This window comes from Myxocyprinus asiaticus, chromosome 49 (assembly GCF_019703515.2).
Source record: "Myxocyprinus asiaticus isolate MX2 ecotype Aquarium Trade chromosome 49, UBuf_Myxa_2, whole genome shotgun sequence".
Lineage (NCBI taxonomy): Eukaryota > Metazoa > Chordata > Actinopteri > Cypriniformes > Catostomidae > Myxocyprinus > Myxocyprinus asiaticus.
The window spans coordinates 21842436-21986614 of record NC_059392.1 but is presented as its reverse complement, the minus strand read 5'-3'; the positions used below and the strand labels follow the sequence as shown (position 1 = coordinate 21986614).

The window sequence follows — 144179 nt, the reverse complement described above, 5'->3', positions numbered from 1 at the left end:
TCAAATTTGAACACCATGTTAACTTTTCTATAGTCCACACAGAACTGAATCATGCTGTCAGCCTTAGGACAAAGACCACCAGGCTGGACCAGTCACTATGGGATTCCTCAGTTACCCCCATATCGAGCATGGCCGTAAATTCTTCCCGGACCACTTGTTTTTTGTGCTCTGGTAATCGATAGTGGTGGGAAGACATCTAAAATGCAGCGAGATTTGCGACCATATAATAATTCAAATGGGGAGAACCCCTTGGAGGCTTGCGGGATCTCTCGTCCTGCAAATAATAGGGGTTTGAGCCACTTCCCAATTACGCACATCCCCGTGTACGAACTTCTGAATCATGTTTTTAAGAGTTCGATTAAAGCGTTTGACCAGGCCATCCGTCTGAGGATGGTACACATTGGTGCGAATCAATTTAATCCCTAATAATTTGTAAAGCTTGTGAAGTGTACGTGATATAAACGTGGTGCCTTGATCAGTTCTTTCAGAATCCCAACTCGGGAGATGATTTTGAAGAGTTCAGCACTTCATGCTGAAATATTGCGGAGTGGCACAGCTTCGGGGTATCGCGTTGCATAATCCACTAAGACTAACACAATGCGATGCCCACATTCAACCCACATGACGGTGCTGTTCGTGGTTGCGGCCAATCCGTTGCAGGACTGCTCATTTTAGGTCAGAGTACTTCAGCAGGTTCATGACTGGAAGCTGTTGCGCCGTGATCTGGGTTTCCCCTGACAATAATAGCAGCAAACGGACCACCCACTGCGTGTTGGGCCACCCCCACCCCTCCGCTGTGCACTCAAAAAGTTCAATGAACACTTCAGGATCATCAAATAGCAAAGTCAAATGTAAATCAAGTCAATCACTGACACATCAGTGCCACCTTAACCCTTCTTTTTAATTTTTATTTTTTCTATCATTTTAAATGTGTTAATGTCAATGGCATAAATTTTGCCAAATATGTGTATTTTGGGGGGAATTTTGATATTTCAACCTCAGTTCCTATAATACATCTATAATACACTGTGTACACAAAATAATTACACTCAGGACCTTAAGGACATAAATGTCCCCATTGAAACTGCAATATTTGATCCCAGTGCCATTAAAGCATAACATCATGAATTCTATGATATTAAGCTTTCATTCTGGAGCCCTGGCTTCAGAATTTGTATTTCTAATATTTTCCACCAGATGACACCATTTTTCACATGTTTAGCCTATGGAGCAAATACATGCTTTTTTGCTATTTTCTGTTTGTTGTATTATAGAGCACTGCAGGCCAACTGAATAAATTATGCAGCTAAAATTGTGTGGGTGTGTTGATATGGATGTCAGAGTGTGTTTTGTATGTGTATGTGTGTGTGTGTGGGGGGGGGGGGGGGGGGAGGTTTAAGTGGTTTACGAGGACTTTTTTTTTAGGTTACAAACTGGTACTTACAAGGGTATTATGCTATAAATGTGGTTTATGAGGACATTACTAGTGTCCCCATAATTTTAATTGCTTAAAAAACATACTAAACGATGTTTTATTGAAAATGTAAAAATGCAGAAAGTTTTTCGTGAGGGTTAGGTTTAGGGGTAGGGTCAGGGTTTTGGGGATAGAATCTATAGTTCGTACAGTATAAAAACCATTATGTCTGTGGAGAGTCCTCATAATGATAGCTAAACCAGCATGTGTGTGTGTGTGTGTGTGTGTGTGCGTGCGTGTGTGTGTGTGTGTGTGTGTGTGTGTGTGTTGTTTACATAACAGTTGCATTATGTAAACAAACTGGCATTTAAAGGGTTAAAATACTGAAAATGAATGAATATTTGGTAGTTATGATCAGGACTGATGTTGGTTAAAAATATTATCTAATTGAAAGTGGAAAATAATATTAATATATAATATTATTTTGGCAGTTTTTTGATGCAACATTTTTGTCCACTAAGGACCTCTGAGTAAATTTTTTTTATTGACGCACAAGGGTTAAGTAAAAAATAGCATGTATAATATGTATTTGTTCACGCATATGGAATACTAATAATTCACCATTGTCTCACAGAAAATCAACGTTATATAGTAGTCATTTGTATGAATATACAGTGGCAAGAAAAATTATGTGAACTATATTGCATTTATGGATAATTTTGTCTTAAAATCTGGTTTGACCTTCATCTAAGTTACAATAATGAACAAACACAATCTGTTTTAACTAATAACACAAAAATTATAATTTAAACATTCACAGTGTAGGTTGGAAAAAGTATGTGAACCCCTAGTCTACTGACATCAACAAAAGCTAATTAGAGTCAGGAGTTGGCAAATCTGGCATCAAATTAATGAAACGAGATTAAAGGTGTGGGTTAGAGCTACTTTAACTTTTAAAAAGCACTCAAACATTTTCAGTTTGCTATTCACAAGAAGCATCTGCTGACGTTGTCCATGCCTCACAAAAAAGAGATCACATAAGACCTACAATCAAGAATTGTTGCTTTGCATGAAGCTGGAAAGGGTTACAAAGTTATCTTGAAGAGCTTAGATATTCATCAGTCCACAGTTAGACAAATTGTCTATAAATGGAGAGGATTTAGTACTGTGGCTACTCTCTCTAGAAGTGACTGTCCAGCCAAGATGACTTGACTGGCACACCACAGGGCACACCACAGAAGGCTCAGTGAGGTAAAAAAGAACCCTAGAGTGATAGATAAAGACTTGAAGGAATCATTGAAACTGTTAGCATCTCTGTTAATGAGTCTATTATACGGAAAGCATTAAACAGGCATAGTGTCCATGGCAGGACACCACAAAGGAAGCCACTGCTTTCCACTGCTGCGCACCTGAAGTTTGCCAAAGACCACCTTGACACTCCACAATGCTACTGGGAAAATGTTTTGTGAACTAATGAAACTAAGGATTAATTGTTTGGGAAGAACACACAGTACTATGGCGTAAAAAGGGCACCGTATACCAACATGAAAATATCATCCCAGTGGTGAAGTACGGTGGAAGGAGTATCATGATTTGGTGCTGCTTAGCTGCTGCAGGGCCTGGACCACTTGCCATCATCGAGGGAAACATTAATTCCCAAGTTTATCAAGATATCCTACAGGATAATGTCAGGGTGGCTGTGCATCAGCTGAAGCTCAGAGGAAGTTGGGTGATGCAGCAGACAATGCCCCTAAACATCAAAGTAAATCCACTACAGAATGGCTTCAGGAAAATCCACCTTTTGGAGTGACTCAGTCAGAGTCTAGACCTTAACCCAATAGAGATGCTGTGGAATGACCTCAAGAGAGCCATTAACACCAGACATCCTAAGAATATGGCTGAGCTGAAGAATGAAGAAACTTTTATGCACAAAAACATGTAAGCATGCTAAGTGAATGAGACTCAGTGTCTTCTGAACAGCAGGGGATTTGTCATTTATCCCAAAGGCCACAAACCATTGATAATTTGAATTTTTAAACAAAGTCCTTACCAGTTACTGACTATACAAATTCACTGCAGCCCTACACACTGTATGGATACAGCACCTCACCACAAAAACCACTATATTTGTACTGTGGGTTTTCCAGTGCATATATTGTGCTTTGCATTTTGTTTGAGTCATTTGAGATTATGGAATACATCAAAAGTATCATGAAACTATGTCTATGTTGGTCCTAATTTGATTAATCAAATTAGTTTTGGTATATAGGTTGAAGTGGATGCTGACTCTCAGCAGAAGTCACAATTGTCTGTCTCCAAATACTTAAGAAACTGATGGCTGCAGTATTGCATTCAAGACCACAGGTAAGATAGTTAAGTGTGGTGTTTGTTGTCTGTTGATTAGATAACTTGAAAAATCAACTATTTTTAATGAAAAAGAAAAATGTTAAATCAACAAATAAATATTTAAGTGTATATTGCAGTGATTGTAAAAATCATCATTACAGGTTGCTGGATTCTCTGCCAGTTTTCTGCAGGTCCAGCTTATTCTCATCATGCAGTGTAAGATTAAATTAGATTTTTATTACAAATACAACTTAAGAGTAATCACAAAAACAACTATAATCACTTTCACTGAAGAAGAAGAACAAGATTAACAAGATTAAGAACAAGCTTTTGGTAGGATAAAAACATATTTTAATTAATCTTTACCATTATTATCTTTAAAGGTAACACCTTACAGTATCTCTTGTTAATGTGTCATTATTATTACATTATTAACATTATACAATTCTAAATATATTTTAATATATACTCACTGACCACTTTATTAGAAACACCTGTACACCTACAACCCCAATTCTGAAAATGCTGAAAAAGGACAGTATGAAAAATGCTAATAAAAACAAAAAGGAGTGATTTGTAAATTATATTCACCCTTTGCTATATTGAAAGCACTACAACTACACATTATATGATGTTTTTCCTTGTGAATTTCATTGTTTGTTTTTTTTTTTCAAATGTACAGTAATTTCAAATCAGATGATTGCAACACACTCCAAAACAGCTGAGACAGTCAAATGTTTACCACTGTGAAACATCACCATTTCTTCTAATAACACTTATTAAGCATTTAAGCGCTGAAGACACAAGTTTGTTAAGTTTAAAAAGTGGAATTTTCCCCTATTCATCTATTATGTAGGTCTTCAGCTGCACAGTTGTACGTGGTCTTCGTTGCCGTATTGTGCGCTTCATAATGCACTACACATTCTCAATTGGAGATGGTCAGGACTGCAGGCAGGCTAATCTAGCACACGCACTCTCTGCTTATTCGACCAGTATGTGGTTTGAAGTTGTCCTGCTGAAAATTTGGGACGTCCCTGGAAAAGACAGTGCTGGATGGCAGTATATGCTGCCCAAAATTTGTACAAATCTGTCTGCATTTATGGTGTGCTCACAGATGTGCGAGTTACCCACGCCATGGGCACTGACACACCCCTGGTCCATACAGACACTGGCTTTGGACCTGACGCTGATAACAGCTTGGATGGTCCTTTTCCTCTTTGGCCCGGAGAACACGATGGCTGTGTTTTTCAAAAACTATTTGAAATGTGGACTCATCGGACCAAAAAACACTGTTCCACTGTTCTACTTTCCATCTAAGATGAGACCGAGCCCAGAGAAGTCAGCAGCGCTTCTGGACAGTGTTGATGTAGGGCTTCTGCTTTGCATAGTAAAGTCATAACTTGCATCTGTGGATGCAGCGGCGAATGGTGTTGACTAACAAAAGGTTTACTAAAGTTATCCCAAGCCCATGTTCATGAAATCAGTTACAGAAGAATTATGTTTTTTAGACAGTGATGTCTGAGGCATCAGAGATCATGCGTTTTCAGAAGTGGTTTTCGTCTTGTGAATTTGAAATTTGAAAACAGCTGCACAAGTTCCTCTAAAAAGGGCATTTTTGTTCATCAACAAGTCTATTTAAACCACATACTGACAACATAATGGACAAGCTTAAAATTTTTCTTTATACTCCCTCCTCACAATATTTTATATAATATATTATTTTATTCTTCCAGCTCTATTAATAAAATCTGCAGAGGCCATTAACTGCTCCGAACCCACTACAGATGCCCTCTTAACATCCTTGAAAGCGAGTATCTTGGGGAAAACTGAAGTGAGGCCGGTTTTCAACCTGAGAACTCCCACAAACATCAGTTTGAGCTTCACCCTGTATGGGATTTTAGATGTGGTAAGCTCCTTTAAATACTGCATTAATCATATTGATCTGTGAATGAAAACATTAACAATGAGTGACAATGAAAATGCCCTAGGGAAAGGTGTTGCTTAAAGGGATATTTCACCTAAAAATTAAAATTCTCTCACCATTTTCTCATCATGCCATCCCAGGTGTGTATGACTTTCTTTCTTCTGCTGAACACATTTGAAGAAAAATAGAAAAATATCTTAGCTCATTAGGGCTTTATAATGCAAGTGCATGGTGATTAGACATTTGAATCTCCAAAAAGAACAGACAGTCAGCATAACCATCATCCATATGACTCTACTGGTTAAATTAATGTCTTCTAAAGCAAAATGACCGCTTTTGCTGCGAAAAAAAGATAAATATTTAAGTACTTTTTAACTATAAATGATCGTTTCTGGTCAGCAGCAGTACACGCGTGTGACTTAATAGTGTTGACATGTTCACGCAAGAACAGATGCACGTGCGGCACTGTTTACAACTGAGTTTCCTTGTGCCGCTTCAAAAATCCTTGGCCACGATCTGATTTAGGGCTAAACAAATAATAGAATTGTCCCCATACTTGAAACTGATGGTGACATATTTGTAACATAGCCAAAGGGGCTTGACCACAACCTTCTAATCTTTTTTTTTTTTCACTTTCAGGATGAAAAAGCACAAGTACTAGACACTTTCATCTGGGTGTCTTTGGTAAGTCCTTCTGAAACTGACTTTAGGCCTCTTTCAACAAGTGTGACTTTATTAACATTTTTAAATAATCATGCAATCAAGGCAAAATTAATCAAAGCTGAAGTGTGTAATTTCTGCACTACTAGCGACACCAAACAGAACTGCAAAAATAATTATTGTTTTAAACACATTTCATGAACACTCCCTGTCTTCCATTCTTTGGATGAACTGTTAGTCCTGCCCCAAACTCATTCCATTGATTGAGTCAATAATGTTAGGTCCAGCCCAGCTGGGTCGCTCAAACAGATTGCAGTTCCTTCTGGTGCCATTAGTGGTGCAGAAATTAAACAATTCACCTTTAATCATGGTACTTTGTGTTTTGTAGTTTTGGAATATTGAAGGTTTGAGCTGGGATCCTAATGAATGTGGAACAGACAGAATTTCACTGCCAAGAAAAAAGCTGTGGATGCCTGATATTGTCATTAATGAATTGTAAGTTCAAAACAAAAGTATCAGATTGTATATATATATATATATATATATATATATATATATATATATATATATATACTGTATGTGTGTGTAAAAAGTTACTTGTTACTTTATCTAACCAATAAAAAAATGTGTTGTAGTAACCTAATTTGTCAGATTAAATGAAATGTTTGGATTATTAACCAGTTAATTTAGATGTTACCATTTTTTTTAGGTTAATTCACAACACATTTTTTTTTCAATGTATCTTGAATTTAGTGTTAACATAATGTGAACATACTGTGAAACACTCATCATAGTTATGTCACGTTCTCGGTGAGTCAGCTGGTTTGTTCTCCTGTGATTACGTTCTCTCTGCTGGGTTCAGGTGTATCTGACTGGCATTCCAAATTGGGGAGAAAAGGGGATAAAATGCTACAATAAGTGCAGCGCTATGCCATAAGTATTTTCATGCAAGCACGCAATAAGTCGGAGTGCAAGTGGGTTTGGAGAATTTGCACATGTAAAGCGCTAATGAGCTGGGTCAAGTGCCATTTAATTCTGAAGTTCTTCTCCGGCACCATCTGTGTCCTATTATATAGTCCATTTCCTGTCAAGCACCAGCAATATAAACAAAGATGGCACATTTATAAGAAGTTGGTAGTGTAAATGGACTGTATGCAATGAATTAGAAGAATAGAAATATGGACTTACGTTCTTTTGTGCATTAACTGCGTCCCTGTTGAATGTCAGGCATATTTCTATGACAGTGACATGCTCCCTTTATACGCATGGAAAATGTGGTTCTTGTACGGATTAGAATTTATGCTCCATTAACTTATAGAGAATGTAAGTATTATTAATAATTTTCATCTACTGACACACAAATCATGGCTAGTGATTACAGTGATTGTATCAGAACGTACTTCACTCAATTCTGATTTTGAAAAAGTGAAACACGAAAAAACTAAACCAAAAATATTACATTATTCAAACTACACTTCAAATGAAATTAAAATATAATCAAAATAAAGTGGTCAAAAAAAAAATCATACCAGATCCAAACATTTTACCCTCTCCCAACTTCTTCCTTTTCAACTTTTGCAGTGACTTAAAAATCACTCTACGACAACAGGTGGAAAAATACAAACACAAATTAGATCATAAATACAATTGTAAATATAAAAATAATAATTGAAAAATAAACCATGTCCTTAAGATAGTTTAACACAAATCTCATAAAATGTTTTTTCATAAGACAGCAACAACAGTGATCGACATGGAAATAATTTGATGTTCCACTTAATTTTAAGAGTTTGGACATATACTTTATTACCACCTGCTGGTGGAATCTCCAAACGGCAAATGCAGTAATTGAGTTTAGACTTTGCGCAGAAAATATACATGCTTTTAAATGTCTTAAATGCAATGACCTGTTACTGAGTTCTCATAGTCAACATGTTGAATGCAGGATAAATTGGTAGGAGTAAAGACCTGAGCAACTTTGACAAGGGCCAAATTGTAATGGCCAGACAACTGGGTCAGAGCATCTCTGAAACGGCAAGGCTTGTGGGATGCTCCCAGTCAGCAGTGGCGAGTACCTACTGACAGTAGTCCGAGGAAGGACAAACTACAATCCGACAACAGGGTGTTGAGCGCCCAAGGCTCAACGATGCGCGAGGGCAACGAATGCTATCCCATCTGGTCTGAACCGACAGAAGGTCTACTGTGGCACAAGTCACCGAAAATTTTAATGATGGTTATGGGAGGAATGTGTCACAACACACAGTGCATCGTACAGAGCATCCGGAAAGTATTCACAGCGCTTCACTTTTTCCACATTTTGTTATGTTACAGCCTTATTCCAAAATGAATTAAATTCATTATTTTCCTCAATTCTGCAAACAATACCCCATACTGACAACATGAAAGAAGTTTGTTTGAAATCATTGCAAATTTATTAAAAATAAAAATAAAATTAAAAAAAAAATCACATGTACATAAGTATTCACAGCCTTTGCTCAATACTTTGTTGAAGCACCTTTGGCACCAATTACAGCCTCAAGTCTTTTTGAGTATGATGCTACAAGCTTGGCACACCTATTTTTGGGCAGTTTCTCCCATTTTTCTTTGCAGGACCTCTCAAGCTCCATCAGGTTGGATGGGGAGCGTCGGCGCACAGCCATTTTCAGATCTCTCCAGAGATGTTCAGTCGGGTTTAAGTCTGGGCTCTGGCTGGGCCACTCAGGGACATTCACAGAGTTGTCCCGGAGCCACTCCTTTGTTATCTTGGCTGTGTGCTTAGGGTCGTTGTCCTGTTGGAAGATGAACCTTCGCCCCAGTCTGAGGTCCAGAGCACTCTGGAGCAGGTTTTCATCAAGGATGTCTCTGTACATTGCTGCATTCATCTTTCCCTCGATCCTGACTAGTCTCCCAGTTCCTGCCACTGAAAAACATCCCCACAGCATGATGCTGCCACCACCATGCTTCACTGTTGGGATGGTATTGGCCAGGTGATGAGCGGTGCCTGGTTTGCTCCAGACATGATGCTTGCCATTCAGGCCAAAGAGTTCAATCTTTATTTCTCATGGTCTGAGAGTCCTTCAGGTGCCTTTTAGCAAAGTCCAGGTGGGCTGTCATGTGCCTTTTACTGAGGAGTGGCTTCCGTCTGGCCACTCTACCATACAGGCCTGATTGGTGGAGTGCTGCAGAGATGGTTGTTCTTCTGGAAGGTTCTCCTCTCTCCACAGAGAAATGCTGGAGCTCTGTCAGAGTGACCATCGGGTTCTTGGTCACCTCCCTGACTAAGGCCCTTCTCCCCCGATCGCTCAGTTTGGCCAGGCGGCCAGCTCTAGGAAGAGTCCTGGTGGTTCCAAACTTCTTCCATTTACGGATGATGGAGGCCACTGTGCTCATTGGGACCTTCAATGCTACAGAAATTTTTCTGTACCCTTCCCCAGATCTGTGCCTTGATACAATCCTGTCTCGGAGGTCTACAGACAATTCCTTGGACTTCATGGCTTGGTTTGTGCTCTGACATGCACTGTTAACTGTGGGACCTTATATAGACAGGTGTGTGCCTTTCCAAATCATGTCCAATCAACTGAATTTACCACAGGTGGACTCCAATCAAGTTGTAGAAACATCAAGGATGATCAGTGGAAACAGGATGCACCTTTGGCAAAGGCTGTGAATACTTATGTACATGTGATTTTTTTCATTTTTTTATTTTTAATAAATTTGCAAAGATTTCAAACAAACTTCTTTCACGTTGTCATTATGGGGTATTGTTTGTAGAATTTTGAGGAAAATAATGAATTTAATCCATTTTGGAATAAGGCTGTAACATAACAAAATGTGGAAAAAGTGAAGCGCTGTGAATACTTTCCGGATGCACTGTACCCTGCTGCGTATGGGGCAGCATAGCCGCAGACTGGTCAGAGTGCCCATAATGACTCCTGTCCACCATCGAAAGCACCTACAATGGGCACACGAGCTTCAGAAATGGAGCAGTGGAAGTAGGTCTCCTGGTCTGATGAGTCCTGTTTTCTTTTACATCACATGGACAGCCGTGTATATGTGCACCGTTTACCTGGGAAATTGATGGCACCAGAATGCACTGTGGGAAGACGACAAGTCGGTGGAGGGAGTTCGATGTTTTGGGCAATGTTCTGCTGGGATACCCTGGGTCCAGCCATTCATGTGGATGTCAATTTGACGTGCCACCTACCTCATCGTTGCAGACCAGGTACACCCCTTCATGGCAATGGTATTCCCTGATGGCAGTGGCATCTTTCAGCAAGATAATGTGCCCTGCCACATTGCACACATTGTTCAGGAATGGTTTGAGGAACATGATGAAGAGTTCAAGGTGTTGCCATGGCCTCCAAATTCCCCAGGTCTCAATCCGATTGAGCATCTGTGGGATGTGATGGACCAACAAGTCCGATCCATGGCAGCTCCACCTCACAACATACAGGACTTGAAGGATCTGCTGCTAATGTATTGGTACCAGATACCACAGGACACCATCAGGGGTCTTATAGAGTCCATGCCTTGGCGGGTCGCGCTGTTTTGGTGCATGTGGAGGACCAACAGCATATTAGGCAGGTGGTCGTAATGTTTTGGCTCATCAGTGTATGTGTGCTATAACCACACTTTATTTACAAATGACTACGAATGCTAATGAGATAAAGTTGAATTACCTTACTTTATTCTGTGAATTCAAGAATTAATTAACTGACTTTTACTTGCAGCTTTAAACGCTTTTATTAACACAATGGATAATGGGACAAATTCTCTGTAACATAACAGCCATACATAACATTTACCTCTTTTTACCTTAAAGCATGGATGAAAATAAATCCCCAGACACATACTACCTCTACGTCTATCATGACGGCCAGGTGATGGATGATATTCCATTTCATGTGATCAGTTCTTGTAATCTGGACATCTACACCTTTCCATTTGATATTCAGAACTGCACATTCACTTTCAATTCGTACCAGCACTCAGGTAAGTAAGCTTACTGAAGGGAAAATTATTTATTACTATCTTTGTGACCACTAATCTTTTATTTGGATTTCCTTGTCTACAGTGAGTGATGTTCAATTGTTCTTTCAAGAACCAGTGAAGGACACACTCAAAACATCTCTAGATGTGATAAAAACTAAAGGAGAATGGGAGCTAGTCGACATGCTTGCTGAAAAACCTATACCTCTCCATGCATCGAATAACTCATGGGATATACTTATATACTACGTATAATAATTTTAGCACAATTCATATAAAAAATTTCAATTTGAATAACTATTTGTTTGTGAAAGAAATAGTTCGTCCAAAAAGAAAATTCATTGCTTCAGAAGACTTTGAAAACAGGACAAAAGTCTTATGTACTATTTTAATGGCATTTTGGGCTTACTATTTCTTTAAAGAAAAATAAATCATAATATTTTAATAAATTAATTGTTATTTTAATGGATGTGGATTCAATTGCTTTTGTCGTGCATTAGATCGTCCTCAGGCGTCGGGCCACTCTGTACATTGTGAATCTCCTGATTCCCAGCTGCTTCCTCATTACTGTAGATCTGTTCAGCTTTCTTCTGCCACCTAAGAATGTGGACCGTTCTGCCTTCAAGATGACCCTCATCCTGGGATACACTGTGTTCCTGCTGCTAATGAATGATCTGCTGCCCGTCACAGGAAACACCTTACCTCTCATAAGTCTGTATAGAACCTTGTTTATATAGAACCCATTTTTAAAGGAATTATTAACCCATAAATAGACAATTTTGTCAATATTAATTCTAAACATACATGCTATTTTTCTCTCTTATATTCCATCTTTTTGCAGATGTGTTTTTCTCTCTCTGTCTGGCACTGATGGTGGCGAGTCTACTGGAGACAATTGTCATCACTAATATTATGTGTGGCTCGAGTCACTATCCGCCATTACCTCAGTGGGTCAAGGTGCTTTTCCTCAACTATCTTGCCAGACTTGTTTGTTTAAGCAAGAAACCCAGTGACCAAAATGGAAAAGGTGAGTCTTAGATCAAAGCTAGATCAAGTAATAGCTCCTTAAGGTAGCAATTTTAGATTACCACTTTTTACAGTGTAGAGAAAAAGTATTTTAACAGGTTCTCTTGTACCTGCAGGGAGCAGAAAAGAGACCTATCATTGTGAACCAGTAAGTGAAATCCCACAGAGCAATACAAACCTGAAGAAATCTCCTTCTTTTCAAGAACTGAGGAAGATCAGCCAAAACATACAATCCATCCGTCAGCAGGTCGATAAACATTTTAATACCAATCAGAGTGAAGATGAGTGGGTGTATTTTGGTCAAGTTATTGACCGCTTGCTTTTTGGAGTGTATATTGTTTTTCTTACAGTGAGTTTCTTCACTATAGTGGTCTTTTGGGTGTACTGGTACAATTTACGTGCATCTTTGTTATAAACAAACTTAAAAATATATAGACATGAGAGCTATTGGGTGTATATGATTACTGAACTTGTGCATTAAAATTGCAACTTGGCAAATGGAATCAAATGGCATCTGATCATGAAAATTTTCAGCAAAGCTTGGCATAAGTTCTGTACTTTTATATTTGTTTTCTTCTATTACTATTTTGTTTGAATATTGTTTATTGTGAATAATTAATCATTATTTACATTAGTATTTACACAAATCTGAGACCAAGTTGAAAATCTGGGTTTAAAAATCTAATTTACTGTAAACTGGAAATAAACTAAGTTATAAGATTTTGAAAAATTGAAAACAAAGATACTTTATATGATGTAAAACTAATTTGAAATATTTATAATGCTGCATTATTTTTAATAATTAGAATAATCTCATTTTCTTTCAAAGCATCGCCTCATTCAGAAAAAAAAAACATATTAAACCATGTTTCAAAGACCTACAAAGTCTGACCATGTCTTCTTACATGAGTTTTAAGAAACAACAGTTCCACTTCTACAACATGTACCTTCTTCCTTTCATAATACATTTCACAATGTTAACCTACAGTGAAAAAACTGTTTTTCTTTCCGATTAATATTTTATTTATTGATTTGTACATATAACAATGAAAAACAAAACATATATACACTGAATCAACATTTAACCCCCACTATTACACCTCCCCAATCACCAACCCCACCCTGACTCCCAACGAACATCCCTGTGGTCACACACACACACATATATATATATATATATATGCCAAAAATGCCAAATAACTGCCCCATTTCCCATCAAATGAATCCCAGGTCCCCAGCCTTCTACATGCCACCTCCTCGAAAGCTGCCACCCTTCCCATCTCTGTGCACCACTCCCGAAATGAGGGCGCTCCAGCCGACTTCCATCCCCTTAAAATAATCTGTCCTAACATAACACTGGTCAGGACCCAATTTTTATGTGTTTATCTCCTATATTGATGACCGCCTCATCGCCTAAAATACAGAGTCTGGGGCAAAATGAAATGTGAGTGCCCAATACTTCACACATAAAACTCTGAACCTTCAACCAAAATTCTTGGATCTTAACACACCACCAAAAAACATGGGTTGTGTCTCCATCTTCTGATTGGTATCACCAGCAGATGGGTGTGTCTTTAACACCAAGCCTATACAATCTAGAGGAGATCCAATAGAATATATATGTAAAATCTTGAATTGCATAAGGCGCACCCTTGCATCGCTAGATGCAGACTTGATGTTTTTTTAGAATTCTAGCCTACACTCCCTCCTCCAATTCCAAAATTGGGCGGTGGTGGCTCAGCAGTTAAGGCTCTGGGTTACTGATCAGAAGGTCAGGGGTTCAAGCCCCAGCACTGCCAAGATGCCACTGTTGGGCCCTTGAGCAAGGCCCTTGATCCTATCTGCTCCAGGGGTGCTGTATCATGGCTGACCCTGTACTCTAACCCCAGCTTAGCTGGGATATGTGAAAAAAAGAATTTCACTGTATATGTGCAAATGTGTGATAAATAATTATTATAAATTAATTATTATAAATTATAATTAATTATAAATCTTTCTCCCATAATCTCTTGAGAAGTTAAAGCTCCAGCCCCCAGACTCTGAATTAACAGGGAGTAATACATTGATGCCTCATGACCTTTTCCAAAAGCAGTAATCACCACTCCCAGATTATCTGCCATTTTAGGGGGGTGTATGCTACTCCCAAAAATAGTACAGAGCAGATGGCACAGCTTTAAATACCTAAAGAACTGAATATTGAACCAAATTTTCAAAGGATCTCAACACTCCACTCTCATATAGGTCACCAAGCGTATTAACCTCCCTCACAATCCACTCTGACCAGCAGAAAGGGGACTTGTTAATACATAATTTTGGGTTCAGCCACATGCTCGAGGCAACATTTAAATAAATGTCCGAATTAAACACTCTGGACACTTTTGTCCATACCGAGTGCAAATGCGAGATAACGGGGTGTAACTTAACTTCTTTAACTTCTTTATCAAATGATTAGTTTGATAGAAAGGCTTTGCAAATGGCAAAATAGGGGCAAGAACTTCCTGTTCAATACAACACCAGGGAGGGGCTCTCTCAGGTGGAAGTGACCAATGAGCCAAAATCTTGGGTAGGCCTAGCCCACCTTTGTCAATCGGCCTATGTAATTTATTGAAATGTAATCTGGGACGCTTACCATTCCAAATGAAGGACTTCGCTATGCTATCAAATTGTGAGACAGTAGGGTCATCAGGTTGGAACGACAGGTAGAGCTGTGTATCATTTGCATAGCTGTGGTAGGAAAAGCCATGTGCCTCATGATCGGTCCGAGAGTTTGTGTACATCGAGAAGAGGAGGGGTCCAAGCACTGATACTTGAGGAGCACCAGTGGTCAGCCGGTGTGACCTGGACACCTTTCCTCTCCATGAGACCTTGAAGGATCTGCCAATGAGGTATGACTCAAACCATCCAAGCTCAATTCCTGTAATGCTCAGGTCAGAGAGGGTGGACAGGAGTATCTTGTTGTTCACTTTCGGCTGGTTTCGAGTCAAGAAGGATTCATTTGAATATATATATTGTTCATTCTGTAAGACTTAAGACCACGTTTCATGCACTTAAGAAAACTGCTTATTCTGGGGGTTTTGCAGAAAGCACAACATGTATAGCAGATTATACAGTGCATACAAACATGGACATCACTTTTGTGTCTTAGCAGCTTTTTTCACAATAAACGGTGTGACGAGGAAGAGGGCGTGGCCAGGCCATTATGGAGCACGGCCGGCGCTGAATCAGCTGATCAGCGGGAAAGCGAGATAAGGGGCAGCCGGAGATGCCGGTTCGAGAGAGAGAGAGAGAGATGCACGTGGCTTCATTGTGCTGCATATTTTCATCTACTGTCTTTGGGCAGGTTGATTTTACTGTAAAAAAAACACATTACAAAATAGGGATGTCCCGATACCGATACTGGTACTTGTACTCGTGCTCATAAAAAATGCTACGTTACCAAAAACCGATATCATCTGACATACGACTGTTATTCCATAAATATTCAGCACACAAATTAAAACCACGTTTTATCCTAATGTGATTATTAAACTGCAAAGGCTTTGATTTAATGAGATAAATAAATAGTTTTCATATGAGTGCTTGTCAATGTGTGGAGCCGGTGTTGTGCCGACGCCAGCTGCTCATAACCTTTAGAGCTCCTTGGATCATGAGCATCGCGCCCCTTGTTTGTAGCAGAAGACAGCGAGCAGAGCACTAATTCACTTTGTGGCGTGAGGCACATACAGACTACATGCTTATTACATTAAATGTTTTGCAGTTTAATAATCACATTGGGTCATGCAGCGACCTGCTTTTCCACGAGAAGCGACCGTCAAAAACACGCAGAATAGATTTTATTTGCATTTTATTAAGATTATATTTTGAAGCCCTTTGCTTCAAAATAAAATCTTTCACCAAAATAAAAGCCTTTATTTAAAAGCATTATTTAAATGGGAAAAAATATTACAGAAATATCTCACTACTGTATAGTTATGTAATATTCACTGTAATACTACTACTACTAATAATAATAATAAATCATTAGTAATTGTATTCTATTTAAGCAATATCTCTCATCTGTGATGTTTTGTTAATGTACGCAGCACTTTATTTGACAAAAATAAATCCAATGTTGTATTTTGGATTGTGCTGTGAGGTTCTGTATAAAAGCACTTCATTTGATTAAAATAATACAATATTATGTAGAATTTTTTTCTATTTTCATTTATTTAAAGTTTTAATGAATTGGTTTATTTAAACACCATTTTGTTGATAATATTAAAATGTTGATATGGAATTCAGAATTTTTTATATATATATTTCAGCAATGTCCATGTCTATGCCACAGTTTCAAACAAAATGTTTATTAACCTAGAATCTAAACAGCAATAAACCACACAAAGAAACCAAGTTCACACCACATTAATTCTGAGGATTTTGTCACACAGTTTTGGTATTTTGTATATCTGGGCTTGTGACTTCTGGTTTAAAAAGTAAAATGATGCATGCACTTGTTGCCAATCAGAATGATTCATTCTAATTTGCCTAAGCAAATCAACTATTTGGGCAGTGGTGGCTCAGTGGTTAAGGCTCTGGGTTACTGAGCAGAAGGTTGGGGGTTCAAGCCCCAACACTGCCAAGATGCCACTGTTGGGGCCCTTGAGCAAGGCCCTTGACCCTATCTGTTCCAGGGGTGCTGTATCATGGCTGACCCTGCACTAGCTGGGATATGTGAAAAGAAGAATTTCACTGTATATGTGCAAATGTGTGATAAATAAAGAGAATTATTTGTATTTAGGATATATACCCTCCTTCCTAACACATTACCTGTCAAACAAAGGAATTGTTCTCAAATGAAAAATGATGCCCAGTTATTTATAACATTGATGAAGAACTTGATGGATATAGACAATGTAAAACTCAAGGTAAGATTTAGTAATCAATAATAATACAGGGTGCTGGTTAGTTTGAAGTAATAATAATTATTTTTATTTTTTTGCTTTGTGTTATAAAATATTTAATTTATTCAGACCTCTCCGAAGTTAATCTTAAGTCCTTGTTTCAAAGGTTTTTGCCTTTGTTCTGCATGTGAAATGTATGCTTACATTAAGATTTAGAATAGTTGAGTGACAATTATACTGGTCTTAGTCCTTGAGTGAATATTTATTTTACTTTAAACATGATCTATGCAGAAAACTTTTCTTTATACTTTTCATGTTGTATCATTCTAACTTAATTAGTTAGCCTTAGTTAACTAGGGCTAAACAATATATTGAATATTGACAATATATTAGTAATGATTATGCTGCCAATATAAAATTAAGCAACGTCATGAATATGGTGTTGATTTTAATGTTCTTTTATTTGGCCATTAAGGTTTCTAAACAACGTGTCAGATTCTTCCTTGTCTTGTGTTGTAATAGTGTCTCTAGTCAGTAGCAAAAAATAGTACTAAAGTTTGTCAAATAAAACAAAGAATAGCACTAGAGTTTATTTCCATGAATCAGTCCTTTTTGAGGAATAAATTCAAAACACTGATTCAAAGATTTATTTGCATCACTCAGAAATGTTCCCATGTGGTATTTTTATATGTTAAAATCATTTAGTAAAAATGCATGTAGGTAAATATACACTGGTGGCCAAAAGTTTGGAATAATGTACAGATTTTGCTGTTTCGGAAGGAAATTGGAACTTTAATTCACCAAAATGGCATTCAACTGATCACAATGTATAGTCAGGACATTACTGATGTAAAAAACAGCACCATCACTATTTGAAAAATTTCATTTTTGATCAAATCTAGACAGGCCCCATTTCCAGCAGCCATCACTCCAACACCTTATCCTTGAGTAATCATGCTAAATTGATCATTTGGTACTAGAAAATCACTTGCCATTATATCAAACACAGTTGAAAGCTATTTGGTTTGATAAATGAAGCTTAATATTGTCTTTGTGTTTGTTTTTGTGTTGCCACAGTATACAATAGACTGGCATGTCTTAAGATCAATATTAGGTCAAAAATGGCAAAAAAGAAACAGCTTTCTCTAGAAACTCGTCAGTCAATCATTGTTTGGAGGAATGAAGGCTATACAATGCTTGAAATTGCCAAAAAACTGAAGATTTCATACAAAGGTGTACACTACAGTCTTCAAAGACAAAGGACAACTGGCTCTAACAAGGACAGAAAGAGATGTGGAAGGCCAGATGTACAACTAAACAAGAGGATAAGTACATCAGAGTCTCTAGTTTGAGAAATAGACACCTCACATGTCCTCAGCTGACAGCTTCATTGAATTCTACCCGCTCAACACCAGTTTCATGTACAACAGTAAAGAGAAGACTCAGGGGTGCAGGCCTTATGGGAAGAATTGCAAAGAAAAAGCCACTTTTGAAACAGAAAAACAAAAAGAAAAGGTTAGAGTGGGCAAAGAAACACAGACATCGGACAACAGATAATTGGAAAAGAGTGTTATGGATCTTAACCCCATTGAGCTTTTGTGGGATCAGCTAGACTGTAAGGTGCGTGAGAAGTGCCCGACAAGACAGCCACATCTGTGGCAAGTGCTACAGGAAGTGTGGGGTGAAATGTCACCTGAGTATCTGGACAAACTGACAGCTAGAATGCCAAGGATCTGTAAAGCTGTCATTGCTGCACGCAGAGGATTTTTTGATGAGAACACTTTGAAGTAGTTTAAGAAGTTCTGAACATTCTTTTCAAATTGTAATAGTAATTTTTCACGTTATTAATGTCCCGACTATACATTGTGATCAGTTGAATGCCACTTGAATAAAAGTACCAATTTCTTTCCATAAGAGCAAAATCTGTACATTATTCCTTTTGGCCGCTAGTGTAGCTGTTTATTACTTCAGGGGGGGTACCCAAAAAAGCTGGGCCCCCTATAGGTCCCTTCCTATCGGTCCTTGCCATAATAAATGTAAAGCTTTATTTTCTCCTCTTGGCTTTCAAGAATTCTTCTCACAGCTGTATTCAAGAAATAATTGTGTTTGTGTGATTATTATGCTCTTAAAAATATATGCATAATTGAACATTTGCATATGCACATACACTGTACTGCAGTGAATAACCCTCAGTTAGCCTCAGTCTGATCTATGAACTTTCTTTATGATTGTTTTGGTGATGTTACTAATCAATTTTTTTCCTCTCTAGTGCCAGATGTTCTGTTATCATTTTGGTGACACTCAGGAAATCTCTACATTACATGGTGACTAGAAGAGAGTGAGAACTCATCACCAAGTTGGCCAGCAAACTTGAAAACTCAATATACTTTGATGGGATGGACGCATGGGATGAACTCATGTACATTTCTTATGCCAACTTTAATTCTTGAGTTGAATATATTCATTACAGAGATAATTTTCTAATTGTGCAATTTTAAAATTGTGCAATTTTTGTTTCTGTTTTGTTCAGTTTCTGGTTCCGAATCCAATTCCACTGATTTTGGGTCCTTAAAACTGAAATTTGTAGTGGTATTTAATGCGACTGCAAAAATAATGACTCTTTTCTAACAAGTTTTCTGAACACCATCCCCATTTTCCATGGATCAAACAGATAGTCCCGCCCCAAATTCACCCAATTGGATGAGCAAATTTTGCTTTGTCTGGATGGTCAGGAGTCACTGATCTGGGGTACATTTCCTGTCTCACTGCTTAACCACCGTAGTGTTTGAGCATAGAACACCTTTCTAAGATCAAAAGCTGCTGAAGACATGAAAGCAGCATGCACTGATTAATGGGACAGATACAATGCTCTCCAATAGTGGGGTTTCCCTCAGCTTCCGGGATTCCCCCGATGCACTTGAGCGAATATGCACATTCTTGAAAAACATAAGAACTTCACTTATGCGTTAATATGGACACATAAGCCATGTTCTCCGACAGAAACCTTGTGTGTTACAGTACTTTCTCTTAACAGCCTTTTAATCATGGCTGCATGCATGTTTACATTACACTTAAGAACACCGCTTTATGCAAAACCACATAATAAGCCGTTTTCTTAAGTGCATTTAAACGTTGTCAAAGTCTTGACAGAATGAAAGATACAGTATATCTGGAATAAAAGATATAGCAGCTTCGGCAAAGTGAAACGATGTCTACATGGCAAACTAACAAGGAACTATGATTGTAACCATCAGTGAAGAGCTGTAGTTCCAACCACACAACTTTTCGATGCTGTTCGCCAATGTTTGTTGGACCAAATCGTTGGACTATGCTGGCAACTATGGAACTTGCAACCATAGTTGGCCAATGATGCTTTTGGGAACGCACCCCAGATCAGTTTATTATCTGTTTACAATTTTCAGAAAAGTAAAAAAAAAAAAAAAAATTGAAGGGGTCAAAGGGGTCATCTAAAAAAGAACTGGTTCTCGATTCCCATCCCTGAGCCCCACAATGTCATCATCTTTTGTAATACGATTAATTGATGTTTGATTTTTCTTCTCATTGTTGTGTCATATTAGATTGTCCTTAGACCAACTCTACACATATTTTATACAGTATATACTGTGTGTGTATATATATATATATATATATATATATATATATATATATATATATATATATATATATATATATATATATTCAGTTTTTATATAATTATTTCCTGTTTGGCCCCCCATAATATATATATATATGTGTGTGTAAATCTGAATATATATATTTATAATTCCTGAATATATAAATAATATATAATATAAATCCGAATATATAGTTGTAAATCCTGAATATACACTTGTAATTCAAAATATATAAATATAAATCATAATAATATATACTTGGGAGTCTGAATATATAAATATGAATCTGAATATATACTTGTAAATCCTGAATATGTAGTTGTACAAGTGTTTTTTTATTTATTATTATTATTATTATTCTGCATCATCAATTTCTTGCTGGCCAGGGTTTGAAGCCCAATGGGTCCTTTGTCACAGTGAGTTAAATACGGCAGACTTCTCTAACTATTCTGCTGAACTGTGGCTGAACAGCTCAACAGCTTGCAGGCACAGCGCTCATCTAGGCTTCTATATTTATCGGTTGAAAGGCGATAAAATATCACTTTCGGGTTATTTGGCTTTGTCTGATGTGCAAAAATCAAAATAGCTTTTTGACATGTTTTTCGTTGTTAAAATAGCCAAACCTATCCGATAATTATCCCCATTATTCTCATAGGAATGAATAAGTTACTATGGTAACGGGGAATCAACTTTCCCCACACTAAACCACACCCCCAGTGTACGACGCGTTATCTATTAAGGACCCCAAAGTCTAAAGACACTTTTGCGTCCATGCTGTGGCCAGCCTTCAATTTTATAAGGCAGAAAAAGACTCCACTTGGTCTGGATCTTAGAGCTCCTTGATCTGGATAACTGATTTGGATCATCATTGCGCAATTCTGAATTACTTAGACATGGGATCTACCTTTAATTAAACTTTTTATTCAAGAACATTTGTCTATGATCATGATCATAAAGTTATAACTATATATTCAGATTTATATTTATATATTCAGGATTTATAACTATATATTCAGATTTACAAATATATATTCAGATATATATTTATATATTCCGATTTTCAACAATATATTCAGGATTTACAAATATATATTCAGTTTTATATTTATATTTTCAGACTTACAACTATATATTCAGGATTTACAACTATATATTCAGATTTATATTTATATATTATTTATATATTCAGGATTTATAAATATATATATTCAGATTTACAAATATATATTCTGATTTAAATTTATATATTCAAGATTTACAATTATATATTCAGATTTTATATAATTATTTCCAGTTTGGCCCCCCATATATATATATATATATATATATATATATATATATATATATATATATATATATATATATACTGATGTTTTAACTTAGGAAGAGTTCAGAAATCAATATTTGGTGGAATAACCCTGATTTTCAATCACAGCTTTCATGCATCTTGGCATGCTCTCTACCAGTCTTTCACATTGCTGTTGGGTGACTTTATGCCACTCCTGGTGCAAAAATTCAAGCAACTTGGCTTTGTATGATGGATTGTGGCCATCCATCTTCCTCTAAATTCTAGCTATAATAAAAAACATTTAATTTTTTTTTAAAAAAACACAGCAACAATAAATTATCTTAATTATATGTAGTATATTTCTATTTTTTAATAAAAGGTCAAATTAAATAATAAAAAAAAAATAAGGGTAACACTTTACAATAATATTCCCTTTGTTGAGGGTTTATAAAGGGGTTCGTTTCTGACTAATAATTAATTTACAAATGCATTATAAATCATTGTTTATATATGTTTATAACATAAAAATCATAACAAGGGTGACTGTTCATGACTTTCATGAAAGACCCGCTAAATATTTTACCTCACATGTTATAAATGCTTAATAAATATACTTATTCAACATTAATAACATATGAAAATGTAAAATGAAAACATGTGAAGCATTTACTGTATTAGGAAGTTGCCAACATTAGAAACCTACAGTATGTACAGTCCTTATGGTGTAATGCTAATCAGGTTTTATTATATGATATACTGTAGGCTGTGAATGAGCATGAAGATCTGAAAAGTGTTTTAAGAGCACTTTAGTTAACTAGGACTAGGTAAGTTGGGATTTGGAGTAGCACCATTCTTTTAAATATCCACTTGACAAAGAAAATGACATCACAAGTGTATCAAGACAGTACAGTAATTAATATAAACACAAAGCGGACTGAAGCAAAATGTCATAATCCCTCTTTTTAATCAAATTTTTTGCTGCATTGTGACATACATCATGAATTTGAGCATTTCAAGGTTTTGTTTAAAGTACGAAAAGTTTTTTTTTTTTTTTAAGCATTTAACACGTTGTGAAAGATTTACTAATCATGAATGCACCACTTTGAAAACCTGAAAACCCAGGAAAAAACAACTTTTTTAATTAGCAAAAATGTACTGAGTGTCATATGAAATGAAAGTTCTCATTCTCAGAAATGTGACTATACAGTATATATGCCATAACACCACAGGTCGAAAAGACTACAAAGACAAATGTCTCATGTCTGCTACGATCACGGCTTCTGGAAACCCCCGATCTCAGCCTTCCAATGGCACTAAGCCACTTTCACACCTGGCTCGTTTGGAGCATTTATTTTGGAACCTGGTGCATTTTCTCCCTTAGTTCGGTTAATTTAGGCATATATGAACACGGCAATCACACTTGGATCTGCACCAAAACAATCGGTCCAAGACCACCTAGATGAGGTGGTCTCTGACCGATTGCAAATGAACCCTGGAACGGTTCGCTTGTGTAAATGCAATCCAACCCAACGGACCAACGAACATACATTATATCGCTATAAAAACCATGAACATGGATGGAGAAGAAATTTGTAGGTCAGCACTTCACTGTAATTCATCATCAAAATGCGTATATAGCCTTTTGACGACTATATTAGATATATTTGCAAGTTTAAAATAGGAGCTGTACGATCGCTTCTCTCGGATAGCGGACAGGTAGGAAGGCGTCAGCAACTTTTTTTTACAGATAAATAATAAAAAATAAAAAATCTGTGGCTTCTCTCTGCTGTTTGTGTTTGTGTGTGTGCCAGTGTGAGAGCGAGCTCTGTGACCATTAGAACAGGCAGTTTTCAATACAGAAATAAAGCAAAAGCAATTAATGACAGATAAAAATAGCCATGACACAAGTTTTACATCACATATCATTTGTGTGTTGGATAAAGTGTATTTGCCGCGCAACCTCTGACTGGAACGCACATTCCCTACCATGCGGAAACATTTTAAATAAATGTGACATAAACAACACTTGAAAGTGTTCAGTTGGCAAAATTTTTACAGGTATATCATTTTAACCGGTCCTATATCAATGGATGCGCTAAATCCCGGAACAGCGCACAAACATTCTGACCAATAAGGAGATAGTTTGCACACATGTGACATTTATTAAAACTGTTTTGGCCCGTTTTGAAATGTTGCCTTGTGAGAGCAAACCGAATCAAGCCCCTGTTTTGGAACAGATCAAACAAGCTACAGGTCTGAAAATGCCCCTTCTAGATTAAGCTTCTAGTCCACTCAGAGGCCGAGATATTCGACAAAACAGTGGGGAAGGTGCGTACGATCAGAAATAGAGTCAACAAAAAAAGTGTGTCTATGGACGAGCACGTCTGTGAGTGCTCAGCTGCGTTGGAGTGCCACCTGCATTTCAGATCTGTATATTTTGATGGAAGTTGAAAATTATTTTTTACTAGTACTTGCTGCTATCTAGTGATATACGCTAATGCTTTTTGCGGGGAGATAGATAAAGCAAACAGAGCCTGAATTACATGCTTGCAATCTTATGACAACAATTTGTTTTATTTTTTAATGTAAAAATATAACAATATTTTTGAATTATTGGAACCTTTTTTTTTAATTTGGGGAGTTTTCTGTAAAATGAGACCAATTCTTTACAATTAGTCCACTGTATATGTGTACGGTGAGCTTTTAAATTTGGGTGTGAAAAATTGCAAGCGGCAGCCAAAAAATGCACAATAGTTTAAAGGGTTAACAAAGGGAACAATAATGTAAAGTATTAATAAATATGTTGCTAAAAATAAAAACGTATAATTTTTTGGTTGGCCAGTGAAAACAATTGGCACAGCAAGTAAACATCTGAACTACAGACGTGATGGATCAGCTGAAAAACTCCTTATTGTTGATCAATGCTTGGTACTGAATGATTACTATAAACGTATTTTTTGCTACTACCTTGTGCTACTCCCATGAAAGAAATCGACAGCTTTTTTGTTGATCTGGTTGTTCGACTGTAATCAAATGTTTAGGTCTACAAATGGCAATCATTTAAATAGAGTGTAAGGGTATGTTTACACGACAACGATGTACTAAAATCAGAAAAATTTTTCCTTTGCGTTTTTGAAAAGTTTCGCATACAGACGACAACATTGTCAAAACGATCCCTGTTCACATGGACCCGCGAAAACGACTAAAAATGCTGTATTATGCATGCCTGGCCAGTAGTTGGCGATGTCACTTTGTAAAGAAACACTACGCACCTGCGCACATAAGCATTCTTCCACAGAGCGGTGAATACAAACAATGAAGTTGGCGAAAGCATCGAGCAATTTTGTCTAGACGGACGATTAGGTTGCTTTATTACTACAATTACTTTGCTGGAGAAGCGTCAATAAACTCAAAAACTTGAGCAGCACAAACACAGTCCTGTAGTCAGCCATTGTAGTTTTGAATGTCTCGTGCATTGTTTTGAAGTACTCGCACGCATGCCTATAGACTGAACTCTCAAGATTATTCAATAAACTAATTTTTACCATCACTTCATCTCCTGCCTTCTTCTGTATTCCCCCTGCTGACTGTTGGTCTGGTTGGAGAGTAAGTTAACATAACAAGCTGTTGATGTTGACTGGTTTTGGATATCAGACAGAACTCTGATATATGGATATCTTCTGACGGAGAGAGGTCTTGTGTACACTGGATCTAACATGCATTTTCACTGCCTCATGTTTTCATATTCTAAGCATATCATTGAATACTGTACATGGCATCACATCTCTGTCTATAGGCTATATACATAAGTAAATAAATAAATAACATTTAAAATACAAATACATTTTTCCCATCTGAATCCATATATTAATTTCAAGATTTTTATATTGCAGTTTCTGCCTACTGTACAATGTTCACACTCCATACAAAACACTCCAAATGAATAAATTGTTGATTATTATTTGCACAGACACCAGTATTCATATTGATAATTATACATCTCAAAATGATGCCCATCAATCCATCATTCTTTATATAACGCGTAATACGCATGTGCATGACGTCATCATTTTCACAAATTCGCTTTTTTGTATGTTTACACGGAGACGATAACGGCATCGTTTTTAAAAACGTACACTTTGAAACCCGTTTTCAAAAGTTTGCGTTTTCAGGCCCCAAAACGCCGTTGTCGTGTAAACGAACAGCCAAAACACATAAAAAGTATTCCGTTTTTTTGTTGAAAACATTGTCGTGTAAACGGCCCCTAAGTGCTGTAACCCATATCTCAACACTATCTTGATTTGCTTGGTTTGTAAGTTTGTTCCAACAAACCTGTGTGGTCTCTACCTAAATAGAAGACCATTTGAGGGTTCTGTTCTCAGGAAAATATCCACCTGACTCAGTGTTTGCCCTTTGATTGCCCTTGTTTGCTGGGGATACCTGTGGTCACATTATAAACTGGAAAAAATTGAAGGATTGTATTTGGAGGTTTTCTACAGGTAGCAAGGACTGTTCCCATTTCCCAAAATGCAACAATTTCCCATCCTATTGAACTTGTCAAAGATAATTTTAACTTGTCTTGTGCCAGTAGAACTTACGGTGGGTTTTCTAAACATGTTGGTCTGAATTTATGGACATAAGAAGAGAATTAACTTGAGGTTGTGCCACGAGAGAGATTTGTCCACTTTCCACTACCGAGTAAATCCTTGTTTGCATTTTTTTCTCTGCATATTAATGCTCAGAAGTTCCTTGATAAATGAGAGGGTTGGAAAACAGCTGTGATCTACTCATTATAATTTGTGTAAACAAATAAGTTGTACTATATATAAATTGAGTGACGTAACTTTTACAAAGTAAAATCTGCAAAATATCTGTCATTTGTAATCACATTGATTGAGCGACCCATGGCTTTTGTCTGTCTGCCAAGACTACAGGTAAGACAAAAATATAAATACTTTTGTCTTCATTGGCTGTTTGCATTGGCTCCATGTGATTGTGTTTTGTGCTTATTTTATATAATGCAATAGCTCAACTGAATACTACATGTTAAACCATGGGCTGCTGCTCTCACTTGGTTCCAGTTCATCACCAGTTGCTTCATTATAAAATGTAAGATGGGTACATTTTTTTAAGTGATTTTAGAGAACATTTAGTACTGGAATTCCTCTACGCTCATCGTTTTATTTTACCACATGCTTAGTTTTTTTTACGCTTGTCTACATCTCGCATTTCGACTGCGTGAATTCGTTTTCTCCTCTGTTTTACACAGATTATTGCATAAATCTCAAAAATCTGCTGATTAGGAACTGACACAACAAAATTCACATCGATCTCAAACCCTCACCGCTCAAGAACAACCATAACAACAACAACAAATAATTTCGGTAAGTCATGGCATCCACTCATATTATTGCTTCCTGCATTGCATGCCACATGTTTACTATAGCTTCTTCTGTCAGCAGTAAGGGGTTTACATGTGATGAATGTAAGGAATTAGTCAGGCTGGCAGAGAAGTTTAATGAGTTAGAGACACATGTACGAACGCTAGTGGAGGGCAGTGAGAAAGAGAAGCTGGTAGATACTGTTTTGGATGCGGGTAGAACAGCAAGCAACACACACACACTTTGGTTCTGGCTGTAGAGCCCCCGCAGCAGTGTGTGGCTGACGTCTCAGCAGCATACTCACTCAGCAAAGCGATACCACTCTCCTGTTCCTGTTAGGGTTTCCAATTGATTCTCCCCACTCAGTGATGGACCCACTGAGAATCATGTTGAATGAGCCTTGGTTTTAGGAGATTCTATTGTAAGGAACGTGAAAATAGAGACTCCAGCCACTATTGTTAAATGTATTTCCGGTGCCAGAGTGCCTGACATCAGATCATATTTACAAGTTCTGGCTAATGCTAAACGTAGATTTTCTAAAATTGTTATTCATATCGGCACTAATGATCAGATCATTAAAGATAATGTTAAAGAGGTGTGTGAACGTGCAAAAACGATGTCAGACACTGTAATATGCTCTGGCCCCATCCCTGCTTGTCTTGGTGATGAGGTTTATAGTGGATTAGTGTCACTGAATGGCTGGATGTCTGAGTGGTGTCCGGAGAATAGCATAGGATTTATAGACAATTGTAAGAGTTTTTGGGGTAGACCTTACCTGCTAGATGGACTCCATCTCTCCAGGCAAGGTGTGCTCTCCTCTCTAGAAATTTGGCTCATAGTCTTTATGACTAACTGGGGCCCAGGTCAGGAAGCAGACAAACTGGCTAATCTAAACATCTACTAGCTGCCTTGAGAAGTCACACAGGTCACATAAACAACAACACATAGTGACTGTATCACCTATATATCATATAGTGAATCAGCTAAATTTCTATTTGTGCCTCGACCTGCTTAGCCGAATAACTTAAACGTTAGTGACCTAACTCATAATGTGTACCTGAGCTAGGAAAGCCAGAAGATTATTTAACTAGTGACTTAAATTAGCTATGTGTGGATTTATATAATCGAATGACCTAAGATAGCAATGTGTGCCAGCCAGATTTGGCTAAGGCTTACCTTATTGAGATGCGCCTCTATGTGTCAAGGCCAAAGCAGACCTTAAGGTACAAGCTGATAGAAAGAACCCCAAGCAAATTACCTGAGCAAATTGTGTTTTTTAAAGAGAAAACTCACAGCACGCTGCAAAGAAACCAGCTTAACTGCAAAATTGAGCCATTTAAATAAAAGACATGGAGAGAGATGCAAGATAATTGGCTACCCGATAATAAGTCCGAGAACCAATCAGCTTACGCCATGCGAGCCGATTGGCTTAACATGTCACATGTGAGCGATCCGATTGGCTAACAGATAACAAGTCAAAGAACAGCTTGCGCCACATAGAGTTGCATGGCTGAACTTTGGTCATTTGTATTTTACCAAGAACATTTCTTTCACCACTACACCACACCACCCAAATATAATTGCCATATTTTCCAGGAATAAAGTCGCTCCTGAATATAAGTCACACCTGGTAAAAATTGCGTTGTTGAGGTAAAAAAAACACAGATAAGTCATATATGTGTATAAGTCACACTGACAGAGGTTGCATCTGGTAAGCACTTGGACCCAGAAGCAGCCACCCAGCTTCCCTTTAGCCGCTCAGGGGTGCGTTTCCCATTCAACAACATAATTCACTGCTTTCCCATTCAACAACATAATTCACTGCTTGTAACATCCTGTAACAATTAAGACAGTAAGGAGGAAGCTGGGACCGGCTTGACAAACACATAGACATTTAATGACACTTTTCAGTGTATAAAGAAACAAAAACATGCACTGCTTTTCAGCCAGCTGCATCAAATCATAAAGACATTCAGACATGCGGATGAGCTTCCTACATTTCTTTCTCTCCTCTGCTGCTGTCTCCTCTCCTTAAATACTCCCGCCGCCCCTTGCTGGAACGCGAGGCTGGTGTGGCGCGCAGGTGGGAGTCATTCGCCACTTATCTTCCCGGCCTCACTCTGCCCAGATGTCGCTTGGCCCCGCCCTGCTCACCACACATCCATTGTTCGAACTACATTGGTTCAAAAACATAGAGCTGTCGTTAATGTCGTTATGCAGGGGGTGGAGTAATAACTTTCACCAGAAAGCCGTTTAATGCGAGAAAGCTGCTGAGGACAGCGTTTTACAGCAGTCTACATTTTTTTAGCACAATAGTGTTATGATGGACAGAATATTTAAACTGGCTGCAAAAAATACTTTGTAAAAGGCTAAATATTCTTAATTGGCTACTTTAGAAAGCTTTCTTTGACTGATGTTTTAAATTGTTTGTGTGTAAGCATATTTGTTTTGGTGTGCAGTTTGTTTGGTCGGCAGACATCAATTTCGTATAAATTCGCTATGGACTAAAAGTCACAGGACCTTTCGGATGATGAAAAAACCCTTATATTCCAAAAAATAAGATATATTCTCTTTAACATACTTTCTACTTTGCAACATGGATGAAAACTGAACACTGAAACACACTTTCAACTCTTACAAACACAACAGTGAGTGGGTTAAAAAAAAAATTGGAATTTTCTGCTCAGTTACTATTTGTGCATAGAAAGTGTGCTTAAATGTGTAAAATTAGTATTATTATTATTTGTAAATCTCATTAAGAAAATTTTTATTGTTAGTTTGTAATAATGTCATTTAGAAAAGGGTTGTATTCTCCTCAATGTCCATGATGGTTAGGGCCCTATTTTGTTAATCTCTTAAATATCAATTCCTATCAGAAAGAAATAGCAAAAACATCTTGAAGATCCACAACAGCTCAAGTGTGAATCCAGTGTTCTTTCCTCTAATTAAATTTGTGCAGCTGAACATGTTTTTTTCTTGTCATGGAAAAGCAAGGTAGATAATTGGTTATCGTAGGTGTTAAACAACATTTAACCATGCATAGTGGTGCCAGTAAAGAGTCAGTACATTTCACCTATAGAAGAAAACAGTATGATTTAAACTGTGGACAATTAAACAAAAGGATATCTCGACTGCACTTATTATGGGACATCTTTGGCTTTGTCTTCTTTTGGCATGTTTTGTTCTAATGACAGGTAGTGAATGAAACATCATCTTTTTAATATAGATCATAGATTCCATGCTTTGGTCAGTTGTAATTGTGACTTCATGAGAAAGAATTTGGTCTTGAAATGGCTGCAGTGATTAAGCATCGACTTGTATACCAAATTGATGTTTTGCACACAAATGATACGTTACAAAAAAAAAAAAAAACTGGTTTCCAGTCAATTTTTACAGTAAGATTACAAAAGTAGGTCATTACTTCTTTTCATAATGTACTTATTACTTAAGTGCTATGTAGTAATTGTCAAATGTAAATACTGTAATTATTGTATTAGATCAATAACTGCTTTGTTTCCTGTAATATAAGGCAAATATAGGGTCCAAAAGTCTGAGATCACTCATGAAAATGTTTCTATTTTGCATTCTTTTCTAATTTTAATCACTTTTTCACATATTACAAATTATATTATCAATATAAAAATTAACAAAGAAGTTGGATTAAAAAAATAAAGATGAATTGGACCTGCTTTATATTACAGTTGGTGTCTTTAACTACTATGTACTTAAAGGATTAGTTCACTTGAAAATGAAAATTCAGTCATTGTTTACTCACCCCTGCATTGTTATAACCACATATGACTTTTTCTTAACAGAAAGGGGGAAATATTGAAGTTGTGCTCAGTGATGTGATACAATGGCAGTTTATGGTGACTACCTCTTCAAAAGAATGCAAAAGTATAATTTAGAAGTCTAATAAAGTATTCCATGAGACTTATGATTGTTATGAAAGCATACAATAAGGTTTGGTGCGAAACAAACGTAAATTGAATGTATTATTTAGTGAAAATGTTCACTGACTGTTGATCTCCTGTGCGCGTTCATGATAAGGCATGAGAGCAACAGTTCGCGCAGTGCCCTCGTGACATTGGGCCATTCGAAAGCGAAAACTCGTTTTGTTTATATAAAAACATATAGCGATAGCGACAACAGAACACAACACAGCTGCACACAAAACAGAAAACAAAACTTAGTAAACATATCTGAAGAGTTTGTAGTCGAAGAATTTATGTATTTCTATGCCCAGCCTTATTTGTTTAATTGAGTACTCAGAAATCAAACAGAAACAAAGAGGAGGCTACCGGCAGTCACACCGTGTCCTAACCTGACGGCAAACGACACGTGATAAAAGGTATATTTTCTGTAGTAATCAGAGTTTTTGTCCTAACCAGCAGTGAAACGCAATGGTACATTCTATAGATCCCTTATCTGTTTTCGGCATTGCGCGGGTAACTCTGTCCACTGTGAACAGGCACTGGTCCAAAAACATAAAAAAAATAAAATAAGGCTGGGCATAGAAATGCATAAACAAAAATGACAAACCATTCAGGCATGTTTAGTAAGTTCTGTTCTCTGTTTTGTGTGCAGCTGTGTTGTGTTCTGTTGTCACTATATCGCTGTGGCGGACCTGTTTTTAGATAAACAAAACAAGTTTATCAATGTCACTAGGGGGCTGCATGAACTGTTGCTCTCGTGCCCTAACATGAACATGCACAGGAGATCAACGGTCAGTGAACATTTTCACTAAATAATACATTAGATTTCGGTTTGTTTCTCACCAAACTTTATCGTATGCATTCATAACAATCATGAGTCTCATGGAATAATTTATTAGACATCTGAATTATACTTTTGTGTCCTTTTGAAGCTTGAAGAGGTGGTCACCATAAACTGCCATTGTATGACATCACAGAGCACAAATTCCTTTTTCACAATTTCTCCCTTTGTGTTAAAAAAGAAAGTAATATAGTGTTATAACAACATAAAGGTGAGTAAACAGTGACTGAATTAAAAAACTTTGGTGAACTATCCCTTTAAGTATTTGAAACAATGTACTAATTATCTACATACATGTTGTTGCATTGTACTTACATTTAAAGTACCTGCATTTGATTACATCTGTAGTTTAACGGTTTACTTTACCCCTAATCCTAAACCTAACCTTACCCTAAACCCTAATCTCTAACCCTAACCCTACTCCTAAACCTATCCGGACCTCAACCTCAGTAGCGGCAAATGTGAATCTTGTGAGAATTCTGCATTTAGTTACATGTAGTTTCACAAAAGTACATTGTGTTGTATGTATTTTAATGTTTAATGCACATTTTAGTTAAAGACACCCAATATAGAGTGTGAATGATAAATTTCATTATTTCGTTTCCATAGTATTTGCGGTGTCCCCATTTTTCTGAAAAAAAGAAAAAGAAAAAAAATTCAAAAATGTCTTAATTTCTTACAAATTTCTTTTATTTAATTTTTCAAAACAAATTTATAAATCTTAAGTTTCTGTTTATTACCAGGGAAAAAATCCCAGAATTGCAATGTGGTCTTTTAGCGCACTATATATTGAGTGCATTTACAGTATTGGCGAGTAAATACAAGAAGAAAAAATACTTTTAATCCACAGTTATAGTTAAATGTAATAGGAATATGCTTTAGGGATGATGAAAAAACATAAGAAACACAAAATTTCTTATACAAATACAAAACATTTTTGGACAGGTATGAATGTCATTGCATTAGATAACATCTTTGCAATGACTTTTAACCAACTAATGTCAAATGTGATTTTTAGTGAAAGTATGAAGTCAGTTCACACAGGTGCAGTTCAGCACATTAACAATGGACATATTCCACTAATGTTTGACGAACAGAAAGTGTCCAAATACTTTTATGGCTTAATTTTGAAAAGTATATCTATCGTTTTTTATTATTAACAAAATAAAATAACAAACCTCTTTTTCTGAAATGTTTTGCCTGAAAACTGTGCTTGTGCTGTTCTTCTTTAAAACGAATGCCACTTGGTTTGATATTTTGTTATCTAATGCAATGACATTCATACATATTAAGTGCAGTTAAAGTGTCCAAATAATTTTTGGGCCCATAAAAGTGCAAAATGCTGTTCAAATAAAGTCGCTAAGTTAGTTTCCCTGGCCTGTTTTTGTGAACTTAAGCATCGCCATGTCTAAGCATGCTTCGCTGTGAAGATGGACAAAGCGGACCTACATATGATTCTCTACAGGAAGTCATTGACAGGAAATCATTCAGACCTTCTGTCAACCTCAGTAACCCCACCATAACCAACATCTCCTTCACTCTGTATGCTATATTGGGGGTGGTGAGTGAATACAGGACAATCTACACATATGCAGTTGTGTAATTATGCTCACATCTGAACGTTTGTTGACTGGTCTGTTTCACAGAATGAAAAAGCACAGATTCTAACCACCTTCCTCTGGCTCAGACTGGTAAGTTTATGGTTATGCATAAACACTAAAGTATGTATAGGTTGTTTGCATAATCATCTGAAGATAAGGAACTTTCCATAAATCTGGTATGACTTTTTTTTTTTTTAAAGCATTCAAGGAACAAATCTCACGTTTTGTTATCTAATGTATCTAACATAACATGAAAGTTAGCTAGTTTTTAATCAAGGCTGTGCATCATTCCGAAGTGAATTAAGGGCCATAACACAAACCTGTTCTTCACTCATGTGTTGTTATAGTACTGGTTTCATGAGTTCCTGCTTTGGGATGCAGAGCGCTGTGATGGAATTGAGAAAATCTCCCTTCCTGTAAAAGATCTCTGGATGCCTGACATTATCATTTATGAGTTGTAAGTGCCCTCTTCTGGAGAGTTTGAGGAAATTTTAAGCAATCCAGAGAAAAGAATTTGATGTGGAAAGTTCTTGTTGAGATCTCTAACTTTTAAATGCAAACTTTGGTATCTTGACAAAAATTAGCACATGTGAGATTACTGTTTTTTTTTTCCCCCTCAGGAGAAATATCTAAAAAGCAGGAAAAGTCTCTATTTGCTCTGTAATTAAAGGAATGTTCCAGGTTAAATACAGCTTAACTTGACAGTATCTGTGGCAACCTGTCAATTACAACAGAAAATAATATCAACTCGTCACTCAGTTTAGGAAAACTAAAATCACATGTTGGGTTGTCAACTTCTCGGTACACGAATAAGGGATGCATTAATGCTAATTAGCATTTTGAGCACTTCAATATGGGACAGGGGTCCCCCTCGAGGGTTTCGCCACCACTTCAATACGGGATAAAATACCTTTAATACAGGACATTTCACTGTCCAACCAGGGGTTTGGCGGCAAACAATATGGGTGGTCTTCACTTTGGCCTAAATACGGGGCAGTTATCTAAACTGTTGGCTAAAGCATTTCTCACTGATCTCACTGGCCCCAGTGGCCAAAGCTGTAAGTGTTGTTGAACATACTGTATGGGCATGTGTGAGCTCCAGTTTCCGGGTGTAATGTCCAGAGTGGCGCCAAAAGACAGTTGTTTTTAGCTGTAAATGATGAAATACAGTCAATAGGATTGCATATTTTATTAACTCTACCTCCTAACCCAAACCTCAATCCTAAAAACTAACTGTCAGTAAAGTACACATTTGACTACAGAGGGAAAATGGAACCTCCAAATCTCACAGGACATGAACCCAAGACTCTAAGGCAGCTGACATAATGTTCTATCAGTCACGCCACAGAAAAAGATGAATTGATGCAAACATGTCTTGTGGCGGGGTGAGCAAGAGACAGACACAGTGGGAGTGGCATCAGGCCTCGTAGAGGCGTTTATTTTAAAATAACAGTAAAAATAAAATGTCCAAAAGGGGGAATTAAAGTGTCAGGAAAAGTGTGGGAAAATGCATAAAAAATGTCCAAACAAAAGGGGAATCTGGCATCCTCGCAGTGAAATGGGGCTCAGTGCAGGATGGGGAGGGTCCAAATGAATGGTCCAGGATGTGGGCAGGGACCGGCAGTCACACGCGTCCCCTCCTCGGTTCCGGGGCGTGAGGGACAGTGGCTTCCTTAGCAGCCTGTCTTCCCTGGGTTCGTGGAAAGAGTGAGGGGACGGCGGCCTGGCATCCTAGCCTGTCGGCCATGATGTGTGCTGTCATCCCGCGCAATGGATATAACTCACGGCGGGGTTCCGGGGGAGCGAGTCCGGCATGCATCTATTTCGTTCGGTATCCTCCCTGCTTTGCTCCTGGACCTGCAAAGACACAACTATGTGCACACATGGAGATAGAAGCTGGCTCCGTGAGGAGAGGCACGCTCTACATATTAAAGGCAGCAGTGATGAGTCGCTATTCAAATCAGGTGCGTCTCATCATCTGCTGCCAAATGAGGCTTATTAAATTGTGCCCCTCCTCTCTCCTGCCCACTCCCATTGTGAACCTGGCTGAAGGACAGCCCTCAGAGGTGGGGCAATGATGACAAGAGGGAGGGGTGGGTCATACCGCCACATCCCCCTTCCCCCTTAGGCACTGTCCCAGTGGAATCTCCTCTTACTCTCTCATCCGTTTCCTCGGGGTCCAGAGCCAGAGATGCATCCTCCTTAGCCATCCACATGGTAATGCTACTTTCTCAACCAGGCCCTACGGTCGGATTGGGTGAGTTGGATGATACCCCTCCAGGCCAGCTCACCCTTTAGCTCGCACATGGGTGGGAACAGAGAAAACACGGGTTCAACATGACAGCCTCAACCAGCTGCCGGGTAAATGCTTATTAATTACCACTCACCCTTTTGGGTGGTGGGAGTCCGTTCCCGTGGATCCTTCATCCTGCTTCTTGCTTTCCATCTAGTGGCAAGTGACGTCACTTCCATGCCCGCATTCTCCACCACTGTGGCAGGGTGAGCAAGAGACAGGGTGTAGCTTCAGGCCTCAGAGAGGCATTTATTTGAAATAATAATAAACATGAAATGTTCAAAAATGGGGAATTAAAGCTATAATGGGTGAAAACTGTCCAAACAAAAGGGGAATGTTGCATCTCGTGGTGAAATAGGGTTCAGTGCAGAATGGGGAGTGTCCAAAGGATAGACCAGGATGTGGGCGGGGTCGGTTGGTCACACGTACTCCCTTTCTAGGTTCTGGGGAGTAAGGGCCTATGGCTTCCTTAGTGGTCTGTCTTCCCTGGGGCCGTGGCGAGTGCGTTATTTTTTCCGGTAACTCCCGCTATTGATATAATTAGACGTCAAATGATTGGACGAAAGTTGTCTATACTGTATGTCACCAGCTTGACGATGCCTTCTGATTGGATGGTTATCTTATGCGGTTAAGAAAAAAACAGTTGGAAGAAGATGCAGGGAAAAGACAGACAAAACAGGTCAATCTCTTTGTTGGTAATTTCATAATTGATAGCTCCATTCAGAAAAAAGTAGCCACCTTCAAGATACAGGTGCATCTCAATAAATTCGAATTTCGTGGAAAAGTTCATTTATTTCAGTAATTCAACTCAAATTGTGAAGCTCGTGTATTAAATAAATTCAATGCACACAGACTGAAGTAGTTTAAGTCTTTGGTTCTTTTAATTGTGATGATTTTCGCTCACATTTAACAAAAATCCACCAATTCACTATCTCAAAAAATTAGAATATGGTGACATGCCAATCAGCTAATCAACTCAAAACACCTGCAAAGGTTTCCTGAGCCTTCAAAATGGTCTCTCAGTTTGGTTCACTAGGCTACACAATCATGGGGAAGACTGCTGATCTGACAGTTGTCCAGATGACAATCACTGACACCCTTCACAAGGAGGGTAAGCCACAAACATTCATTGCCAAAGAAGCTGGCTGTTCACAGAGTGCTGTATCCAAGCATGTTAACAGAAAGTTGAGTGGAAGGAAAAAGTGTGGAAGGAAAAAGATGCACAACCAACCGAGAGAACCACAGCCTTATGAGGAATGTCAAGCAAAATCGATTCAAGAATTTGGGTGAACTTCACAAGGAATGGACTGAGGCTGGGGTCAAGGCATCAAGAGCCACCACACACAGACGTGTCAAGGAATTTGGCTACAGTTGTTGTATTCCTCTTGTTAAGCCACTCCTGAACCACAGACAACGTCAGAGGCGTCTTACCTGGGCTAAGGAGAAGAAGAACTGGACTGTTGCCCAGTGGTCCAAAGTCCTCTTTTCAGATGAGAGCAAGTTTTGTATTTCATTTAGAAACCAAGGTCCTAGAGTCTGGAGGAAGGGTGGAGAAGCTCATAGCCCAAGTTGCTTGAAGTCCAGTGTTAAGTTTCCACAGTCTGTGATGATTTGGGGTGCAATGTCATCTGCTGGTGTTGGTCCATTGTGTTTTTTGAAAACCAAAGTCACTGCACCCGTTTACCAAGACATTTTGGAGCACTTCATGCTTCCTTCTGCTGACCAGCTTTTTAAAGATGCTGATTTCATTTTCCAGCAGGGTTTGGCACCTGCCCACACTGCCAAAAGCACCAAAAGTTGGTTAAATGACCATGGTGTTGGTGTGCTTGACTGGCCAGCAAACTCACCAGACCTGAACCCCATAGAGAATCTATGGGGTATTGTCAAGAGGAAAATGAGAAACAAGAGACCAAAAAATGCAGATGAGCTGAAGGCCACTGTCAAAGAAACCTGGGCTTCCATACCACCTCAGCAGTGCCACAAACTGATCACCTCCATGCCACGCCGAATTGAGGCAGTAATTAAAGCAAAAAGGAGCCCCTACCAAGTATTGAGTACATATACAGTAAATGAACATACTTTCCAGAAGGCCAACAATTCACTAAAAATGTTTTTTTATTGGTCTTATGATGTATTCTAATTTTTTGAGAGAGTGAATTGGTGGGTTTTTGTTAAATGTGAGCAAAAATCATCACAATTAAAAGAACCAAAGACTTAAACTACTTCAGTCTGTGTGCATTGAATTTATTTAATACACGAGTTTCACAATTTGAGTTGAATTACTGAAATAAATGAACTTTTCCACGACATTCTAATTTATTGAGATGCACCTGTAAGTCATTAGGGTGATTCTATAACTTCTGACACTTTGCCGTTGTGACAGTAGAAAAACTGTGTGTTTTTCTTTTCATTAGTAGTAAATGTCTGATAAATGTACTGGAATGAAAATAATTAGTTATATGTGGCATCACTTTGTCCTGAACAATAATGAGTGAGTCTGCATGTATGGAAATAGTTCATATTAAATTAGAAAGAAAAAAAATGTTTGCTACCCAAACCCATGGGGCATCTTGATATATATATATACATATATATATATATATATATATATATATATATATATATATATATATATATTTGGATTTGGGGTTGGTGGCGCCCTAGCTTCCTAGCCTGTCGGCGACAACGTTCTGTCATCAACCACGACACATCTAACTTGCGACTGGGTTCTGGGGAGTCATTTATGTCAGGGGTATGTATGAACATTTAGTAGCAGCATGTGGACTTTTTGCATCACTATGTTGAACATTTTATGTGTTAACGTGATTAAATTATATAAAATAACTTACTAACCATGTCAACTCTTCATGGCCAACTTCTGTTATGACCATGTAAATCCGGAAAACATTGGGAACTTTCGCACAGTTTGCTTAACTTGCCCAAGGATACCACAAAGGGATGTGATGGAAATATCTGTTTGCATGGAGCAAACTCCATCCACAGGAATTACACTGCTCATAACTAGAAGTTCATCCCACTGCTAATGGGGTGATTTACCCAACTTTACAGCTCAAATAAATTGCAAATGCTGCCGATAGAGCTTAACTTGTATTGCATCTGGAACATTCCTATAATGTCATTGATGTCTAGGAGAAACAACTGACTTAATAAAGTGATCTCATTTGTGATTTTATTTTCGATTGTCAATTTGTTCGATCAGTTTATTCATGTACTGTATATCTGTTTCTCCTCCTGCTCAGTGTGGATGATGACTTATCTCAGGCTTGCCCATATGTTTACGTAAACCATACGGGCCACATCCGCTATGACAGGATGTTGAGGCTGGTTAGCGCCTGCAGTCTTCAGATCTTCAGTTTCCCCTTCGACATACAGAACTGCTCTTTCACCTTCGGCTCCTACATGCACACCAGTAACTTTCCACTTCCAAAGCATTCCTTATTTCTGCAATATCAGCGTTAAAACATTATTATTTCCTGCCAAGCCATTTCCCTTTATATGTTTTATGATCCTCTTAAGGTTAGCGAACATGACGAGACCAAAGCCATATCATGTTGTATATGCGGTTAGACTGTTACAAGAAGCTCCAGATCCCGGCCAACACCGATGTTCATTATTGTGTCTATATTTTAAACTGATTTGATATCTAGTCAACCAGTTGGCATCTAGCTGTTTTTACAAGTGAAAAAGCAGTAATCCCAGCTGCTTTCTGACAGCAATAAGTTGAGGTCAATTCTTGAAGGCTTTACTCTCATTGGGGGTCAGTCAAAAATAATACCCTCATATAATGAAAACTCTATTTATTAGCAAAGTAGCAAGTTTCGGGCAGTTTTAGTAACTAGTTATGAGCATAGACCACAGGACAACTTCACTTTAAATGTAGAAATGAGACTTTATTACTATACAACTACTAACTAATCTAACACACCTAGACACACAAATATGATTAGCACATAAAGAAATAAGCTTTGAAGCAGAGAAAATTTATAAAACTGATCTAATATGGAATCTAGCAAACCATGTCCTGAACGAACCATAAATTAATTCATTTAATATCCATAAATTTGAGGGGCCTGGGTAGCTCAGTGAGTATTGACGCTGACTACCACCCCTGGAGTCGCGAGTTTGAATCCAGGGCATGATGAGTTACTCCAGCCAGGTCTCCTAAGCAACCAAATTGGCCCAGTTGCTAGGGAGGGTAGAGTCACATGGGGTAACCTCCTCATGGTCACGATTAGGGGTTCAACATAAGTTGTCCGTGGAACACGGAGAGTAGCATGAGCCTCCCGTGCTGTGAGTCTCCGTGGTGCCATGCACAATGAGCCACTTGATAAGATGCACGGATTGACGGTCTCAGAAGTGGAGTCAACTGAGACTTGTCCTCTGCCACCCGGATTGAGGTGAGTAACGCGCCACCACAAGGACCTACTAAGTAGTGGGAGTTGAGCATTCCAAATTGGGAGAAAAAAGGGGAGAAAATAATATATATATATATATATAAATAAATAAAAATAAAAATATCCATTAATTTAAAATAGGTTTCGAAATTATGTCTTAATGCTCCAGCTTAGTAATATTCTGGAGGATTGTATTTACGTTCCTTGTACGTTGGGAAGGAAGTGTTTGGCTGAGTCAATGGTCTGGAGTTCTGGTTGAAGACTGAATAGATTTTGGAAAAAGTCATTTGAGAATGGAAGTGGATCCTTGGATGTGTTTTATGCAGAAGAAAATATCAAAACTTCTGAAACTTAGTTCCTCAAGACATGGTCTTTTAACTCTTTTCTGCCTGACCACCCCAAAAAGGTTTTAGCCAATCAGAAGTTACCTTTGAGAAGAGGTGTGGCCAGGGGTGTGATATCATTCTTTGTCACATGCTTTTTCATTTCCCTGCTCTCAAATTTTTATATTTTAGTCATGAACTTTATAACATGAATACGATAAGAGTTATCAAGAAATGATCTACATCAACTTTCTGCAAATAAAATGACAAATGTATACACAATAACACATCATACTTGCAATAAATGGTTAGTTTACTAACTATTAAAACATAAATAATAAATGATTAATGGTCATAATAACACCATTTTCAGGATTATAGCCAGACTAGGCATTAGGTGGGGGTGATTTGATACTTATCTGCATATAAAGATAGATTCTGTGCATTTTTGAGTGTGAAATGAAGAGAGGTAAGAGTCCTGCGATTAGGTCATTGACAGTCTGTTTTTTAGGATCATTTTCCTTTTGTTTACAATAACGAATTTTACATGTGCTGTCATGCCACAGCTGGCCAACAGGAAGTTGTAGTTTCGTGAGACTACCGATTTAGTTCTTTAAGAGAATCTTTGAGCTGAACCCTAAGGAAGGCGATTTTCCGGTCCTGGCTGTGTCCACAAAGTCCCGCTTTGTTCTGTAGCAGTTGAAGATATGCAGATGCATTATTAGATGACGTTAGGTCAAACAAAAGTCCCAGTGTGTGGCTCCAGTGCACGCAAGTTTATTCTTAGTGGATTCCCCCCTCAGTGTTGTCGAAGTTCTTGCGTTCTGGCTTTATTGGGCAGAATTAGCTACGAACACAACAGAAGACAATAAACTAAGTCTTTAAAAGTGTACAGATTGATGACCTTCTGTCTTGTAGTGTGTGCTTGGCCTTAGTATGTCCTTGTACACATACAGTGCATTATTGTGCAAATTATCTAATTCCAACTACTGATTTAGCTGATTGGTAAGGCAGTTTCCAGGACGAGTGTACCTGTAATACTAACACCTGTTATCCCTTCAGTAAAGGATGTCCGTGTCAGTCCTGCTCTGTCCTTTGACGAGATGACACAGAACTCAATGCAATACCTGGCGGCCAGTGGAGAGTGGGAGCTGGTGGCAATCTTGGGCAAGGCAGACATTCAGAATTTCGGAGTAGACGAATGGGACATCATCACTTTCTGGGTGAGAAAGGAATCCAATCTTTCAACTCCTGTTATAACCATGTAAAGCCTTTGGTAAAGCATATGTTTAGCATAGCACAATAATACTATTACTATTTCTGCAGTGTACAGCATGTATAACATTTTAACTGTTTGGGAAAGGAGGATGCAGGAACCGGAGTAACAAACAACAAGACTTTAATGAGACATCAACATAAACTGAAACATAACGACACACACACAGAGCGGCCGCGTGCATCTCTCTCTCTCTCTCTCTGACATCCCTGGCTCTTCCCTTATCTCTCTCCCACTTATTATGCAACTCATCCTCACGGCCCGGCCACACCCTCCTCCTCGTCACACTACTCCACCACCCGATTCAGGCCAGGGCGCCATCCAAACTGGCTCACTCCCCCCCATCTCTGGAGGGGAGACATTGCCCTTTTAGATAGATGCAACATCAAGAAATCCAAGTGTTGCACTATAAGTAAATCATTGCTATGAATTTTAACTTAATAATACAAACCCTGAGTATCCAGAAAAAGGAAACTCTACACAATCAAAACTAGGTGGTATTATACTCACAAAGTACTTTATGCAGTTTATGCAGGCATATTACTGCAGACACATTTTTTGCAGACCAATGCGTTAACCTACCTCAATTTCTTTGTGTTTAGCCTTCATATCGTCTTCTCTTTCTCCCAAGTCCAACTGTTGCTGTCATTATTTAACGAACGTTAGCATTCTGTAAACTACTTGAAAGGAACTCCTCACTGTGCTTGCTTAGTCCTGATATGCCACGCGCAGCACAGGAAAGGAAACTGCTGCTCATGCCATCCAATGAACAGGATATTTGGATTGTAATTTAGAAAAACAAAAACAGACTATAATATTTAGAAATTTTTTTCGATGAAAATAATGAGAGACTTTGTTAAAGATTTTATTTTTTAAAAAACATTTTAGTCTAGTCTTTTTTCATCAACAATATTGCATCTTGATATAGTCACAGTTAGTGTTTAATGATGTTGGTGCCGTCTCGTCATCGTCTCGTCTCACTCATGGAAAAAAGTTCGTCGACGAACATTTTTCGTCATAGTTTTCGTTAACGAAATTAACACTAATGTATATTGTGCTAGTATGAATACTAGTATGCAAGTTTCTTTTAAGAGTTCATGGATAACCAGCTAAATTTGGTCAAATGTGCAGTATACGTACAACAGAGCACACTTCACGCAATCCTGAATTCCAAAATGCAATGCTTTCAACTCCACAAATGAAACGGATGTAATTACAGTCACATTTTAATTAGTGGATTGGACTGCCCAAAATACATTTAACACAAAAATGAATTAAAAATCCATATTCACTAAGTAATAAGCTTGTATTCCATTCCAAACATAGCCAAAGAAAATCAAATTAGAGTCTTTCTTTATTAATGTTCTCTTTATTGGGAAAGATTCATGGACAATGCAAAAAGAGAATTCCGTCATGTTTACATTTTGTCTCGATTAATAAAGTATACAATTTCAAAACATACTTGGGTTAATTATAATAAATTTTTCACCAGAAATATAAATACCCCTTCTCTCCCAATCCCCATCCTTCAAAGACATGCCAGAAAACCCTATGTCAGCAATCCCAAATGTGCAAAATACTTCACAGAGAGCATTTCTGATTGGCTAAGTTGTCTGGATAAAAAAGGATGTTTTAAAATAAATTGGCTATTTGGAAGAAAAAGAAAGGCACAAGCCTTTCAATATGTCTTGCCCCAACTTCCAGTTTAATTAGGAAATACTGTATGTCAACAAAGGAAAGAAAACTGCACACATAAAGCCATTTCATGGCATCTTTCAACAAAGTCTATCCAAATGTCCTAAGCAAACTGTTTCCATTCATCAGGTGGTGATAAAGCGAAGGCCAATACTGTATGTGGTGAACCTGATCATCCCCAGCTCTTTCCTCTTGATCGTTGATATCCTGTCTTTCTACCTGCCACCACACAGCGTGGACCGCTCCTCCTTCAAAATGACCCTCATTCTGGGCTACACAGTGTTTCTTCTCATTATGAACGACCTGCTACCCAGCACTGCAAATGGAACGCCTTTAATAGGTCAGTTAGCAAAAACCTGTGTGAGGCAATGTGTGAATGTGAAATATTAATTAGTTACACCTTAAAGATTACACGTGCATTAAATTTTTCGGTCTGTAGACAATTATTCAGATTATACCACAGTTACCACATGTGCTTTATCTCATTCTTCAGGTTTTCGTCTCTTAAACACTCTTGTGTGTAGAATTACCTCTTTACGCCTAGGATCAAGTTTCTTTTATCGCTTCTTGACTATAATTTGAAACTTTGTATTTCGGAAAGAATGTGGTGAAGTGATATAATGTGGTCAACAAACATGGAACTACTTCAACACCATCAGCCAATCAGAATCAAGAAGTCAGCAACACTGTATAGAGCAGTTAAGCGATGACGGCAGTTTGCAGGCCAACCTTGAGGGCTAATTTTGCCTTGGGTTCCAATGAAGTTTTTTTAGTATAGTGGTTTTTACACTGACTACCACCCCTGGAGTCGCGAATTCGAAACCAGGGCATGCTGAATGACTCCAGCCAGGTTTCCTAAGCAACCAAATTGGCCCGGTTGCTAGGGAGGGTAGAGTCACATGTGGTAACCTCCTCATGGTCCTCTCGGTGGGCCGCATGGCGAGTTGTGCGTGGATGCCGCAGAGAATAGCGTGAAGCCTCTACACACGCTATGTCTCCGTGTTAATGCGCTCAACAAGCCACATGATAAGATGCGTGGACTGACAGTCTCAGACGTGGAGGCAACTGAGATTCTTCCTCCGCCACCCGGATTGAGGCGGGTCACTACGCCACCACGAGGACTTAGAGCACATTGGGAATTGGGTATTCCAAATTGGGGAGAAAAAGGGGAGAAAAGAAAAAAAAAAGAAAAAAAGAATAGCGGTTTTTGGCTATTTATTTATTAGTAAAATAAGGTCTGGGGTTAATTTTACTTGAATACACTTTCACATTTTGTTCTACAACATTAACATATATTTTGAAGCAGCTGCGCGGCAAAATACTCAATAATCAGCAGCACGGGGGAGTCACATGATGCCATGTGAGGATGGGACGTGTGAACAGCGAGCTCTGTGCACTTTGCTGGTTTTGATATCTTTTAATGACATAAACCGGTGAGATTCGATACACTCTGTTCCATAACTGTTCTAAGAGGACAATATGTCAAAAAAATTCAAAATCCTCAGGCTCTAGAGACATCAAAAGACACTTACGTGCTCATGCTGACACCCCCGAACAGGCTCCAAGCCAGGGAGTTGATTTGGTCGGAGAATTGCAGGAATTACGGGAGAGATGTTGAACATGTCGGCAATGCTGATGAAGGTTGTTGCTGACTTGGACGTATCTGTGATATGTCGATCGATCACTGCCATGGAGACAAAATTCTCTGAGGTGGTTACAAGAGTGAGGGATGTCGAGAAACTCATAGATTATCTGGAGTCATCGGAGAGGGAATTATCTGCTGGTCCGCTAGCGACCAAGGTGGATTTGGAGCGTGTCTGGAAGAAGTTGGAGGACATGAAGAACCGTAGCCGGCGGAATAACATCCGCATTTTTGGAATTCCTGAGGCCAAAGAGGGCCAGGATATGGTGAAATTCCTGGACGGGCTCTTTACGAAACTGCTTGACATAATAGGCCATAGGCTGGAAATCGAGCGAGCTCACAGGGATCCTACTCGGTGAGTTGCAGAGAGAGGCAGGCCCCGATCAATTCTGGCCAAATTTCTGAGATCATCCGATAAAGATTTTGTGTTATGCGAGGTGAGGAATAAAGGAAGGCTTTCTTGGAAAAACCACAGCATTTTCTTGTTCCCAGACTTTGCGAATTTGACAAGAGAGAAACGTGATCGATTCAAGGAATGCAAGAAACTTTTACATCAACAGAAGATCGCTTTTGCTCTGATATTTCCGGTCAAATTGAGAATAGATGCTAAGGATGGCTGTAAAATATTCACATGACCACAGCAAGAGATGTCCTTCATAAAATCAATGGAGTGAGAAAGTTATCTTGTGGTACTGAATGGACCGACTCACTGAACATTCACTTGACTGTTCGAGGAAACTGAGTGCCTTTTTGTTTTCTTTTAGTGCTGGTTCCGCCTAACAGCTGGAGTTTGTTTTGTGCAGTAACACTCCTTCGGGACAGTTTTGTGGAAGAATCTGCATGCTCTTTGTGCTTATACCTCCTATTGGCTGGAGTTTGTTTTGTGGAGTATTTCTTGCAAGACATTGGAGTGATTAGGTCATTTGTTGCACTCATGTTGCAGCCGAGTGGGCCGGCTCACTGAACATTCGTTGGACTGTTCGCGAAAACTGAGCACCTTGTTTTTGTCTTTTTGTGCTGGTTCCGTCTAGCGGCTGGAGTTTGTTTCATGGAGTAACACACCTTCGGGACAGTGTTGTGGATGAATCTATACACTCTTTGTGTTTATTCCACCTATTGGCTGGAGTTTGTTTTATAGATTATCTTTTGTTGTGTAATTCTGTCTCACAATATTTGTATAGAAACACCGGACTTGAGCAATCTGACGGCAAAGTCGTTGTGGGGGTTCTCATAGGCGTACGTGGATTATTTGAGTTTAGAGGGTTGGATGCCAGTTGCCGTTGTCCTGTGTGGGGTTAATGCGCATGTTTTTCTTTTATCTGTTTGTTTAGTTCTGGGGGATGTTCGGGGTTTGATTGTTGTAATAATGTTGGAATTTGGTCTTTATAATTTTGTTTTTGGCACACAATCTATTTTTTCTTATATGTCAAAATGTAAAATGTTAATATGAGTGGATTGTCTCTCTCCACGTGAAATATGAATGGGTTGGGGCACCCCATAAAAAGAAGGAAAGTTATTTCTCTTCTTAAGCATAAGAAATATGATATAGTGTAACTTCAAGAAATGCATCTTCCCCTGCAGGAAGCTGAAAAATTTGGAAAGATATGGGGTGGACACATTTTCTTTATTACTGGCTCAAGAAAGAGCAGAGGAGTCATTACACTGATAAGTAAACATCTACAATTCAAATGTCTCAAATAGATTAAAGATAAATTAGGAAGAGTCATTATAGTTTTAGCAGAAATTCAGGGGCAAAGGTTGATTTTGGCTAATATTTACGCACCTAACATTGATGATCAGGGCTTTTTTTTATAGATCTTGAAGGGATGTTGCAAGCCGCTGGCACCCCTCATGATATAATATTGGGAGGAGACTTTAATATTTTGATGGACTCAGTCCTTGATCATAGTGAAGCAAAAGTGTGCAAGCCTCCTAGAGCAACACTGGCACTTTAGAGGATGTGTAAAAATCTTGGTCTTACAGATATTTGGAGACTTTTGAACCCATTTGGTAGGGACTATAAACATTTTTTCATCAGTCCAAAAGATTTACTCTAGAATAGATTTTTATTTTATATATATATATATATTTTTTTTATCTAAGTCCCTCATTTCATCTGTTGTTGATTGCTCAATTGGAAACATTTTAGTCCCAGATCACACCCTGGTGTGTTTAGAGGTGTTGCCACATATGGAGAAAAGGAAATCATATAGTTGTTGCTTTAATGTATCCCTTTTGCAAAATCCTGAATTCCAACAGATTATTTTAATCTGGATAGAGGCACCCGGCAGCGTTGCCCTCTTTCCCCTTTATTATTCTGTCTTGCCCTGGAACCATTAGCAAAAAAAAAAGAAAAAAGCTCCACAATTTAAAAACACAGTTCAATAAAGTAGCAAAGAAAATTAAAAAAGTTAGTTTTTACACCGTGCTCTATCATTTTATATCGTTTTTGTCTTTGTATTTTTTTGGTGTGTCAATCCATTTGGCTTTCGTAATAGAGTGAAGAGATGATCCGCACTCCGATAGTAAACTGCTAATGTTTTTATTTCATAATTTTTGGGGGTAAATGGACACAGACGTTTCAGTACACAGGCCTTCCTCAATGTCTAAAACGTGAGGAAGATCTGTGCACAAAAACGTCTGTGTCCATTTACGGATCATCTCTTCATTGTATTAGAAATGACTTTGTCATGAAATAATAGGTTTTAAAGGGATCATAATATATTTATATATACATGTTTTATAATTGTATTATCTTGCCTGAGGTCCACTGATAATGTTTCAGTTTATTCACATTAATTCTTATATTCTCCAAGTTTTTCTGGTAGAACTGTTCTTACAAGTTGGAAACTTTTCATTACGGTAATTCCAGTATGATGCGACAAACATAGCCTGACATTGCCCTCCAAAACATATCAGCTAAGCTGTTGTCAGCAAACCCAAAGACTCAAAATAACTGACTGGTAGAAAATGCCTCAAAGTCTTCTGACTGGCTAAATAATACTGCGGTCAGATTTATATTTGCTTCAGAGTCTAGGGCTATCACAGAGACAAGTGATATTTCACTGACATTTTCTGTTTGTTATTCTATAAAACATGGTTGAATACATGCATTTGTAAAATGTATGACACTGCAGCATTTGGTTTGGCCTCCTCAGGTATCTATTTCTCTGTGTGTCTGGCACTTATGGTCCTTAGTCTAATGGAGACGGTCATCATTACCTGCGTTCTCCATCATAACAACATGAAGTACAGGGAGGTGCCGCACTGGGTACAGGTGGTGGTGATGGGGTTCATTGCTAAACTAATTTGCTACAGTTTTCCTGATGACCCCCCATCCAAACTTGGAGAGAAACAGGACAATCCCTGGGACGTCAAACCCTCAGAGTCAACCTCCACTCAACAAAAAAGTAAGACACCTGTTTCACAACAATGAATCAATTAATCTTTTTTAATATGCTATTCTATGTAGTAAGCAGCAAAACGTTAAATGGACCTTGGTCAGGGTGAATGCCATATTTAATTTGACACAAATAAAAACGAGGGTGTGAGGGATATACGTACGTATTCAATGCAAGTATGTGAATGTAATTGCCTATAGCTAATCAGTCTCAATTTTTACGGTGTTGTGTTCCACAATTTGGTAGATGGGAATTCATAATACAACGAAATTAAGCATTTACAGAGTTGTCAGATAGGCCCCTAGACTGGGCAGAAGCACAAACAGTGGTGGAGCAAAAGTTAGAGAACCTCACCCCGATAGTTAAATTGTCGCCCTTTTATAGCTAGCTACCTGAGGATTAACAATTCATTTAATGGCACATTTGAAGGTCTCTCTATCACCCACCTCTGGCAGTAACAAACTGAGGTTTGCAACACAAGAGCACACGTAAAGCCGTGTTCGAATTGAGGGGGGGCCTGGGGGGTCCTAGACCCCCCCTTTTGGGCCAACACATTTTTACTTTGGCGGTCCACTGGTTCTTCATCGAAACTCGAATACTAGAAACCTGAATCTATATTTTCCTCACATTATTGCGCAGACACAACTAAAGTCTTTCTAGCAAGTTAGTCCACTGTCGGCCATCTTTGCAATGCTCTCGGGAGGCTATTTCCTGTCATGACAGTGCAGCTCCTATCTACTTGAATGGGAAAAGACTGAAGTCTCCTAAACGGTTGGTCAAGATTACGATCAAAGGACATATTTCAAATCTGACAACACTGGAATCATAAATTTTGCTTCTTTACCTCAGATTACATTAAAAAATGAAAATTTTTCATCTTGTATATCTAATGAGCGTTGTCGAGTTGATTGACAGGGATGTCTGTATCTAAAAGTTGATTGGCTCTTTTACCTCTTTTAGGCGGGACTTCCTTTCTACATCCGTTGACCATTGGCTACCACTGGGCATTCCTATTTCTAATAGAATGGCCCATCTCTGCTAAATAATCTCTGACACAACCCTACATTGCCCATTATCTTATTCCAGTTTTAAGCAGACCAAAATTCGAACAATGACATTAACTTCACATTTGCTGTGCATTGGCCAGGCATTTGCATTTGGGCCTCAATCATGTCATACCAATGTTCTCCAGGATTTCCGAATTTCTATTTTCAATGTTTCATCAGTTAAACAATCGACACCAATTTAGGCAGTCATGATGTTACAAATATCTACTACATTTTTCTGTAGAAGGCGGTGGCGTTGCATGTTTTTAAATCATGTAACTTTTCAGTTGCGAAGCTTTTCATTGGTTAAGTTGCAGGGTAGCATTGACAAACCCTACAACTTCAGCAATCAAGCAATCATGTTGTATGTCCGCTATTTTCTGTCAGCTGATTAGAATCCAAACTACTTATGCTTAATTCGCAAATTAATTACTCTTTTGAGGCAGCTCATGGGGCAAACAGGTTAACAAAATGGATAGCTTGCCCAACACCAAGTACAACCCATTGAACAGACAGTATGTCTGTCCCTCACAGCCTCATTTTTATTAAATATGGTGTCTACCCAGACTAAGGTACATAGTAAGAATGACAACTGCACTTTCAGATGCTAAAGCTAATTTTCCTCTTATGTTCCCTAGCCTCAGGAGCCATGACACTGGATTTGCCTGAACTCAGACAGATTAGTCAGTATCTTAGAGAGATGCACTCGTATTTGTCCATTCTACGAAGGGAAGATGAACTACAGGACCAGTGGTGCCATGTGGGCTACATCCTCGACTTCCTCCTGTTCCGCATTTACCTGCTGATAATCACGGGCTACGGACTTGTCATTATATGCATGTGGTGCATTTGGATGAACCATTAGAAAGAGGCAAATTAAAGGGAATGTGTTCAGATAGATTTCTGCATGTTTTCCCCCATTCACTGAGGCAGAAATGTGACAATGTAGTGTGAATATAATCGTACCATTATTATAAAATTAACAATTAAGTAAAAAAAAAAACACTTTTGAAAGGTGACGTAACTTTTTTGACTAAAATACTTTCTCCTATACTTGTTGAACGTGCAGAGTCAACTATAAGTTAGATATTCGTAGGCTGACATTCTGAAAAGTGTAAACTGGCAATTCTACCATAAAAATGTATGGTAATCTAATGAATGACACAGCAATAATGACTCCAAAACAGGAAAACAATTTAAACCTCTTTAATCATCACTTACATATATATAACAATAAGAAATTATATTTATTATGTACATTTTTTTTCAAATAGTGCACTTTATCTCATCAAAAGCCCCTGAATAAAAAAGGCAATTCAGTAATTTACCAACAATAAACTCAAGTAGACAAATCATCAGCAGGATCAAATGAAAAACGAGTTATAAACTTAATATTATCTCTCATAAGCAGCCACATCAAAGCAAGTGTCCATTCATTCAATCTCACATACTTAAGGTCAGTGCATTCAAGTTATTAATGACTGCCACAGAATAGTACACGGTTCTTATTGTTTCAGATATACTCACAGCAGCGGACAAATGGGGTCTTGTGTTTAATCTTTCTCTCACAACATTTAGATACTCCATTAAAAGCTAAAAATAACTTGTTTAATGTAATGTAGTGCATTATAATACAACTTAATAAACTTTAAGCAAATAACACTTTGGTACAATTGTCTTTTTACACAAGTACATTCATTTGACAGATATGAGCATCAAGGCAGCTGTTCAAGATCATTTGAGATTTTGGACTCAATGTGAGATGCTGGAATGAACAATAACTTTCCAGTTTAATCAGACATTAATAGAACCGTCACCTACACAAACATCATGAAACTAGTGCAAATTAAATAAACAAAAACACACAGTCTTTTTGCCTAACAAAGAACAAGAAAAACATACAAAGTGCCATTTCCAGTAGGTGCAAAATGTTTTAGCAAAAAGGCTATTAAATGTACAAATAATAACACCTAAGCATTTGGCATTATTTGTGAAACATAAGCAAATTTCTGCATAAATTGCACCTAATTCAAAAAAGCGACAATGTATGCAATAATGTAGAATTAATTTCTTTGTAAACTGTTCATAAAACCAAAACCAAAACATTTCACATAAAAATTGTTTTTACGAGCAAGCCGAACAAATTTCGGTGTAAACTGATTGTAAAACCAAAACGGTTGGCCCAAGAATGGTTTTATTAAAGAGCAGAACGAATTTCAGCAAAAACTGATCGTTAAAGCAATCTAACACAGCACAAATGTCTACATAAAGCCTTCATAAAACCATTCTTACGTAAATTGTTGCATTCAATGTAAAGCGACAATTTACGCAATAATGGTTTTACATACAGCAGAATGCATTTCTGCAAAAACCAGAAGAGCTAACGTAAGATTGGTTTTATTAGAACAGAACAAATTTCTAAATACATTGTTCGTTAAAGCATTCTTAAATACGTTGCATCTCCTTCGTAAAACAACAAGCACAAATCTGTTTAAATCCTTCATAAAGTCATTCTTCCGTAAATTGTCGCTTTGAATTTAATAAGACAATTTACAGAAGAATTACTTTATTAGGGATTTAAACAGAAATGTGTGCTAATGTTTTATAAAGGAGGTACAATTTATGTAATTTAACGAATAATTTTGTATAATTTCAAATAAGAATGGTTTTTACAAACAAGCGGAACAAATGTGTAAAAAGTACATAAAACCAAAACATTTTACGTAAGAATGGTTTAACGAGCAGGCAGAAAGTATTTCTGTGTAAATCGTTTGTAAAATCCAAACAATTTATGCAGTAATAGTTTTATGAATGAGCAGAACAAATCTATGTCCAAATCATTCGTAAAACCAAAATAACTTAAATGGTTTTACGAAGCAGAAGGAACGTAAATCGTTTGTACAATAAAAATGTATGCAAGAATTGTTTTATAACTGAGCACAATGAATCTTTGTCTAAATAGTTCGTTAAAGCAATCTAACATTTCGTTTAAGCATTCATAAAACCATTCTTAATTAAATTGTTTCCTTTAATTTAAAAGCAACAATTTATGCATTTCTGCGGAAACGAAAACAGTTAACATAAGATTCGTTTTTATTAGAGCAGAACAAATTTCTAGATAAATTGTTCGTTAAAGCATTCGTAAGTAAACTGTACCTCTGTAAAAAACTACCACAAATATGTTTAAATAAATCCTTTATAAAAGTAATTCTTCCGTAAATTGTCGCCTCGAACTGAAAGTGACGATTTATGGAAGAATTACTTTATTAGGGATTTAAACAGAAATTTGTGCTAGTTTTTTTATGAAGGAGGTACAATTTATGTAATATTGCTCTAACGAATCATTTCAAATAATAGTTTTTAGAACCAAGCGGAACTAATTTGTGTAAACAGCTCACTGCATTCAACACAAAGACTTTTTGCAAGAATGGTAAAACGAACATGCAGACAAATTTAGGTGAAACAGTTCAGAAAACCAAAACATTTTTCATAAGAATGGTTCTGCGTGCAAAACGAATTTCAATGTAAATAATTTGCTAAATCAAAATTTACCCACTAATTGTTTTATGAATGAGCGAGGTCTTGCAAATAATTTACCTAAATTCGTTTGACTTGCATTTCACAAATGAGGCCCATTTTGGTATTCAATACGACAGTTTACAAATGGGTTACACGAATTAATTCTGCTTGATTTTCCTAAATGAGGCGCATTGTCTTTGTAGCTTTTCAAAATAATAATTTTGGGCACTGGCACTTTTAGAAACCTTTGTGCAAGAATGCCCGTTCTGAGTTCAGCTGCCGTTTTCCATCTCACGTCGTCACAGTCATTAAGGAGGCACATGAAAGTAATGTTAATACTAAAAAATATACAATAGGCGGATACACAGAAAAAAACATGACTGATCTGATAAACACAAAAGTTTACTTGACACAAAACTCACCACTCTGTTGATTAAAACAAAATAGCTTTTTCTGGGAGACAGAATAGAAGCAACAAAACAATATGGCAAATTGTAAAAAGAAACGCAATTTCTTATCTAAACATGGCCATCGTTAAAAGCAGAAGCTCACTGTTTGCTTACAAAACTCTTCGTAGCTTTTGTTAAGTCATTATGCTGCAGACAGTAAGGCTTTTGGGACAGCTTATTGACAGGATGGAAAACAGTCATACATTCACTATTCTGTTGTGCTTTCATAGGGTCTTGATTATTGCTATGTCCCACTTGCCTCTTCCTCCACTCTGTCCTCCTGCTCTTCCATGTTCTTGCGAGCCATCCGCTCCCTCCTCTCGGCCAGTCTCAGACAGCGAGGACACTCTTTCCCATTCTTAAAGCAGGTCTTATGATAGCACGCATGACAATCTGCAAAACAACAAACAAAGATTCACATTAGAAATAACCATTGCGAGGAGTCGCGTGGTGCCATGCAAGGGTCGGACATGTGAACGGCGAGCTCTGCGCACTTTGCAAGTTTTAATACTTTTTATGTCATAAACCGGCGAGATTTAATACACTCAGTTTCTTGACTGTTCTAGGAAAACAATAAGTCAAAGAATTCAAAATCATTGGGCTCTGGAGACATTAAAAGACACTTAAGTGCTCAAGCTGAAGCTGTGCAGCCGAGTGGACCTGACTCACTGAACATTCGCTTGACCGTCCAAGGAAACTGAGTGCCTTCTTTGTTTCTTTTTGTGCTGGTTCCGCCTAGTGGCTGGAGTTTGGTTTGTGGGATAGTACTCCTTCCGGACATTTTGTGGATGAATCTGCACGTTCTTTGTGCTTACGCCTCCTGTTGGTTGGAGTTTGTTCTGTGCAATATTTCTTGCAAAACACTGGAGTGATTAGGGCATTTGTTGCACTCATGTAACAGCCGAGTGGGCCTGACTCACTGAACATTCACTTGACTGTCCGAGGAAACTGGGCGCCTTTTTTTGTTTCTTTTTGTGCTGGTTCCGCCTAGCGGCTGGAGTTTGTTTTGTGGAGGAACACACCTTTGGAGCAGTTATGTGGATGAATCTACACATTCTTTGTGCTTATGCCTCCTATTGGCTGGAGTTTGTTTTATAGATTATTTTCTGTAGTGTAATTCTGTCTCACAAAATTTGTAGAGGCTTGAGCAATCCGACAGCAAATTTGTCGCAAATTTGTCGTGGGGGCTCTCGTAGGCGTAAATGGACTGTTTGAGTTTAGAGTGATGGACGCCATTTGGTGCTGTCGTACGTGGGGTTAATGCTCACGTTTTTCTTTTTTCTGTGTTTTTTGTTCGGGGGAAAGTTTGGGGTTTGATTGTTGCACTAATGTTGAAATGTGGTCAAAATAATTTTCTTTTTGACACACAATACATTTTTTTCTAATGTTTCAAAATGTCAAATGTTAATATGAGTGGATTGTCTCTCTCCATGTGGAATGTGAATGGGTTGGGGCACCTCATAAAAACAAGGAAGGTCATTTATTTTCTTAAATATAAGAAATATGATATAGTGTTTCTTCAAGAAACACATCTTTCCCCGCAGGAAGCTGAAAAATTTGGGGAGATTAGGGTGGACTTGTTTTCTTTAATGCTGGCTCAAGAAAGAGTGGGGTAATCATTACACTGATAAGTAAACATCTACAATTCAAATGTCTCAAAAAGATTAAAGATAAATTAGGAAGAGTCATTATTGTTTTAGCTGAAATTCAGGGGCAAAGATTTATTTTGGTTAATATTTACGCACCTAACGCTAATGATCAGAGCTTTTTTATAGATCTTGAAGGGATGTTGCAAGCCGCTGTCACCCCTCATGATATAATATTGGGAGAAGACTTTAAACTTTTGATGGACTCAGTCCTTGATCATAGTGAAACAAAAGAGTGTAAGCCCCCTAGAGTAACAGTGATGCTTCACAGAATGTGTAAAAATCTTGATCTTATAGATATTTGGAGACTTTTGAACCCATCTGGTAGGGACTATACATTTTTTCATCAGTCCATAAGATTTATCCTAGAATAGATTTTTATTTGATTTTATATCTAAGTCCCTCATTTCATCTGTTATTGATTGTTCAATTGGAAACATTTTTAGTCTTAGATCACGCCCTGGTGAGTTTAGAGGTTTTGCCACATACGGAGAAAAATAAATCATATAGTTGGACCTTTAATGTATCCCTGTTGCAAAATCCTGAATTCCAACAAATGCTAAAGGCTGAAATCATTGTCAATATGGAGACCAACTGGTTTGGGAGGCACTTAAGGTGGTTCTTAGTGGTCAAATCATACAGTATGCCACATTCACCAAAAAATCCAAAGCAGGAGAACTTGTGCAGTTGGAAGGAAATATTAAAAGTGCCGAGGCAGAGCTGAAGCGCCGAATGTCATCTGATGGCCTCAGAGAATTGACCCGAGTGAAATACCGATATAATACTATTTTGTCGCGGAAGGTGGAGTTTTGGCTATACATGGCAAGACAGTCATATTTTGAGTCAGGGGACAAAGCAGGGAAGCTTTTGGCTAGATATATAAAGCAGAGAGTCTTATTCTATCATTCCCTCAGTGAAATCTGCTGGTGATTAAATATTTAACCATTGATATTAATAATGCTTTTAAAGAATTCTATCTTGATCTCTATAGTTCCATGTCTTCATCTACTGATAAGGATATTAGAAACTTTGTGGAACCATTAGAACTCCGTAAACTGACGACTGAGTAAAACACTCTCTTGATTCTGAGATAAACCTGGAGGAGCTTGGCGAGGTAATTAAGGCCTTGCCTACAGGCAAGGCTCCAGCGCCAGATGGCTTTTCCGCAGAATTTTTTAGATCTTATGCTACAGAACTGGCTCCACTTTTTCTAGACGATAATACGGAATCATTAAAGAATGGAAAGTCCACCATCCATGATACAAGCCCGGATCAGTCTGATTCTTAAAAAGGACAAAGATCCAAGCAAGTGTAAGAGTTACCGTCCAATTTCCCTGATCCAGTTAGACGTAAAAATACTGTCAAAATGTCTGGCTAACCAATTAAGTAAAGTTATGACATCTCTTATACATATAGATTAGGTGGGATTTATTTGGGGCTGCAGCTCTTCTGATAACATCAGGCGTCTCATCAATATCATGTGGTCAGTGGCGAATTATCAGACTCCGGTCACTGCCATCTCACTTGGTGCTGAAAAGGCATTTGATATGGTAGAATGGGCTAATTATTTTACAATTTTGGAAATTTATGGGTTCGGGAATACTTTTATTGAATGGATTAAGTTACTTTATAAACACCAGGTAGCAGCGGTACAAACAAATGGATTAATTTCAGATTATTTTACTCTAGACAGGGGCACCAGGCAGGGTGTTCTGTCTTGCCCTGGAACCATTAACAGCAGCGATTAGAAAGAAAGATGATTTTCCAGGGGTGGAGGCGGGAGGCGTGGCGCATAAGCTTTTGCTTTACACAGATGATATTTTATTATTCGTCTCTGACCCTACTAGATCTATGCCTGGCCTCCACAGAATTATTAATTCCTTTTCTAAGTTCTCAGGATACAGAGTCAAATGGTCTAAATCCGAAGCTTTGGCTCTGACAGCGTACTGCCCAGTAAAGACTTTTCAGCCAGGTGAATTCCAGTGGCCCAACCAGGGCATTAAATAGTTGGGCATTTTATTCCCAGCAAATTTGTGTGATTTAGAGTTAGAGTTAATTTTGACCCCTTAATAAAAAGGGGTTTGAGTGATGTGGGCAGGTGGGCTTCATTACATTTATCTATGATTGGGAAGGTTAATGTTATCAAAATGAATTGTATTCCAAAATTCATCTACCTGCTACAGTCTCTCCCTGTAGATGTCCCCTTCTCTTATTTCAAGCATTTTGATAGCATAGCAAAGTACTTAATTTGCAATGGTAAGCATCCCAAATTATATTTCAATAAGTTACATAGGCCGATTGACAAAGGTGGGCTAGGCCTACCCAAGATTTTGTTTTATTATTAAGCATTCGGTCTCAGACATTTGGCTCATTGGTCGCTTCCACCTGAGAGAGCCCCTCCCTGGTTTTGTATTGAACAGGAAGTTCTTGCCCCTATTTTGCCATTGCAAAGTCTTTCTATCAAACTAACCGGAGAAGTCACACCCCGTTATCTTGCATTTGCATGTGTTATGGACAAAAGTGTCCTGAGTGTTTAGTTCAGACATTTATTTAAATATTGCCTCGAGAATATGGCTGAACCCAAAATTACATATTAATAAGTCCCCTTTCTGCTGGTCAGAGTGGATTGTGAGGGGAGGTTAATAAGCTCGGTGACCTACTGTTTATGAGAGTGGAGTGTTGAGATCTTTTGAAAATATGGTTCAACATTTCAGGATTCCCAGATCTCAGTTTTTTAGGTATTTACAGCTGCACCACCTGCTCTGTACTATTTTTGGGAATAGCATACACCCCCCTAAAGTGGCAGATACTCTAGAAGTGGTTATTACTGCTTTTGGAAAAGGTCATGAGGAATCAGTGTATTACTCCCTGCTAATTCAGAGTCTGGGGGACGGAGATTCAACTTCTCTCAAGAGATTATCGGAGAAAGATTTAAACTTGGTATTGGAGGAGGGAGTGTGAGCTAGGATTCTAAAATACGTCGAGTCTACATCTAGAGATTCAAGGGTGCGTCTGATGCAATTTAAGATTTTGCATCAATTCTATTGGACCCCCTCTAGATTGTATAAGCTTGGTCTTAAAGACACACCCACCTGCTGGTGATGCCAATCAGAAGACAGGGACACAACCCATGTTTTTTGGGGATGTATTAAGATCCAAGAATTTTGGTTGAGGGTTCAGAGATTTATGTGTGACGATTTGGACACTCAATTTTCATCTTATCCCAGACTCTGCATTTTAGGTGATGGGGCGGTAATTAATGTTCGGGGGGAGGGGTTTAATGCATATAACTGATTCCGTATTTTATGTTGTGTTTGTCTGTCTTGTGGATGGAATCAATAAAAACTGTTAATAACAAGAAATAACCATTGCAACAGAAAAACACATGGTTAATGAGCACTTCAATTAAAAAACAACTCAAAACAGTCTCACCTTCACAGCGCAGGCATTTGTTCAGCTCGTAGGGGAAGATAATGTCTTTGTCATTTCCACAGAACTCACAAATGAAGCCCTTGGCCTGGCAGAGCTGTATGAGAACATGAAACAGAGCAAAGATGTACTAACGAGAAAAATACAGAAAAAACAGATTATCTGGAAATGATGCAAAACTGATCATACATAGCCAAATGCAGCAATATGTAATTCTCCTATCAAAGGTCACGTCATAGATGTTTCTCACCATACAGTCGGAGACATGACTGGAGCCGAGACAAAGCAGATCTCGCAGTTTTGGTGCCAGACTACCACTGCGTACAGCAGTGAGGTCATTGAGAGAGAAGAGATGTAGATCTTCAGTCAGATGTCCAGGAAGTGTGTCAAACTGATCTAAAACCCTGTCAACAGAATGAGGACTTTATTGCAATGTCTGCAAACAACAGAAAGAACAAAAATGCAGGAAATAAATCTTACTCTTTAGCCAAACGGCACATTTTTAAGAGTTTCTTCATGAGGTTTAGCTGTTCCCTCAATGCCTGCAACAGAAAGTGTCAATTCATTCTCAGTCAGACGTGAAATGAAAAATTCAAATGACAAATAAAAGAATCGCTATAATAATATTATATAGATAAACCAGGGAGTGTTGTAAAACCATCCGTTAAACCAGTGTTTTAAGTCTATAAAATATATAAGGATTTACAGGCCAAAAAACAATTCTGAGGTAAGAAAGTATAATTTCAAGGCTGCTTTGTTATTTGATGACAAAACAATTGTTTTAAACCACTAAATTTGATTACCACATTAAGTGTATGCAATAAATTCATGAACTTTTGTACCTGACAAGTTACACCATTTAGAAATAAGTAGCAGATTTCTAAACTAATTTGAAGCATATATATATGGTAATATTGAAGTTTGAGGGACATATATACTGTAAATGGATTGTTGCAGCAAAGAAGACATTTCTAACAAAAATCAAAAATGTCCTTTATGCATTACTCTATAAATCCATAAAATGATCTCGAAGGCCATTTTTCTTTATTGATGATCTTGCAAAATATGTATCAGTTCTTGGAATGAAAATGTGTTCAGGTGTTCAGTCACATTTTCCTTTGCACGGCAAATTTTTGTGGGTGAAGAAAATAAGCTCTGAGAGTGTTTTTAAAGATTTTGGGTTTCAGTGGCATACCCAAAATAAAAAAATAAATAAAAAACAAGGAGGGTCAAGTGTTTGATATCATGTTAAATAAAAATGTTTTTTTTATTTTTTTTATGATATAGATTATGATAAATTCTAAGATTCTCAGCCTAAGAAACTTCTGAAAAATCACAAAAAAAAAACTAGACAAAAATTAACTTTCTGATTTTTCTGATTTAACATTATATAAATCAGGGTGTAAATAAGGTAGCTCCAAAAAACTCCCAATTTTGTTCCCAATCATGTCACCTTTAACTGAGTAAAATTTTGTGTTGATACAACAAAGCAATCAAAAGTTATAGCATTACAAATATAATTTCTCCTAGTGTCCAAAAGCCTCTCCAAACAAATAAAACATAATAATTGTACATAAGAACAAATTACACATGCAAACACAACAATGACTAAAGGTTTGCATAGCATGCAGACATGATTTTTGCAATGAGATTTCACAAAATTAGTTTCATTCTGTGCCATTTGAATCATCACTGAGTCTGTGTGATGTACTTGGCACCATCTCCTGGTGGCCATATGCAATTAAAGTGATTGATCACATGACTCTCTGCCCAAATATGGGGGACTATCACCACTGGTTGGAGCAATCTGAACCCAATACAATTGGTTAAGCTACAGCATTTCCGATGATGTCATATTATCCAAAAAAGCTAACGTGTTAGTAGATAGATTGTAAGATGCCAGATAGCCAAATGCTGTGTGAAAATTGTGCTTCGTGTGGATTATCTAATGAGCTATGCATCCTGTTACCTTGTGTGTGGCTCATTTTAAAGATAATCATCTCCTCTAAGTAATGGCATATGATATTTCATATTCGGTTTATTTTTCGTGAAGTTACGAGCGAAAACACAGCCTATGAGCAATAGGGCTGGGCAATATGGCCAAAAATATTATCACAATATTCTTTTTAAAATAGTTCGATTTCAATATTTATCACAATATACATTCACATTTGCACATTGCAAAAAAAAAATTTATCTCCAAGTTGGCAGAAGAAAAGAAGAAAAAAAATGTAATCCTAAACAGTCACAATAGTCTCTAAAAAAACTGCAAGGCCCAAAGACAGCCAAAGCATTGGGGTCTGAGGGATCTTCTACCAAAATATTACAATATTTTATAGAGTTTATCAATCTAGTGCAGTTGAATATAAATGTTAAAAGATCATCTGTTCGTTTTAAAGTATAATAACTGCAGTCCAGTACTTGTTTGAATATTTTTACATTCAAATTATATATTTCTTTACATTCAGATACCCAAGTATGGGGGTATAGAAGCCCTTGTTACCGAGGAATGATACTGTATGGGGGTTCAGGAGTTTCCCCTGAGAGAAAATTTAAAAAATGTAAAAGTCTGAATGGACCATTTTATATTTTCATTAAAGTGAGAAAGACTAGGCTACAAACTAGTAATTTTATTGTCTTTCCTTGTCATCTATGCCAGAGATGATGACATCGGATTAATTTTCACAAAATTAGAACAGAAATCTAATTGTTCATTATTATTATTTTATGTTTTTGGATTTTCTCCCCTTTTCTCCCTAATTTGGTATGCCCAATTCCCAATGCGCCCTAGGTCCTCATGGTGGCGTAGTCCGCCTCAATCCGGGTGGCGGAGGACGAATCTCAGTTGCGAATCTTATCACGTGGCTTGTTGAGCGCATTACCGCGGAGACCTAGCGTGTGTGGAGGCTCCTGCTATTCTCTGCGGCATCCACGCACAACTCACCATGCACCCCATCGAGAGCGAGAACCACATTATAGTGACCACGAGGAGGTTAACCCAACATGACTCTACCCACCCTAGCAACCGGGCCAATTGGTTGCTTAGAAAGCCTGACTGGAGTCACTCAGCCCTCCCTGGATTCGAACTTGCGACTCCAGGTGTGGTAGTCAGCGTCTTTACTTGCTGAGCTACCCAGGCCCCCCTAGTTGTTCATTATTAAAGGCTCACACGCTGATTAACAAAGCTAAATTTAGAAGGAAAAAACGTTATGGTCTAAAGGCACTCTGGAACCACATTAACTTATGCGGTGCCTCATGTCTACTCAAATGCGGGGGAAAGAGGCAACGCGTGCAGAGGGGGACAGGGCATAAATGAAGCGTGTTCGGTGCTAAAGAAAAATATTCAAGAATACAGCGCAGAAAGATCAGATCTGGTGTACACAGCACTGTTGTTTTGGCATGCTGCTCACTAGAGACAATGAGAGGGCGCAACCGTCGTCATGAAGTCTTGCAGTCCAGATGGAATCAATCGCGGTGACCGGCATAGCCTAATTATTAGCAAGGCCGCTAACGGTTAGCAACTTCATACAGCCTGGCCATACATTTCCACTTGCGCATTGTGAGCGAAGCTGAGCGAGCATTTTCAATTAATTCCTATGGGAGCCGAGCGGCACGCTCGGGAAGTGGATTGTAGGATTGACAGCGATGCGGAGCAAGCTGTTCCCTAGTGTTGTGAGCGGCTTTGAGTGGATTTCTTCCACACCAGTGGAAACATAGCCTGAGAAAGCTGAACTGTTTGTGCTTTTCGTGACATGCCCTGATCGTCTAGATGTAGAACATAGGGTAAATATCGAAAATTATTCAAAAGCTTATCGATATCGTGGATTTTTTTATCGCGATAAATACTGAGGTAGTTTTATCATCCAGCCCTAATGAGCAACACCTGTTCAAATTGTCTAACAATTTGGAAAACAAATAGGCTGGTTGTATTCTACTCTTTAATGGTTTTGATGTTTTACCGATTACAATAATACAGTTTGTACAGTTTGTAATAGATGATCAAAACGATACACTTCTGATTTGTCTGAAAATTTCAAAGCACTTGTTCAGTTTTGGTCATATTGCCTATGTGCATTGTAAAGTAGCACTTCTAAGCTTTAAAACGATACCTATTTTGTGTTGGTCAAGACTGTATTTATTAACATTTTGATAATTTTTTTGTTTTTTCATGGGCCCATCTGAGCTAAAAGGGTTAAGCGAGTGTGAAACCCACAAAAACTCCTTGCCAAGCAGCCTCTTTTTATGCTGCACTTCATAAACTAGGTTATAAAGAAACACCACTAAAATGATTTCCTCGTCCATTGTGAATATTCAGTGTAGCTATGCATGAAGCATGGCCCACACAGAGCTCACTACCAAACAATGCAACTTCCTGTTGGTTAACGCTGCAAATTCCAGTGTTAAAGTTCACTAAACTTAAAAAAAACGTCTTTACCACTGGAAGTCCATCAGGAGAAATTCCTGACCACGTGGATTCCCATTGATGACTGTGGAATTTCACAGTGCAAAGGTAAATGTGACCAAGCCTTTCCTTTAGTTGGTAAAGAAGAAAAACAGGAGGTATACTGTGTTCATGAGACACAATTTCATGAATGTAACATACTCGCACTGTATCCAGGGCTTTGACCTTCTTGTAAAGGCTGCTGTTGATGTCCTTTGGGTTGAAGAGAGGGTCTCCTGCGATCTTGGCTAGCAAGTCTCGGGCAAAGTTGCTGACATAGCTTCTACTGAAGTCCCACTTTCTGAGGATCTTTCCTGGCAGCACAGCCCGTGCATTCTCATGACAACACTGGCAGAAATACCGACCCAGATACTCGCAGTACCGCAGCCTCTTTGTGTAGTCTATTACAAAGAGAAATGATTCGCAAGTTACCAAAGCCCAACTTTTCAAGACATGTGAGTGGTATTTTCACTATGCATATTTATTACCCAGCTCTTTTGAATACTCAATTCTGATTGGTCAATCGCAGCACTAAGCAGTGAAATATTTTTAATTGTATATTTTATCATTCAAACTCAAAGATACTCAAAACGGTTAGTTGCCGACTTTAGTAAAAATGGCCTTGGAGGACTTCAGTATTAATTTTAATATACTGTATGGTGTGCATAAAACCTTTGATAAGATGGCTATAAGTACAAAAGTGGCCAGTTAAAGAGAAAAACTAAAACATCACTCAGAAGAACAGGGAACTGGTAGGAGACACAAAGAGCTGGATGAGAAAAGAGATGTTACATTTTAGCTAAATATGCTAGCTAACTAGACTATAGAAAAAGTAACTTTGATTAATAATAATATATAAATTAATGCTGTAAAACTGATAAATTGTTTATCTTTAGGTGCATTCATTGCTAGACTCATTGCTTTCTACGCTGCAACGGGATAATTTTCTTAGCGGAAACTTTAAGGGTCATTTCATTTAGCAAGACTACAGGTCAAAAAAAATGATCTTAGAAAGGTGGCAGCATCATTGTTTTATTTTTACACAGAGATAGGAAGGTCTATTACTAAAATCAGTTGACTTCAGCACCATTTGTTGCATAATATGGCAATGGTGCGAGTCGACAAATGGGAGAAAAACACTTTTTTGTGTTGTTTTCCTAAAGTTGGATTGCCTATAACTCTAGACGTATTAAAGATATCTTAAACATCCCTTTAGATTCCTGTTCAGAACAAACTTTCCTTTTTGTATCTTCATTGTTAAGGTCATATATGGTTAAACCCTAGAGATATGATATTCTCAATGTGGCTTCATCCGTACATTTATAAATTTGACCTATTTTTAATGGTTGAAAACCACATGTAGGTCACATGGCATGAAGCTAGTTTTTCTTGTCCAACAAAGGTCTGAAGTACAAATAAAGTCCTAAATGACACTATTTTTAAGAATAAGCGACACATGTGGATGCTCAGTTTGTGCAATACATACGTATGTCTAGTTTTTGGATCTGCAAAGCTCTGGAATGCATCATTAGGGATCCAAGAACCAAAGATGCTGGAACCCTACTGTATTTAAAGTGTCTGGGAGTAAAGTGTCAGACCGTAAATCATACAAATCCCAAACTCATAAAAAATTAACTGATTTTAGGTCATTTTTTTGACCTGTAGGTTGGCTCCAAAATCATCAAAATAACTGGACAACTCAGTTAATATGGATCCACAACATTAAATTTTTTTGGCTTTCATAATCATTTATGTTATTCTTTTACCAGTAAAAAAAAAAAATGCTCAGAAACCATATTTCTCAACCTCTAGTTGAGTTGATACAGAACGAGGATTGATTTACTATAAACTAATCTACAAGAGAGTTAATGCAATTAAGTCAATTCGATATTTCATGTCCATGTATTCGTTTATTCTGGTAAAGTAGCCGTGCAATAAGTGAAATAAGATACAGTCAGATACTCTGTTTCAGGATTTGTCAATGTTTATTTTTCGATAATGACTGGATGACTGTATATTGTCCCCTACATACTGAATCTCTTTGTGTTTTGTACCTGGATCAATGCGAATCCCGCAGCCAGCACAGCGGTAGTTCTGCTTAGCCACCACAACTTTCCTCCTGTTTGGACGAATACAAAAGACAAGTTATAGAAAATTGTGAATGAGAAAATGAGAAAAATGTTCGAGCCCGAATATGAAAACACATGAACGGTGAAGGTCTCACTTTGGAGGAGGGTGAATGTTGAAGATGATCTGTGGTCTCGGAGGAGCCCACTCCAGATTTCCACGAACTCGGATGCGTAGTTTGTAAATGTCTGCATGTTCGCCATCATCAGGTGATATAGGAAGAGAATCTGGTATTGGAAGAAGCTTTAAAAAAAATAAAAAAACAAAGCAATGGTCAAATTGGTTGCATTAATGCAGATATTTCTTAATCTGTATCAAAATAAAAGGATTAATGATATACCAAAATATAGAAAGATGTTTGTCCATTTTTAGATTATCAGCATCGATAATTAAAAAACCTACAACAGTTGTCGACTAAGCCAGAAACATACTCTACAGAAGTATGCAAACGCAGAAGAGCATGCGTTGTAAGAGCGCTGTCCCACTGAATTTACTTAATTTGCGTTCTTGCGTTACTGTGACGGACAAAGACCTCAAGGGGGCAATAGAGTTGACTTTAATTGTCTGCTATTAAACCAGATGTTTACAAGCTGTTTTTAAGATCTAACTTGCTCAGTAAGACAGTTCATGCTTATGTCTGCTATAGCGCCCCCTTGTGGCAATGCTGAGAATGCAACACAAATGAACTGAACACTGCCACATTTAAGTATGAAATCAAGACTGCGTAGCTAGAAGCTTTTGCGTCCATTTACTTGTGCAGAGTATGTTTCAAGCTTAAAGATGCAAATACAGGAGTGTTGGTACCTTTTGAGGAGCATCCTGTTCTGGAACCAGCCAGTCCAGTTCTGAAGCGGCAGGCAGCTGCATGCCCTCAAACTGTCTGAGGAGACCCATGGCCACAGATTCTGCCGAGTTGGACGGTAGCATGGATGGAGAGCTGTGCAGAGAATTAATACTGTAATTCACCAGTATTTTGGAAAGTTTCAGCAAAAAACGATGTTCAACGGTAGAACAAAATTCAGGTTCCTATAACATTGGGAACTGTCTAAAGAAAATACGAGTGGCACTTGCCTGTGCAAAACTCGATTCCACCATGCTAGGGTGTTGTGGGTTGTGGCCAGGGTGTTGCTATGAAGTTTCTTAGGTGTTCTGGGTGATTGCCTACTGGCCCATGTGCCAAAAAAAGCTGTTTTCTATTTATATTCTAAGATATTCTGGTCTCTAGATATGGCTCAGGATCCTCCTTCAATGAAAATCTATGGGTTTTTGTTTTGTTTTGTTTTTTTGGCCATTTTATCACCACCAGGAGAAAAAGTAATACCAGCCGCTAAGAAAAGTAAAAGCACACCTCTCCCCAACAAGCCACACGATTTGAAGTATAATCCATGTCCATAGCACAAACGTGCAGGATGAGTTACGTGCTGATGTTTAATAATTAGGTTTAGGGGTTTGTTCAAATCTCTTACATTAAATATAAGCAACAGTAATCGCCTTAGCAATCACCACAAATAATAAACAATTGGACCGTATGAGCACAATAAGATCTGACAATGATATCCAAACAAAAGAACAATAAAAATGCTGTATTGTCTCTATACATCCATGTATCAGGCTGATTTCAACAGTACTTACATGGACTCTGAGCTAAGGAAGGATCTACTGCTACATGTCACACTGCGTTTGATATCTGCATCTGAATCAAATGAGAGGAAACAGTTAATGGTCCATTAACATCTATAGAAATAGCTGCATACTAGAGGGCTGCATTTACCAAAACCATGGCAAGCTTAAGTTGATCGTAGAGACCATTGGCGCCAATGGTTTCTATGATCCACTTGGGTTTGCGATGCTTTTGGGAAAAGCTGCCCAGGCTGTTTAATCAGAGAAAATGTGCCATTTTGAAATTGTCAATGGCCCTGACTTGGTGGATTAATTGTTAGCTCTGCATTATGCCAGTTTCACAATCTATTAAGGGATACTTCATTTTTCTGTTTTAACTGAATATTATTATACAGTATATACCCAATAGTGGGTTACGTTTTGAGTTATTTCAACAAATTTTGTGCATGTGTATGGTATCATTCAATTGTATAATTTCAAAACTAAATATACCAATTTGAATTACATAAACCATCACTATAGGCCACTGAAAAACCCATATCGGTTGACCACTGCATGACACAATAATGTAGTGTATGTGATAGCACCAAAAATGAAAGTTTGATGAATATTTAAGCCTGTGTGTATTTAATGGTATATAGTGTGTATAGAGCACATACATGTAGTACTGTATATAGTGTATATAGGGTTATATATAGGCAAATTAAAAATGTAAGAATTGTCTCCTTTTCAATTCATGAGTGTGCATTTGCATTGAATTTGCCACACCCACAGGATGTTGAAATGGAATGACAGGAAGAGGAATTTAAAGAAATTCAACACAGGAATTTAATTAGTCCATTAGTAAGTTTTGCAACAAAACATTAATTGTCTGATAATTAATGATTATTTATCACAAATAAATTAATTTATGACTAATTATGCCTATTTATTACATAAATTTGTATCAGATGATGAGACCTATTTCTCTTTTAATGGGGAAATGCCTTGTTGATGAGAGGGGTCAATGGAGAATGGCCAGACTAGTTTGAGCTGACAGAAAGGCTACGGTAACTCAGATAAACACTCTGTACAATTGCAGTGAGCAGAATAGCATCTCAGAATGCATAGCAGACAGGGCTACAACAGCAGAAGACCACATCGGGTTCCACTTCTGTCAGCCAAGAACTAAAAGCTGAGGCTGCAGTGGGCACAGGCTCACCAAAACTGGACAGTTAAATACTAGAAATACATAGCCTGGTCTGATGAATCTCGATTTCTGCTGAGGTACACAGATGGTAGGCCCACTGCAGCCTAGAGCCGCCTTTTCACTGCATCCAACAAATTACAGACGATAGACTGGAAGTCATTCATTTCCAATGGAGAGTCGCACGGAGGCTGTGTTTCCGGATGCAACATTTTTGGATCCGATTTGAGCTTCGGTTGCATTGAAATATTTAAACTCATGCGACTAGACCGTATGCAACCACCCGACTGGAAGTGATATATTCCTGCAAAACTATCAGTATGAAGTGAGAAATATCAACGGGTTTTGTCCTAAACTTTATTCTAAATGCCTGCTACTTCTGTATTTTGGACAATTATGAATGTAGAAGTAAAAAATTATTGTTACGTTGCAAATATATCACAAAAAGCTTTTTTATTACAGTAAATGTGATTAAATATGAGTGTCATTTATTTCTGCACACACAAAACCTATATATTTCAAATGAAATCTATGAATTTCTGCTTCCTATATTTGCTGAATTATGTTTGTTGTTGCTGTTAATTAACATAATATTAACTATAAAAACAGTAATAATGATAAAAATAAAAAGTAATAATAAATGCTGAGTGAATACTAACCCTGAATTTTAATGAATTAATTCATTTGCTCAACAAAATCCCACACAGTAATGTCATTCTGAGGTAAAACTTTGGTAGCTCCTCCCTTAATGAATAAAATCCATTGCGAGCAAAGTCATGACTGCTACTAGGGGCAGTCATATGTGAATGTCGGAGACAGTGAAAAGGCAGCTTCAGCTCACTGTTCTTGGCTGACAGAAGTGGAAACTTCTTCTACTGTTGTAGCACATCCGCCTCAAGATTCGACGTGTTGTCCATTCTGAGATTATATTCTGCTCACTATAATTGTACAGAGTAGTTATCTGAGTTACCGTAGCCTTTCTGTCAGCTCAAACCAGTCTCATCAACAAGGCATTTCCATCCGCAGAACTGCTACTCACTGGATGTTTTTGTTTTTGGCACCATTCTGAGTAAATTCTGAGTAAAGACTGTTGTGTGTGAAAATCCCAGGAGATCAGCAGTTACAGAAATACTCAAACCCGCCCGTCTGGCACCAACAATCATGCCATGGTCCAAATCACTGAGATCACATTTTTTCCCCATTCTGATGGTTGATGTGAACATTAACTGAAGCTCCTGACCCATATCTGCATGATTTTATGCATTGCGCATAAACGCATGAATAATTAGGTGTACAGGTGTACAAAATAAAGTGGCCGGTGAGTGTAAATATAAATACAAATTGCTATAGAAGAAATTTCTTTTTTAAAGATTATTTATTAATGTCATGTTTCTGGAAATATCCCTTATGTTGTGTGCATAATAACATGTATTTTAATAACATGTAAAAAAAAAAACTGTCTTTTATTTAAGGACAGTAATCATATGAAGCCATTTATTATCACATAGTTGTTTGGCTCCTTTTTTAAATCATAATGATAACAGAAATCACCCAAATGGCCCTGATCAAAAGTTTACTTACCCTTGAATGTTTGGCCTCGTTACAGACACACAAGGTGACACACACAGGTTTAAATGGCAATTAAAGGTTAATTTCCCACACCTGTGGCTTTTTAAATTGCAATTAGTGTCTGTGTATAAATAGTCAATGAGTTTGTTAGCTTTCACATGGATGCACTGAGCAGGCTAGATACTGAGCCATGGGGAGCAGAAAAGAACTGTCAAAAGACCTGCGTAACAAGGTAATGGAACTTTATAAAGATGGAAAAGGATATAGACCAAGAAAGATTTCAGCCACAACTGCCAGAAGAATTGTTCAGGATACAAAGAAAATCCCACAGGTAACCTCAGGAGAAATACAAGCTGCTCTGGAAAAAGACGTTGTGGTTGTCTCAAGGAGCACAATATGACAATACTTGAACAAAAATGAGCTGCATGGTCGAGTTGCCAGAAAGAAGCCTTTACTGCGCCAATGCCACAAAAAAGCCCAGTTACAATATGCCCGACAACACCTTGACATGCCTCACAGCTTCTGGCACACTGTAATTTGGAGTGACAAGATGAAAATAGAGCAAGAAAACACCTGCAAGAATTTGGGGCCTCAGACAACTATTACAAAAGACTGCATGATGTCACTGATGCTAAAGGGGGCAATACACAGTATTAAGAACTAAGGGTATGCAGACTTCTGAACAGGGGTCATTTTATTTTTTTCTTTGTTGCCATGTTTTGTTTTATGATTGTGCCATTCTGTTATAATCTACAGTTGAATATGAATCCCATAAGAAATAAAATAAATGTGTTTTGCCTGCTCATTCATGTTTTCTTTAAAAATGGTACATATATTACCAATTCTCCAAGGGTATGCAAACTTTTGAGCACAACTGTATATAAGTAATTCATGCTAAAAAAAAAAAATGTAATGTACTATTATTAAAAACTGCACTTACATTTCATTCCATTCCATTTTCACTGCCTTAAATTTCAATTCAACTTTCAATTCAGCATCCTGTTTGCTACCTCAATTCAAATTTAGGAACTGCATTGAAATCCAAAAGGCACTCAATTCTGAATGGCACACAAACCTGGTGTATATAGTGCTCATTGTTAATGTGCACTTATGTTTAAAGTAAGGCCTGACTCAAAAGCAAAAAAGCTAAACTGGCTTTAATTGGCTAGTGAAACTGTGTCCCTTTGAAGATGGAGATGTGATTCATGGCATAAGGAAAGAATTAAGGCAAGATAAAAAAAAAAACTGTATTCCTAATAATTAATATATAAAGATAATTATGCAATTAAAGAGGATCACAGTCATTTTTCAATGCTTTGAAGTCACACCTATAATAATGCAGGAAGCAGTGCTAAAGATTGTGGTATTAGTAGGCAACACCAAAAATAAAGCACATAAAAGGTACAACAAGGCTGACAAAAGGCTTATAAATGCACAGTCTTGGGTATGATAATATATGGGATGTGAAGAATGTGGGTGAACAAGCAAAGCCAAGGAAAAAGTAGTAACATTCATCGCCCGCTGCTCTAAAACTAAAATATCTGCTAAAATCAAGCAGCCATATCCCATCTTGACCCACAACCACTAAAAACACATCATGCTGTTGTATAATAGTCTATCAGACACGTATGCAAGCAGTTAAGGGTGGGACTGTTAACATGGCTTCCATTTGGTCCTCCTGTCTGTCTCTGATACCTGAAAAGAGGGATGCGAGCGACAGGGACAGGCCGTTCCGTGACACCGCCAGCAGCGACTGGCCATCACTGCCATCTGAGAGACAGAGACGTCACTGAGGACAGGCCCAAGTCCACATAATCCATTCGTACACAGTCATTTTCCTGTCCATTGTCACACTGGTCTCTCATTTGTAATCATAGTCTTTCAATGAAATTTAGTAACTCTGAAACGATTGTTTAAACAAATGCTGTGCGGGCAGGGAAAAATAACATTAACCACTAATACATAGCCTAATTGGTTTCACCCTAATCCAATCAAATCCACATATTTAATCTGAAATCCCATAAGGGTTGGGCGATAAATGTGAAATTTACGATATCTTTGTGATGATTATATTGGTGATAAAATTAAGCAACATTATGAATATCGCCATGCTCTTAAAGTTTGTTTCCAGAAGAGCAGTGGTCCAGCTTTGCACCCTCTCCTTGTCTCGCAACTTGAGAGCATTAAGAAATATATTTTAAGGGTCTCTAGTTCGTATCTCATTATTAAAAAGAGTGATAGATTTGAGAAGTTTGATGAAGAGCATGTAGCACGAAATGCCACATTTGTTTGTTTGTCTCTTTGTGAGCTCATTAAATTAATGTGGGAGCAACAGTGTTCCGACTTCACTGCATGTTTTTTCTATGACATTTTTTGGTCGTGCACCTGTATTTATACATTTTTTGGAGGTCTTTATGATTTTAGATTTGAGAAATCCAATCAAATCAGTTCTTTCAAACTGTAGTTTTCACTAGCCACGTTTCCACTATTGGGCAAAATGAGGGCAAGTGCATGCCAGGGCCAGTTGAGTTCCCACTGTCACTTCCGGGGCTTCATCGTGGCTCTTTGGGGCTTTCTTGGGCCAACAGCCAAGCGCCTTTGGCCCGCAGATTACCCTTGGGCCAGAGAAGGCCAACTGGGGATTGAGGCAGGGTCATTGTGAAAGGCGGAGTTTCGCTGAGTCAGGTCTTGCTTTCCACCAAGTAAAGACCAAAATAAGCAAACAAATGGCAGCTTCAGTCTCCACCATGTTCATTACCTTAGCTTGAGTTTTCTTCTTGCTTTTGAACTGGGTGGGGTGTGTGACGTTGGCACCAGGGTGGCATATTAAGGGCGTGTTTAGGGCAATGCTGCAGGGCTAATGGCCTGATGGTAAGCTTATAAATCGATTTTGGTCTCACAGCTCAATGTCTAAAGCTACTGGCCCCAGCTGACCAGTTGATAACCCTGTCTCGCACTGGCCCGATAGTGGAAATGCGGCTAATGAAACATTCAAAACACTGGTTCAATGATTCCTTTGCATCATCATCATAAGTGTTCATCACAAGTAAAAAAAAAAATGTATGTATGTTTTAAAATGTTCTAGTAAAAAATCAAAGCAGATAGATTTTTCTGCTTATTACTATTACAGTTATATTGGGTACAGATTAATACATGTAAACACATACATTTCATGTGTTCATTTAGCAAAACGTTTTACAACTAAAAGCTGTAACTACATTTTTACTGTATTTTAGCTCTTGCACTACACATTTTTAATCTACTTTGCAAAAATGGCTGTTTGGCAAAAATAAATATATAAAGATATATATTAAATATCATCAAAAGGTTGCTCTTACTCTTACTTTCAAAAATATGGTAACACTTTCTATGAAGCCCATATTTATAAAGTATTGTAAGGACATTATAAATGCATTATAATGCATGTGTGAAGTCTCATATAAATAATTATTAACCACAATTATAATACTTACCTACTCATAGTTATACCTTAGAATATACTGCATTATAGCATGACCAATATCACATTTTATCTGTAAAAGCTATGATGTATTATATCTATTTATAATGTATTACATCTATTTTTATTATATATATTAGGTATTCTTTAAGTGACAAAAGCAATGTTTTTTTTATTAAAAACCATCAGATATTGTTATGTGGTTAAAAGATATTACAAGACATTACATATGTTTTAACCTTGCTTTACAAGAGCTTTTCTTATTGTCTCAAATTTACATTGTGAATGTGTGTTCCATTGTATTCTATGCCTTAGTCTATAAATTCCATTATACAAGCCTGACTTGTTTATGTTATGACATAAAATGTTATGAAACCTAATTTATACTGTATATAACATTACAACTTTTGAGGATAAAACTGGATGTTTGTGTTATAATATTATACTCTTTTAGGTATAACTAATAACTGAAGTATTATAATGTATCATAACTGTAGTTACACTTATTTATGAGAAGTTATAACATATTATAAGACGTATTATGAGACATTATGAATGCATTATAATGACTTTACAATGCATTATGAATATGGACTTCATATAAAGTGTTACCAATAAATGTTTTTTAACTATAGTACCCAGTCTAAACATTTTGAAATATATCACATTTGAATCTATTGTGTGAATTTAAAAACCCACAAGTTGAATGTACTGGTGAATGCTGTATAATATATAATTGTATAAATGCACCTGCAATGACTATTCTGTGCCTTTCCTCTCAAACACGTAAATCAAGAAAAATGCCATGATCCAAAATTACAAATCAGCAGTTAAAAATGTGTAAACAATTAGAAACTGGTAATGTGATTTGAAACGCATTTCTCATCACATGACATGAGTAATTAAGGCAATCATGAGGATGATTATATGGAATGAATCAAGGTGTCACAATCAGAGAACATTAACATGCATCTTCCACTTATTCGCTCCCTTAACGTCCTACCTCTGGGCTCAATATCCTCCACTTCTCTATCTGAGCCGGAGTCAGAGGCATGAAATAAATCCTGAGAGCTCCTCTGCGAGCCGCTGCTGTCAATGGATGAGACGCCTATGGAAACAGATAACATTGTTATGGCACTTTCCATGAATAGGGTACAACATTGGACCTGAACTCTTGAAAAAGTCATTTTAAATAAATGATCAGTGAAAGGAGGTGCTTAACCCTCAGAAAATGATCAAGAGTTCAAACTAAATAGTATTACAGTGGCAAGAAAAATTATGTAAACCCTTTGGAATTACCTGCATTTATGTATAGTTTTGTCTTAAAATCTGGTTTGATCTTCATCTAAGTTACAATAATGAACAAAACTAATCTGTTTTAACTAATAACACAATTATTATATTGTTCTTGTACATACTAAATACATCATTCAAACATTCAGTTGTAGGTTGGAAAAAATATATGAACCCCTAGGCTTATGATGTCAACAAAAGCTATTAGAGTAAGGAGTTGGCAAACCTGGCATCCAATTAATAAAACAACATGGTGTGGGTTAGATGTACTTTGACTCATAAAATACACTCAAACATTTTGAGTTTGTTATTCACAAGAAGCACCTGCTGACGTGGACCATGTGTCGCAAAAAAGAGATCTCAGAAGATCTAAGAACAAGAACCGTTGCTTTGCATAAAGCTGGAAAGGGTTACAAAGTTATCTCGAGAGCTTAGATATTCATCTGTCCACAGTTAGACAAATGTTCTATAAATGGTGAAGGTTTAATACTGTGGCTACTCTCCCTAGAAGTGGCTGTCCAGCCAAGATGACTCAAAGGGCACACAGCAGAATGCTCAGTGAGTTAAAAAAGAACCCTTGAGTGACAGCTAAAGACTTGAAGGAATCATTGGAACTGGTTAACATCTCTGTTCATGAGTCTACTATACAGAAAACATTAAACAGGCATGGTGTTTATGGCAGAACACCACGAAGGAAGCCGCTGCTTTGCAACAAAAACATTGTTGCGTACCTGAAGTTTGCCAAAGACCACCTTGACACCAATGTTTTGTGGACTGAAGAAACTAAGGTTGAATTGTATAGAAAGAACACTCAGCACTATGTATGGTGTAAAAAGGGCACCGCATACCAACGTGAAAACATCATCCCAATGGTGAAGTACAGTAGAGGGAGCATCATGATTTGGGGCTGCTTTGCTACTTCAGGGCCTGGACCGCTTGCCATCATCGAGGGAAAAATTAATTTCCATGTTTACCAAAACATCCTACACGATAATGTCAGCGTGGCTGTGCGCCAGCAGAAGCTCAGCAAAAGTTGGATAATGTAACAGAACAATGACCCTAAACATCGAAGTAAATCCACTACAGAATTGCTTAAAAAAAACAAAAAAAAGAAAATCCACCTTTTATAGCCCAGTGAGTGGCCCAGTCAGAGCCCAGACCTTAACCCAATAGAGATGCTGTGGAATGGCCTCAAGAGAGCCGTTCACACCAGACATCCTAAGAATATGGCTGAGCGGAAGCAGTTTAAGGAAGAATGGTCCAAAAGTCCTTCTGAACGTTGTGCAGGTCTAATCCACAGCTACTGGAAACGCGTGGTTGAGGTTATTGCTACCAAAGGAGGATCGACCACTTATTAAATCCAAGGGTTCACTTACTTTTTCCACAGCACTGTGAATGTTTAATGGGATATGTTCAATAAAGACATGAAAGATTATAATTGTTTGTGTGTTGTTAGCTTAAGCATATTGTTGTTTGTCTATACTTGTGACTTTGATGAAAATGTGATAACGACCTAACAACTAATAACAACTAATGATCAATTAATTAATTAAAGTGTCTCACCATGAGAGGTCGCCGGAGGTTGCAGTAAGCTGCATCGTATCTGCTGTCTTCGCAGACGAATTTTCTGTTTGAGCTGCTGGATTTCAGAGTCGCTGTCACCCTCTTCCTCTGCGTCCTCCACCGGCCTGCGCATGTTACACTTCATCAGCTCTATGGCTGCTATCAGCGACTCAGAGATGCTGAAGTGGGCATTTTCCTGCAGCCATGAGGAATTAATGAGTGTCAAAATGAAACTATATACAGATAAGAACAATACTGGGAGCTGTACAGAATTTTGACCTACCTTTTCCAGGTCAGCACAGCTACCAAAGTCCTGCTCTGAAAGGTAGCTGATCAGACTCTGACCCTCTGACGGTCTGCGGAACAATCCGTCTGGCACACTATTGTACAGGGAGCCATCTACAAGTGCACATGGGATAATATACTAATTTTACTGACAAATACAACACCACAGGCAAAACAAAAAGTGAATGATAGATTAAAGGTTTAAAAGTATTTTGACCAGCCAGCCAAAGCACTTGTATATTGGACCTAAAGTCTAAAGTGTGTTGATTTTTCATGTTAAACTATAAGTGAGCCATTTATAGGTGATGGATTTCCCTGAAGAGTTTACACGCTGTGGCTCTGTTGTGCTTTTAAAACATTGTTCTTTATTCCAATGGCCCAACCCTTCTTGCTCAACCAATAGCATGAGTTTGGGGCAATTGAGCGCAGCAGTGCTCGCCCACTTTATCAACCATAACTTTTTTCACACGGATTTCATAAAATCTTTCATAAAAAGTTCTACGCCATGGACCAAATCAGCCAGCTCCTAGGAGAATCACAACATTGCAATCTTCCCTCTACTATACTGAGGGAATGAACAACATTTCCAAGCATTGTGACTGACGTAATCGAAATAAAAAATTAGGAAAAAATACAAAACTATTGATTTAAAGTTGTTGACTATAAGTATAGAAACTATATTTTAACTATATAAATATACAAGTAGTTTGAGATCGTAGGAAACTTGCATCATTGAAGTGGGCGGTCGCTGCAGAGCTCTTTTGGTGCACTTTGTTCGCCATGATTCTGTGATTGGTGGATTTCCCCCTCAGAATCATGGGTAGTGTAGTTCTTCATCAGGAAGTTCACTATTAAACATGATTTTTAAACAAAAACGTTGAAATAATACCGACTGATGACTTCAACGGAGGCATATATCAACAATTAATAACCTCGGAGCTCACGGTAGGCCTATCTTTAAAGGTTTATAAGTTACTGTTAAAAATCAAATCGCTATGGATTTTGGCTTCTGGAACCCGACTGTTGCGCTCTATATATGTTGGCTTGACAAAGCCCAAGTTCAATTAACAGCATTTGTGGCCTGATGTTGATTACCACAAAAAATGATTTCAAATCATTCTTTAAAGAAGCAAAACTGTAACCCTGACTGGGTTACAGTCAGGTAGTCATGAAAGTGAATTGGGTCCATTTTTGAAGGATGTAAAGGCAGAAATGTGAAGCTTATAATTTTATAAAAGCACATTAATTCTGTTAAATTAAAATTCTGTTTTGGCGGTGTAGTTAAGTCGCTTTTTTCACAGTAAGGTTTTAGGTTTAGCGCCGTTATGTCATCATAGCAAAGAAGTTGTAAACTTTTATATAACTGTACACAGAAAAGGTTAGTAAGTGATTTTATCACAATAAAATCATGCTAAAACGCATATTGTTTACATCTTGTGGCTATACGGTACTTTTGAAACAGTGATTTTTTCTCCCAATTTGGAATGCCCAATTCCCAATGTGCTTTTAAGTCCTCGTGGTCACGTGGTGATTCGCCTCAGTCCGGGTGGCGGAGGACGAATCCCAGTTGCCTCCGCGTCTGAGACCGTCAACCCGTGCATCTTATCACGGTGTTGAGCGCGTTGCCACGGAGACATAGCGTGTGTGGAGGCTTCACGCCATCCACCGCGGCAACCACTCTCAACTCACCATGCGCCCCACCGAGAACGAACCACATTACAGGTGCATCTCAATAAATTAGAATGTCATGGAAAAGTTCATTTATTTCAGTAATTCAACTCAAATTGTGAAACTCGTGTATTAAATAAATTCAATGCACACAGACTGAAGTAGTTTAAGTCTTTGGTTCTTTTAATTGTGATGATTTTGGCTCACATTTAACAAAAACCCACCAATTCACTTGGTCCACGACATTCCACGACATTCTAATTTATTGAGATGCACCTGTATAGCGACCACGAGGAGTTTACCTCATGTGACTCTACCCTCCCTAGCAACCGGGCCAATTTGGTTGCTTAGGAGACCTGGCTGGAGTCACTCAGCACGCCCTGGGATTCAAACTCTAGCGAACTCCAGGGGTGGTAGCCAGCGTCTTTACCACAGAGCTACCCAGGCCCCCCGAAACAGTGAGTTTTTTAACGTTTACGGATTGTTCCAATCCACACTGTAAGTGACTCACTGTAACACAGATTTTTGCTTTTTTTTAAAGAAAAGGAGGGACGGGTCAAAATAAATGTTTGTGGTAATCAACATTATGCCACAAATGCTGTCGATTGAATTTAACTTTTACTGAATGCAGAATATTCCTTTAATATCAAATATGTATTCACTCACTAGACTCCATATAAAGTGAACTGTTGGTGCTGCTGTCACTGCTCTGGGGTGAGAATGGATCACAGGTCTTCAAACACGGCGTATCCGCAACCAATTCTGAAGAAATACAGAAACACACACTCCAAATGATTCAAAAATATTTGATATTAGGATTAAGATACCAAATGCATCTTCTTAGTTGCAGGATCTGTTCCATGACGATAAACACAGATGTAAATGTCAAATTAAAATGGAGGAAATAAAACGTGTCCTTTCTTCTCTGCATTAGAAACCAATCTGGAGCTACACAAACCTAAGTGTTTAAATGTTCGTCAGCATAACGATAGCTACTTTTAATTTTTAAGTCAACATGAAATCCAAATTGACCCCATTTACTATGCATGTTATGTGCACGATTCATCAGTGCAAGATATTACGAAAAATATTTGTCTTCATAATCTTTCATTAAAATGTTACAACTTGGACCACCAACTTTTGTTTTCGGACGACATCACCAAGCCCTCCTATCTAATCACCTGGATCTATTCTGTTGTCTAATGGCTACTTTTCATGATTCAATTGATAAAATCAAGTCCCATCCACATTTTTTCCCCCATTTCAATCAGAAATGCTATTCGGAACCCTTTGTTCTTCTATAATGTGAGACGTTTCATGTTGACTTTAGCAAAATGGCCAAAAATGCAAAGACGTCAAGAAACAAAAATCAGTCAAAGTTTCACAATGTACAAATAATATAAAAACAACAATGAATGCCACAGGACAGTAATTTGGTCTCACATCTTAAAATCATAAATGCAAAAAGCAGAGAAAACAAACGAAATGACATGAGAGTAACATGAGAGTCAAATAAAACCAGCATGAATCATGCAAAGGTGACAGAGATGGAGGGGTGGATAAGATGCAGCACCACAGCACTGCAAACCTGCGACAGGGTCCTCGATAATAATGGTGATTTTCCTGTGACCCCCTCCTTCACATACAGAGAGAAGAGAAAGAGAAAGAGTTGAAGCTGAGAAAATGTGTTACACACCCACAGCAAGAAGAAAGAGCAGAAGAGGTACAGCAGTTAGTGGCTAGCTTTGGAAATTTACCTACATTTTACTTGACGTAACTAGTATTTAGTTTTGCATTTTGTATTTCTTTGCATGCAGTGTTGGGGAAGCTTCTTTGAAACTAAACCTAAGCTACTGATAATTTAAAATAGTTATTTTAGTCCAGCTACTTGTTTGATAAAATAACTAGCTAAACAAACAAGTTTCTAACAAAAAGTTGCTTACTTACTACATTAACGCGAGAACTTGCGTTGTTTAGCGCTAAAAACAATGCAAGTTCTCGCGAGCATGTGAGCCATTGTAAACTAGCTTCTCTCATGTAAAGATTTTCACTGAACAATAACGTAAATTTTGGGTTTGGCAATGGCAATATCGGTTTAATTACATAACTATTAGGTAACTTTTTTTACCAAAAAATTTAAGCACACAAGAATGCCATTGTCCTCCAATCGAAATCGCTCTCCATAACAGCATACTTTTGAAAATGAATGACATTATTAAACTGAAAACTGAGTTTTCAAACTTAAATGGATTAGTGTGGAAGTCTTTTAAGATGAAAAATCATACTTGTGAAATTTTTAGTCATACGTGACATGAAAAGTCAATTATAAGATAGTAAGACATAATTTTAGGATAAAGTCATAATTGATATTGGACTTCCCAACACTACTTGAGAGAGAGAAGACATTACAATAGTGTGTTTGATTATTGCTTCAGTTCGCTCATGCACAATAAAATATGACAGTCAGTAGCTTTGTACTACACTATTTCGTAAATAGCTAAGCTTTTGTTACGTTACAAAAAAAAAAAAAAAAAAAAAAAAAGTTACGTTCGTTGCGTCACTACTTTTAGTTTTGTTGCCGTTAATTACTCCCCAACACTGATTGGACGAGGCCTTTGTCTTGCAGAATGCAATTAATTTAACTGTTTGTACGCACCATTCTTCTGTTTCTGAGTGATGCCCGTGTCGGACAGAGAGCGGATATGGCCCTTGGAGCTCCGCCCCACACTCCTCTGAGCCTCTGAGAAAGAGCAGCGGCGCGGTGGGGGCGGAGCCAAAGATGTGGGGGTGGTGCCTTGATTTCCGGTGTGTTCAATGCTCTGATTGGAGCTGGATGAGTCTCGTCGTTTGTGCTTTCCCAGATTTCCGATAGCCAGATATTCCGGCCCATCATCCAGATCGGCATCCGTACAATCCCGGATCTCAGCCTGATCAGGCGAGGTGGTTTTGGTGAAGGAAATCTGGTGGATTCCTGTGTCTGGGGGACTCTGATTTTCTCCACCGAGCACCCATGGTGCACCCTGGGCACTGCTGGATGGGACAACATCTGAAAGGCAAACACACAAGAGATGCATTGTGGGCATTTTCCACACATATACTTCGGTGTCCCATAGCAAAAAAATTAATTGTTTTCTGTTGTGACTACAACAAAACTATTATCTAACATAAAATTAACATAGCATGAAGTAGTTAGTTTTTAATACATCAAATGTTTTCTCAACTGTATTCAGCAATTAAAATTCTACATCACTTTGACATCTGTCGAATTAATATCCAAATTGCTGTATTAAAAAAATAGAATTAAAAAATATTTTTAATAATATTAAACATTTTTATTAAATAATCTTTAATTATAAGCAAACTACCAAAATCTTCATATTCAGCTGTGTTCCAAATTTTGCATGCAACCATATTAGTGCATAATATGCCCCATTATCAAAAATGCATCATGTGACACCCAAGAAATGACATAATCTGGACCCTTTCTACAACATGTCAGATGAATTTCATTTCATATTCTAAATTTTCTACAAATATAAGTGTATTGACTGCATTAGTCAAGCCATTAAGCCTTTTCTAAATGTTTTTTTTTTTTTTTTATCTCTTTCATTTATGCAAAATATACGTTTATTAATAAACGATTTATTTATATGTATTTTTTATTTATACATTTAACCTAATTTTAATAATTATATATTTAATACATTTTCTCAATTTAATTTTGATGTTTATTAAATCTAAGCCTAAACTGATGTTTAATCTGGCTAAATCTGCAAACCTGTTTCTCATTCTGGCATAGTATGTTTTTATTTATTTATTTTTTTCTCATTCATTTATTGATTACCTATTTATTTAATACATTTTAGTTAATAATCTATTTATCTATTATTCATTAAAAATAAAATATTTAATACATGTTATCAATTACATTTTATTAATTACATTTCATTTATTTATTTTTAATTTATACATTTATTAAACTTAATTTCAATAATTATATATTTTAAACATTTTCTCAATTTAATTTTGATGTTTATTCAATCAGGTTAAATTAATGTTTAATCAGGCTAAAACTACCACCCTGTTATCCATTTTGCATAGTATTTATTTATTACATTTTATCTATTAAAGAGGCCCTATTATGCTTTTGGGGATTTTACCTTTCTTTTAGTGTGTAATATAGCTATTTGTGTGCATGTAAAAGGTCTGCAAATTTACAAAGCACAAAGTCCACGCAAAAGGGAGTTATTCTCTCCCACAGACAACACTGCTCAAGAACTCCAATAAACGGGCTGTTTGTAGTCCAGCTATTTCTTCCGTAAAGTATCTACGTCACTATGTAACACATCTGCATAATGCCCGCCTAAGGGCTACTTTGGGCAGCCCTCAAACAAATGTAGTTATAGCCGAGGCCAGGATGAGTTGGGTTAGTGTTGTCGCCATGTCGAGAAGACGCTGTTTTCTTCACTACGAAAGCAAAACCTCTTTGTTTGAACTTCCAAAGGCAGATGAATTGAAGTATCAGTGGTTAAAATTAATTTTTAGCACTATTCCTCAGCAGTACAACCACAACCAATGCCAGATTTTCAAGTCGGTTACTCCTGAAAGATGGTGCAGTTCCCACTTTACTGGGACAATCTGGCGCTTCAGGATCACAACCTGTAAGTAGGCTTGATTATCTGTGGATTTATCTGCTACGAGAGTTCAAATGCGGAGTTTTGTGTTGTAGTTACAGTGTACACCCAGTGCACAGCTGTAGGCCTCTGCTAACCTGCCAGCTAATGTTATTGTGTTGAAATAGTTTTGCTAATCAGCTGCGGGCCCACTTTTACCTACAATTGTGTAGAATTATGCAGGTTGTTTGTCGTTCTTACTATCATGAATAGTGATCAAGTGTGAAGATTTATTTTTACAAATGGTCATTTTATGTCTACAATCCACGGCAGTGCTCGGCTAACTTGCAATGTAATGTCATTGTTTTGGTAAGGGTTTACTATTCAGCTGTGGGCCGGCTTTTACCTAAAACTGTGTAACAAAATGGTCGATCTCAAGAGTCTTATATAATTATATAATTACAAGCTGTAATGTTACGGCCGCTATCCGTGGTAGCCCGCGGCTAACTTGCTCACTAACTCTCTAATACACCCGGTACTGTCCAACCAGTTGTAAGCCTCTGTTCTCCATTCATATCTCGGGCAAAAAAAAGTTCGGCTACACCCATTCCAGCAAAAGATGACTAACTTAGATGCACTACGTGTCTTTTATTTTAAGCTTAGTTAGTTCACAATAATTAACGGTGTACTTGTAAGAAAGCTACAAAATTAAAACTTTTGTGTATTTAGTTACATTTTATTTATTACATTTTATGTATGCGTTACATTTTTTTAAAATTTATTAAACAATTTTAATCATTTATTATAAATTGTATACATTTAATTTTGATGTTTTTTTTAATCTAAAGCTAATCTGATGTTTAATCAGGCTAAATCTACAAACCTGTTCCTCATTCTGTCATAGTATGTATTTATTTTTTTATTATTCACTTATTCATTCATTTAATATATTTTAGTTACACATTTATTTATTCATTCATTTAATATATTTTATTACATTTTATCTATTACCTTTTATTTTTAATGTATACATTTTAAGAATTATTTAAATATTTTACATATTTTCTCTATTGTATTTTGATGTTAATTAAATCAGGATAAATTAATGTTTAATTAGGCTAAATCTGCCACCCTTTTACCAATTCTGGCATAGCATTTATTTAATCATTTTCTATTTATAAAATTTTACTTATCTATTACATTTAATAAAATGATTTATAACATTTTATGACGTTTTATTTATTAATTAAGTGTTCCTTATTTATCTACTTATTATTTCATTTTATTTATTGTTAATTTATTAATTTATTTGATAAATTATATAACAATTTTATAAATTGTCTCATGTTTATTGCTAGAAAATGACAAAATCACACAAATCTGTCTTCAAACTGCATTGAAGACATGCCGCAAATTCTGGTAACAGTGTTGCAAAAAATAAACCAAAAATAAACAGGTTGAATAAAAAAAATAAAAAATAAAAAAAAACAGCTCATATGAAATTTTGCTTGACCTGAGGTGGACAAACAACATTTACCGAAGGTTAAGCACCTCTTTTAACTGACTATTTGTTGGAAAATAAAAAAATTTACTATTTTTTTATAGAAGGATCAGGCCCCATTTTGTATCTTATTCGTGGAAAGTGCCTGTGATTCTGAGAAATGGTCAAATACCGCAAGCATTTCTAACAGCCCACCTTCTATCTCCAGTTTTCTCGCCAAACACCACACTGTTTACTGTTCATATTGGGACTTTTTGAATGTAGGCAAGCAAGCATTTAGTGCCAGTAATAGAGAGCCACAGAGCGGCCTGTTGTTCTTGCTGTGAAATCTGCTGACCTGAGCTGCTCTTTGAGTTTGGGGTGTTGGGAATCTCTGTAAGGCAGCTCTGGGAAGTGGTGAATCTATGAGACTCGGAGCTGTCTGAAGTATTCAAGCTTCCTGCAGCCCTGGGGAGCAAAACCAGACTCTGGCTCTTCAGCAAACCCATGGGAGGAGACTCTTTCAGGTGTGAAAGCTTTAAATGAAACAGTATGTAAAATAGTGAGGCAACACTTGTGAATCCTTAAGCCAAAAATGTACTCAATGAAAGTATGCCAACACAAAAAAAAGCTTGTGTGATTACATTAAAAGTTTAACGGTGCAATATGTAACATTGACATAAAGCATTTAAAATGGGGACTACAGTCCAACTTCAAAATACTGGACAGAGTCGTCTCCCCCACCCCCTCCTCCCCAGACAGTTGCCAGGTTGAGGACATGCAACAGGAACGAGCAAACTGACAATGGCAAGCGATGTGCCTTACACTGTAAGCTGATTAGCTAATGTGTATATTTGCAATGTTTTTATTGTTTGCAAATTATAAACCAGTTCATGTGGATTTGTTATAACTCTGCTAATATTAGCTAGATGTATTGCTGGCTTCCATGGATGCAGAGCGCTGTGTTTGCCTGCTAACTTGTTTCAAATCTGGCAACCCGGGGTGTCTAAATACTATTGGGAAATGGGAAGTGGGTGGGATCACACAGGCCAAAACACAAACAGACATTCTAGCCCAGAATGGACATTTCAAAGTAGAATATACTGGCTGTAGCATTGCTTTCGGAGAAGCCAGTATTTCAACTTAGCATGTTTCCTAAATCTCTGATCAAATATTATGATAATTTTATGCTTTATTACAGAAAATATATTACATATTGCACCTTTAAGGTTTCTCAAAATGACTTTTCATATCTTTATTGAACACATTGATCTTACGTCTACTGTCTCTGGTGGAAAGGTATGTTTATTGGAATGATCTATAAAAGCTTTGTGGAGATACACATTTGGGCCAGACGCTCAAATCAGTGAGATAACATAAATTACGTGTGAGATTGTGGGCGCTTTCCTATAAAACAAACACAAACGCTGGATGTCATTCTCTTACGGATACATGTTTCATGAAGTTAATTGTTTTCTGGTCTAAAGATTTCAGAGGATCTCATAAAAAGGTTACCACCTCTGAAAGATGTTACAAATGCTTTCTATTGAACTTTGGCCTCCATAAATCCAAATAGATGAGTTCCCATCAAGTTGAGGAAATTCAACACCACTGTTAGTTTTCCTAAGCATAGTTTTAGAGAGAAAGAGTGAGGTGTACAGTACTGTGCAAAAGTCTTAAGCACATAAGATGCTTCACAAAAACATTTGTCTTAAGATGGTTATTTATATCTGCTACTTTAGTGTGTCAATAGGAAATATAAATTTTAAACTCCCAAGCATTTCTTTTGCAAATAGAATAGAATCGAATAGAAGAACAGGGAGCCCTGCAACAGATGGCATGGTCCCCACAGAGCCCCCCCCACTGAATACGGAGTCAGTCTGGGATTACAAGAAGAGACAGAAGCAATTGAGACAGCCTAAATAGATAGAAGAACTGTGGTGAATTCTCCAAGAAGCTTGAACATCCTATCTGCCAACAACCAAGAAAAACTGTGTCCAGGTGTACCTAGGAGAATTGGTGCTGTTTTGAAGGCAAAAGTGGTCACACCAAATACTAATTAAGCTTTTTTTTTTAAGTTTACTTTGTATGACGTTAATTGATAAATGAAAACTATATATGGTATTATTTTTTCAGATATCCTTACTATGCAACATTTTTCCCAAGTGCCTAAAACATTAAACATGTATTTTACATTGCAGCTTATTACTGCACAATTCAGGTTTGGAAATGTTTGTAGTGTAGAAGACGGATAAGATAAATAATTATACTATACACACACTACATTCCAATGAAATAATCTAATCCCAGCTGTATTATAGAGTTGTGGGAGTACCGCAGTTTCGTGTTGCTTAGCAGACTTTGCAACACAGAGAACAATTGTACCAGCATTATACTGGAGTACAAGAATGTCAAATTGTCCATCTGAAGGTTCACAGAAAGTGGCTTGTGCAGCAAAATTGCCAAACATTCAATCGAATGAGTTTTGGAATGCCAAAACATTTCTCCTGAAAATGAATGTCAATGAAGGGAAGTTTTTTATTTGTCTACTAACAATGTCCAGGTATACTCATCACAGCGCTATTTCCACCACAGTATTCTATTAAACACAATACAGAATTTGAAATGTGCTGGAAATGACACAGTTGTGAGAATTTTCAGGAAAAATAAGAAAAAAAAAGGGACAAAAACGACACAAATCTCCTGTGAAGCATGGACATACACTGTTGGACATTGTTAGTAGACAAATTAAAAGAAAATTGTGAGCTATTGAAAAATGTATAACAAGACTTTTCTATAAGTCCACAGTGCTAAAAGTGCCAGAAGTTAAAGAAACACTTATATATCAACGCTTTAAACTTGGCCTGCCGAGAAAACAATTATTATCACAATTTTAATAACTACAACCTTGACCAACACAAACAATAGATTGTTTTAAAGCTCAGAAGCTGTACTTTACAATGCATATAGGCATTATGACCAAAACTGAACAAGTGCTTAAAAATTTGCAGACAAATCAGAAGTGTTGCATTTTGATCATTTATTAATAATTTTGCACTGCACATTTTATTGTAATCGGTAAAAACATCAAACTCATCAAATAGTCATATGTCGTTGGAATGCTCTCAAAGAGAATAATACAACCAGTCTATTTGTTTAACTCACAGACAATAATATAGAGAGTAACATCTAAGTATATGTCTTTGACATGCATGCTAAATATAAACAGGTGTTGCTTATATGCAGTGTTTTCGCTTATAACTTTAAGAAAAATAAACGGAATATAAAATATCACAAACCATTACTTAAGATTAGATGATTATCTTTAAAACGAGCCCATACACAACAAAATCAGATACATAAATAATTAGATAATCCACAAGAAGCACAATGTGCACACAGCAAATAATGTGATACTTTAACACGTTAGCTTTCCTGGATCAGATGACTTAATCGGAAATGATGTAGTACGTTGTCCAGCGTCATGGAATGCTAAATCGTATTAGGATTCAAATTGCTGCAACCAGAGGGGGAAGTCCTCCAAATATGGGCAGAGAGGATCGTTCACTCTAATTACATATGGTCACCAGGAGATGGCGACAAGTACATGACACAGACTCAATGATGGCTCAAATGACACACTATGGAACTGAATAAGATCTCATGACTTATTCCTGCATGCTCTGGAGAGAGAGCATACCTTTAGTCATTGTGTAATTAGTTCTTATGTACAGTTATGTTTTATTTGTTTAGAGAGGCTTTTGGAAACTTGCAGACATTTTTGGACACTAGGAGAAATAATTTTTGAAACGCTATAACTTTTGATTGCTTTGTCGTATCAACACAAATTTTACTCAGTTACAGGTGACATGACTGAAAACAAAACAAAAGCAAAGAGCTACCTTATATACACACTGAGATATATAATGTCAAATCAGAAAAATAAGAAGAAAGTTTTTTCTCAAGTTTTTCTGTGATTTTTCAGCAGTTTCTTAGACTGAGTGTCTCAGAATTGATCATAATCTACATCATAAAAAAATGTATGTCTTCTTTAAAATGATACCAAACACTTGGCCCTCCTTGTTTTTTTGTTCGAGTTACAAGCCTTTCATTTTGGGTATGCCACCGAAACGGGAAATCTTTAAAAACACCCTCAGAGCTTAAAGAGTTAAACAAATCTATATAGAAAACATCTGAAGTTACTGTTACCAGAGGTAATGCCACCAGTCCCTACACCTAAAAGTGTATATACTTCCTCCAACAATGAGAACATGAACATGCACACCAATACGCTTATTACTCCCAAAAATCTGATTCTTTAAAAAATTAGACAAAGCCAGAAATCCTGCGTCTGAGACCGCCAATCCGCACATCTTATCACGTGGCTTGTTGAGCGGGTTACCGCTGAGACGTAGCGCGTGTGGAGGCTTCACGCTATTTTCCGCAGCATCTACGCACAACTCACCACGCGCCCCACCGAGAGCGAGAACCACACATTATAGCGACCACAAGGAGGTTACCCCATGTGACTCTACCCTCACTAGCAACTGGGCCAATTTGGTTGCTTAGGAGTCCTGGCTGGAGTCACTCAGCACACCTTGGATTCAAACTCGTGACTCCAGGGGTGGTAGTCAGCGTCTTTGCTCGCTGAGCTACCCAGGTCCCTGATCAGTTTATTCTTAAGCTGTTTATGAACTTATGAACAGAGAAATGATTGATGTTTTTTGCATTCACATGACCACACAAATTGTCAGCTTAATAAGCATTATCGGTGAAAGAACTTACATTCAACATCATTGAGCGTGTTTACTTGCTAGATCACAGTGTTCAATAAAATAGTTTTTCCTTCTATGTTATGCTTAATCAAACCCCTTTAATGATTCACTTTATGACTTTGATAAAGATCAGCTCTCATTAAAGGTCATTTTAAAGAGTTCAAAAAAGTACAGCCACTGTATATTTGAAGTATGCAAGATTGTGTGCAGGTGCAGTTTCAAATGTAAAGTTTCTCACCCTGACTGTGTCGATGAGCGCCAGCATTCGAGGATTGTTCTGCTCTACCGCCTCCAGGCACTGGAACATAGCAGACACATGCGGCTCACTCAACAGGAAGGCCCCATCTACAGACCAAAACAATCACATAATAAATGATGACACACCAAAATGCATTTTCATTAGCTTATGAGCTGCCTTGGTAACTAGCAATTGTGTCAAAATGGTTGTATAAAGGCGCAAATTGTTCAGTAGGGGGTTGAGGTACCATTGTAGTATTTCTGTGTGTTTGCCTTGTGTTGCAGCAGTGGCTTGAGCTGAGCAGATAAGATGTGACATTGAAGACTGTGTAGAAGCCAGCGTTCGGCTTTATAACCCTCTCCAAAGCACTGCACGCCACTACTCAACACCGGCTCCAACTGACTGAACTGCAGAGAAAGAGGAAAAAGTGGTTAATGCTCATTTATGTCATCTAAACCACATGCAAGTGGTTCATCAGGTAGGAAAGATTCACTCAATGGACAATTACCTGTTCAACATGACGGGCTAAATGAGGACAGAGATACCGCACACACCACACAAAACGCCAGTAGTCTTTTTGCTTATAATATACCTGAAGGACAACAGGAAAAAAGGGCAAGTCAAAAACTCGCAGGGAAGAAATATTTTTGTAAACTAAAATAAAAAATTAAAACAGAATGATATCAAATCAAATTAAATTTCCAAAAGAACGAAAACTACACTGACGCTATAAAAGTGCAAAATGAAAAATAAAGAGATAATAACTTACGTTTTTGTATTTTCAATCCATGTGGAATCATCGGATTTAATTAGATTTAACTCTGACTTTAAACCAGGGGTGTCAAAGACGTGGCAGGTATACTTAAGATAAGTTAAGGAAAAAGTTCCATTAATTAATGCTAAAAAAACATTGGTTTTTCCAATGTTTTTTTTCCAATTGGTTTTTCCAAAAATTGGTTATACCGGTATACTTGATTAATAATATTAGATTTTTAGCCTACAGCCCGACAGAAATAAAAAAACGTTTTAATTTGTTGTGTTGGTTATAGCTCACATCTTTAAGAGGCAGAACCTTTCTCGTAATTATGTGCAGCATTCTGAATTTGGGTACATGCTCAGATTTGTGCTTTTTCAGCAGAAAGTGGAGCTGTGAGTGGCGCAACTGTAACAGAGCAACGAACCAAAGTAAAACTAGTGTCTCGCAGTAGGACAATTTGAGGAAAAAACGTAAAATTGAATTACTCAAAAACATTTGCATCCATTTATTATATCGGCGTAATATATTCATAATATTCTTTTAATGTACAGCAGGAAAGAAAAAAACTTTAATGCATTGTGCTGCATGTTATATATAGCATATAAAATGGTAGAACCTTTCTTTCAGAGGTCGACGATATATCGGTTTTACAGATTAATCGGCGTCGATACTTGCGGTTTTTAAAGCGGCAGAACTTTCTTGTAATTACATGCATCAGTTACGCACATGTTTAAATTTGAACTTTTTAGCTGAAAGTAGATCTATGAGTGGCGCAACTGTCCCAGTGCAACAAACGAAACTAAAACTAGTGTCTCGCAGCAGGATAATTTAATGAAAAACGTAAAATTAAATTGTGTGAAACAAACATTTGCGTCCATTTTTTATACTGGTATATGCATTTGATTCTAAAAACTTTTTAATTTGTTGTGCTGCATGTTATATTTTGCATATAAAGTGGTAAAATCTTGCATGCAACATTCAGAACTCGTGTACACGAGCAAATTCATGCTTTTTAGCAGAAAGAGGATCTGTGAGTGGCGCAACTGTCATAGAGAAACAAGCAAAGCAAAACAACAAAAACTGCCATCTTGCAGCAGGATAATGAGGAAAAACATTAGAACTAAATTATGCTAAAAAATATTTGCGTCCATTTATTATATCAGTATAATATATATATAACATTCTGTTTTAGCTACAACCTGACAGAAAGAAAAAAAAACTCTTTAATTTGTTGTGTTGGTTATAGCTCGCATCTTGAAGTGGCAGAAACTGTCTTGTAATCATGTGCATCAGTTGCGCACATACGCAAAATTGCACTTTTTAGCTGAAAGTGAACCTGTGAGTGTTGCAAAACAAAACTAAACTAAAACATACATCTCATAGCAGGAAGACATGGGCGTAATGGGCAAAAATCTATCGGTTTTTGCCTAGACCATTAATGATCTTATCCCAATAAGGTGGTTTACCTGACCACTCACATTGTTGGCTTATTATGGATAATCAGTGTTAGACCGTGATATAAACACACTAAACAACAACTACATGTAAACTATATCTAATAATGATACGAACAAAGCTAAAACTAAACATTTTAGTTTTTGAAAAGCAACAAATTAAATTAAAATGAACTAAAACAACAATGAAATTCAAAATCAAATCAAAATTAAAAATTAAATTAAAAATAAAAACTTGTGTAATTTTCAGAACTATTATAACCTTAACGCAGGTCCAATTGTGTTTTATTTATATATACAGTATATATAGGCATCCAAAAGTTTGGAATAATGTGCAGATTTTGCTCTTATGGAAATAAATTGGTACTTTTATTCACCAAAGTGGCATTCAGCTGATCACAAAGTATAGTCAGGACATTACTGATGTAAAAAACAGCACCATCACTATTTGAAAAAAAAAAAAGTCATTTTTGATCAAATCTAGACATCAGCCATCACTCCAACACCTTATCCTTGAGTAATCATGCTAAATTGCTAATTTGGTACTAGAAAATCACTTGCCATTATATCAAACACAGCTGAAAGCTATTTGGTTCGTTAAATGACCATTAAATTAACATTGTCTTTGTGTTTGTTTTTGAGTTGGCACAGTATGCATTGAGATTGGCATGTCTTAAGGTCAATATTAGGTCAAAAATGGCAAAAAAGAAACTTTTTTTGAAAGCTTTCTCTAGAAAATTGTCAGTCAATCAGTGTTTTAAGGAATGAAGGCTATACAATGTTTGAAATTGCCAAAAAAAAAGATTTCATACAAAGGTGTACAATACAGTCTTCAAAGACAAAGGACAACTGGCTCTAACAAGGACAGAAAGAGATGTGGAAGGCCAGATTTACAACTAAACAAGAGGATAAGTACATCAGATTCTCTAGTTTGAGAAATAAATTCCTCACATGTCCTCAGCTGACAGCTTCATTGAATTCTACCCGCTCAACACCAGTTTCATGTACAACAGTAAAGAGAAGACTCAGGGGTGCAGGCCTTATGGGAAGTATTGCAAAGAAAAAGCCACTTTTGAAGCAGAAAAACAAAAAGAAAAGGTTAGAGTGGGCAAAGAAACACAGACATTGGACAACAGATAATTGGAAAAGAGTGTTATGGATCTTAACCCCATTGAGCTTTTGTGGGATCAGCTAGACTGTACGGTGCGTGAGAAGTGCCCGACAAGACAGACACATCTATGGCAAGTGCTACAGGAAGTGTGGGGTGAAATGTCACCTGAGTATCTGGACTGACAGCTAGAATGCCAAGATCTGCAAAGCTGTCATTGCTGCACGTGAAGGATTTTTTGATGAGAACTCTTTGAAGCAGTTTAAGAAGTTCTGAACATTTTTTTCTAATTGTAATAGTAATTTTTCACATTATTATTGTCCTGACTATACATAGTGATCAGTTGAATGCCACTTTGGTGAATAAAAGTACCAATTTCTTTCCATAAGAGCAAAATCTGTACATTATTCCAAACTTTTGGCTGCCAGTGTGTGTATATTCTCTTATTTTAACTGCCACACAGGCAATTTCTATTCTAAACAAAGAAGAAGAATTGAAACTTTTAAACACATTCTTCCTTGTTTGATCTATTTTTGATCTCATGTGCCTAACTGGCAATTTATGTATTCTGCTATTTCTGTCTAATAGTTCCTGGCTGTAATAAATCAGGCTGTTGTTCAGGCATGTTTCTGGACAGAATATTGGAGTTACCACATGAAATTATTTATAAAACATACATAACTGTCTTTTGTTTACCTTTCTAAGTACACAGTACCTGTTCATGTTTTAGGCCATGGCCCAAGATATTATTCATGTCCTTGTGCAGGCGCTGAAGACCCCCATAGCGAGACCACACGTTAGGATTGTTGGTCGATAGCAAGCCTTCAACAGTCGTCTTTAGATTGTACAGAAGCTTCCAATGTTCCCATCTGATTGGAAAAAATAACTGATCACGGTATAGTATTGGTACCAGTTGATAATAGTAAGGCACTCTGATACAGTATAAACTGCGTTAATAAATAAATACCATATTTATATACCTTATTTAAATGTTTCTGTAAGACACTTGAAAGAATACCATGATACTACCATGGTACATGTATAAAAAATAAAAAAGAATTACCATAGCACATATCCCAAAAAACATGGTTCTACCATGGTAATTGTACTGTATAAAAAAGGAAGAAAAACTTTTTAGTACCACAGTACAAAAACACAGTACTACCATGGTACATGCCCAAATCCAAGGTATTAAGAATAATCCCTTAATTTACTTTCAATGAAAAAGTAATTTAATTACAGTAATGAATTACTTAGTAATGCATTACACCCAACACTGCCGCTGAGTCATTCAGTTTCTGTCATGTGTCTGTTTGCAAAAGTAGCTGTGAAACTTGCGACAACTTTGAGAGCCTCTTCAAAAACAAGGACTTAAAATGAGATTTTGCGATAACGTTTGCAATTTAACAACTAAATGTGAGCGTATCACAAGACTGGAGATGTAATTTACTATGTTTCTGTCAACTGCTCTGCTGGTTGAACCTGCTAGAACATACAATGCTGTGAAACTGGGACTCCGTACGTCATGAATATTAAATACATCACGCTTACGTTCCTTGCACGCCTTCCGTGAGCGCCCCGTCTCCTATTGGTTGATTCTCCAGCTATCCACTTACTAATGTAAACCTTTCAGCCAATCAGATTGGGCTACTGGGCGAATGTCACGTAGCGTGATTAATATTCATAAGACAAGCCTTCGCCATAGTGGGATTTATAAATTCGCTAGCCAGCTAGATCGATTTGAAACCTGAAATCGACCACTGTACCAGCAAACAAGATGATTATTGTATAGATTATTTAAATGTACTTTTACAAGGGGATAAAGTGCTAAAACTACTTAAATTAAGAAAGAATCTTAAACACAAGCCTCATAGTTAAAACTGTGTACTGTATCTAGCTGTCAAACTCAGCTCTGCTGCATATAATAGTCATATTATTTATTTACCTGCGCTCTCCATCCTCTGACCCCATCGATATTTCCATCTCCGTCCTAGTTAACTGTGATTTTTCCGTCTGACTGACCGTTTAAATCGGAGAAAGTCTCCAGTCAGGCAGAAGTAGGTGTTTTCACTGGGTGTCCTGCACAATAACAAAACGAGGATCATGAAGTCAGCGATAAAGGGCTGAGAACGGAAGTGTATTCCTGAAGTAGCGGAAGCAGATATTTTTCATGAAAAAAGTCGCTGGAGGAACTATTTATTAAATAAAATACAAATTATAATATTTTTTTTTTGTAATAATGTAACATTTTAAATAATATATGATTTATTTATTTATAAAAATTCAGGGGAAAAAAACTGTACAATTCTCCATAAAAAGAAAATCCACACCATAACAAGACAGGATAGGGAAGTCGGCGATAAAGCTCTGAAACCAGAGATGGATATCTGCAGTAGCGGAAACAGATCTTTTCAATGAAGCAAAAAAAAATAAAAAAATAAAAAAAATTAAAAATCGCTTGAGGAAAATTTTCTTTTATTTAAAATAAATGATATATATATATTTATTTTATAAATATATATATAATTTGCCTGCTGACGGACAGGCAGCAGATAGTGAGATAGGGGAATTTCACTTCCAGCACATGTACAATCAGCACAGATTGTGCTCTCCCCACTACTCTTCTCCCTGTACACAAATGACTGCATCGCCAAGGACCCCTCTGTTAATCTCCTGAAGTTTGCAGGCTACACTACTGTCATCAGCATCATCCGCGATGACAGTGAGTCTGCATACAGAAAGGAGGTTAAACAGGTGGCTCACTGGTGCAGTCAAAACAACCTTGAGCTGAACACGCTCAAAATGGTGTAGATGATTGTGGACTTTAGGAGGAACACCCCAACGCTGATCCCCCTCACTATTCTAAACAGCACTGTGGCAGCAGTGGAGTCATTCAGGTTCCTGGGCGCTACCATCTCACAGGACCTGAAGTGGGAGACCCACATTGACTCCATTGTGAAAAAGGCCCAGCAGAGGTTGTACTTCCTTCGCCAGCTGAGGAAGTTCAACCTGCCACAGGCGCTGCTGATACAGTTCTTCTCAGCAGTCACTGAGTCTGTCCTCTGCACTTCAATAACTGTCTGGTTTGGTTCAGCTATGAAATCGGATATCAGAAGACTACAAAGGACAGTTCGGACTGCTGAGAAGATTATTGGTAGCCCCTTGCCCTCCCTTCAAGAACTGTACTCAGGCACAAGAACAGTTTTTTTCCCTCAGGCTATCCATCTCATGAACAGTTAAAACTGCCCCATTGAGCAATAATTATGTGCAATGCACAGTGTAATCTATGCAAAATAACTTAACAACAAGCTGTAATGTAACCCTGTGATTCAAAATGTTTTGACAAAAAAAAAAAAATAAAATAAAACTTTAATAGGGCAATACAGAAACACACCAATAAAGAAATAAATAGTCTTTCAATTGTAAATTGTAAATCATAAACCTGTCATGAAACAACTGTTTATCTTGTATCATCATTTGAGTCCCCTATTAACATATGTGTAAAACATAATGTTAGCAATGAGTAGCAAACCCAACTTGAAACAAGCCTTGTGCATTATTACAGGCATTTCCTTAATACATCAACAAAATCCAGTAACTTTATATAATTTGCATTTTATTTATTTATTGAGAATGCCTGTTTGGCCTGTATCACATAAATGCTTGGAGTTGTCTACTAGGTATGCACCATCAACCTTGTTAGCATCATAGCACTCTGTTGCACTGTACTCTTCCATAAAAAAAAATAAAAAAAATAAATAAAAAATAAAACACTGCCATACTCTATCATCTTCCTTTCAGGAAGTAAATATCACCTCTTTTTTACACGACTCCTGTCCAAGGATCAGAAACAACATTTTTGGAAAAGAGAATTGTATAGGGAGAAGAAAATATAATATCAAGACTTTTAACAGGGCTAGGTGAATGTTGTGGGGTCAGTGAATCAGTGGAAAATGCCACAATTAACTGCAAAAGTATTTATTTGAAGCTGGAGGAGCTGAACACGCAGTCCTGATCGGTCCGGAGAAGAAGCAGCAGGTGGCGGTAATGCGTTATTTCACTTTGCGATCCGGAGTTCGAAAGAAAGAAGGAGGATCGAAACCGGAAACGAAAGAAATTGTAACAGGAACAAAAACGAAAACGTAACCATCTTTTAATCATTCTGAACTAAAACTCTTTTTTAAATGGTTTTTAAACCGTTAGTAACATCATTTCGTTCTGACTTAGCAGTTTAATTGAGCAGTCTTTTAACTATGAACATGCTGTATGACTGAGAGTGAGACGATCATCAAACAACTCAACAGAGGTATGTTAAACACAAACATGTAAATATCTTTCATTTCCAATCTGTCTGAAATGCAAAGAAGTGCACTTTAAAGTTATAAATGACTCATCCAGCTTACGAATTTCTGAGAGTAAGATTTAGTGTAATGTTAATTCAAACAAATGACAAATGTCCAAAACTGATATGGAAAGTGTTGAACATGTTTTAAAAAAAAAATGTAAAAAAAAAAAAAAGTTATTGCAATATGGTGCAGACCTTTTGGAATAATACTATGAATCCCCTTAGACGACAGTGAGGCAATTTATTTTCTGAAACAGTTTTGTAGAACCATAAAAAACATAGTTACCTCCATTAATTATGGTTTTACTACAGTAATTATAGCTAAATCATGGTATTTGCTGTGAAACATAACCACAAAATTTATTGTGGTTTTACTACAGACAATGACCATATTTTAACCTTGGTATTTGTGGTAAAAATACAGGAAACCCCAAAACTATGGTGAAAACCATAATTAATTTGTGGAACATGTACAATGGTTTTTAAACATGGTTAATTTTTGTAAGGGCAAGTTTTTTTTGTGTGTGTGTGTGTGTGTGTGGCAAAAACCATGGTATTACTATAATAAAACTTGTAATTTACATGATAATTATTAGCATAGTTTTGGTTTTCTTGTATTATTATTAGAGATGCAAATTGTGACAAATTATGTTAACCAAATAACTGCCAATATTAACCGGTTATTAACCGTTAACTGAAAAGCCATAAATTAAACAAGTGACCAAACGGGCAATACAAAGGCTATGTTTTGTCTATACTATACTGTGTGTGTGTGTGTGTGTGTGTGTATATATATATATATATATATATATATATATCTGGAAAAAATTAAGAGACCACTGCAAAATAATCATTTTCTCTGGATTTACTATTTATAGGTATATGTTTGAGTAAAATGAACATTTTAGTTTTATTCTATAAAGTACTGACAACATTTCTTCCAAATTCCAAATAAAAATATTGTCATTTAGAGCATTTATTTACAGAAAATGGCAACTGGTCAAAATAACAAAAAAGATGCCGTTTTCAGACCTCGAACAATGCAAAGTTCATATTCATTTTTAAACAACACAATACTAATGTTTTAACTTAGGAAGAGTTCAGAAATCAATATTTGGTGGAATAACCCTGATTTTCAACCACAGCTTTCATGCGTCTTTGCATGCTTTCTACCAGTCTTTCACATTGCTGTTGGGTGACTTTATTACTAGTTCGGCTTTGTTTGATGGCTTGTGGTCATCCATCTTCTTCTTGATCACGTGTGTGTATGTATATGTATATGTGTGTATGTATACACACAAACACACACGTCTATAATGGCTGAAACATCACATGAAAGATGTCCATATTTAGCAGTAGTTATTACATTAACATTTGAAAGAACAACTGTATATCTCTTTCTTATATTTCAGAACAAACAAATTTATTATGGATTCCTTGCATGCCCAAATAACCTATAAGGTGATAACCTTCGCCAGTTTAACAGTAGAAGAGTAAAATAAGTTTTAGCCTACCCAGAGTCTGTGCTTCTGTGCAAACCAAAGCACTCTTATTTTTTTTTTTTTTTTTGCTGCATGTTTCATTTTTTCCGATCTTTCAGACTGGAGAAATACAGTGGTTTACATGTTAAATAGCACCCTTGTGTGTACATAATGGGAACTATGTGATAAACCCATGAAATTACCTCTCTTTAGTTGTTTCTTCTAAAACAAAAATATTATGTTTTAACAAAGTATTAATCAAACAAATTGTTAAAGCCCAATTATTACCATGGTTTTACTAGGAATATTATGGTTAAAATGTTACTGCGGTCAAAACCTGACTTATTGCGTGGGAACGCCCGACTATTGCGAGGGAGGGAGGGAACGCCCGACTATTGCGAGGGAGGGAGGGAACGCCCGACTATTGCGAGGGAGGGAGGGAACGCCCGACTATTGCGAGGGAGGGAGGGAGGGAACGCCCGACTATTGCGAGGGAGGGAGGGAGGGAGGGAGGGAACGCCCGACTATTGCGAGGGAGGGAGGGAGGGAGGGAGGGAACGCCCGACTATTGCGAGGGAACGCAAAACTTGTTGTGAGGGAACGCAAAACGTATTACAAGGGAACGCAAACTATTGTTAGTGAATGCAAAACTAATTGTGAGGGAACGCAAACTATTGCGAAGGAACGCAAAACTTTTGTACAATTGTATGTCATTCTTAGAAACAAGTTATTCAGTATCTACGGTTCCCATGGCCATGGGAAACCTGGAAATATCAGGGGAATTTTAAAATCGTGATTTCTGGAGAGATGTCTGGAGAAGTTTTTAAAATTATTATGAGGGAGGGAGGGAGGGAGGGAACGCCCGACTGTTACGAGGGAGGGAGGGAGGGAGGGAACGCCCGACTGTTACGAGGGAGGGAGGGAGGGAGGGAACGCCCGACTGTTACGAGGAGGAGGGAACGCCCGACTGTTACGAGGAGGGAGGGAACGCCCGACTGTTACGAGGGAGGGAGGGAACGCCCGACTGTTACGAGGGAGGGAGGGAACGCCCGACTGTTACGAGGAGGGAGGGAACGCCCGACTGTTACGAGGGAGGGAGGGAACGCCCGACTGTTACGAGGGAGGGAGGGAGGGAGGGAACGCCCGACTGTTACGAGGGAGGGAGGGAGGGAGGGAGGGAACGCCCGACGTTTACGAGGGAGGGAGGGAGGGAACGCCCGACTGTTACGAGGGAGGGAGGGAGGGAACGCCCGACGTTTACGAGGGAGGGAGGGAGGGAGGGAGGGAACGCCCGACGTTTACGAGGGAGGGAGGGAGGGAGGGAGGGAACGCCCGACGTTTACGAGGGAGGGAGGGAGGGAGGGAGGGAGGGAACGCCCGACTGTTACGAGGGAGGGAGGGAACGCCCGACTGTTACGAGGGAGGGAGGGAACGCCCGACTGTTACGAGGGAGGGAGGGAGGGAGGGAGGGAACTCCCGACTATTACGAGGGAACGCAAAACTTGTTGTGAGGGAAGGCAAAACGTATTACAAGGGAACGCAAACTATTGTTAGTGAATGCAAAACTAATTGTGAGGGAACGCAAACCATTGCGAAGGAACGCAAAACTTTTGTACAATTGTATGTCATTCTTAGAAACAAGTTATTCAGTATCTATGGTTCCCATGGCCATGGGAAACCTGGAAATATCAGGGGAATTTTAAAATCGTGATTTCTGGAGAGATGTCTGGAGAAGTTATTAAAATTAACAAAATCCTAAAAAATCAAGGAAATGTCCAAAGTGAAAATAGATTGTTCTACTTATGGTCGGCTCTGAGATGTAATCGTCTAGAATTGATCTTTGTAAGTGCAATATCTATAAAATTATAATTTTTTTATTCTTATCCAGTCAATCACAAAGTTTTGGATGGCAAATCTTGGAAATGTATTTGTCAAAGTGTGGGAAAATATCCTAAATTAACATTAAACAGTCTCTAAAGCATGAAGAATTCAATACACAGTCATTTCTTAAAAGTTACTAATGAGTTAATTTTAAAGCTGTTGTGTTGGTCTGGTTTTGGCAAGGACAGTTTTCTCACATATTTTATGTTAACATGTTGATACATGGTTAAATGAATAAATGTTTATAATCTTTTTTTTAAAAGTTTGAATATTTGGTAAAAGTTTGGCCTGTTACCGTTTGAAACCTGTTTTTGTCATTTTGCACACTATCGTGAACTACAAGGTTATTTTCATTGGCTTATCAAATTAGTTAAAAATTAATGGATAAAACCTGACAAAACATTGACTAAATTAAAGGAAAACTAAATGCATAAATATTTGGATTTTTTCAGATGGGTCGCCACCAAGAGAATCCAGCGCATCGGTATTTCTTTTATGACAAGGTCTCTAATAAATCTTTCTGCAAAATTGAAGGATGTGGGGCAGAAATATCTGGGCACCACGGAGGCAACCTGCAGAGACACCTTCAGCGTAGACATCCAGCAGAGCATGCTGAGACCACTGCCCAAAAGAGACCAGCATCTGCAGATGGACTAATGACTCTGGACATGGCTGTAGTGAAAAGGCCAAAGATTTCAGGCCTACATGTCCAATTAAGTCCCGATATCATAAAAGATGCATGCATAGAGCTAGTAACCATTAACGGGAGACCGTTGTCATTAATGGAGGACTCGGGCTTCAGAAAAATTATAGATCCAATACAAGAGGCTATTGGAAATGGCTTTGCCATCAATTCAACAAACATCTGTGAAATGGTGTCAGATGTTGCTCAAGGGGAAAGAGAACAGCTCAAGAATGAGTTAAATGGAAGACTTCTGATGCTTAAAATTGATTCAGCTACATGCAGAGACCGAATTATTCTTTGCATAAATGTACAATATGCTGATGAAGAAAAAATTGTGATGCATACATTGGCCGTTAAGGAGTTAACGGAAAGGCACACAACCGAATACATCTCATCAGTTGTGAAGGATGTCTTGCATGAATATAATGTAGAATTGCGCCAAGTGTACTCTGTAACGTCAGATAATGGCGTTAACATGATGAAAGAAGTTTATTTACGGTCTGATATGCCAGATGGCCTGTCTAACGATGAGAATGAAACCGTTGCCCCGAATACACAGGTTAAAGAGGAGCTAACTGAGGCCGAAGTTGGAAATCTGGAATTAGACATTGAACTTGATTCTGTGACGCAAGGACACGTGTTGCACAGTATAAGGTGTCCTGCTCATACTTTTCAAATAGCAGTTGAAGATGCATTAAAAGAGAAACGGTCATCCAGCTTGATTTGTGAAGCAAGGCGCATTGCGAAAGAGTTGCGCACGCAGAACATCGTCATTCCTCTGAAAAAAATGGGACATGAGAGGGCCACTGTCGACAGTGCGAAGTGCTGGCAGTCAACACACGATATGCTTGAGCAGCTTTTGGAGCTCAGGAGCTTCTGTGAGGAGATGTCGCCAGCCATTAAAGAACTGCATTTAAATGAGAACGAATGGCAGGACATAGCCAACTTCGTGTGCGCATTGAAACCTGCGAAAATTGCGATGAAAAGCCTCCAGTCTGACCATCTCACGGCAGGTGACTTCTACGGCGTTTGGCTCCAATGTGTACTGTGCACAGACAAAATTGACAACCTCTTTGCCAAACGACTAGTCCAGTGCCTCACAGTACAGCAAGCTACACTTTTTGATAGTGACGCCTTTGTAGCTGCTTTATTTCTCGATCCTAGATATCGACTTTTTCTTACGGAACATCAAACTGAAAGGGCTAAAATTCACTTAACTCGTGCCTGGGATGCCATTGAATATTTATCTGGCAACAACGCGACTGACAGTGCACAGTGCACACCATTCCAGTCATCCGAGGAAGACGATGAGATTGAACAGCTGTTATTGGCAAAAGAACTGGAGGCCACAACAGTGCGAAGTTTTGACGTTTCCATAACATCTCTTTTGGACATTTACTCGAGAGGAGCACGTCTTAAGCGTAGCGAGTGTCTTTTCAAGTACTGGGCAAGCGTTGCAACAACTAACCCAGACTTACATAAACTTGCTATGAATGTCATTGCACTCCCTGTAACGCAAGTAAGCGTAGAACGTGCATATTCATGCCTCAAGTTTATCCTTTCTGAACCGGCACTGTCGATGAACAAACAGGTCCTGGAAGACATTCTTTTCTTACGTTTAAACAAACAATATGGACTTGTAGTAAATTACAAGTGATTCAGTAGCCTGTGTTTTAAAGTTTGAGGTTTTGTGGAGGAAAACTCAGTCTAGTGTGAATGAGAGACATAAATGTAGCGAAATCAATGCGCTTTCAAATAAAAACATAGTAGTGAGGAAGTGGCCTAAGGGGCCATTCGCACCAAATGTGTGTTGGCATCCATCTGCGCTGGTTGTCAATTGTTTTTTTTTTTTATGTAAACATGCACTGCTTGGATATCTTTGACCATTTCGCTGTCGCAGTTGTTGTTGTTTTTTTGCATTTTGCGAAGGAGTGCCACGTTTTTTAGATGACATGTCAAGTAAAAAGAACTTTAACTGTTATAAACGCATCTTGAGGCACCTGCATTGTGTTCCATTCCTTGTGTTGCGTCTAACTTTTTTTAACGCAAGTACGCATTCGGTCTGAATGGCCACTAATACATTAGTGCCATTATGGTTTACTTTAATATGTTTTCAAGTTATTTAATATTTTAGTTACAGAAAAGTTCAATTGCCAGTTCTTCTCGGAGAAGAATGCACAAAGAGGGTTGAATCGATCCAGTATGATATGGAAAAAGTTTGTGAACCCTTTGGAATTAGCTGGTTTTCTGCATTAATTGGTCCTAAAATATGATCTCATCTTCATCAAAGGCACACATATAGACAAAGCACAATGTGCTTAAGCTAACAACACACAAACAATTATAATCGTTCATGTCTTAACTGAATCCTATTAAACAATCAGTGGTGTGGAAAAAGTAAATGAACCCTAGGATTTAACAACTTGCCAATCCTCCTTTGGCAGCAATAACCTCAACCAAGCGTTTCCGGTAGCTGCGGATTAGACCTGCACAACATTCAGAAGGAATTGTAGACCATCCTTCCTCCCAGAACTGCTTCAGCTCAGCCATATTCTTAGGATGTCTGGTGTGAATGCCTCTCTTGAGGTTATTCCATAGCATCTCTATTGGGGTAATGTCTGGACTCTGACTTGGCCACTGCAAAAGACTCTACATAATCTGTAAAAGTTGTCAACAGTGAAATTTTTCACATGCACGCAATAGTTATATTGAATTTCATTTGTTTTACTGTATATGTTTATGTAAAGTGAATAAATAAACACTGATTATAACAATTGTCGATCATCAATTTAAATTGAGGATAGATTTTTATTTTTTTTATAATCCAGTTGAATCCAGTAGGGCTTCTGACTCCCTTTTTTTATTACTACAGCAATATATATATATATATATAATGTATGTATATATATTATCATAGCCTTTTCATTCATTCTTCAACTTGTTACTCTATTGTTGGGTTTAGGGTGAAGCATATCTCAGTTACTGTTATTCTTGGAAAATGAGAAAAAGACATCTGCAGTTGTGCTATAGTGTCTTCTATTGATTTGACCACATGGTGGCGCTGTTTATTTGTTAAAATTGTGCTGTTACTTGTCATAACAGTTACATAAGTACACCTGTCACTCAACTACATACCATATTCAATGAGTCACACAGCAGGAATGCCATGTCTGGTAGTAACATGCACATGGATCATTGTAAGGCTCTTTGCATTGATGGTTAAAACCAAAGGGAGGATTTTTAAATTTCCTTCCCTTGGATATTTTAATTTCTTTATTGATAAGAGTAATTTATGGAATGCTATGCAAAGAGTTTTCCCTTCCATATCATGTTTGTAAAAAGTTACACCATTGTAAGTGTGCACAATCTGTCTAACCAAAATTGCATTTATTACTGTTTGTATATGTGTTGTCCCTTCTTTGTATAAAACATTTCTGAGACATCTTCAACCAAATGCTATTGTCATTCTGTTTAGGCATGATAATTGTTCTTCCACGTGAACTTAGGTATGAACTCTCTTGCTGCTAATCTTTTAGACAAAAGCACATTCTGTGTGAATACTGCTAGCAATGAATTCTGTTCATTTTGTTGTAGCTTCTCCTAAAGTTGGCTTGATCTGATAAATGGAAAATGTTTTCTTTAAGGGGTAGGGTTAGGATTTGTGTTAGTCTGTGGTAATTTTAATTGGCTTTATATCGAAACAAAAGTCTACTGTATGTCCTTATAAGGCCTTGTCCACACTAATATGTTTTTGTTTGAAAATATAAATTTTACTATGTTTACGCGTCTCATCCACACTAGGGGGCCGTTTACATGACAACGTTTTCAACTAAAAACGGAAAACTTTTTAAGCGTTTTGGCTGTTCCTTTACACGACAACAGCGTTTTGGGGCCTGAAAACGTAAACATTTGAAAACGGTTTTCAAAGTGCAAGTTTTTGAAAACAATGCCGTTCTCGTCTCCGTGTAAACACACACAAATGCGAATTTGTGAAAACGATGACGTCATGCGCACGCGTATTACATGTTCAGTCTATAAACATACGCGTGAGACATTCAAAACTACAATGGCGCACTACAGGACTGTGTTTGTGCTGCTCAAGATTTTGAGTTTATTGACGCTTCTCCAGCAAAGTGCAGATTTACTGTATCACTACTACGACCAGCGATCGCCATCTTCATTGTTTGTATTCACCGCTCTGTGGAAGAATGCTTATGTGCGCAGGCGCGTAGTGTTTCTTTACAAAGTGACATCGCCAACTACTGGCCTGGCATGCATAATACAGTTTTTAGTTGTTTTCGCGGATCCGTGTGAACAGGGATCGTTTTGACAACGTTGCCTTCTGTACGCGAAACTTTTCAAAAACGCAAAGGAAAAACTTTTCCGTTTTTCGTGTAAACGTACCCTAGAACGGCATCGTTTTTATTTTTGTAAAACACAATTTATCCACAGGTATTTTTCTCCACCAAAAATTAAACACTTCGAAAACGCTCTCCATAACTGCAAAAATGATGGAAAATAATGGCGTTAGAAAACTGAAAATTGAGTTTTTAAACAAAAACGCTTTACGAATACATCTTTGTTTGAAAACAGTAATTTTGCTATGTTTACGCCTATCATCCAGACTAGAATTGTATTTTTCTCCACCGAAAACCAGGAGTGTCGAAAACACTCTCCATTATCTTTGGAATACAATGATGTTAGGAAACCGAAAACAGAGGTTTCAAACAAAAACAGATTGCTAATACATTTTAGTTTGAAAACGCATACATTTTGCTACGTTTACGCCTCTCATCCACACTTGAACAGAATTTTCCTCAACCGAAAATGGAGCACTTTGAAAATGCTCTCAATTACCACATACTTTGAAAATCAATGATGTTAGGAAACTTGAAAACTGAGTTTTTTAAAATAAATCAGGTTACTAATACATTTTAGTTGGAAAAACTCTCCATTACCAGATACTTTGGAAAACTGTGACATTAGGAAACTGAAAACAGAGCTTTCATACGAAAACAGATTACTAATACGTTTTCATATAAAAACGCATTAATTTCGCTACATTTGCACCTCTCATCCACACTGGAACATTTTTCTCCACTGAAAATGGAGCGCTTTAGGAGCTCTCTCCATTACCACATACAGTTCTTTAGAAAAGTACGCTACGTTTATGCCTCTCATCCACACTTCGAAAATCCTCTCCATTACTGCATACTTTGCATGGAAAACAATGACGTTAGGTAACTGAAAATTGCATTTTTAAACAAAAACGGTTTACAGGAAAATGTTTAATTGTAAAACACCATAATTTCACTATGTTTATACCTCTCATTCACACTTCGAAAATCCTCTCCATTACTTCATACTTCGCATGGAAAACAATGACGTTAGGTAACTGAAAATGGAGTTTTTAAACAAAAATGGTTTACAGAATTTTTTTTGTTTGAAAACAGTAATTTTGCTATGTTTATGCCTCTTACCCACACTAAAATGGCATTGTCCTCCACCAAAAACCAGTACTTTTGAAAACGCTCTCTCTATTACCCCATATTTTGGAAAATGATGACATAATGGAAAATCTAGGTTTCAAACATGTATTAATTCCTCTACGTTTACAGCTCTCATCCACACTAGAACAACGTTTCCTCCACTGAAAAACCCTCCATTACGACATACTTTGGAAAACTGAGATTTCAAACATGAGCAGATTATTCATGTCCGTCAGAATGCTCATTATTAAACCAAAATGCTATCAACATGCAAAACAAGCATTCTTGTTAACCGATCCCTTTGCGAGAGGTTCACTGCTAGTTGTTTGCTATGTGTGTTATCTGCAAGCCACAAAAACATTTAAAAAAACATTTAAAATGGTCAGTTCTTAATAGAACAGTCATTTATTTTTGACAGAAAACTAAACTTTTCAAAACAGCACATTACAAGGGTATTCTTAAGATATTTTCAAAGGCTCAGTGATCAAGTACGATACATTTGCTTGTATGCTATATTCCTTCAACAAAAAAGAAAAAAACAAGCAAAAAATAAAAGTTCATCAGGTGATATATACTGACGTACAGTGATTGTACATTATTACGGTTTGGCTCAAGATGGGGAAAAAATTTTTTTTTAAATATCCATGGTAGAAGAGGCACAAAAGACATTAAAAAAGCATGCCCGATACATAAATGATTTCAAAATCATATGTGAACTGCAAACTCTTGTTGTGGATTGATTTTACTTTTATTTTTTTCTGTGTGATTACTATTTTATTGTGTTGTAAGTTTAGTAATCAGTGTAAACCACGCCTTAAAATATACTGTAACTTTAATTAATTGCATACATTTTATGTAATGTAATACACATTCATCTGGATTTCAAGTTTTACAAAACCATACAACTGACAATTTTTCCCATCGTCAGGTTTGTTTGTTATGGGGCTTTTCCTCAAAAAATTACCAGAAATTACCCTTCACCATCTAACTTTGTTCACAGATTGCTTTAAATTATTATTATACTAAAATAAAACATGAGGTAAAAAAAAAAAATGGTGTGATAGAACATGCTAACCAGAAACAAAAGATTGTTTGACATAAAGTAAAAAAAAGCGAGCAAGAAAGTGTACACAGCTTTTCTTCTTTGGTTACAAATATGTTTGTATGAACAAATTCACAGCTTTTTCCCCATCCCAGAAAAAACAAAAAAAAATGTTTTAACTAAATTTCAATAAAATTATAACTGAAGAATGTTGGGGAAGTGTGGCAATTATAGCAGCCTGGTCTCAAAGTAAAAACGTTACCATAACTACATTTTTGTAAAATAAGTTTTACATGCCTCGCTCTACGTATCGCTGCAGTTCTCGAGAAATGAACACTAAAGGCGCTACAACAGCATTGAGTTTTATTCACTCAAATCACGAGTATAACAGATAAACAGTTCATAAACACTTATTATTTACTATAGCACATGACTTGAAACTAAATGCATTTTAACGCTTGCATTACATAACTACATATAAAACCAAGACTAGCTTGCTAACTGGCGAAACTGATAGAGCGTTGGATTTAGAATGCCAAAGTCCGAGTTGAAACGTGAATGCATAGTGTCATATTAGTGCCACAAAATGACGCGGCTGCTTCAGCTATTGTGTTTTTCATTTCACATTTGCTTTAATGACACTATCGGTTAGGCTTAGGTTAAAGGTTTAGGGTAGGTAAGTAGGTTTTATTCATTTAAAACGTCATCATTCTGGGAAAACATTAAACTCGCTTTTAGCGCCCCTTAGTGGACATTTCACCTTGAAACTGCAGCGATAAGTGTAATGAACCATGTAATATCATTTTGCTAAAGTTACATCATTTTCATGAGATCAGGCTGAATTATCCTTAATAAAAATCCCAAAAAGAGAAATACTTGATAACTGGTGCTCACCAGTACAACCGGCTATGCTTAAAATACTTTACAATCTAAACACATGTACATTAAACCCCCATCAACCCAACTATACAGGCCTGTATATCATCAATGCCAAAGATGAATCACCTTTAGTGTTGGAACTGTGCCATGGGGACATTATTGCCTAAAACTTGATGCAAATTAACAAAATAAATGCATTAACATTTATTATACACTTTAGAAACCAAAAGAAAGTTTCTTTATATAATAGACCTCTGTTACATTGTTCATTTACATTAAGAAAATAGCAGCCCTCTAATAAATATATATGCAAACAGTAAAACTAAACAGACGAAAGGATTTAATCATGCTGTAGAACATTGGCTCTGGAAAAACACAAATCTCCCAGCTTTTACATGGTAGACCTCAAGGAATATTCTGGGTTCGATACAAGTTAAGCTCAATCAACAGCATTTGTATCGATTACCACAAAAAAGCAATTATACTAAGGCACTTACAATGGAAGTGAACGGGTCCAGTCCATAAACAATATGTGTGTTAACATGATTTTAATGATAAATGAGCCTTGCGTCTATACTTTTGAAATGGTGTGTATTTTAGCATTTATGGACTGGCCCCATTCACTTCCACTGTAAGTGACTTACTCGACGATATAAGTGACTTGCGCGATTTTATGTAATATAATGCTGCAAATGCTGTTAATTGAGCTTAGCTTGTTTTGAACCCGGAATATGCCTTTAAATGCTTTAGTCTCCACCTGCAAGACTTGGAAGTCTAGCAATGGCTTCCTGCCAAAGTGCCATCTCCACCCGTTCCTTCTACACCTGCAAGCAGCACATGCGGAGGGCGACCTGCTGCAAACCTCACCCCGACAGCCAAACAAAAGCTTTCCCAAAATGACTGTCTAATACTGGGAAAGCCACGCAGCACATACAACTGAAGCATGGCTCTCCACAAATTGGTGGCAAACAAGACTGGAAACAAAAAGTCATTAGCAGATTTGTACATTTTTGCTTTTGTCTATGGTATCCCACGATAGAAGGTTCATTACGCCGTGGACACGTTGGGATGTGGGGGCAAGGTCACGAGTTTGCTTCCTTCCTGGAGGATTGCGTTCACTCCTGTCTGTTGGGGTGAAGTGCTTTCAGGGTTGGTGAGCTGATTTAACTGCTCGGTGTTGGCCAGAGATTTTAATACTGCATTTTCTCTCTCTAGAAGGGAGTTCCTCTCATAGAGTTCCTTTATTTGCTCTTTCAAGACTTCCACTTCCTCGCGCACAGCATACATTAGATGGCTTTTGACGAGATCCTGAAGAGCAGAATACAAAAATATTATTGCACACTGACAGCAATTTGGGGCTTTATTGTGAAGAATAGTGAAGAGAAAGTTCTATAAGATTTGTGGGTCATTGACAAATAAGGCTATATGAGTTGATAAAAATGTAATAAAAAAAATTTTTTTTTAAAAAATCTAGTTTAAAACATGTCAAGTTTTATCCATGTTGGTTTTACAAACATTTTCTACAAAAAAATTGATGCAGTGACTTGTGTATTGAAATGTCAAGTGGTGTAACCGTCCAGTAAAAGGTATTAAAACACTTTTTTGTACCCTGAATTTATGAGACTGTACACAACTTTATCATTCTTTTTTTTTTTCTTTTTTTTTCAAGAATATAAAGCAGCATTCTCTGGGTTACTCCATTTGACCTGAAGAAAATGTGCTTTTTCATTTAAAAAAAAAAAAAAAAAAAATGTCAAATTGCTAATGATATTTATCTGATATTTAATGATGTGACAACATAGTATTCACACAGTCTAGAAAAAATGGCGACTGGCATGTTGGTTACACCACGTGACCACATGATTTGGTGGACAAAAGTTTTTCAAATTTTAATCATTTTTTGTATGACTTGATAAGAAGTATCTTATTGCTTATTTTAAGAAACACTAATAAATTATTATTATGCAATGCTCATGCCAATTTTTTTTTTTAAAGTTTCAGTTTTTTATGATACTGAATTTTTCATTGCTTTTAGATGGTTACACCACATTTGTTTTTACATTAAGCCCAGAAAACGAGAAAAATCAAAAAGACTTTAAACCCAGTAATTGAAAACATGTTCATCATAGTAAATGTGTAATGTGTGACAAAAAGTGAGTGTCACACCATTTACCCTTATAAGAAAATTCAAATACTCACCATAGCCTGCTCAATTTTGTTATCAATGGCAACAACGCTGGCACCAGAGGCACTGCAGAAAGAAAACAAAGTCATTGTTATAAAAAAGTAAAAAAATCAAGATTTTTTCTCTACACTGAAGAGCTATATATATATATATATATATATATATATATATATATATATATATATATTATGTGTATAATATATATGAAGGAATATTCAAGTCCCGCCGTGCACATTACATTATATCAGATTAATAACACTTCCAACTAACTGCCATATTTTCCCCAGCAATATTTCAAAACGCCAAATATAGATAACATTTCCTTGTCGTGCTTATCAGCATGTAGCCTATAAAATCATACAGGTGTTCCATGTACAAATAAAAGATACTACTTTCAAACCATCATGTCAACACTGAGCAATATGAAATATCTACAATTTGCGCACAAATACAAATATCCTGATTTCAGTCACAGTAACAAATATTTGTGACACAGACAAGATTCACCTATTTCAGTGCATGTTAAAGACTGAAAATGAACCAGTTTACTGTACTATCCATTACTTTACTGTATTACTCATGTTCACTTGTTCCCCAATAGAATATTTGATCAGATTTTTCTCAGACTACACCACTCACGTTATTATGAAAGTTGACCAGTAAAAGGTGCTGAACATCAAGCAAAATGTTAATAAAAGGCATTAAACTGCATCCAGTGACCTGTTGTACGGTTTAACTATAACTTTAAAAGGTATAAATGCTTGAAGATTATTTTCTGTTGTTGCTCAAACAGCAAAAAAGAAAAAAAAAAGAGAATAACAAAGGTGTTAATAAATGTTATAGACGATATTTTATCTTGTTTATCTTAATATGGTTAGGAGCCATTCACACAGAACGCGTTCTTGTGTTCCGTCTGCACTGTTAGTTGTTTATAGCTGGTTTCTGTATATACAGTACTGTGCAAAAGTCTTAAGCACATAAGATGCTTCACAAAAACATTTGTCTTAAGATGGTTATTTATATTTTCAGCTTTAGTGTGTCATTTTAGACTCCAAAACATTTATTTTGCAAATAGAAAAGATTAGAATAGAAAAACAGGGAGCCCTGCAAGAGATGGCATTGCCCCCACAGAGCCCCCCACTGAACATCGTGTCAGTTTGAGATTACATAAAGAGACAGAAGCAAATGAGCCAGCCAAAATAAATAAAAGAACTGTGATGAATTCTCCAAGAAGCTTGAACATCCTATCTGCCAACAACCAAGAAAAACTGTGTCCAGGTGTATCTAGGAGAATTGGGGCTGTTTTAAAGGCAAAGGTGATCACACCGAATATCGATTTAGCTTTTTTGTATGACATTAAGTGATAAATGAAAACTATTTAAGGCATTATTTTTTAAGACATCCTCACTATGCAGCATTTTTCACAAGTGCCTAAAACTTTTGCACAGTACTGTATGTATCTCCTTGTTGTTCCATTCAGATTCACGTCTTGCTGTTTAAGGCAACAACGCATTGTATGTACGCCCCCTCATATTTAAAACCATCGATGTTAATAATACTTGATAAACTTCACTTACAGAGCACATTTCATACAAAACTGTGCAAAGCTTTCACACAAAAGTATTTTAACAACACTATGTTAAAATGTTAGCTTTTACATTTTTGTCACATAAACCTTTAATGCATTTTCAAGCATATTCATAGTTTTCATAGGTCTCTGACCCCAGTCCGCAATAGTATAAACATGATATTCACAAATCTAATCTAATAATAATAATATGATCTCACATAAAAACACATTTCTCACATGTTCTTACAACAACTGATATACAGTATACTTAACACACGTTTTGGAAATGCCACCAAAAAACATTTCAAGCAATGTTTCTCATCTTATCTTGTGAAAAGCAAAGCATCGCGTTTTATTTACATTACTATAAAGACGTAATTTACCTGCATCGTGTTCTGTATGACATTAATCTCCCAGAATAAGTCGGAGAGGATCCGGGCGAGTACGGCAGGCAGGAATTCATTTTGCAACGCATGCTGATAAGTTGATCTCAGAGCCTCAGAAGCGCATGTGAGTGTGTTTTAGTTGTGGAATAGGTGCTCTTCAGGATTTAAGGAATCTGTGCTCCAGCAGGGAGGTGTGGCAACAGCGTGATGTAAACTGTGAGGGCGGAGTCACACGTCTGCACGCACAACACGAGCACACAAGTTTATCACTGAACAGGAATCTCTGTGCTGGGCTGTGTTATCATACTTTCCTGTATGTTTCCTCATTAGTAGCTACAGTTGTGTAGGTCAATACAATGCAAATGAATGGTGACCAAAACTTTGAAGCTCCAAAAAGCATATAAAGGCAGCATACAAGTAATCCATAAGACTCCAGTGTTTTAATTAATGTCTTCTAAAGTGATCCAATCGATTTTGGATGACAACAGACCAAAATATAACTCCTTTTATGCTGTACTGATCATGATTTCAAGCTTGATTACACCTCCTAGTGCTTGACGCATGCACAGAGCGGTTGAAGGTTGAAATCATGATCGCCAATGAGACTGCTGATGTCAAGATTTATAGACATTTTTTATATATATATTTTTAGTCTGTTCTCATCCAAAACCGATCAGATCGCTTCAGAAGTCATGGATTAAACCACAGGAGTCTTATGAATTACTTTTATGCTACTTTTATATGCTTTTTGGAGCTTCAAAGTTTTGGTCACCATTCACTTGCATTGTTTTGACCTACAGAGCTGAAATATCATCAAAATCTTCATTTGTGTTCTGCAGAAGACAAAGTCATACACATCCGGGATGGCATGAGGGTGAGTAAATGATGAGAGAATTTCCATTTTTGGGTGAACTATCCCTTTAACACATGAATCTGAAATCTATTTCAGCTTGTTTAAAAGTGAACAAAGAACAATCCTAATCTTGAACCTTTTGAATTAGAATTAGTCCCTGAACAAAAGATAATAAATCCAAATACAGAAAAAAATACGGTGTGCTTTTCAATAATGCTGCAACTATTAATCTTGGCCATTTTCAGATTTGTTTGACTGCACTGAGGGCGGCGTAGTGAACTCAGGATATCCAGCGCATAGTCATCAGACTTCAACTTAACTTTGAGCATTCAGTGGTCACAAAAACAACCACCATGCTGTACATTTTCTTCTCTGAGACATGTGGACTTTTTATACAAGTAGGTCTTGCTGTGTGTTATCTCAAACAACAGCTTTCCCTCCCTACCAGGGATCAGGCGCTTGGACTGCAGACATGTCAAACAAACGTGTACATGCAAACTAATGTATGCTGCACCACAATGTAAAACGTGTCTTCTAAGCCATATTGTCTTTAAAGCTGCACTATGGCACTTTGGGCTCTCTATCAACATCTGTGGTTGAAACCTGAAATTGCAAGAAACTTGCGGAGGAACATTTTACGACAGTTGTGTTATGTTATGGCATCGATCTTATGAACGGATGAATCTCATGGTTTGAGGTTACCTGGACTTTGCCTGTGATCATCACTTGAAGATCTTCACCTTCAGAGCCAGTCATAACGTGCTATATTCATGTTGATTTTATGTTATTCGCATAACCATTTATAACAAAGATATTACTTGCTTTGAGCAAGATAAACAACACTCTTTTTAGTTTTTAATCCACCAAACATTAATGTTTGCATTGTACTACATATCTCCCAAATTTAATAGATGAAACTCGTAATATGGCTTCAAGTGGCCTCAGCGGACAAAGCAAGTAAACCATACATAGTAGATCTATGCACTGCACACAATAAAACTGTAAACTAGAGGCACAAAAAGACGATTCAGTAATGTTGGGAATTAAATACTTTATTAAACATGAAAATAATATGCAAAAATCTGCATTAAAACCATTTCAATAATAAATAGTTTCCTTAATAGAATAGTTCACCTAAAAATGAAAATTCTCTCATTATTCATGTACCCTGATGCCATCCCAGATGTGTAAGACTGTTTTTCTTCAGAGGAACACAAATTAGGATTTTTAGAAGAAGATAGAGCTCTGTCAGGTCCTTATAATGGAAGTACACGGGTGCCAGCACTTTGACGGTCCAAAAGTCACATTTAGGCAGCATAAAAGTAATCCATGCGACTCTAGTTGATCAAGCGTTTTTTGTTTGCTGTTTCCAGAGTCTAGAGCTGTCATAGAGACTGGTGAAATATCTCAGTACACTTACACTATATTGCCAAAAGTATTCGCTCATCTGCCTTTAGACGCATATGAACTTAAGTGACATCCCATTCTTAATCCATAGGGTTTAGTATGACGTCGGCCCACCCTTTGCAGCTATAACAGCTTCAACTCTTCTGGGAAGGCTTTCCACAAGGTTTAGGAGTGTGTTTATGGGAATTTGTGACCACTCTTCCAGAAGCGCATTTGTGAAGTCAGACACTGATGTTGGACGAGAATGCCTGGCTCGCAGTCTTCGCTCTAATTCATCCCAAAGGTGCTCTATCGGGTTGAGGTCAGGACTCTGTGCAGGCCAGTCAAGTTCTTCCACACCAAACTCACTCATCCATGTCTTTATGGACCTTGCTTTGTGCACTGGTGTGCAGTCATGTTGGAACAGGAAGGGGCCATCCCCAAACTGTTCCCACAAAGTTGGGAGCATGGAATTGTCCAAAATCTCTTGGTATGCTGAAGCATTCAGAGTTCCTTTCACTGGAATTAAGAGGCCAAGCCCAGCTCCTGAAAAACAACCCCACACCATAATCCCCCCTCAAACAAACTTCACAGTTGGCACAATGCAGTCAGACAAGTACCGTTCTCCTGGCAACCACCAAACCCAGACTCGTCCATCAGATTGCCAGATGGAGAAGCGTGATTCGTCACTCCAGAGAACGCGTCTCCACTGCTCAAGAGTCCAGTGGCGGCGTGCTTTACACCACTGCATCCGACGCTTTGCATTGCACTTGGTGATGTATGGCTTGGATGCAGCTGCTCGGCCATGGAAACCCATTCCATGAAGCTCTCTACGCACTGTTCTTCAGCTAATCTGAAGGCCACATGAACTTTGGAGGTCTGTAGCGATTGACTCTGCAGAAAGTTGGCGACCTCTGCGCACTATGCACCACAGCATCCGCTGACCCCGCGCTGTCATTTTACGTGGCCTACCACTTCGTGGCTGAGTTGCTGTCATTCCCAATCGCTTCCACTTTGTTATAATACCACTGACAGTTGACTGTGGAATATTTAGTAGCGAGGAAATTTCACGACTGTACTTGCTGCACAGGTGGCATCCTATCACAGTACCACGCTGGAATTCACTGAGCTCCTGAGAGCGGCCCATTCTTTCACAAATGTTTGTAGAAGCAGTCTGCATGCCTAGGTGCTTCATTTTATACCCCTGTGGCCATGGAAGTGATTGGAACACCTGAATTCAATTATTTGGATGGGTGAGCGAATACTTTTGGCAATATAGTGTATTTCATTAATATTTTTCAGGGAGTAGGACATTTTTTGCATACCTTTCCATAAAAAAATTTAAAAAATAAATAATAATAAAAAAAAAATAATCGCTTAAAGTACCTTTAACATTAAACAAAGTAACATAACATATACACTCACCGGCCACTTTATTAGGTTCACCTGTACACCTACTTATTCATGTGATTATCTAATCAGCCAATCGTGTGGCAGCAGTGCAATGCATAAAATCATGCAGATACGGGTCAGAAGCTTCAGTTAATGTTCACATCAACCATCAGAATGGGGAAAAAATGTGATCTCAGTAATTTGGACCATGGCTTGATTGTTGGTGCCAGATGGGCTGGTTTGAGTATTTCTATAACTGCTGATCTCCTGGGATTTTCACACACAACAGTCAAGAGTTAATTCAGAATGGTGTGAAAAACAAAAACATCCAGTGAGCAACAGTTCTGCGGACGGAAACGCCTTGTTGATGAGAGAAGTCAACAGAAAATGGCCAGACTGGTTCGAGCTGACAGAAAGGCTACAGTAACTCAGATAACCACTTTGTACAATTGTAGTGAGCAGAATAGCATCTCAAAATGCACAACATGTCGATCCTTGAGGTGGATGGGCTACAACAGCAAAAGACCATGTCGGTTTACACTTCTGTCAGCCAAGAACAGAAAACTGAGGCTGCAGGTGTCATGAATGTTAGTAAACATGTTACAGTAATTTCACCAAAAAATTTAGCCTACTGCACACATCGCGAGCAGTAAACACATAAGTAATGTTTGGTTCGTTAAAGCATGACAACCATTATAAGCTTCAACAACCCTACTAGAAAGCATCTCAAACATTATAGCAGGTAAACAACTTCGCCAAACAGTTAACAGTTAAACATTCATCTACATTTCACAATCCAGTGAATTAAAGCCAAGACATTCCTTTAAGTAATGTACATAATCTAAAACGTAATCTTCAATGTGCTGTCAAGGTGAACGAACCACGTTGCCCTAACTGCAAGAATGCTACATTAAATGAATTGTAATGAGAGCCATTCAAGTGTAAATGAAAATGTCATGAATATATTCGCATTAAATAGCAGGGACATTATGGCTGTGTCTGAAACCTGAAAAATCCAGCTAAAGTGTGGGAAAGAAACCTAGTGAAGAGTTTTTTTTTTGTTGTTGTTTTTTTTTTTTAAATGAACCTTTTTCGTTCCAGGGAAGAATCCTTAGGTTTCAGACACAGTCTAGACACTTCTGCACTTTTATCAGTAATTTAGTTGGTTCAATAAAAAGCCCCTTAAACTTTAGTCTTTAAAGGTCTTAAAAGTCAAAAAGAGGTGATAACTACAATTTTCCAATTAATCACAAATCAATCAAATCATCTTTCGTGTCCTCTACTTCTCTGGTTTATAATGCCTGTCAATTCCTACTTGTTGTCAAGCAGACTAGGGACATCAGAATGGAAACATGTGAAGTTCTGTAATGATACCTTTGCATTAGATATATACACCAATTCACTAGAGAATCCTTGATATAAGTGTATGTTGCTTACACCATATGTTGGCGTATGTTGCCAAGCAACTTTCTCCAACAAATGTGATTTGCAAGCTGGAAGAATGGAATGATAATACAGGCAGAGAAAAAGCTGAGAGAAAGCTGGAGATTTGTCCTCTTCCTCATAATCACCATGGCGTCTATCTATGGTGCTGAACTCATGCAGTATGCATTAGTAAAATGTTGGAGGGGGGTTAGTATAGATGAGCAGGTGTTGCTTTATGTAGTTTTGTCTGCACCATGGAACTACAGTACAACGTGAGGTACGAAAGCAGCAGAAAAGCTGCCTTGGTAGCATGTAAATTGCCGAATGTTTGTTGACAGTGGTTGACATGTCAACATCTTATTACGCCATTCTCAGCAACCAGTTTTACACACTTTAGTGCATGTGTATGGCATCAAATAGTACATGCTGCATCCTGAGTAACAAAAAAAACAAAAAAAAAACTTGCATTCCAATCTGACGATTCCAGCTGAAACTTCTTCCTCCCTGCTGTATAAATGCCTACACAGTAGGAAACTAATTTCTAAGGGAAAATAATCTTGAACAAGTGACACACAAGGCAAAGCAAAGTTGTGAAATTGTGTAGTCAGATAATTCCCAAAGATATTCGAAAGATTTCCACCTAAACTGCATCTCAAGTTTTCCTTTCAGGTGAATGACTAATTAATTATTACAATAAGAATAAAAGTTTCTACTGACTTGCAACTTTCAGGTTGCAGCTACTATGATGGTGTTTAATGACGGGGTTTCCATCATATAGAAAGAGGTTAATAATGTTTAGGCGTTAATGAGAGCTTTTCTGAGGATATCTTTCAGTCAGAAACAAAGCTTTGGGTGTGCAATGGGAAAACAGAGTACGAGAAATTATTAAGCACTATAAATTAACTTGTACCAATTACAGCCATTAAAGCTCAAAATTCTTTTTTAGCCTTGAGTTGAGTTAATAGGTAGGCATGTTAATGTATCCCAAAAACAATTATCTTAATATTTAGTAGAGATGCACCGATATAATGGGAAAACATCGGTATGGGCCAAAGAAAGTAATTATCTGCACTAATGGATATTGGCTTGTTTAAAAACAGCCGATGATCAGGGCCTGTTTACGCTTATCATGCACACCAGAACTGCGTTTCCTCAAAAAACAAAGCGTTTCGAAAACGCTCTCCATTACGGGATACTTTGGAAAACCGATGTTTCTAACTTTTTTGGATAAGTGTGGACATGCCCTTAAGAACATTCAAAAAATTAGGAAATCTTGCCAATTTACTGTGGGCCTAACAAGTGGCTTTTCAGAATTCAGTTTACGTGAGTTAATAATGCACTTTTTGTTTCAGTGTTTTGTTTATAACCGAGATCAGTTACTCTGAAATATGGAAGACATGTAGAGACATAGAGTATAAAGTCTGTAAAAAAAACATTTCAAAGCTGTGCAATGTACAATGTATCAAGTTAGCATAAAAAAGTTAAACCACCCAACTATCGGTGCTGGCAGATGTTGTTCTAAATAATCAGATATCGACACAAAAATTTTGTATCTGTGCATCCCTAATATTTATTAATTAAATCTGAAATTCGGTCACGATTCTGTTAATTTTAGAACGTATTTTCTAAAATACTGATGACAGTAGTGTTGGAAAATCTGATTCATTTTAGACAATCGGAAGTTTCGTTTCATCAAAGCGTTAATTTTTCCTCAGCATTGGGTTATCTACCAGCGCTTTGTAAATCGATTAGTTTGAGCCATTTAATAAAATCTGTTCAAATGAATGATTAATTAGTGAATTGGACATCACCTCTCTGGAAAACACTAATGTAAACGGATGGACAATTTACACTATTGGGGAATATAGACAAATACATTGCACACAGTTTTTGAAACAGTCAATTTAAAACATACATTCACCGTTTCAAAAACTGCATTATAGAAATTATTGCATAATGCACGGTGTGAAAAAAGGAGGATATTCAGGAGGCAGAAAGATTTAGTCTTTTTCAAATAGCAACAAAATAACAACAAAGGATATACTTTGCTCCAATGAATGCACACAAATATGAATAATGAAAGTGTAAATGAAACTCAGCTAACACCAGAAACCAAAATCGGCAGCATGAACTTTCTTGGTTTTAAGTTTTAAGTAATGTAAATTTTGGGTGTAATTTGCACACCCGTGGCTATATTCCCCCAGATGCCCTGTAAGAAACAAGTACATGTTATTACTTTACCTTTAAATCAGAGTCATGAGTGATTCCTCCCCAACACCCATTGGCTGTAAACAAGTCCAGAGCCTTGAGAGATGCCGCTAATTAATTCACCGGGCTGTTGCATAATGTTTTTGGTCAGCACACAGCTGGCCACACAACAGATGGCCTAAAATCAATGACCTCTTACCATTGGACTGGAGTCACGTTGGCTGCTGCCATTCATATGGATCACCCCGTGAGTTGCCTCCATCCATGCGCACTCCAACAGGCACCACCTGATGTTAGGCAGGGTGCATATTCTAGCTTACCTATTAAAGCTTTTCTAAAGCTGCAAACAATCGTTTTACAGAAAATGAGGATAGAAATACAGTGAGCATTTAATTTAAATAGTAACGTCATAAAACCAAGAATACTTCAAGCATTTTAAATAGCAAAATCTTGTCAGTTTAGAAATTATAAACTAAAGCTGTTAAATATTTTTAATGTTAATAAAATAAGCTGCCACCACCAAGACAAACAAAGATCACAAAGACTGCTTTGTGCAAAATTCATTTCTATGTCTAGTTGGTTATAAAAGAACAACAAACAAAAATGTAGCTTCAAGAACATTTATAGCAGCATGGGACAGAAAAGGTTGCCCCCAATTATAAACAGCACTTACAATGAGTGTGTTTACACATACCAATCACGGATAACTACCAAAAATGAGTTTATTCAGAAAATCTGACAACACTTTTACATGAGACTTGAAATCATCAAGTTATTCTCTGCTTCTGAAGTAAAAACATAAACACTTGCGCACATTGGATAAGCTGGTAAGAATGTGGGTAAAGGTGTTAACATGCAGAATGAAATCATAGTAATGGGGCAAAATCTATGTGTGCTTTTCGCGTAAACCATTTATGAGCTTATTCCGATAAAAGAAAGCCATTTATGACGTTTACATGACCACACACATTGTTGGGTTATTAAGCATAATCGCAGTAAGATAAGTGCATGTAAATGTGCTCACTGTTAATATTTATTGATACGAGTGTCTCACAAATGTAATCCTATAATTGATTTGATCTAGCATTGAATAATTTTGAATATCAAATGGTGCAACAGCCCAAAACCATATTGCCAGCTGTCAACACTGCCAAGTAGTCAAATGGAAGCATACAGTGTGAAAATGAAACATAATTACGAGAACAAACCACCAAGAGGAGGGGCTCTTATGTAAGTTTTTTTACTATCAACTCAACTTCTAAGAAGTACCACTGCTTTGATCCAGATACTGAATAAAGTAAGCTACATTTAGGTATCTGAGATGACGTTAGAATTCTCTGTTTCAAACTTTAAAAACTGAGTTTTAAAGCAACATACATTTGCTAATAAATATCGCTGAGAAATTGGATTTACAGTGCCGAAAGGGGATGGAAGGTTTACTTTAAAATTGTAATCCAGTTAAAACTAATTACTAATTGGTTCCTAATTTTATCAAATACAAATATGAAATGTAATGCCCATTGCAATGAATATGCAACCTATGTCAGGACTAGTTCTTTCAATTCGTCAAACTCCCACTTAGACATTGGGAAACGTTTAATGTCACTTGAATCATTGACAACTTAAAATAAAACTACATTTTGGCGCCACTCTGTGGACATTTCACCGGAAACTGGAGCTCACACATGCCCATATTTTCAACAATACTTCCAGCTTTGGCCACTGGGGGGACGATGATTGCAATTTTGGTAAGAACAGGCTGATTTCAGCAACAAAACCTACTGTTGCCGAATTCACAGTGAGATCAGTCTGGGAATCCTGCTAGTAAAGATGTAACCAAATTTTCAAGATCTGGGGGGACCAAACTTAAAGGTTTAAGAACTGGTCATTGAAAAGCTTGTATTGATTGACCACTGTTCTGAATATTGGGGTGGGTCAATGTTTATTGTGGTTAGGGCCATGTTTGCTAGTAATCACCATGGTTATGGTGGCAGTGGTGGCTTGGTGGTTAAGGCTCTGGGTTAATGACTAGATGGTCAGGGGTTCAAGCCCCAACACCGCCACGATGCCACCGTTGGGCCCTTGAGCAAGGCCCTTGACCCCATCTGCTCCAGGGGTGCCGTTTCATGGCTGACCCTGCGCTCTGACCCCAGCTTGGCTGAGATATGCAAAAATTGGGGTAGTGGTAGCTCAGCAGTTAAGGCTCTGGGTTACTGATTAGAAGGTTGGGGGTTCAAGCCCCAGCACCACCAATATGCCACTGTTGGGCCCCTTGAGCAAGGCCCTTGACCCTATCTGCTCCAGGGGTGCTGTATCATGTCTGACCCTGCACTCTGACCCCAGCCTAGCTGGGATATGTGAAAAAGAAGAATTTCACTGTATATGTGCAAATGTATAATGTGTGATAAATAAAGAAAATTATAAAATTATAATTATAAATTATTATAGACTCTACAGTAATCAGATTGCATCTCTGTGACTGCAATGAAACAGTTAACTTCTTGCTCCCTGATTACATAATGCTCAAGTATTCCATTACTCTTCAAACTTAGCTATTTGAACAAAAAGAAATGGTCTACACCTGCATCTCAGATCTATTTTAGGTCACACTAGCAGAAATTATTTTGACAATCTATTGAAACTTTAGTAGGAATAGGTTCACAATGCTTCCTTTGTTGTTTTGTTCATTTTTAAGCATAAGCTTACCTAACGACTCGTTGCGGATCAATTTCGAACCAAAACCAAAGGATGTAAGGCTTATTTAGCAAACACGTAAATGTCACATTTATTTACCTATAATTACACATTCCCTTATTTGAACTAGAACATCTTTCTAAATCAGGGTCTGGAAAGCGGACAACGATGTGCTTCATTTAATTAGTCACTGAAGTCTCCTAGAACATTTATGGAAAAAACATCAATTAAATTAAATTAAGCCGTTAAAGCCAACTGATTTCGTAATCTAAATTGCCAAGGAAATCTTTACACAGAGATAGGATGGTTAGGTGGGTGGGAAACATGCAGATCACTTAATGGAATAGTTCATATCATAGTATCTCTATACAGTATAATCACCCCAAAAATGAACATTTTGTCACCATCCACTCACCATTATGTTATTTCAAACCCGTATGATTTTCCTCAAATATACACTCACTTAGCACTTTATTAGGAACACTGGTCCTAATAAAGTGCCCAACGTAGTCTTCTGCTGTTGTAGCCCATCTAACTCAAAGTTCAACTTGTGCATTCCGAGTTGCTATTCTGCTCACTACAATTGTACAGAGTGGTTATCTGAGTTATCACAGCCTTTCTGTCAGCTCGAACCAGTCTGGCCATTCTCCATTGACCTCTCTCATCAGCAAGGCCTTTCCGCCCACAGAACTGCCGCTCATTGGATGTTTTTTGTTTTTGGCACCATTCGGAGTAAATTCTAGAAACTGTTGTTTGTGAAAATCCCAGGAGATCAGCAGTTACAGCAATACTCAAACCAGCCCTTCTGGCACCAACAATTGTGCCATGGTCAAAATAACCGAGATCACATTTTTTCCCCATTCTGATGATTGATGTGAACATTAAAGTCAGCATTAAATGAAAATTCACCCTATCTATTTTCTAAATGTATGCTATTGATCTTATTGTGAATGATACATCCATGGATATGTTTTATTTTTTAATTTTTTATGTTTAATCAAAATGTAATGACTCGATCTTCCGGTGAAATGGCAGACTTCTCTCTGGTGACGTATGCAGGACTTCTCCAATCATTTAGTCTGCTTAAACCCTGCCCCTTTCTTATAAATACCACAACCTTCCGTAGAGTTGAACGAAACACGTTTTCCTTCAAAACTATCATTCCTTAACCCAAACTTCCTTGGTTAAAGGTCAGCTGGCTTGAATTTACATTTCGAATGAGGAGGAATAACGGCGAATTCGTGGTTGTGTTCGAGACATTTCGTGCCTGAATTGCTGAGGTGATCACTAATGAATACAATGCCTCTGGAGTTCATTCATATTTTTGAATGCAGTTATCTTGGGATGCACAGCATGAGTAAGTGTCTTTTTTCCTTTATATTTAGTGTATTGTGATTCAAAACGTTAAAATATGGTTATCTTTTACTCACTCGTTTTTCAACAGCTACAGCCTCTTCGTAAGCAAAGACTGCAATGTGCTCCTGCATTTATGTTGACAGTTTGATAATAAATGTGTTGAGATTGCTTCACAATTTCACCGATAACCAGCTCTGACTCAAGCACCACAGTGGTAGGTGTGTGTCCACTGCAAACTTGCATTCAGATCTGCCTCTGTTCCGCTATGCAACGGCTATATTTTCACAATCTAATCAACAACCAATGGATAAACTCAAATCCCACCCTACATTTTTTTTCTTGTTCAATAAGCTGTTTCACTTGGAAATACGCCACAATACAGAAGTCGGTCGCAACTTCCGTTTCATGCTGACTTAAAGCTCCTGACCTGTATCTCCCTGATCTTATGCATTGCACTGCTGCCACATGATTGGCTGATTAGATTATCGCATGAATAAGTAGGTGTACAGGGGTTCCTAATAAAGTGATCAGTGAGTGCAAGTAAAGAGTGACCATTGGCTGTCAAGCTTCAAAAAAGAACAGCAAAATGCACCATAAATGGTAGTCCATAAATGATTCTTGCGCTATATTCCAAGTCTTCAGAAAACATGCTATATTTTTATTTGAGGAATAGACCAAAATTAACTACCTATTTTACAACCTATCGGTTTTACCCATTTACAGATTAGATTTTTGATATAGCGGAATTATGAAACTGATAAGATGCTACATTTTAACTGATAGAATCTATTTTATTAATCCAAGTTCTACAAATAAAATAAAGATAAATTATATATAATAATGTCAAACACAGCCAGTTTTGAGTCCTAAATATTTTCATTAGTATCTGCCAGTAACTAAAAGCCCAGAGGCATTTGGAAAGAGATAAAAGAGTGGGGTTATGGGTTATTTAGTCAAATAAGATAAATGGCAAGTCTGTAGAGACATCTGTCCCATAGAAACTGTCAGCGTAATAAACAAAACCAAACATCAGACAATTAACAAGCATATAAACATGCACAAAGAACTTTCCTAATTCTCCAATCCAATTATTATCATGCTTTCTCTATGGCTAAAGTGCAGCAACCACTCTTAACCTAGCTGATAAGATTTTGCATGGTTTTAATAGGTACATTTTAACTTAAAGGAAACTACAGTTCATCTTATTTCAACTCTCAACATCTGCAGGCATCTGGTGTTGTTTGGAATATGCTGCACAGGCGATGTGATTTAGACTTGTATACAGACTTTTCTCTGAATTCTAAGCACTGGTTTCATTCAGGGCAAGGCTTTGAAGGGTGTCAACTGTTGAACATTGTGCTTCTGTCAGGACAGGATTAAACATGTAGCAAATATCAGAAATCTGCTCTAACATCATAACATTTAAATGAATACTATCCTTCCCACCAGAGTATTAACTATGAGTCACACAGAAATGATAAATCGTTTTTGGCTCACTGTCAATACAATCCTCCTATTGTTCAAGAGCTACTGAAATTTCAAACATAATCAAATATCAATGTTACTTTGAGGATTATATAAACTAGTACATTAGTACTAGTACAACTTTGCATAGGTCTTAAATAAAGCAAATCGCCTCTAACGATCACTTTGATAATACAGAAGTTATACAAATTACACAATTCATTTGTTGTGAATAGTTCTAACTGCATTTATGAAATCGCAAATTCTCGGTGTATGATTGTTGATTGGGCATTTAAAAGTGGTGTCCCACTAGCCTACTCAAAACAACTTGATTTTTGTAGGGAATGTCACACCTACAGTACTGACTTAAATTTTGCTGAAATCTCACCCTCTTCTATGAGAGGTCTGACACACTCACCAATCAAGAATGGAAGAGGTTTGACAGACTGCCTCTCACATTTCTCTCCAATTCCCTGTCACATATTGCAACAACCCATTTTGGCATAATCAACATGAAGCTTATTGAAATAAAAATGGGGGTGCCATGCAAACATACAGTCTACAATTTCTATAACTGAATTAGGATGCACTATATGTAGTAACTTTACCCTGTGAACAGTGAAGCTAATAGTAATCCAAATAGTGACGCTATAAGCTTAACTATATTTCTGAGTAGTGAGGTGGTAGCTTCACTAGTTTTTTTAATCAAGTAGCTTTTCAGTAGCAAAGCTATATTTTTGACTAGGTAGCGGCGTAGCATTGACAAAAGCTACACCGTTACATCATATATCACACCGGTGTTTACTATCGCCAGTTTTGAATCAGAGCTAAAGATGTCTGATCACAAATGAATCGATTATTTGAGTCTTTTTTTTTATAATGAATTGGTCACACGTGCTAGGAAAGCGGTCTGAATCGGTTGAGTGCGCGCTGCTGAATCATTTGTGCGCACTCTCACTTGCCAACATGCTCACAGAATATTTTAAAATACGGAAAGTAAAGATAACACTGGTTGCAGTGTTCCGATCAATGGAAACCAAACCTGCAAATGCATCCTATCGTTTGCCAGTGATGAAGGCCTTTATAAAGTTCAACACGTGCGCAGCTTGTAAATGACTTCTGCAGGTAAAGAAATTTTCCAACCAAAAGAGCATCAAAACACGTATTAGCCTACACAAAAACACATACAAAAAGTACCATGGCATTACCATGTTTTTGGGACATGTACCATTACCTGGGAGCATCATGTTAATACAATGGTATATGAATATGGTAATCATATAGCAAAGTACCATGTGGTAGTAACATGGTTTTCTTTTAAGTACTTTGAAGCACCATGCAAATACAGAATGGTACATAAATATGGTAGTTGTATTTCAAAGTACCATGGTATTGCAATCTGATACCATCTGATATCACACTGTTTTGCCCAGATGTGCTCACACACACACACACACACACACACACACACACACTCAGGGAATTTGGTCTCTGATCAGAAGCTTCCAGTACATACAGAAATACAACAGCTAGACACAGAATTACAGGATAAGATGAATAGTATATGTATTGAGTTTTATACAGGACTGTGCAAATGAAATTGTTTAAATGGGTATGTAGAGGTAGTAGTATAAAAATATGTGATTTTACATGTTGAACAAATGGGTTTGTAAGTAACCTGTCTAAATATGAATTTACATGTTTGTTTTTTTACGTGCACATACGTATTACACTATACTGTATACTAGTATACTGTATTACACTATACTGTATACTAGTATACTGTATTGCACTATACTGTACTATGCTATACCATAACTTTGATAAATGTCATGTGAATATGTTTTCTAGATGCTTTCTCTATGACAGTATGCTCTGTGATCTGCGGTTGAAAAAAATACGAAGTAGCTTAAATGTAGCAAGCTACTTTTGGCATGTAACTTGCTACTTTCTCTGAAGTGTAGCTTTTAGCTTAGCATAACTAATATTTCTGTTGAGTAGTTGGTAGCTTAGCTAGCAAAATTTTTGGAGTAGCTTGCCCAACACTGCCAGTGAATGTGTGTGATTTTGTATTTGTCCTTCTGGGACATGCTGTAGAAAGTATGTTTATGAACAGCTTTAGTTAGAAAAATATTATCAATAAACACAGACCGTTCTTCTTGCGCTTTCTAATTTCATCTGTTACATGCATGATGGATGTGAATAGACGATTTTCTTTATTTTATACTATTCTTATAAGATATGCTTGGAATCAATTATAATCAGCTATGAAGTCATATTCATATATGCACATAAATGTAATCGTTTATGTATACAGTCATGTCATCAATGTACATGATAATACTCAAAATGTAAGCAGGGATATTAAAGGAATAGTTCACCCAAAAATGAAAATTTGCTGATAATTTACTCACCCTCAGGCCATCCAAGATGTATAGGAGTTTCTTTCTTCATCAAAACAGAATTTAAGATTTTTAGGATTTCATTACAGGCCTCCTCCCTTAAACAATGCAAGTGAATGTACTCCGTTTTTTTGATGGTCCAAAATACATATTTGGGGTGCATCAAAATAATCCACATAAAGTTCTTCTGAACCCAAACGATTGATTATTTTGAGAAATAAAACAATACTTATATACATTTTAACTACAAATATTCGCTTCCGTACATCTCTGTGACGCGCACTCATGAGAGGGATGACGTAAGGTTGTTGGTAAGGTCACGCGTCACGTGGAGGAGGAGGCAGGAAGGGTGTCATTGTTTACAAGAGGAGACCAAATTGGCCCGGTTGCTAGGGAGGGGGGGCGCGTGGAGAGTTGTGCGTGGATGCCGCAGTGGATGGCGTGAAGCCTCCACACGCGCTATATCTCTGCGGTAATGCGCTTAACAAGCCACGTGATAAGATGCGCGGGTTGACGGTCACTGACGTGGAGGCAGCTGAGATTCGTCCTCCGCCACCCGGATTGAGGTGAGTCACTATGCCATCATGAGGACTTAGAACACATTAGGAATTGGGCATTCCAAATAGAAAAAAAAAAAGAAAGCAGCCTTCTGAGTACCTTTGCATAGCCATATCGGTGCACAATCAGTGCGCAATCCACATAGAAAAGGTCTGTTTTCATTCCAGATCAAAAATTAACTATATCATCCAGCATATCGGTAATCGGCGAATTTTCCCCCTCTAAAATCGGTATAGTCTCAAAAATCCCATATCGGTCGGGCTCTACTACAAATCATCCAAGTTAATTTCCATCTGGTGGATCAGCCTGCACCAATACGTAAAACCAAAAACACTTTGGTTATCACACCATTATCACATGTTGCTTCCAAAAGTTCATGTACTTTGAAATTTACGCCATTAAGCTGAATTACTGACTAGCACCTTCCCCCATCAGACATTTTAGCATCAATTCAACCACAGTCACCTTTCCCTCTAGCGCTGCTACTACTAGCTTGTTGCATGAGCAAACTCCAGGTCACAGGTTCTGGTCTAATGGGAACCAGGAAGTAATCACATTAACATAAACAATGATGAGTGTGATTCGGAGTTTGCATATTCGCTCTAAAATTACATTTTTACTCCACTGATAGTTAGGTTTAATAGGGCCCTATGCAATCCATTTAATTTTTTTTCCAAATTCAGTTTTATTTTTTCCCAAATTCTGTGTTTTCCATTTTATTTTCTCTGAATTCCGAATTTTAAAGTTTAATTACATTTTAACATAAAAAAAACAACTTTCTAATCAAATTCATTTATAGATTTTTAATAAAAAAACAGAACAATTACTTTTCAACATACCATTGCATTATTTTTTTATCAAATGAAGAGCTTCTATATCCTCACACAATCCAAACCCCAAAATTTGAGTTATTTATTCTTTGTTAAATACAGTGCTGCACAATAGAACATCACAGCATTAATGAAAGCAGAAATTAAACTCTTGCTTGAGATATTGCTGAAATATAAATTAATTATTATTGATATTTTATTATTATTATAATTAGTATTACTACTACATTGAATTTTAAATTTTACTAAACAGGACTATTATATTTCTGTCACATTTTTTCAATTTCAGGCATCTAGTTAAATGGAGCTTTTATTTTGACGTTTTGGCAGATGTTATTGATGACTTCTCACCTCCGGAAAAGCAGTCCACTATATGGGCTAATGTGCTTATTAAACCGCAAAAGGCTATGATGATTTAATTATATCAATATATAGTGTGTATGTGCTAGTGTGCTTATACAGTATATAAAGTGCCCTGCGCACATAGTGTTAATGATGAATTGCAGCTCAGCAAGACCGTATATACAGGTGCATCTCAATAAATTAGAATGTCGTGGAAAAGTTCATTTATTTCAGCAATTCAACAAATTGTGAAACTCGTGTATTAAATCAATTCAATGCACATAGACTGAAGTAGTTTAAGTCTTTGGTTCTTTTAACTGTGATGATTTTGGCTCACATTTAACAAAAACCCACCAATTCACTATCTGTATGCTTCAAATGATAAGGTGTAATAACATTTGTTATTTGTGAAAGACATCTCGGCCAGATCAGAGCAACAACTATGAAAATGAAGTTATCTGTTGACCACTGAGAATTTCAGAAAGAGGGTACAGTTGTACTTTCATAAATCTAATTTGATGTATTCCTACATGATATCAACTCTTACCCAAACCCAGGCTCAGTACAACTTTAAAACACATTTAATGCATTTCTAACACTCTCAGAGCTCTCTCAGAGCTTTCTCTAATGGATAAGTGCCTTTAAAGAAGTTGATGCCAACAAGTGCCAACAATTTTCAAAAGTGATACTTGTTACAGATGTCAAACACTTGAGCCTGGGAGTCACTTCCATAAATGCCATGCTCACTCCATGCACACTCACGACTGCCAAAAGAGCAAAATAACACACACACACACACACACACAGAGTGATCATACCCATCACTGATGACCTTTGCCCTGCAGTTTGGGAAGGCTTGATAGAAAGCAGTAGAGGGGTTCCTTGGAGACCAACGAAACAAGATAAAAAATACGAAAGACATATGAATAAGGTAATTAAATCAAACACCATAGTTTTTAAGGGGAAGATGAAGAAATTAGCTCTCGTTATGATTGTACAATATACATTTACAAGAATCACTAACAGGGCTTGGAAAAATTATCAGTATATTTTGAGAGAAAAGTTCAACAAAAAAATATTTTAACATGAATTTAAAATTCTTTGTATTTCAAGTCTGCTCTTTGATTTAATGACCATAATCTAACACCAAGTGCAAGTTTTTGTTGTTGTTGTTGTTGTTATTTCTGAAGACAAAATGGGTAATTTTAGCCATTTAACATTATATATAAAAGCCTTTTTTTTTCTTTTTTATAGGCCTAAACTGAAAACTATCAGATATCTATTGAGCAGAAGGAGAAATTGATCCAATCATATGCAACTAAGCTAACTTTGCTTATATACTTTTATTTTTTCACTTTAAATCTTAAGAAACATCATAGTTTTCATGATAAATAATAAAATCACTAGTTTGGTAAAAAACTAGATAATATTAGTATCTATATTTTTATCTGATTATCGATCCTCTTGACACAATATCAGTATCGGAAGTATCGATACTTCAGGATTGATCCGGTCATCCCTAATGACAGCATGCACTCAAGCTGGCATAATATTTCTTTAATAAAAATGTCTAAAAATCCTAAAACTTTGTTTACTTTGAGGTTAAAAACAGATTTAACAGATTTTCAATGTGGAATCAGACTTTCAAACCCTCTTGTACGATAAAGCATTACAGTTTTGTGAAAATAGCCACTCATGACAATTGAATACTATTTATAAAAAAAAAAAAAAAATAAAAAAAAAAAAGATCGACCCTTTTAATATGAAAAACAAGATGCACATCAATACTGGCTTCCAAGAAAATGCTGCAATGAATGGGCATTCGTGTCTAAAAAGTATGAATATCTAAAAGGTGAAAAAGGACAGGAGGTGAAATGGTTAACAGCGCTGCGTGTTGTTAGTGCCCCCAGCAAGAGTCCTGAATGTTTCAGAGCTCAAAATGTACGTCAAACAGGAAATGTCAGAACAGCCATTCAGTGTGATAGATGGATCCCCTAAACAAATGATCACATTGATTTACAGCCAAGTTTTGTCCAGCTTAACTAAAAGGAGCTAAATTTGATTTCCTTTGGTCGATCATGCAACACAGTGCATGGTACAAAATGACCATTGTCCTGTGACCAGCAATGACACAAGGTTAATTTTTAGCAGGCTTCACTGGCAATGCCTTGACATCTAGTTTCTGTAATAAAAATCTACCATGCAAAGATCCATAGTCTTAGAAATGTTGTGCTTTTTGGTAAATTACAAACCTAAAGCATGCAAATAAATAATAATACTTAAATTTGGACTGGTTCCAAACTATTGGCCCTAAATGCAAAGTGTTGATAAGAATTACCCAACATTTCAAAACAGTGGTCACAAACCCAGAAGTCCCTATAAACCTTATTCACAGTAGTGCCATTTTTTTTATTTTTGACAGGAATGAAAACGAGGCTGTGAGGGATAGACTTAGTCTCTTCAATGGCATCCACTGCATAAAGCTGTATAAAGCTCCTAGATCACATCTCATTTTCCCCAACTCATGTTTTCTGGAGGTTTTCGTCAACTGTCATTTCTTGTGAAGATGTTTTTTTCAATGTTTCTTCAGCGGAATGATCTTAAACACTTTAAACAACCATACAACTCATCCCTCACAGCCTTGTTGTCATTCCCGTCAAAAATGAAAGATGGCGCTGCTGTGAATAAGGTTCAGCAGTTTTGTTTTTGCCATAAACACAGGAAAGATTATTTTGCTTTGCACAGTTTATAACTTCACTGGATTATAAAATTAAGGGTGAATCAGATCATACCTCCTACATAATTAAGAGTCATTGTTAGGCCCAATTTCTGTGTTGATTTTAGGGGGGAAATCTGTGAATGGATATAAAATTGTAAAATGTGTTAAATGGAAATGAGAGAACAATGCTCTTACTGATAGCTGGAAGCATTATCAAATGAACTATTTCATATACAAATAGTGAGACCTCCTTGTAATTCTTTAAGACAAATGGAAACAAATAGAGATAAAGATAAGGAAACTGTCAAATTCTAAAGGAACATTAGTGAAATTCTCCCAGCTGCTGCGCAAAACACTTACAGAAGTTGTCTTTCATCTTTCCACCAAAAGATGAAGACAACACATAGATAGAATTACCCTGGGGAAGTGAAGCTGGCAGAGGATTACAGAGGAACAGGTTTTTGTATATAGTCAGAGGTGTAACAACTCTAACAATGACCTTTAGAAACATGGCAAAGAGCCTTCAAAGAGAAGGGATTAAAGAGTTTGATGAAAAAGGTGTTTTCTATAAATTGTCTTCAAAACATACACTGACTGAGCACTTTATTAGGAACACTGGTCCTAATAAAGTGCCTGACGTGGTCTTCTACTGTTGTAGCCCATCCGCCTCAAGGTTCGCTGTGTTGTGCATTCTGAGATGCTATTCTGCTCACTATTGTACAGAGGAGTTATCGGAGTTAACGTAGCCTTTCTGTCAGCTCGAACCAGTCTGGCCATTCTCTGTTGACCCCTCTCATCAACAAGGTGTTTCCATCTGCAAAACTGCCGCTCACTGGATGTTTTTTTGTTTTGGCACCATTCTGAGTAAACTCTAGAGACTGTTGTATGTGGAAATCCCAGGAGATCAGCAGTTTCAGAAATACTCAAATCAGCCCGTCTGGCACCAAAAATCATGCCACGTCGAAATCACTGAGATCACATTCTGATGGTTGATGTGAACATTAACTGAAGCTCCTAACCCATATCTGCATGAATTTATGCACTGCTGCCACATGATTGGCTGACTAGATAATTGCATGAATAAGTAGGTGTACAGATGTTCCTAATAAAGAGCTCAGTGAGTGTATATTAAAAAAAATACCACACCCCTTCAAAATCTTTGATTTTCTGTTTTATACTGGATCCTCTCAAAGCCATCAATGCTGGAAGGGTCTGATCTTAAAAAGAGAAATTAGTGCGAGGCTCCATTAACTCGTACATAATTTTTGGGTGATCTGTTACTTCAAAAAAAATGTTGGTCATACATGCAGAACTTTTATGTTTGAGGTGGGTTCTTTAACAGTTACAAATAATTTATCCTTCCTTGTAATTACCAACAGTCTCATGGCTACTCTTAATAATTTGTACAAGATGATATCGTAAGGTATTGTAGTACTTGGCTCGTACAAAAAGGTACAATTATAAGACCAACTAATCAACAGAATTTGAAATCAATACAATACAAATTTTAGCTAGAAATGTTGCTACACATTCCATATTTATTTATGCAATACAAATGACTGATGGATGTCAATAACCTGTAATTCACTTCCCTCATCTCTTTCCAAACCCTGATGTTTTCTTTCTTTCTTGGTACACATAAGTTATTTTACTATTCAAAAATCATGGTTTGGTTTAGGTTTTGTCTGAGTTAGGGGTTAAACTCGGAAAAATCATTAGAATGTTCTTTCTTAACCCCGATGTTTCTCTTTCTTCTGTGGTTTCTTCCGATTTTCCTGCTAAAATCATTGTTAGTTTAAAATCGTTTGGGTAAGGGTTACACTTGATGGTTGGGTAAGGGGTTCAAACTTAGGAAAAATCATAACGACATTGTTCGTTAGTTCCTTTATTTTTTCCGATGGAAGTAAAAGTTGTACATTTTTGAAAGAGCCAACTCGATTTCACCATCTCAACTATTACTATGACTTGTCATGAGACAGGGTTGGTAATTACCTTTCTACCTTTGAAATCTAAGAAACAATACCATACAAATGGTATACTGGAGTTGAAGTGTTTAGGTGTGGTTTTAGCTTAATTTAAAAAAAATAATAATAATCTTGACATTTAATGTAAAGGAATTAACCTAAAACCTAAAAAACTGGCATATTCTGAAAGACTTGCATTCTTCCTCACTGTTTGACTGCTGATCACCAATCACCACATTTTCTGCACTGATGTTGGGGAAAAATCTTCGGAATGCAATTTAAACATGGAAAAATTTGTTAAACGGAGCTGAGAGTTCTACACTCTCATTGGTAGCTGAAAGCCAGGACAGTCTCTTAATGGAGGCCTCACCATAGTGACATTTTCCTGCATCATTGTCAGTTTGGAGGATTTCTTAATAGCCTCTGCAATCTACAGACACTACCGTGTGTGTTTAACCACACGGTAATTATACTTAAAAAATATGTCCATTTATTTAAAATACACTTATAATTAACATATAATTTATATTTGTTAGATTCCCTAACCCAACCCCTAAACATAATTACTTCTAAATAGGTTTGCCAGCTTTCTACCAGCCAAAAACAGGACATTCCATCTTTAAATATGGAACATATTTTTACAGTCACTAGTGGTTGACTGATATAGCCTATAGCCGAGGCGATAAATCAGCTGATATTTGGTATTTTTAAATTATTGGCACCTGCCATTTATAATTAAGTGGACTGATAATCTTATTACAATTAAAAAGTGAACTACAAATCTGAATCCATTTAAGTCCAGATACAAAAAAAAAAAAAAGTTTTAGGGGTGTAAAGAGAACCATCTACTTTTCTACTCAAGACTTTCACTAGATGAAAAGCATATATGCATGTATTCACCACTGATGTAGAGCATGGCACGAACAGTAGATGGGGCTTTTTGCCAGCTACTATTAGTGGTGGATCACAGTTTATTGTGTTCTGGGAGCCCAAGCTTCAGCAAGCCCAAAAGCGCAACTGTACCCTCAAAACATGCAAAAAAAAAAAAAAAAAAAAACATAACCTGCGACTTCATGAAAAAACAAGCCCAAAGTCACATAGTAAGCGGACATGGCAACACTGCTAGTCAGCAATTATGTTTTTCTTAATAGGCTACATGTTTTTATCTAATTTTTTTTTTTTTCCTCTCTTTAAAGATTTGCTTCTTAACACATAAAATAGTAATCCCAATCAGTTCCACACAGTGAGGTATAGATATTCTAAACAGATAAAGAAAGAAAACAACAACAACAACAACAACAAAACTGGTTTAGGATTGGGGTCGATATTGGCCGATACAGAGAGTTCAGGTATCGGAATTGAAACTTTTTTATTGGTGCATCCCTATAAATTAGCCAAAAATATTTATTAAACATACAAGGAACGGGGGATGTTAATGATGGGTGTTTCTACAGAATTTGCAAGCATAGATTCCGTGTAGGTCTACTTTTTTTGTGTAGCAAAGGTATACGCTTCATATTTCAGGTTTCAATTTCACAAAGGCATCTGATTCCAGCATTTCTTGCAAGGCTCCTGCAAAACTACATAGTCCTTGGTATAACATCTTTGAACAAAATGCTATTCAAGGAAAAATGTCAGCCTAAAGTAAACTCGTTCTTTTCAAGTACCTCATTCATTTAATTTAAACTAGAACAAAGAGATGATTATATTCAGGTAAGTGTTGCACAACGCTTGGAAGATGAAGCAACAAAAAAAAAATGATTAAAAAATGAATAAACTTCCTATTCAGTGCATAGGTTTGTTGAAGACGTGAGAGAGAGAGAGAAGTCTATGGCTGTTCAAAATGACGCAAATGTTACTCTGAACGCTGTAACGCATTCTCTACCAATCTTGAGGCGTTTACCATTGCCTCACCTGTCGTACCATTTCAGTTAGTGAATTAACTGTTTATATATCTTAATTCATATTAGTTAAAAGGTCACTTCCTCTTTCTTCTGTCGTTCATAGAGGAACAGAAAGTGATGAACTAAAGTTAACATTATCAAGGGCCATTTCCTGGGTATTTAAAGCTGAGAAGGATGTGCTAGAGAAGTGTGATATCTCGGCTCCAACCTCAGTTAATGCAACAATGGGCTCCTATCTTCAAAACTTTTACAAATTATACTCCAGTTTTGACAACGCTTAGCATCTGCATACAGTTGAATGCCTTTTAAACAGCCACGGCCCGTGCATTTTAAGTCTAGGCCTTCAGTGCGATTCATGCCATTAAGAAAACACAGTTTCACAATGAATAAGACACCGTATGCCTATCATACATTACATGGCAGTCAACTAATAATACCAAATGACATTTTAAAAACACGTCCACGTACAAAAGCCAGAATAAAGGAGGTCTAATACCAAGAAAAAGCTCTCTAGTAATATCTGCGATTTTAATTTAGCTTGCAATAAATTTTGTTTCGTCAGGTTACACGGTTACTTTTCAAAACTTGATGTGACACTGAATGCTCAAGCGGCCTAATTTACACTTAGAAAACTCCTGATGTTGCTATAACAATGCAAAAAGCACTCACCAATTTGCTTGAAGTAAAAATCAGTCCTCCTTTCCTGTTTAATTAAATCAATCACACGATCATTCAGAACATCTCAGGTTTTTAAATCCTTAAGGATCTCTTTCTCGATGATGATTTGGCAGCGATGACAGCCGACTCGTCAGCAAGATCTCGTGCTCTTCGCTTTCAAATTACGTACATCACTTAAAGCGTGATTGCGTCACTCAAGGCCAGCTAGAAGGCTTGGACTGGGACATATCCTAAAGGCCACACCCACCAAGAACAAATAAATCAATCTGATTGGCTGATGAATCTGACAATCTGACTTTAGATGCCCATTCATTTGCACTATTGAGGGATTCTGCAGAAATTCTGAAGGCCTGACGGGGTGGAGTTCAAACTCACGCGCTGCTTCGGCTAACAAGCTCGGCTTCGGGCATGCGATTTGTGAAACAGTTGTCACACTTTGCTTGTAAGCATCAAGGAATAAATTCTGATTGGATAAACGTTTTGTTTTTTGCTATTCGTTTGTATATGAATTAGGAGTGGAAAGAGTTGAAAATACATAGGCAAAAAAGGTCAATGAGAATGAAAGTATGAAAAAATATTTATTAGGCATGTTACACCAGCAGAGAAGGCTTTGCTGGCCCTGAGACATCGCCACTGCTTTCAAAGTGTACTTCATTTGACTGTGCACACATACACAGGCAGTTGTTGCATGCGTGCTATGACTGCTATGAGTTACTTTTTCTCTTCATGAGTTTAGACCCATAAAGATATCTCCTTACCTCTGTATGAAAAAACTATGCAGTTTAAGTCTAAGTTACCCCAAACAAAAAAGAAATGTGTCTTCAAATATTACCAATAACCTACACTGAGGAACAGTCTGTACAGTATTGAATACATTATATATAGTTGGTCTATAGGTTGGCTGTCTCTTTCTTAACACTTCTATGTTGACAGCATGTACAGATTTTTCTTAGATTCCTACCAGCTCTCCCTAACAGCCTCCCTATGAAGCACATCATGCAGATGTTACACATGACTGAATGGTTTATCAGTCTGTGGACAGAGTCTTCTGCTCATCACAAGATATTAAGCACTGTGCTAACTCCTAATCAGCATAAAAAGACAGTTCAGCTTCTGGTGACAAGTGTGTGACAGGAAAACCGTGCCATCAAAACAAATCTCTAAGAGCTGGACAATGTATATGGATACATTTGAAATCCCTGACTTAACCAGATTTGTTCAACAAACTTGAAAAAGACAAATGACATGACAGGTCACTTGAATCAGACACTATCTAGCTACTTCCCATGCATCTTTCCAGTTTTTGCACATTTTTGCACTTATTTTTAAAAAGGAGCTAACAGTCTCAAACAAAAGTTTCAGAGAACTTATTTTCTGTTTAGGGAAAACACATCTACAATGGCCTCAAAAAGCCTTTGGACACTTATTTATGTATGAATTTAAATGCATTACATAAAGCATCTGAAAACAAAATTATGCTAGTGCTTTTCTCAGAACTAGCTTCACTTTTCTGAGCCATTTTTGCAATTATTTTTAAGAAACTTTTTTGTGGATGTATGAAGTCTATTCCCCTAATGTTCACACAGGTTTCCTAGCAGAGTAACCGCAGGTGCAGTTCATCACATTAACTATGAACATATTCCGCTACGTTTGACGTTTGAAGTGTTAATGTCGGCATGAAACGGAAACTGCGACTTTTCTTCCATTTTGTGACGTATTTCTGAGTGAAACGGCTTATCGAACTAGAAACAAATGTAGGGCGGGGACTTTATTTCTTCCATCAGTTGTTGACTGGATTGTGAAAAGTGGCCGTTGCATACCAGAATGGAGGAAAACCTGAAAGCAAGTTAGCAGTAGACACATGGAAGCTGGGTATCCCTCCACATATTTTTAGGCGCATTTTGGGATATTGCATAAAAACTGCTGGAAGGAAACACCAAGATGCGAATAAAATCTCCAAAATGAGCATACAAAATGTAGATGCTCACTTGAGGGGGGTACAGTTTTTATACGATAAGAAGAAATGTGCATAAACTATGATGGAAAAACATCTACCTAATAAACTCCTATTGAATTTATTAGGAATACAAGATGTGCATTAAAAAATTCAAATGACTGAATAACTCGTTCATAACTGGACTAACCAGTGGACCAATCATCGTATCTGAAATGTTGCTCTGGTCATCCTGAAATAATGGTGTATACAAAATCCAAAGTCTGCATAAGTTTGCAAAGCAAATATGTCAAATACAAACTGAAATGCAAGTACAGGTTTATTGACACCTTTGAAAAATATATTTCAGATCCGCACGGCAAAGACGGGAAGGAGGAACGCACACATATAGTGTTCCCAGACATAAAACAAAGTTCTTTACAGTGTTTTGCCTGTGTGCTCTAAACCGCGAGTATTTCATTAATAAAAAAGTCACAGCAGCTAGTTTCTCTGTAAGTGACAATTTTGTTCTTTTGAACACATGGGATGGAAACACGGCTTTATGCGTACATCGTTTTTGCGTTATGTTTTTCTTCATAAATTAGCTACAGACATAGACCCACACCCTTTCCACTGTGACCCATTGACTTGAGAACCGAACGATGATCTAACTGACAACATTAACCATAACCAGCACACAAATGCACATAGCACATCGCGGACTTTGCTTACGACAAGGCTGGAGCTCAGTGCAGATGAGTGAGAAACAAGCGAGTAGAAGATTACAATATTTCAACTTTTTGAATCACAATATTTTTAGTGTACATCCCAAGATACCGGCATTTAAAAATACGAATAAACTCCAAACCCATCAGACTCGCGTTGTATTCAGTAGCGATCACCTCTGGAAGCATTCAGGCGTAAAATATCTCGAAAACAAACGTGAATTCGCCGTTATTACTACTAATTCTAAATGTTTATTTAAGCCAGTGGGCCTGCAACCAAGGTAGTTTGGTGTAGCGAACATGATTTTGAAAGGAAAACAACAGAAAATACACCTTAATAAAGCAAATATTCATGGATGAACCATTCAAAATAAGACCAGTGTTGTGCATTAATAAAATAAATAGGGTAAATTTTGATTTCATGCCGACTTTAAGTGTCCAAATGTTGTTTGTGTTCATTTTGGACAGCATATCTATTCTTTTATCATTTAAAACCTAACAAATGGCAAACTAATTTATTTTTGGCTTGAAAAGGGTCCTATCTTTCATTAAAGTAATGGCCAACTGGATTGATATTTTCTTATCTAATCCAGCTACATTCATGCATTTTAATTGTGGCTTTAGAGCAGCAAATTCAATCTATCTTTCTCACAGCAATTTACTTAATAAGTCTGGTGTAAATTGAGAACACTTCAATTCTGTATTCAGCAGGTGAAATTGAGGGCGGACAGGACACAATTTTGCTCATAATTCATTATGCTGCACAAAAGAATTTAAAAACTTTACACAAATTTAAAAACACAACACACACACAAAAGAAACCTTCGAGGCAAAATGCAAATTGTGATCCAAACACCACTACCCCAGGGCAAAACTTACCTTCCAACTTCTAGCTTGCAAGGTTAAGCTAGGGCAAGCTTTTTTCGAGTGTACATTTCACAACAGATAGAGCTGCTGTAATAAGCAGTTTACTGGCAATAGAAAGTACAAATATTTGTTAAATGAATGTTCCAGGTTCAACACAAGCTCAATCAACAGCATTTGTGGAATAATGTTGATTACCGCAAAAACTAATTTCAACTCCTCCCATGTTCATTAAAAAAAAAAAAGGTAAAAACTGCAGTTACAGTATGGCACCCACAATTGATGTGAATAGGGCCAGATAAAAAAACATTCAAATACACACCGTTTCAAAATTAAAGCTCCAAGACATAAACATTATACATGTTAACATGATTTTCATGTCATAAAATTGCTTTCTAATCTTATCTTCATCCAAGCTACATCCAATATACAACTTCAGTGTCATGACCATGTAATGCCGGTAAACTCTGTAATCTGGTAAACGCTGTAACACCTCTAAATCCCTGATTTTTTCACACTAAAATCATGTTAACATGTATGCTGTTTACATCTTGTGGCTATCCTTTTAAAATGATGTATATTTAAACGTTTATGTACTGGCCCCATTCACTTATATTGTAAATGCCATACTGCAACCATGGGGGACAGGTTGCACACCAACTTATCATTTTTTACTAAACTTTATATCATAATCAAAACAGCCTGGTCAGCAACATGAAGAATGAAGGTTTACCCGTCATCATCTCCATCAATGGGAATAGTTATTCCAAACAGGCTGTTGACAGCAGGTGTGGGAAGCTTCAAGCACTCTGGATTCAGGGCCTTGGTGGCATCTTTTCCTATGATGACAAAGCTCTGAGGTAGCGCATCAGAGTTCCTCCGGTTCTCATCGGCCTGAGTGGTGCTGATGGGAAGTTGGCTAAAGTTGGAGGGGGAAGTCTGCATGCTCAGTCCTACCGTGGAACCGCTGTGGACTCCCTGAGGCTGGTCCTGTTGGGGCTGTACAACAGGTACCGGAGTCTGGTTTGGCATGCTCTGCGGGGTATTAGAGGCACTGGACATAACAGGCACATTTTGTACACCAGGGACCAAAGCATGGGGGGTGACAGACGTAGTTACTGCTGGCTGAATGAGCGGCACTGGTGCCTGCGAAACAACAGCTGTGGCTGTCCCTAGAGCTGCACCAATGCCCGACTGCTGTATGAGCCCCTGAATATGCTCCGTATGGCTGATGGGAAGTGGCCCTCTGCCGTGCCCTATAGTATCCGCAGCCTGAGGTGGAACTAATCCGAGAACATGAGTGCTTCCCGCAGCAGGGGTCATGACAGGTGATGAGCCCCGGTTCAAAGGGACTCCAAGCGGAATAGAGGTCACTGTTAGCGTCTGGGCTGAGGAGATAGGAGTTTGCAAGGGAGGCTGATGCTGTGACCTATAGTCTGATGGATTAGATGGAATACCAGCGGGAAGGATATGACCAGGGTTTTGTGCCAGTTTACCTGGGTGGAAAGCCTGTGGCTGAGTTGTAGAAGGCATGCTAGGAGATTTGACATGTTGAATGTGGGCATCACCGGTCCCCGCGGGGAAAATGTTCCCTAATCCCTGCTGTGAAATGCCAAAACTTTGCTGTTGAAGCTCCACAGGAGGATTAGATGGTACAGACATGTAACCACTATCAGTATGTGGTTCTGCTGCAACAGGAACTGCTAGTCCATCCCTGTCCACATTATGGTCCAAGATGCCAGCCTGTTTAACATTATCCACAGTCCGACCGGATGAGGAAACATCCGTATCTCGCTCATAGAACTCAGTGCAAGTCCACCTACCTCTTTTGAAGGGCTCACCTGTACTATGATCTAGTTTGATGACTCTGAAACGGGAACTGCAACTACTTACTGTAGCAGAAGTGCAAAATGATGTTGATGTCTGTGACAAACTGGATGGTGCATTAGATGCAACACCACCAGCAACTGAAGATGAAGGCTGGGAAGGTACAGAGGCAGTGGTCATTTGGCTTGCAGCACCAATGACTCCACGAACATTTGGGTTTGTGTGAAGACCACCTGTATTACAAGAGCCAGGTATCGTCATTGACAAGCTGGCGCCAGATGTTTCCAAGTCGTTATTTAGCGGTTCATCCGATAAACTGACGTTACACGCCCCCTGCTCAAAATCGCCAAATTTGGACATGTCATATATCTCTGATGAGGACATATCCTCGGTTCTGGATTCGTCCGGGTCGTCCAAACTCTCGGTATCGTCCGTGATGCTGCTGGCCCCCACCTGAGCCTGCGTTACGCTCGTGATCTGAAAACAGCTCTTCTTTTTCGACATTTTCGACATTTTGACCGCTTAAAAGTATGTTACTGACTTTGACACGTCAGGATGAAGCGTACAGCTTCAAATTTAGCGCAGTAACACTGTTTATATAAAAAAATAATATATTGTATATTTTTCCGTTAGCGTCACGCTCACTCAAGACTCCCTCAGAGCTCCGTCGGCTCGCGAGTCCTCATCGCAGCATTTTTAGTATTTTAAATCCTTAAAATTGAACCTTCAGAAACTCCAAACACTATGACAGCTTTAATCCAGATGTGTTTAATATTTCCGAGCCCGTGTCCTAAATGAAGGCCATTTGCCGGTGTGAGAGTTTCCCTCAGGCCGTTCTCGCAGATGAAACTCTTCAGTCGCGAGAGTCACTCGAGTCTGAGGCGCCTTCAGTTTTCAACACTCTCCCGCCTCCAAAAGCACAAATCCTCGCTGAAACATGCCTGCCAGACATCTTGAGGCATAATAATACATGTTCACAAACTGTTTCTCACTTTAAGAGAATATGTTACTGGTATAGCGAGCGTTTGTCACTGTTTTCCTGTTAGTAGATGTCTCAGGCTAACGGCTGCTCTTCCTTTGCGCTACACAAGATGGCTACGTACAGCACGCCCTGCACTATGGGAGGACTGCGCACCAGCGTACGTAAATCAGTCGGGAATACGGATCACTACGCATGTTTTCTTATATGATTTGAGGACGAGAATGGCGAAATGAATGCCAACGGGAAAACAAATATAAACTGCATAAAAAGAAAGAGTTTTGTTGTTGTTTTTGGTTGGTCGTATGGTTTTATTAATGTTTTTTTTGTTTGTTTTTTTTTGTTTTTTTTAATATAGTAATATATGTAATTGATAATTACAGTTTTTCCTCAATCGCTTTGGCTCTTTTTTATTTTATTTTTTTTATTTTTTTAACAGTCTTAACATTCTCTAAACTGTAAGTGCATTTGTCACAACTCAACTCTATTGCATGTCTGCAAAATGTAGTAACTCACCCAAAACATTTCATTCATGCTTCAAAACCTAGTTATTGTGTCAGTAAATTGGCCAATGCCATCAAAATGAATTTTTTTTTTTTTTTTTTTTTTTTTGTCATCATGTGAGCTGTACTGGTCAAAATGTTTAGATGTTTTTTGTTTTGTTTTTCACCATGGCAGTCAACCCTTGTTGTATACAATTGCCTTTTTGTTCTACTTTTTTGTTGACACTGACTGTTTACTGTACTAAACAAGAATGTCAGTTTTGTCTAGCTGAATGATAATGTGTATCACACTGAGCTTTTTAGATACCGATTTTAACAGCAGGTAAAAGTTTACTGGGAAAAGTCAATAATGTACAATACTGTAGTACACAGAAAAAAGTATATGCACGTTTGTATGTATACAGTATATTTATTTTTGTAGCATTGTGTTACATGTAAACAGAAAATTCACATTTGCATGTCCATTTTTACACATTTCTTACATGTAAAGTCATATATAGTGCACAGAAAATTACCACAAAATGACATCAATGCAAAAA

At 37.5% G+C, this 144179-nt stretch overlaps 4 protein-coding genes, 1 long non-coding RNA gene and 1 pseudogene across 10 annotated transcripts; 3 read left to right on the top strand and 3 right to left on the bottom strand.

Annotated features, from left to right (window-relative positions):
• The first annotated feature begins 3736 nt into the window (after window positions 1–3736).
• Window positions 3737–13006, top strand: LOC127438098 (5-hydroxytryptamine receptor 3C-like; annotated as a pseudogene).
• A 20727-nt stretch (window positions 13007–33733) lies between these two features.
• On the top strand, window positions 33734–51124 carry LOC127438455 (5-hydroxytryptamine receptor 3A-like). The gene is made up of 8 exons (XM_051694063.1): window positions 33734–33880; window positions 33966–34010; window positions 34268–34377; window positions 39474–39643; window positions 42014–42174; window positions 44052–44262; window positions 48723–48971; window positions 50638–51124. Exons 1-8 carry the CDS (start codon window positions 33734–33736, stop codon window positions 50874–50876), a joined length of 1332 nt encoding a protein of 443 aa, XP_051550023.1. The 3' UTR covers window positions 50877–51124.
• Window positions 40248–42949, bottom strand: LOC127438461 (uncharacterized). The gene is made up of 3 exons (XR_007896743.1): window positions 42810–42949; window positions 41984–42170; window positions 40248–41798 (listed from the first exon to the last, which is right to left on the bottom strand). It is a non-coding gene; the product is annotated as an uncharacterized LOC127438461 (long non-coding RNA).
• A 77-nt stretch (window positions 51125–51201) lies between the features above and the next one.
• On the bottom strand, window positions 51202–94785 carry LOC127438443 (run domain Beclin-1-interacting and cysteine-rich domain-containing protein-like). 5 transcript variants are annotated; one of them, XM_051694036.1, is made up of 21 exons: window positions 94637–94785; window positions 93407–93560; window positions 89881–89964; window positions 89620–89779; window positions 89373–89479; window positions 84718–84895; window positions 80923–81312; window positions 78933–79028; window positions 76597–76712; window positions 76314–76509; window positions 74461–74565; window positions 71693–71767; window positions 67255–67315; window positions 66427–66559; window positions 65720–65865; window positions 65550–65614; window positions 63658–63896; window positions 59535–59596; window positions 59305–59458; window positions 59058–59151; window positions 51202–54372 (listed from the first exon to the last, which is right to left on the bottom strand). In XM_051694036.1, the coding sequence occupies exons 1-21, from the start codon at window positions 94672–94674 to the stop codon at window positions 54224–54226; spliced, it is 2802 nt and encodes a 933-aa protein (XP_051549996.1). In that variant the 5' UTR covers window positions 94675–94785; the 3' UTR covers window positions 51202–54223. The 5 variants fall into 5 exon arrangements, with proteins under 5 accessions (XP_051549996.1, XP_051549998.1, XP_051549999.1 ...); XM_051694038.1 differs by lacking the exon at window positions 71693–71767; XM_051694039.1 differs by lacking the exon at window positions 89881–89964.
• A 2035-nt stretch (window positions 94786–96820) lies between these two features.
• On the top strand, window positions 96821–104628 carry LOC127438448 (uncharacterized). The gene is made up of 2 exons (XM_051694049.1): window positions 96821–96997; window positions 100851–104628. Exon 2 carries the CDS (start codon window positions 100851–100853, stop codon window positions 102738–102740), a length of 1890 nt encoding a protein of 629 aa, XP_051550009.1. The 5' UTR covers window positions 96821–96997; the 3' UTR covers window positions 102741–104628.
• A 2316-nt stretch (window positions 104629–106944) lies between these two features.
• On the bottom strand, window positions 106945–143258 carry LOC127438447 (TSC22 domain family protein 2-like). Of its 2 annotated transcripts, XM_051694047.1 has the most exons (4): window positions 141065–143258; window positions 130363–130425; window positions 110693–110744; window positions 106945–109801 (listed from the first exon to the last, which is right to left on the bottom strand). In XM_051694047.1, exons 1-4 carry the CDS (start codon window positions 142669–142671, stop codon window positions 109541–109543), a joined length of 1983 nt encoding a protein of 660 aa, XP_051550007.1. In that variant the 5' UTR covers window positions 142672–143258; the 3' UTR covers window positions 106945–109540. The 2 variants fall into 2 exon arrangements, with proteins under 2 accessions (XP_051550007.1, XP_051550008.1); XM_051694048.1 differs by lacking the exon at window positions 130363–130425.
• Between the last annotated feature and the right edge of the window lie 921 nt (window positions 143259–144179).

What these genes read in the sequence shown, in the direction of transcription:
- LOC127438455 (XM_051694063.1), top strand. Translation starts at nt 33,734, where the DNA reads ATGCTTCGCTGTGAAGATGGACAAAGCGGACCTACATATGATTCTCTA. An exon ending in TGTATGCTATATTGGGGGTG is followed by an intron (nt 33,881 to 33,965) that starts GTGAGTGAATAC and finishes TCTGTTTCACAG; the next exon opens with AATGAAAAAGCACAGATTCT. An exon ending in AAATGGAACGCCTTTAATAG is followed by an intron (nt 44,263 to 48,722) that starts GTCAGTTAGCAA and finishes TGGCCTCCTCAG; the next exon opens with GTATCTATTTCTCTGTGTGT.
- LOC127438443 (XM_051694036.1), bottom strand. Translation starts at nt 94,674, where the DNA reads ATGGAAATATCGATGGGGTCAGAGGATGGAGAGCGCAG. An exon ending in TCAGAGGATGGAGAGCGCAG is followed by an intron (nt 93,561 to 94,636) that starts GTAAATAAATAA and finishes TTTTCCAATCAG; the next exon opens with ATGGGAACATTGGAAGCTTC. An exon ending in CAAATGCCTGCGCTGTGAAG is followed by an intron (nt 54,373 to 59,057) that starts GTGAGACTGTTT and finishes GTTGTTTTGCAG; the next exon opens with ATTGTCATGCGTGCTATCAT.
- LOC127438448 (XM_051694049.1), top strand. Translation starts at nt 100,851, where the DNA reads ATGGGTCGCCACCAAGAGAATCCAGCGCATCGGTATTTCTTTTATGAC.
- LOC127438447 (XM_051694047.1), bottom strand. Translation starts at nt 142,671, where the DNA reads ATGTCGAAAATGTCGAAAAAGAAGAGCTGTTTTCAGATCACGAGCGTA. An exon ending in ATTGATGGAGATGATGACGG is followed by an intron (nt 130,426 to 141,064) that starts GTAAACCTTCAT and finishes TTGGTCTCCAAG; the next exon opens with GAACCCCTCTACTGCTTTCT. An exon ending in ACAAAATTGAGCAGGCTATG is followed by an intron (nt 109,802 to 110,692) that starts GTGAGTATTTGA and finishes TCTGCTCTTCAG; the next exon opens with GATCTCGTCAAAAGCCATCT.